This window comes from Mixophyes fleayi, chromosome 4, assembly GCF_038048845.1.
Source record: "Mixophyes fleayi isolate aMixFle1 chromosome 4, aMixFle1.hap1, whole genome shotgun sequence".
In the NCBI taxonomy this organism is placed as follows: Eukaryota; Metazoa; Chordata; class Amphibia; order Anura; family Limnodynastidae; genus Mixophyes; species Mixophyes fleayi.
In genome coordinates this window covers 69,783,368-69,911,843 of record NC_134405.1, presented here as the reverse complement: position 1 = coordinate 69,911,843, position 128,476 = coordinate 69,783,368, and the positions used below count along the sequence as shown (strand labels likewise).

Genomic DNA, 128,476 nt, shown 5'->3' with positions numbered 1-128,476 from the left:
CTTCCATCACATGTGAATGCTTTGTTCGTGGATTAGTGACTAGGAGCTGAGCTTCCGTCACATGTGTATGCTGTGTTTGTGGATTAGTGACTAGGAACTGCACTTCTGTCACATGTATATGCTGTGTTTGTGGATTAGTGAATAGGAACTGCTCTTCTGTCACATGTGTATGCTGTGTTCGTGGATTAGTGACTAGGATCTGCGCTTCTGTCACATGTGAATGCTTTGTTCGTGGATTAGTGACTAGGAACTGCTCATCTGTCACATATGTATGCTGTGTTCGTGGATTAGTGACTAGGAACTGCTCTTCTGTCACATGTGTATGCTGTGTTCATGGATTAGTGTTTAGGAACTGTTCTTCTGTCACATGTATATGCTGTGTTTGTGGATTAGTGACTAGGAACTGCTCTTCTGTCACATGTGTATGCTGTGTTCGTGGATTAGTGACTAGGAACTGCTCTTATGTCACATGTATATGCTGTGTCTGTGGATTAGTGACTAGGAACTGCGCTTCCGTCACATGTGAATGCTTTGTTCGTGGATTAGTGACTAGGAACTGCTCATCTGTCACATGTGAATGCTTTGTTCGTGGATTAGTGACTAGGAACTGCGCTTCCATCATAGGTGTATGCTGAACCTACAAATAATTACATCTGTCTGGTGATTGTATATCTATATATCTGTATTGCCACCTACAGAATAAACTGTATTTTGGTTGCAACAAGCTGCCTGGGTGACTTTAAAGAACCAACTAGGACGTGCTGTCCTCCCAACCTCATTTTAATATGCTGTGGTCAAAGAGACACTTTCTGTGAGTAGAGGTACACGTAATTAATAGTTAACCAATCAGTGTAAATGCCAAGTTAAATGCCCCTTTGGGTGCCAAGATTATTGCATACACACATGTGTATGCTGAGTTCATGAATTAGTGACTAGGAACTGCGCTTCCGTCACATGTGAATGCTTTGTTCGTGGATTAGTGACTAGGAACTGCTCTTCTGTCACATGTGTATGCTGTGTTCGTGGATTAGTGACTAGGAGCTGAGCTTCCGTCACATGTGTATGCTGTGTTTGTGGATTAGTGACTAGGAATTGCTCTTCTGTCACATGTGTATGCTGTGTTCGTGGATTAGTGACTATGAACTGCGCTTCCGTCACATGTGAATGCTTTGTTCGTGGATTAGTGACTAGGAACTGCTCTTCTGTCACATGTGTATGCTGTGTTCGTGGATTAGTGACTAGGAACTGCTCTTCTGTCACATGTGTATGCTGTGTTCGTGGATTAGTGACTAGGAACTGCTATTCTGTCACATGTGTATGCTGTGTTCGTGGATTAGTGACTAGGAGCTGCGCTTCTGTCACATGTGCATGCTGTGTTCATGGATTAGTGACTAGGAACTGCGCTTCTGTCACATGTGCATGCTGTGTTCGTGGATTAGTGACTAGGAACTGCGCTTCCATCACATGTGTATGCTGTGTTCATGGGTTAGTGAATAGGAACTGCGCTTCCGTCACATGTGTATGCTGTGTTCGTGGATTAGTGACTATGAACTGCGCTTCCATCATAGGTGTATGCTGAACCTACAAATAATTACATCTGTCTGGTGATTGTATATCTATATATCTGTATTGCCACCTACAGAATAAACTGTATTTTGGTTGCAACAAGCTGCCTGGGTGACTTTAAAGAACCAACTAGGACGTGCTGTCCTCCCAACCTCATTTTAATATGCTGTGGTCAAAGAGACACTTTCTGTGAGTAGAGGTACACGTAATTAATAGTTAACCAATCAGTGTAAATGCCAAGTTAAATGCCCCTTTGGGTGCCAAGATTATTGCATACACACATGTGTATGCTGAGTTCATGAATTAGTGACTAGGAACTGCGCTTCCGTCACATGTGAATGCTTTGTTCGTGGATTAGTGACTAGGAACTGCTCTTCTGTCACATGTGTATGCTGTGTTCGTGGATTAGTGACTAGGAGCTGAGCTTCCGTCACATGTGTATGCTGTGTTTGTGGATTAGTGACTAGGAATTGCTCTTCTGTCACATGTGTATGCTGTGTTCGTGGATTAGTGACTATGAACTGCGCTTCCGTCACATGTGAATGCTTTGTTCGTGGATTAGTGACTAGGAACTGCTCTTCTGTCACATGTGTATGCTGTGTTCGTGGATTAGTGACTAGGAACTGCTCTTCTGTCACATGTGTATGCTGTGTTCGTGGATTAGTGACTAGGAACTGCTATTCTGTCACATGTGTATGCTGTGTTCGTGGATTAGTGACTAGGAGCTGCGCTTCTGTCACATGTGTATGCTGTGTTCGTGGATTAGTGACTAGGAACTGCGCTTCCATCACATGTGTATGCTGTGTTCGTGGATTAGTGACTAGGAACTGCTCTTCTGTCACATATGAATGCTCTGTTCGTGGATTAGTGACTAGGAACTGCGCTTCCATCACATGTGTATGCTGTGTTCGTGGATTAGTGACTAGGAACTGCTCTTCTGTCACATATGAATGCTCTGTTCGTGGATTAGTGACTAGGAACTGCTCTTCTGTCACATGTGTATGCTGTGTTTGTGGATTAGTGACTAGGAACTGCTCTTCTGTCACATATGAATGCTCTGTTCGTGGATTAGTGACTAGGAACTGCTTATATAACATATGTGCAAATGTATTAACATTACCTTCTGATCTGATTAGTCTCGTGGGCTGCGTACACTCTATTCTTCATCAAATTATCTGAGATTCCCTTCTTTTAAAAACAGCTATGTCAGCGATTTCCAGGTTCACTGTCAACTGGACTTTTTAGAAGCATTTCCAGAAGCCATGCCAGAGTCAACTGCATACTGATTGACATTTGGACATAAACATTTATCTGCCAATTAAATATCTTCTCTGAGGGGAATGACAGCTTCTATTACATGTATTATAAAACGCTTCCCTATATGTGCAAGCCATTAATGTTGATATGGAACATGATAAAGTTTTAAGAATCATTTCCAGTGTTAGATGAGGAAAAGTCTCCATCCAGTGGGATAATCCTGACCTCACTTTCTGATGATCAAATAGATTGGGTAGAAATTTTTATTGGGCTGAGATGGCTCCTTTCTGCATCAAAGGGTTAGATAATGCCAAATCCAAAGCGTTTAATCAATCACTGGATGTGACATTTTTGATCGCAATATTCATATAATGTTGGGTCTGATGAAGACTTTTTGTACAGGGGTATTTCATATTTTTTTATGGCTTGTCTAATCGTAAAAGTTTTTTTTTGAAAGAGAAAGCCTCTGGGTATCTAATGCTGGTTATACCCTTTGCCACCCACATATCAAGTGGGTACGTAGATTCAAGACTCCCTAACAAAAGTAAAAAAAAGTGATTGGTTAACTGTTGAGATTGTGTTTGTTGCGTAAAAGATGCCCGGCTTCACCATGTTGACATCAACAGAGGATTTTCAAGAACCTCTCCAGGAATCTCTAATTTGTGAGTCGGCAAAAGGAACTAAACTCATATCCTGCAAAAAGACTGTGTCCACCATGGTATTAGTATTATTGTCCCTAGCAGGTCACCAATCCCTGATGAAACTAAGAAGTCCTGCATATAGCTTTCAACTTGGACAATTGATCCTTTCTTCAGTAATGCTCTGTTACAATTTTATTTGGCTTATCCTAGGATGTTTAGTCTTTCAATTCTCATGCTAAGGAGTGAGTATTATAGGTAACATCTGCAAGGGGTATAATACCTTGAGTAATATAATCATTTTAGTGAGAAAAGCCCTACCAAAATATAAATAGAAGTTGTTTCAAGCCTGCCATTTCCACAACTGCTGCTTTCACAACATTTACCATGTTCAGAGAGTACAGATCACATATATTCCTTAGACGTTGTATCCCCAAATGTGTAAGAGATGTACTTGCCCAAGATAGTTGCTTACTGTAGCTAGGTTGGGTAATATGACTCAAGGTCATAACTATTGATTTGTTCTAGTTGATGGCAAATCTTGTTATTTCACCAAAATAATTAATATAGTCATGTATTTACTGTAAAGTTTGATAAGGATCATCAGCAATACTGGCTGCGGATGATAGGTGGCAGTGCACCATCAGCACTGATAACTGCAGCATCATCCATTTATACAACAAAAGCATACTGGATGATGAAACACTCTTATATAACACTTACTGCACACTCTGATAAAGGTCAAGACTATCATGACTAAGAGACTTCACCTATATGCAGCCTTTTTAAAGATCTCATTCATATCAAGCTTTGCATGAGCAACATTGGAATTTGCATTTCCTTGTTGGTGCTTCTAATAGACTTGTTTTTTTGACTGTTCATCAACTTTAGCTTCATCCCTCACAATCCTACCTTCTCCAACCCATCAACTTAAACTTCCCCGCTCACAATTCTACCTTCTCCTACCCATTGACTTAAACTTCACCGCTCACAATTCTACCTTCTCCTACCCATTGACTTAAGCTTCACCGCTAACAATTCTACTTTCTCCAACCCATCAACTTAAGCTTCACCGCTCATGATTCTGTATTCTCCAACCCATCAACTTCAGCTTTGTCCTTCACGACCCGTCCTCTCAGGACTAAGTGGATTCATTGGACATGGTGTGTCTCTGATAGCTCCCCTAGCCAAGTGGTCCTCTCTTGGAAACAACCAGAACCATGACACAAATGCTGTAAGCTTGAATGTTATATTCCTTACAGCTATGACCTTGAAGCCATTTCATGATTGCAAAACTCTAAGCAATCAAGAGCTAATTTAAAAAGTAACAGGAACAGAGGAAAACCTTGTTGATTACCCCTGGCCATAAGAACCGGAATTCTCTTTGTACAAGCTTAGTGGTCCTGCTGAGCTGATGTAAAGGGGGGTTATCTGCACTTTGCTTGTACATGTTTTCAGAGTAAAATTGGAACTTGCCTACAATATTAGAAGTAGAGGTTCATCTTTTCCCAGTTAATTGACCTTTAATGATTAAGACATACTGTTTTTTTCCTTTGCAGTGTGGTCGTAGTTCCCATTCATTTTCCTGTCTTATTTCTCCATCTATAGAATATTTTTTTAGTATAATTCACCCTTATTTGAGCATTAGACAATTGTAACCATTCAAGAAGCTGCCTTTCATTAGTATAAATATCTAAATTCTCATTCCCTCATTCCTGTAGTTAGCCATGAATGCTTCAAAAGACTTCTACGTGGCATTATGTAAACTATGATATTCTGCTTGGCATTCCCTTTTTCTCTTGGCCGGAAAATCATATAGCCTCTTAAAACAATCACAAATTACACAATGAACAAACAGCAATGAGTTACATAGTAGAGCAAAATAGCTAAAAATTAAACGATGAACAAACAATAATCAGTTGCACAGTACACAGGACAGTTCAGAGGAGAGATGGGGACAAAACAGGGAGCATACCAGCGAGCATGGGTGCAACAAACAAGGTCAGAGACTCTCTAAGTAGTGACTAAGAAACCAGGCAGAGGGTGTCTGACAAGTGTGCGCAGGTGGAGAGGATAGTGTAGGCCACAAATCACAAGAAAAGTGGAACCTGCCCATGAGAGCTTAAAGTAGAGAGAGTAGGCGTAGACACAAAGAGGGTGACAATGAGGGGGTGCAGTAGAGGATGTGTAAGGAGGAGGACTGATAGGCTTTAATGAAGAGACAATTTTTTTAGGACTCGTTTTGAAGCCTTGGATACTAGTCGATAGTCTGATTGGTTGTGGGATTGAGTTTAAAAGGTGGGGACCAGCACGGGAAAAGTCTTTCAGGTGGGAGTGAGATGAGGTAATCAGTCGGAAGGTGAGACACTGGTCATCGGCAGAGAGGAGATGGAGGGAGGGAGTGTGAAGTTGGAAATGTAGTGGGGAGAGAAGGTGCTGAGGGCCTTATAGGTGAGAGTGGGGAGTTTGAACTGGATTTTGAAGTGTATAAGGAACCAGTGCAGCAACAGACAGAGAGAAGAGGCAGATGCAGAGCGATGAGAAAGGAAAATAGGTTGAGCAGCGATGTTGAGGACGGATGGAAGTGGAGAGGTAGGTGAGAGAGAGACTGAAGAGGAGAAAGTTCCAATAGTCAAAGAGAGAGAAAATGAGAGTGTGGATAAGAGATTTGGTTGCATCTAAAATGAGAAAGGTTCTGATTCTGGAGATATTGCGAAGCAGCAGAATTTTGACAGGAACTGAATGTGGGGAGTGATGGAGAAGGAGGAGTTGAAGATGACACCCAGGCAGTGGACTTCAGGAACAGTGGAGAGAGAAATGTTGTCAATGGATAGGGAGAATAGGGGAGATGAGGGGCCCCTGGAGGGAGGGAAATCAATTTGTTCAGTTTTGGACATGTATATGAAGTAAAAATTATTAAATTGAGAATTATATAATCTGTTAAAATTTAATTCAACTATCAAATTAGGATTATCTCTTTATATAGGATTAAAGAGATTTTTTTTCAAACAACCTTTGGCTATGACTCAGTGGTTCTCAAACTTTGTGCCCAGGCTCCTTGGGGTGATCTCACAGTGGTGCCACGGGTTTGCCAGTGGTAAGTAAGGCTGGGGACTACTTGGTAATTATTTTGGCTTAGGGGTGCCTTGAAAAAATTCTGGAAACCCTAAGGGTGCCTTGAACTGAAAAAGTTTGGGACCCACTGGGCTAGGTATATTGGGGTCGAATATAGACATATAAATTGACAATAATAGTAATAATTTAGTAATGTAAAACCTTTACCTCTAATAGTCACATCCCAAAAATATATCTTCCTTCTCAATTTACCTCCCAAATTTTTTTTCTATACACAAGGTGCCAAGCTTAATATCTGAAAATGCCTTAAGATCATATTTTAAGATGTATTCCAGTGAGTTTCCCGGAGGAGTGCAATGTCTGGGGAAAGTGTTTTGTCAGGACTTTGTAATATATATTCTCTCTGCAGTATCCCTTGTAGTCTTACCAGAGGTGCTGCTCAAGTGTACTTTTGGGACTATTTGCACTCCACCTGCAGGAATTAACCTCCTTCCCTGATCATCAGCTGCACCTGTCCCACTGCTTTTTATGCATATTGCTGGTCATTAGTTGTTATATTGATTATTAAGATGTTGCAATGCTTCATTATTCAATTACCAATTCATGTACGAGTGTCACTCACCGGACTGTGAGTGCTACTTCTCGTGTGTTTAGGAACCGTGGCCGTCCACCATCCTGAGGGTCTGCGCATGTGCAGCCCTTTCAAACCTTCAGTGCATGTTCCTTTTAGTTAATTGGCTGATCAGGCAACACTCCCTATTTAAAGCACCTGAGGTCAATACCTCGTTGCCTGATCTTGGAGTCTCATTCCCCATGAGCCTCTGAAGGTGTTCCTGTGTTTCCTCATGTGTTCAGCTCCTGCTGATTCCTGTTATTCGTTTGTGGTTTCCAGACCACTTCAACTCTCCTGTGTTTCATCGTGACTGCACCAGCTGATTCCTATCCGCTGCCTCTGTGCTACTTCAGTTTGCAGTCCACTTCAACTCTCCTGTGTTTCATCGTGACTGCACCAGCTGATTCCTATCCGCTGCCTCCGTGTATCTTCAGTATCCTGCTCACTTCAACTCTCCCGTGTTTCATCGTGACTGCACCAGCTGATTCCTATCCGCTGCCTCCGTGTATCTACAGTATCCTGCTCACCTCAACTCTCCCGTGTTTCATCGTGACTGCTCCAGCTGATTCCTATCCGCTGCCTCCGTGTATCTGCAGTTCCCTGCTCATCGCAACCCTCCAGTATTCCTCGCGTCTGCAGCCAGCTGATCCGCTCTCCGTGCTTCTACAGTGTCTCCGCTTGTGTCAACTCGCCTGTCTGCATTGGATCAACGCTCCGCTGCTTTCATCTCGTCTAGACCATCTCTACTCTTCAATGTTCTCCAGGTGTCCAGTTCTATATACTACTGCTTCCTGAGTATTTGTTTCTATCCCTGCTGGTTCACCTACCTGCACACTGCACCTACTAGATTACCGCTTCTACCCTCCTGGGACTTCGTATCCTGCCGGCCTCCCGCCGTCCAGGTATCTCTGCACTTCTGTCTGACAGCCTGCTCTCCTGAACCACGGTATGCATACTTCTCATTGACTGTGCTGGTGTATTGCATATCTTGCTGGACTGAGTTGTTCTCCTCTGGAGTTTACTATCCGCTGAGACTATTGCCATCATTTGACTGTGTTACCTTTTGCCTGGATAGTTCTTGTGACTTTGTATTATTGTGCAGTGCTGTTCAGTCATTACTATATTGTGCATATCATCGTGGGATCAAGTTCAGTGTGCCCGTGTATACTCTGCATTGCATTTCTCTCCCCGTGCTCCTCCTCACATATATATTCAGTGGTACAACTTGCTGGAGGCAGACCACTGTTCCCTGTTTCCTGAGTCACCTGTTTCCAGTATCCTTTCACATAGCAGTGGTACAACTTGCTAACGCAGACCACTGACTTCCCAGATACCTCCACCCGGATTCCATTCCTTCACCTAGACAGCGGTACAACTTGCTAATCGCAGACCGCTGACTCTCATCACCTCCTCGTTACTTCTGGACATTCCTCCTCACTATAGCAGTGGTACAACTTGCTATCCGCAGACCACTGACTACCCTCACGTTTCCCTTGTCCATTCAGTTCCTCGTGTACTATTATTACATATTACCAGTGCTGCTAGTCATAGACTTTCCACGAGCATTCTCTACCATCTGCTGTCTCCTGTTCCGTGATCACCCCGCTACCAGAGTACCATATTACCACCTATACTGCTCTGGTAAGTCCATCATCTGGTGATCCCTGGGTAAAGACTCCTAGTGCCCGTGACAACGAGGTATGTCTATTAAATAATGAGACTATGATTCCACCTAGTAAGCAAAGCAGTCTGAACCGGTTATAACTGCATATGTAGTAACCTTGAACCTGTCTAAACCTGCATGACAAGCTGCAACACTCTATGATGTTCAGTTGATTGTGAGTCGCCATTTAGTTTGGTTGTGTTTTCTGTAGAGTGCCGAAAAAATGCTAAGTTTAAAACGTGTCAATTTGAATTTGTTTTTAGTAAAATTGCACAAAACACCAACAGAATGTTTTCAAATGCTAACTACGGCCTATCGGAATGATTGCCTGTCTAGTGCGCGTGTGTTTGAGTGGCACAAAAGATTTAACAAGGTATATGAGAATGTCGAAGATAATGAACGCCCTGAACGACCTCGCACTTCAAGTACCGAAGAAAATGTTGAAAAAAATCAGTCAGATTATTCGAAAAGACTGTGGAAAAATGGTTTCTTTCTTCACCAGGACAATGCGCTCACACAGCACTTTCTGTGAAGCAGTTTTTGACCGACAAACACATTACTACACTTGAACATCCTTCATATTCGCCCGATTTAGCACCTTCCAATTTTTATCTTTTCCCAAACGTTAAATCAGTGCTTAAAGCGACACATTTTGAGTCAGTTGATGCTGTAAACAAGAAAACGGCAGATATGTTGAAACAAGTGACAGAAATGTATTTGCTCCCTGCCTTCGACCAATGGAAATCGAGACTACAGCGATGTATTATTGCAAATGGGGAGTATATTGAAGGGGACAAACATTACATTTGTAATACCAATAAATAAAGGTGAGTTATTTAATCAGTCTCGTTATGTAATAGACAGACCTTGTATATGAGAACCGAATGGTCTCTCTACCCCTAACAGTCGAAAATGTTGCTATGACCAGTCTCCGTTTCCCATCACTTTTTGAGAGTTCTAGACCAAACCTATGAGCTGACTCAATCTTTCTGAAGGTAATCTAAAAGATCCATTACTTTAATATTCTCAGGAATACCAAAAAACTCTATAGGATACAGCTTCTCTGAACTCAATAAGCACTTTCAGGTGAAATAGTTGAAGGTAGTTGGTAATGATTCCAATGGACAGTATTAGATATATGAAATCAGAATGTATATAAATTCAAAAGTTTGGGTATAAGGTATAAATTTCAACAGAACAATAACTTTAGATTCTGGGATTCCAAATAGGTTGTAAACAACAAGTGGGTCTGTCTATATATATATATATTAATTGCAGCAAGATGGGTATGTTTTAATAACTCATTCCCATTAATGTTCAATCCAGATTGAACAAAGAAAAGTCCCAACAAGGCAAATTTCCAGGAAAGTACCACTGGCAAACAATTGTCAGATAGAACTTGGATCAAATATATTTCTCTACCCTTATGCAGCCTTGTTTATATGTACACTACTTAGGGTTAAGATGGAGGGCACAACATGGTTGCTGCTTTTCCAAGTTGGGCTTCAGATTAGTAAACCAATTTATCAGCATCCATTGGCATCCTCCATGTAACACAACCCCTGTGCCCAGAGGCTCCTGCTGAATCTTCCAGCATCTTCTCAACGATTCGGTCTATGGAGATCTGTGGCTCTCTTCCATGTGGCCAAGACGGTTGCTGTTAGATATGTCCTGTACCTCAGTGCCGGACCCTGGTGCAAAACATGTGCAGGGGGCCAGTGAGAATACTCTCACCCTTACCCGCTTGATTAAGGTGATTTTGATTCACTTCCACAACCCAGACATGGGTGATGGTGGCAGATGCTGAAAGATCAGGAAGCTCAGCTAAGAAGTGTCCAGCTTCAGTAACACTCCAGAGGTCCGGAATCAGTTACAATTTTATGTTTAATATTCCTAATATGCTCTTGTATCCTGACTTTCCACATATCTAAGCTCACATGTATAGTTTAGCACACAAGTCACTAAAGTGTAACGGTAATTAAAAAGCTATTTGATCTTAAAGGAGTCTGTGTTGTTATTATTATTGAATGTTTTATTTGTCATACCTGAAAATATCTACAATTATTTTAAGAATAACATTTAAAGGAGCCACTAGCATTTAACCAATTATTCTTCACTAATTGGTTTTAAAAAGTTTGGGGCTAATAAGTCCATGGGAGTTTTGGGATTATTATAAACTATTTGTTTTCTGTATTTTGTAATAGAATTGCCTGCAATGTGGTCCGTGAGTGAAATGTCCCAGTGGTGACTGAGAATCTTCTTAATTTGCAATAAACAAGCACTCTTGATTAGAATTAATTCTTTGTGGCAAATGTCCAGTGGCTGGCAAATTTTACCCTGGTGGTGGTGGTTGGGGCGTGGAAGATGGGGGAACCCGGCTCACCAGACCATTAGGAAAATTTTAAAGGAAAAAAATGCTGGTAGCCCAGTGACCCAGTCCAAGGTAGCCCACTATTCGAGGAGCCCCCCTGCCTCCCACACCAGCCAGCACCTGAAAATGCCCTTTAAGGAACTGAACTCTCCCCTCAATCTTCCTGTTGAGTGCTGTGACAAGAACCAATAGTTTTAAAGCATGGGGGATGTGAGTGTAAGGATACAACGTCCTGACTGTGTATTGGGAACCACTACTAGTTATATATAATGACTACTATATAGTTAGAAACATATATTCCTCTTAGGCTGCTCAGGATGAAATTAATCTTTGTAAACACCCCCATGGTTAGAATGTGATTAAGATTTCCATTTATAAAAGATTAAATCTTCATGCTCAGGCATGTTCTGGCAGATTTAATCCCCATAGCAGAAAACAACAAGAAACCCTTTATCCCAGTTTATTGTATGTGACATATGATGAAAATATGTCTTTATATCAACAAATTGCTCCATATCCACCGTCCTGTGATTTTTCACATAGTTGTGTTAAAGGAGAACTTAAAGATATTTACTCTGAACACTGGTCTCTTGTGTTTTGGTACAATGCCCCCTGTGCCTGTATGTCCACAGTCCTCTGGGCCCACAACCCGAAGAAGTTAGAATGTAAACAGCTAAGTGCCCTGTTGTCAGATAGAAGCTGATTGGACAAGCAGCAGTAGTCCTGCTTCTAGACAGCTGCAACGTGATTGTTTCTTCAGAATTCAAACTCCTGGTGCAAATGGAATAGGCCAAAAAAGATGAGGTTGTAGAAACTGCGGTGATGTCAAAGAACAGTGTTATTATTACATGTCCACCCAAATTTGGTGTTTGTGTGAGCCACAGACAATGGCTGAGAACAATTAAAATTGGTTCCGATTCTAATCGGCACTTCTCCCGTGCTGCCCCACTCCACTGGAACCAGCTCCCCCGCTCCATCAGAACTTCACCCAACTTGTCCAGCTTCAAACGGGCCTTAAAAGCCCACCTCTTCCTTATAGCCTTCCAGTCCCCCACTTAACTGCCCTCCTTCCTGTCTCCCACCTACCTTCCTCCTCGTCGCTCTCCTCTCCCCCCCTCCCCTCCGTCTTTGCCTCCACTCTCCCCCTCTCCTCCTCCTACCCTTGCGTCTCTGTCCGTCCTACCCTCCCCTTAGATTGTACGCTCCTCCGAGCAGGGCCTCCTCTCCTCCTGTTCTCCACCACCTTAACTCTGCTCTCCAGCTCCTTGTCTCTTCTGTGAGGCCCTTCTACCCCTCTAGCTACCCCGCTGGGGCTCTCGCCTGTCATCTAGCTGTACTTTGAGCTTCTGAGTTACTGTGCTTTTTGTTAACTGTTCCGTGATGTCTCACCCTGTACTGTATTTCTGTCTGTCCCTGTACGGCGCTACGGATACCTAGTGGCGCCCTATAAATAAATAATAATAATAATAATAATAATAATAATAATAATCATTCTAGGGTGAATATTCAAGCACTGCTCCCCACAGCCACTAAATGAATGCAGTCATCAGCATGTGTCCAAATGGTGTGCCACAGAATCCTACTCCTTGCCCTATTTTGGCCACACACCGATGTGAACACTAGAGCCAGATTAAGACCACGTGGGGCCCAAGGCTAGATATAAGTCATCCTTCCCCCCCAATATACCTTTTCCATGGCATTCCCTTTCCATCATCTACAGACACAGTGTCACTCACAAATAAAACATATATGAATTACTTGCTGCCCCTTTGCTTCCACACAGACATCACCATATTCCCAAATAACTGTCCTTCCATACCAGGTATGCTGAGGCTTGTAGTTCTACAACTGGAGGGCAGCAGGCTGCATAATAATGGTCTGCTTCTGACTACATAAAATTGCTTCCCCAACAAGTGTTTTGAAAAAAAGCTCTACTCATTGGCAACCCTATCTCTGGTCCTGCAGTGCTGGAGCAGCTGGCCTGGATACTCTGTAGAGGTCCCGCTCACTGTAGTCACATGAAATGCCCGCTCACTGAATCACTGAACCATGTGAGGAAGAAGAAGTCAGAGGACCATGTGCTGACTCCTGATGGGAGGAACTCAGCACAAGTAGCAACAGAGGAGCAGGGGCGGTATTTGCTGCATGGTAAAGTGCAGCCTCTGAGGTACCCTAGTAGAGTATAGCTGCTGCCAGGGCCATCGCTAGGTGTTCAAAAGACTCAGGGCCTGGTCAAACAACCAAGTTCTGGACATGTATTGTTATCAGAATCCAACAATATACTGGCAGGGGAAGGGAGAAGAGCAGCAGTGGTTGCGCAGAATACTTTGGTCAAACTGCCCCATCTATACATTGAGCTAAGTACTTCCCCTAAATGTCATGTACTGATCTAGGTTCCCTGCAAATATGCTAGATGCACCCTATATGCCACCCACAGGTAAAATCCAGAACCTCCCCTCACCATCCACAAAGCCAGCCAGGTGCCCTCATGCCTTTGTCAGGTTTATTTTGAATTAAAATATAACTGTTATACAATGTAAAAAAGAGCAACACATTATAGTGCAAAAAAATTTCAATAAAAGAAAAATTGTAATACATTAAAATAGTTAGAGGGTTTGCACTGCTATCTTGAAATATATACTCAGTGGCCACTTTATTACCTGTGGGCCACAGCAGCAGAAGACCAAATTGGGTTCCTCTCCTGTCAGCTAAGACCAGGACACAGACTCACCAAAACAGAACAGTTGAAGACTGGAAAAAGGTTGCCTGGTCCGACAAAAATTATTTCTGCTGTGACGTGAAAATGCTAGGGTCACAAACAACATGGATCCATGCCTTGTGTCAATGGTGCCGGCTTGTGTTTGTGGTGGTGTAATGGTGCGGCACACATTAGGCCCCTTAATACCAACTGAATATTGTTTAAATACAAAGCCCACCTGAGTATTGTTGCTAACCATGTGCATCCCATTAGGGCCACAGTATACCCATCTTCTAATGGCTACTTCCAGCTGGATAAGGTACCATGACACAAGGCACACGTCATCTCCAGTTGGTTCCACCATCAAGACAATGAGTTCATTGTACTCCAGTGCCCTCCACAGTCACCAGATCTTTATCCAATAGATCACCAATAGATTGGGATGTAGTGGAATACAAGATTCGTACCATGATTGTGCAGCCGACATATCTGCAGCAACTGCGTGATGCTGTCATGTCAACATAGACTAGAATCTCTAAGCAGTGTTTCCAGCACCTTGTTGAATCCATGCCATGAAGAATTCAGGCTGTTCTCGGGGCAAAGGGGAGTCCTACCCAGTACTAGAAAGGTGTACCTAATAAAGTGTCCTCTGAGTGTATATGTAATATAGGGCATACAAGTTCTTAAATATACCATTTATGCTTTATGGCTGTTCCAGCAGTGATAAACACATTGCCATTCACAGAGCTAAGTGCCCTTCATCTAGACAGATTCCCCTATAGACACTTATAGGAGACAGCTGGCGTTGTGTCCCACAGAGTCAGCTGACACTGGTGGTGGTAGGTGACCGGTGAACAGGTGTGTTCTCTGCAGCAGTCTTTAGCTGCATGCAAAACACATGCTGGCAGATCTGTGACAGCAGCTCATGTCCGATGATGTCTGTGCCAGAGATATCATGTGATGTCCCTAAACAGCACTTGTCCTCATACTTTTTTCTAATGGGAAGCCAGAAAGAGCTAAAAACAAAATAATAATTATGCAAATCCTGGTGAAAGTTAGTATTAGTGTACGGGCCCTTCAGTACCCACTGGGCCCTAGATCATCTAGCGTGTGATCTGACCCTGCCAAATACGCGTGGACAGCTTTAGTTATTTATTGACATTAATTTACTTTCAAGCAGATAAAGAAAAAAGTTATGGTATAGTTGTGATTATGTGAAGAAATGAAGATGGAGAACTGGGCAGAGATGTGGAGAACTCTGTGCTTGGTATGTACAGACAGTTTTCAGCATTATCTGTATCAAACAAATGAGTCCGGTCCAGGGAATAGAAGATGAATTTCAAACCTCACACGGGTGTACCAGCTTCCTGTGTCAGGAGCAAGTTGTATTTTTCCCTTACTCTTCATGCATGGTAGAACAACAGTACAATTTCTTACAACTGTTTTATTCAAGTGTTATTTCCATGACACCATCTGAACCTAAAGATACTATGGGGTATATTTACTAAACTGCGGGTTTGAAAAAGTGGAGATGTTGCCTATAATAACCAATCAGATTCTAGGGCCTGATTCATTAAGGATCTTAACTGAAGAAATGTCTTATTTCAGTCTCCTGGACAAAACCATGTTACTGTTAGGAACCCCTCCAGCCGGCACAACACTACCCAGAGTCTACTCTGCCAATCAGGTGTTCACTGGAGCCCCTGATGGTGGGGACAGACTGGGCTGCAGACTGACAGAGGGTCGTGAAGTGTGTACCGGCTGGGGAGAACCCAGGCAAGCGGAGTGAGGTCCACGCAGAGGTCAATGGCCGGCAGCAGGTAGCAAGTCCAGTTAACAGGCCGGGGTCAAGGGTCACAGGCAAACAGGAGAAACGGTAAACAGGCCAAAGGTCAAGGTCACGGGATACACAAGCGAAGTCCAAATCCAAGCCAAGGGTCATACACGAGAGGTCAGCAGAACTGTGACAGAACAGAGACTGTGAGACAGAAACTATAACCGGCAATGAGGTAGCAGACCTCATTGCCTTAAATACTGGCCCCAACCAATCAGAGCCTAGCTCTGCAAGAATACAGCCCATTGTATTAATTAGCCCACAGACTATCTAGATGCGCACGCGCCCAGCATTTTACCTTGCTGGGACGCGGCGCTCTCACACTCAGCGTCCCGACCGTTGCCTAGGCAACGGCCGTGCCGAGCCCCCGGAAGTGACGTCCCGGTCGTCATAGCGACGGCCGGGACGGAGGTAAGGGAGTCGCGGCAGCTGGGCACCACCGCGGCTCGTAACAGTTACAATGCAAGGGGTGCAAATTAGTATTCTGTTTTGCACATGAATTAAATACTGACTGTTTTTTCATGTAGCACACAAATATCAACTTTAACTTTCAATGTACAAATAAGCTATCAAGTGTTTGTGTGCTACATGAAAAAACAGTCAGTATTTAATTCATGTGCAAAACAGAATGCTAATTTGCACCCCTTGCTTTGTAACATGGTTTTGTCCAGGAGACTGAAATAAGAAGTTTCTTCAGTTAAGATCCTTAAAGAATCAGGCCCCTAGTTATCATTTATTTAGTAGATTCTACAAACTGACAGTTAGAATCTGAATCTGATTGATAGGCATGTAGGAGAGGGGTATCGTGGTTCTGGCCTAACTAAGGGTTAATAAAATAGAACTATAAATATATGAATGCTTGCTCCCCCCATCCCAGATATAAATGGTTTTAACTGGTAAACTCATTGAATGCCAGTGCCCACAGGGAGTAGCTAGGATAAACTTACATCAAAGGCCTTCAATGTGAATATTTGAGGACAAATATTTGAGGACATTTGATGTATGTATCCACACAGCTGGATTTCCTAATTATATTTCCCTAGCCAGAGAGTCTCCCAGGATCAGCAAATCAAGAGAAGGGCTACAAGCCAGCAACAAATGGTGGCTTCAAGGCCATAATGCTATGACTACCAAGAACCCAAAAAGTGTGTTCATATATATTCCTACGGGAGATTAAAAATATCAATATAATATTCTTCATAACTCTTATCTGATTGGTATCTGTAGTTATTGACAATCCGGGCACCTAAATGCATAAACTATGTCAAATAGAGCTATTAGGCTGATATGGAATATGGTGAAACACCATCTTCCTAACTAATGGCCCTAACAAATTCAAATTTGTGACCATCTGATTGAATGTATAATCATACTTCCATGATGTACAGACTAAACAATATTCCACTTTTAAGAGTTACCCACTAAATTGTGTGTGTAGTCATAAAAGGCTGCCAAAAAACACCATTAGCATCAACACCACCCACTTCTGGTCACTTCACAGAGGATCATATTTAATAAGTCACTGACTGTGATCAGAAATTGTTCAATTCCTGGTGCTCCATCTTCTATGGAGGAGTTGTGCCCTGTTTTCACTTACCCCGGAACATAGTCCTAAACTGCGTGAGTTGTTTATTTTATTCTGTAACAATCTCCCATTTACTACAGGAAAATAATTTGCATAATTTTGTATCTCTGTATTTCATTTTATCTTTTTATGTTGTTATTTTTGTATACCTAAAGCATTGTGCCTATTTTGCCATATTAAATTCCATTTAATTACATTCTGTCTCTGTTTTAGTAACAAATTCATGTGCTAATTATGCTTGGTCATTTATAGCTCTGCATAACTGAAATACAGTGTATCATTTAGTTAGTAATAACTCTGATTGATTTAAAATGTAATTGCAGTGAGATATCAGTATAGGGAAAGCCTAAGAGCTCCTGCAAAGTGCTAGCTTTGTAGCCCCTAAGGGAGGGAATTCTCTGGTATACTAGCCCTTACTATTGGTGGTGGACAAAGATAGTGAGTGTGAAGTATTATTTAGGGGTGGTTTTAATCATTTTTAGATAAACCAGGTGGTCTTATAGTGATTAACACTTGATCATACAAACACGTGATGCAGGTGAGTTCTGCATTGTAGGAAAAAGATAACAAAAATACTTTTAAGACGAGACACACCCAGGGTAATAGTAATGAGAGGTACAATATTAGGGATCAGATGTTAGGTCTACTCATTAGAGTCAATGACAAACTCTGACAAAAATCATAGACATATACATATTATATTTCATTCCCATAAAATCATTCCTGTTTTGAAAATTGTAATATTAAAAACGATTGGGCTGATAGAGGGTATTCTATCTTATAGTGGTCATTTCAATACATTTCCCGATGGAGAGTTAGGGGACATTCCACAATAGCGAACTGAGTCTAAGGCAGTGGTGGGATTCAGTCAGTTTGCACCGGTTTGCCAGTACTGATACCTAATTTTAAGGTCAGTTCACCGGTGGCTCCAGACTGAGTCCACCCTCTTCGTTGGTGGGGGAGCAGGGTCCTTTAAAAAAATAAATAAATACTCCTCCATTTTCATTGTCAGCACTCCTCCTCCCTGCTCCGTCCTCACTCCTCCCCCCTGCTCCATCCGCACTGAATGTTGGGCACAACATCATCACGCTCGATATTCAGTGAGGAGCGGTGCAGGGAGGAGTCTACAATGAACCACAGTTGTCAAACCCCATCAAAGAGGCGATTGCCAGAGATGTGTTCTTGCAACAGGTACAAAATAACCTGAAAGAACTGCTGCCATACGCAGTCATCCAGCTGAGCAAACCCTATCTACAGGTGGAGACTCCCATGCCTCCAGTAGATAGTCAGGTAATGATCAAGACATTCCGAAAGGCAGTTCCCTGGGATACAAACTGGGAGGGACCATATCAGGTCATTGAAATCCTGGGTGACAAAATGCTAAAAGTACAAAGGCCAACGACTACAAAGTAAGACTCTCGGAGAAGACGTAAAGTTCTCTGGGTCCACGTTAATCAAGTAAAAACCACTCAAGCCTCCTTATGTCAATAGAGTTCTTCTGTGCTCATTGAGACGGGTAGGTTAAGAAATCATACCCCTTCCAAATAATATTATTGACATAATAATATAAGGAAAGGAAAATCCTAGAGCCCTACCCTGATTACACCTTGTACCGTATATGTAACTAACTGCGCTCAAAGAGGGACACTCCTCCGAGGAGCATATTGTACTTTCTTCCACTCTAGTTGTTGATGTAGCGGAGGAGATGTGAAGAACACCAGTGACCCCAGAGAAGCGACTAGGTACTTTTGATGGTTTTGGTTCAGAACTCAAGAATTGGCTGCTCGACTTCGGGAAGACATACTGCAGAAGCTTTCTGGGAATCAAGCTACAATCAAACTGGAACATGATGCTAAAGTATCCTCTTCTTATTCATCTCATAATAGTTCTCATTATATTGGTATTAGTCATGCACTTTGTTTTAATAAAAGACTGGCTAAACAACACGGTGTACTGGCACACTGAAGAACAACATATGAAGACTAAAAGACAACAAATTATGAACTATTAAGGGAATGGGAGGTATGAGCATTATCAGGGCCGGATTAAGGGAATGGAGGCCCCTGTGCTAAGGAGGCCTCCATTCCCCTGTGAGGGCCCCCCCGTGATCCGAGCTCCCCGCCCCCCCGGCACTTACCTCCTTCTCCGGCGTGCTGTACACTCTTTACTGAGGAGAGCTCGTGAGAGTGAGACTCACGAGATCTCCTCAGTAAGGAGACTACAGCGCGCCGGAGAAGGACCGCTGTGAAAGTGCTCAGCAGCAGTATTGATCGGTCAGGGGCGGGGGAGCCCCAAGCGCGATCAATACTGCTGCTGAGCACTTTCAATGGCCTCCTGGATGCCATAGGCCCCAGGGCTGTAGCCCAGTTAGCTCTATGGTTAATCCGGCCCTGAGCATTATGGACTTTGCGGGCATTATAGATTTTACGGGCATTATGGACTTTGCGAGCAAGGGAATTGCTTTACGTGAATGTCTGTCTGTTTTTTTTTTCCTTTATGTCTCTTCTCTTTTTCTTCTCCATTCTCCTCTCTTCTTCTTCTTTTTCTTCTCTCCTGCTCTTCACACCCTCGAGGAAAGGGTGTTTTTCCACTATGGTTCCCCCTCTAGGAGGTTTTTTCTTGTTATGCGCCAATAAAACAAGAGGTTTTTTATCTCCTCCATAGTTGGTAGGGAGAGGAAGAGAGAGTTGAAAATTATCGGGGTCTCTCTCTCTCTCCCTCTCTCTTTATTTTTTTTTAGTTCACCACCAAATCTAGGGACAGGTCATTTTTACTTATAGTGTCGGGCTTCTGACAGCAGGGGGACTTCAGTACATAGTTCAACTGAACATGCGCGACTTGCGCATGCGCAGTACCTACTGCGCACGCGCCTATATCGGTGCGTGCATGGCCACACTGCAACAGTTACATAGCAGAACCCCACTGTGTGTGCCGACTGAAGTTGGCACATACACAGTGGGGAGAAACGACAGGGGTGATGACATCATCAACCCTGGACACACAAACACAACATACATGTGTGTGTAGTGAATCACCATACACACATTGCCTACACTACACTAGGAACACACTACACTACAGAAAATATATATTATAGTACACTACACTACAGAAAATATATATTATATAGGGAAACATTACACTACAGAAAATACACTACACTACAGAAAAGGATAGGAATAGACTATACTACAGAAAACCTACACTAAGCTACAGGAAAGGATTCTATACTACAGGAACGTTCCCTATATTGCAGATATAGAATTGGATCCAGGATACAAGGATTTGATAAGTATCATTGATAATATATATATCTATAAAGCTATATGTGTTTGTAATGTAGATTTAACTATTTAAATACATATAACTGTGTAGCTATTGTCTGATATCTGTGATAGTTAAATCAATAGTATAAATACTAATTTTTAAAAAGGATACATATGTAAAGCAAGGATAGTGTAAGGAATAAAGTTGGTGAACCTAGGGTTAATTTTATATTGATATAATATGTTATGTTGAACAACGTTATGATATATGTGTGAACTGTGAATGCATGGTTTTCTGTATTAACAGTACAATACTTTGATTTAAATACATACATATGTTGTGAGTATTGGCTATTTATAACGAATATATACTGTGAAGAACTGCTGAGATACAGTGGTTATTGAATAAATAATTCTGTAAAGCTTCAGTGTTTAGTGTGGTCAAAAGACTGAGTAAGGCAACATTGTATAAGGAAAAGTGCATAAAAGTGTGAGTTTTAAAACTAGTGTATCTGGAATAGAATAAGAGGATAGCGTGACCATTTAGGGCGTAACCACAGGTCCTTTAACAGCAGGATATTTTATATAGATTGAATGAAAGGACTGCGATACATGATTATACCATCATTTTTCATATTACTTTTTTCCTTGCTAGCAATTTTTCCAATCCATGGTTTGGCTACATGTGGACACAATATGTTCACTTGAACATTCTACCAGCTCACTATATTGGGCAGGTGATACATAGTTGTTCAGTTGATTGTGAATTAATTTCCAAGCTATTTATATCCAGATATTGGGCCTTAGAAATTAGCTGTATCACCTTGCAGGAGTTTTATTCCTATGTTTAATTTGTACACAGCCTGATATTTTAGAATTGGCTTATGTCATATATTTATTTTTATTTCGTTTTTTATATGTAATTCTTAATAAAAATTGGTTATTATACCGTAGTGCATTGATCTCTTGATTGATACCTTGTACACAGTTGCAACTGTTGCTTTTATGATATTTTTTCTACTTGAGCAACACCAGCTTATTTTTTAGATATTTGTCTTGTCCCAGCTATTGGCTTGTCTTTTCCAATTTTTCCTTTGTCTTTAGATTCTAATTATTGCCTACTCTTTATTCTATAATTTCCTCTGGTGATTGTATTGATATGTTATAAAACTTTGCATTTTTTATTACATGTCCTTGCTTGGTTATTGATGCATACACTTTTCAATAATTTTTTGTGCAATATCTTGTAATCTTCGATAAAGGGTATGAATGTCCGTAAATTAATGTTATTATTATAATATTTTAAAATAAACATTTTTTATTTTTTTGGCGGTAGCCCTTAAAAGAATGAAAAGGCAACAGAGTTTGACAGATTTTTTTCAATAAGAAACCAAAATTGGAATCTGTTGTATCAGAATTGGCCTTGGATGGTACAAAACAGTCACAAGCACAAGCACAAGCAATCCAACCTGACAATGGATAATAGTTTTCCTGAATGCTGGACAGTGCAACAATATAACAATTTTAAAGAAAAATATGACGGACTGGCAATTTCTAGCAAAAAGTTAGGTTGCAAGTATTGTGCAAAATATGACTTCATAAAAGAGAAAAGTGTTCATATGTCAAAAGAATGGAAATGTTTTCAGATTCAGGCATCAGGGAAAAATAAAGCAGTGAAACAAGCTTCTCTAAGGAAAAAATGAAAGAACATTTTTCATCAAGGGCTCATAACATTTGTAAAGAGAACTGCAAAAAATGTGAGCAGGATTCAATAACAAAAGTAATAGATACGATAAATGAAAAAGATTTAAGTACTACTTGTAGAGTATTTAATACAGTTTACAGCCTGGCAAAAAGATGTAAACCATTTTCAGACATAGAAGATGAGATTGAAGTGCAAATTAAAAATGGATTAGATATGGGAATAGGATTACATTCATGTAAATCCGCTGTGAAAGTAATTGATTTCATTGCAAAGGAAATTAAAAAAGAAATATTTAATAGAATTACTGAAAATAATCTTAAAATATGTTTGATTATTGACAAAGCTTCAAAGATATCTTGCAAACCAGTTATACTTTTCTTAAAAGTTGAGGATTCAGTTACATCACCAACAATTTTCATTGAGCTAGTTGAATTGGAAATACAAGATGCAGAGACAATATGTTCTTCAGTTCTGGAAATTTTACTTAATGTTTGGCTTACTAAGAACTACCTACAAAAAAAATGAATAGGATTTTGCTCCGATGGTGCCAGCGTTCTGCTTGGTAGAAAATCTAGAGTAAGTACTAGGATAGCAAAAGAGTTTCCAAACATAATAATATGGCACTGTTTAAACCATTGCCTCCAACTTGTTTTAGATGACTCGATAATGGAAATAAAGTAAGTAAATCATTTTAAAATTTTTACTGATAAAATATATACTATTTTTCATCAATCCAATAAGAACCAAATTGAATTTATAGCAAGAATCTAAATGGTTGCTATAGGCAACATCTCCACTTTTTTAAACCCGCAGTTTAGTAAATATACCCCAGGTTTTTCATTCAACCACTGTAGTATATACTGAGACATAGTTCTTTGAATTTTGCTACATAGAAATTGGAAATTGTGGGCACCAAGCACGTGGTGCATCTACGTACTATGGCTGAAAATGTAATACAAATATAAGCATACACAGAAAGAAAATAGAATAATAATTGCATTTTTTCACACTAATTTATCGTGTAGAATACAGGGATCCCAGTAAAGCTTGTGAAGGAGTTCACTGAGCAATAAACAATCGTAAGAAATATGTTATTTCTATATATGAATACTATTTAGCAATACAATTTGAAATAAAGTATAATTGGACAAATGGGATTTGATATCCTTGGATCTTCTTGGGTGAGATTCAACTATTAGTGAGCTGCCGCTGAACATTAATGTTCGGATGTGCACATTTACACAGATTATATAAGGAATCTTCGCTCATTTTTCTGCGCATCACAATGGGACGCGGGAAATTAGATCCTAAACATTTCTTTAATGTGTGTTCATTGACTGTTGCAGAGACGCATCGCGCTGAATTGAATCTCCCCAGATGTCTGTACAGACAGTGTTTTAATTAAAGTGTGTTACATATGATCCTTGTGACATTGCAACATTAATAACTAATGCACACTAGCGGCTATAGCAATATATATCAGAATACCATTGGAGAATAATTGATATAAAACCGCATAAATGAATAGACCAAAGCTGCTATCTATTGACATAACAATTTTTATACGAATACAGACAGCATCCTAACAATAGTGTGCGCAACATAGAAAAAAATAATTCTTGTGTAATTGCAATATACATAGTGATGACACACATACATTGCATGGATATTATCTGTCCTAGATCACAGTAACCTGAATATGAGTATCATATAAGTGCATCGATGCAAACAATCTAACATACATAAAGAACGCCTTTGGGCAACATGGTGACTTAGTGGTTAGCACTTCTGCCTCACAGCATTGGGGTTATGAGTTCGATTCCTAACCATGGGTCCTCACGATTCTTTTCTTAGTATACATACACAATACGTTTACTATCTTCTACTGTACCATTTATGTTCTCATATTATTTCATACAAGTCACCATTTGCCTAGTCATTATATTTTAATAATTTACCTGGAGACAAAAGCAAATTAATGTATTCATATTTAAAAAAAATAGCTAATTTGTAGTGGGTTCTAGTATTTAAGGTGGCTAAGTGGTTAGCACTTCTGCCTTACAGCGCTGGGGTCATGAGTTCAATTTCCCACCATGGCCTTATCTGTGTGGAGTTTGTATGTTCTCCCCGTGTTTGTGTGGATTTCCTCCGGATGCTCTGGTTTCCTCCCACACTCCAAAAACATACTGGTAGGTTAATTGGCTGCTATCAAAATTGACCCTAGTCTCTCTCTCTCTGTCTGTGTGTGTATGTTAGGGAATTTAGACTGTAAGCTCCAATGGGGTAGGGACTGATACGAAAGCGCTGCAGAATTAGTGACGCCAGAGCCGTAACTTAAAATGTTAGTACCTGGGGCGAGAAGGAAACCTGCTGCCCTATATAAATAGCTGATGATGATTTGAAGACATAAGCATTAATAGTTTGAGGTTAACAATACACAACTGAATTTATATATTGATCCAAATCAAGCACGGAGAATGAGAGCAAGCATAATTTCTCTGTGTGCGTATAGGTTTAGCAGAACAAGGAATATAACCATAATTATAACACAGCTAATATTGCACTAGATGTATCAAATCATAATAATGACATAAATTGATAGTATTTAAAAGATAATGTATATGTGAACTCTGCAGTGAAAGTTCCTGGTGAACTGCATTAATAAGAGAATAAATCTGAGATTGTGATCCTATTCACTGAACCTGGTGACTGATATATCATTATATGAACTCCAAGTAAGAAAGTCCCCACTCAGTAATAATTATCCTTCATGAATAAAGAGACTTCACATGGTATGGTGTCACAGGCATAATTGATTATATGTTAATCAGATATTGAAGACATGTCTATAAACAACCTATCAGTTTGAATGAATATATAGATCCATCTTTACAAATTATTCTTGCATTCCAGTCTCAACAAAGTATCCCTAAAACAATATATAATCAGTATTTGAACTGACCACCATAAGATAGAATACCTGTCATGTGCAAGCTAATTTTTAGGCATATAAATCTACAAATAGGTTTTTGTGAATTAATTCCTAGGAATAGTTGACATGGCTCAGAGGGGCTGTTTAAACCGATGTTGTTTGTTTATGTTAAACTACCCAGAGGGGGCTGGTAGATAAGAGCTAGGATACATTGCAGCACCTTGTAGCATTTATGGCTGGTCGCACACACATGAAAGCCTTTGAAAATATCTCTTTCAAGACAATGAAATCGAATGTCTAGGAGGCCTCAGACATGCCGACTGCAGAGACAGGGTTATATGTTAATGACAAATTCAGCTGAATAGGGTCACAGGAAAATACCATGGCATTTTCTCCAATATCCTACTTCATGTAAAATCATGTCTGTAAGCCATACTGTTGAAAAGTTAGGACAGTGTAAAGAAAACCTGACTTAAAAGGTGTTTCTACAGCAGAATCATAAAACCCTAATTTGGATTCTTGAGGCCTGTTGGTTCTGACCTCACAGGAAGGGGGGCTGTGGGCCCTGCAGCTTGGTTTTAAAACTGTAGTGTAAATGTAAGTTTGGGTTCACTCTGAGGGAGTCAATTTGATATTGAAGAGGGTCCCATTTTTCCTGCTTCTCCCAGCACCAGAAACTTGATTATAAGTGAGGTATCAATTCTGTGTTTTATACCTTTTATTTTATAAAAAAAAACAATTGCGTTATATTTGTATGCCTTTTATTAACTGTTTTATCTTAAGCATTGTGGATGTATTTTCCATATTAAATTACACTTAATAAGTTTAAGTCTCTGTGTTCTTACGAATTCACGTGACAGTTTGGCGAAGACGCTACATAATTGAAACGGGGAGAACATCGTGGTTTATGTGAACTCTGATTAAAGTAAATTGTGTTAGATTAATGTTAGGGAGAAGCGAAGGCTTCCTAAATAAGAGTGTCAGCTCTTGTCAGAAAAAACCTTGGTGGTGGCATAGTTAGTACCGCAAAGTGTGGCATAGATAGGAAAGGATTTAATCCTTTTAGACAGACCAGGTGGTTGTTTTTTTTGTTAACTCTGTGTCACACACGCTTCACGCAGGCTCAGGTGAGTGCTGTTCGTGACAATTATAAACCCAATTGTTTTTAATATTTTGCTTTTTTAATACTGGAATGATTTTCTATGATTTTTGTCCGGGTTGGTTGTTGAGTCTTACAATAAGACCGAGTATCAGATCCCTAATATTGTACTTCTCATTATTAATCATACTTTCCTACTCTCGGAAACTTGTTTCCGGGAGAGGGGCGAGACTAGGGGGCGGCCAAGTGAAGCATTTTAACCCCAATGAATCGCGCCATTTTAATAAGGGAATTCCGGGATGCGGGAGAAATGCCAACGCTCGCGCGAGCCCGGGAGACTGACCCGAATTTCCGGGAGAGTTGGCAAGTATGCTATTAATACCCTAAGGTGCATATTCAATTGTTGGCGTTATAGCCAAAAATCTCGCGGCGCGCGCACTATTACTGTCATTACGGTAATAGGGCGCGTAAATACCATTATTACGGTATTTTTTCGCTGGATTTCAGCTCGCGGCTCAGGGAGCTGCGAGCTGAAATCAGCGTTTTAACGCCGCGGGGAATTCAAACAATTGAATATGCCCCCATAAGTAGTTCTTTATTATTGTTCCTGCTATTCGATTATACTACTATGAAAGCACCCAAGTATACCAATACTGAATATTGACTATAAATAGAATATAAATACTTAAGGATTAATACATTACTACTATTTTATAGTGTGCTGGTTTGCGACAAGGGGGTATCATAATAATTTTAAAAGGTTTGCTCCCGTGCCTGAAATCATTGTCCTTAAACCACTAACCAAAATTCCCAGCTAAAGATAATTTCGGTAAAGAATGTTTCAGGTCATAAATTAGACGTTCATTTATCTTTATTTCTTCTATATCACTAAAGACTATAGTCCAGCATAAGGGAAGTTTAGGCGTCAATATGTTAAAACAATTACATTTTTAGGAACAAAACACAAACAACAGACCAAGGACGGCTGTCTAATATGGATACATGACATGCACAAGGACGGCTGTCTAATATGGATACATGACATGCACAAGGACGGCTGTCTAATATGGATACAAGACATGCGCAAGGACGGCTGTCTAATATGGACACAAGACATGCACAAGGACTGCTGTCTAATATGGACACAAGACATGCACAAGGACTGCTGTCCAATATATGGACACAAGACATGTACAAGGACTGCTGTCTAATATGGACACAAGACATGCACAAGGACTGCTGTCTAATATGGACACGTGACATGCACAAGGACTGCTGTCTATATGGATACATGACATGCACAAGGACTGCTGTCTAATATGGACACAAGACATGCACAAGGACTGCTGTCTAATATGGACACAAGACATGTACAAGGACTGCTGTCTAATATGGACACATGACATGCACAAGGACTGCTGTCTAATATGTACACATGACATGCACAAGGACTGCTGTCTAATATGGACACATGACATGCACAAGGACTGCTGTCTAATATGGACACAAGACATGCACAAGGACTGCTGTCTAATATGGACAAATGACATGCACAAGGACTGCTGTCTGTGTGGTGCTGAAGTGAACATGGATTTCACTGATCAGGAAGACAGCAGATGAGGGCAGCACAGGTCACGACTTCCAGCTTCATGCCAGTAGTCGGCGTCCTGCGTAGTGACGCCTTGCCCTGAACTGTCAGTGTCGCTGTACGGAGTATGTTGCAGAGTGATAACATAGGATCCGCCTCCATCCTTTGCTTACAGCCGCCGCTCCGTCTCACGGGGGCTGGCAGACAAAGCCGGGGCTGCGGGCCGCTGGACCGTGTCGGCATTGAGTGCCGGTGATGGCAGGTAATGTGCGGGTGTTAGGAAGCCGGGCACCCTGGTGGTGGGCACCAGCCAGTGTCTGGAATGTCAGCGGGGACGTACAAGTCAAATACTGTTGTTATGGAATCGGGATGAGGACTGAACTGTAAGGGGGGTGGAGGGGCACGGCTGGAGGGTGGCATAGTGTGCCCAAGTGTAGGCCTGGAGTGTGCCAAGATCCTTGGGGTGGCTGCTGTCGGCTTAACCAGGGGAGATGGAGGGTGCTTGCAGGGCACCTTGAGGGTGCTGTAGGGCATGTAGAAGTGGCACTGCTGCAGTATGACAGATGCAGGCTTAGATGGACATAGACTGGTGAAACAATGCCACTGCCACATAGTCATAAGGCAACAAAATAAAATACATGTAACGGTGTATGAAACAGGTAATGAAACTCCAGTAGTCAGTTATTACCTCTGGTGGATAATTGTAACATTGGCTCATTTTGGGGAAAAAACCCCACAAAAAGCAGTAAGGCTCTGGGTGGCACACGTTTTATTTATGTGCGTCTGGCTGCTTTGTCTGGGAGAAATGTTTACTTATTCATCTAATTGCTCTGACATAGCCATTGACATAGATAGACCAATTAAATTTGTTCTCACCAGTTGTGCAATTTCTGTTTCATTTCACATATTGGTGTACTTAATCCTCAGTTATTGTGTACAGATGTATTTCCTCAGCCAGTAAATATTAACACTTTTTAGTAAGTTAATGTAACACTACTTGTGGTTCAATAATATTGTTTTCTTGGTCTAAGAAAAGCAACAAAAATCCTTATGTTGCGTTCTTTATTTTTTATCTGAAAAACTTTAGGTGGTTTAGAGCACATTCGTATTTGTTACACTGAAAATGTTTTATGCTTGTATATAGAATTTACAAGGTCAGTGAGTGTCTGTAATGGCAACATGCTTTTTTTTTTTATTCATTTAATTTGTTTCCTTTATACTTAGTGTAGTCTTAATGTGAGTGTTTTATTTTAACTGACAATTATAATTTCATGATGGAAACCTTCATAGTGTTTTTTTTACATATATTTATGTCGTATGTGTGTAATATGTATTGGTTCATAATGTGTATATGTAACTTTTTGTTGTATGTATACACAGATTTGTAGCTGTGACATCCTACACTGACCGATCTGACAAAGATATGTCACCTTCTCAGTGCACAAAGAAGACAGGGCCATTTTGACATGGATGTTGGAAAGAGTGTTATGCATTTGGGCAACACTAATAGATGTATGTTGTCCATGTCCTTGACCTAATTAGTGAGTGTAGGAACTCTGGCTCTGTGCTCCACTGATGTTTGTGTGGTGTTTCTTTAGGTTGATCTCTATAGACCTGTGTCTTGATTTTAACCTGTCTATGTATATACACTGATCAGCCACAGCATTATAACCGCTAACAAGGGAAGTGAATAACATTGATTATTTTGTTACAATGGCATCTGTCAAGGGGTGGGATATATATTAGGCAGCAAGTCGATTCTTAAAGTTGCTGTGTTGGAAGCAGAAAAAAATGGGCAAGCGAAAGGATCTGAGTGATTTTGGCACAGGCTAAATTGTGATGGCTAGACGACTGGGTTAGAGCATCTCCAAAACGGCAGGTCTTGTGGGGTGTGCCCGGTATCCAGTGGTGAGTACCTACCAAAAGTGGTCCATGGAGGGACAACTGGCGACAGGGTCATGTGCGCCCAAGGCTCATTGATGTGCTTGGGGAGCGAAAGCTATCATATCTGGTCCAATCCCAAAGAAGAGCTACTGTGGCACAAATTGCTGGAAAAGTTAATGCTGGCTGTGATAGAAGGGTGTCAGAACACACAGTGCATATGGCGTTGTGAAGCCACAAACCAGTCGGAGTGCCTTTGCTGACCTCTGTACACCTCCAAAAGTGCCTACAATGGGCACGTGAGTACAAGAACTGGACCATAGAGTAATGGAAGAAGGTGGCCTAGTCTGATGAATCACGTTTTCTTTTACATTACGTGGATGGCTGGTGTGTCGTTTTCTGAGGGAAGAGATGGCACAAGGATGCAGTATGGGAAGAAGGCAAGCTGGCGGAGGCAGTGTGATGCTCTGGGCATTGTTATGCTGGGAAACCTTGGGTTCTGACATTTATGTGGATGTTACTGTAACATTTATCACCTACCTAAACATTGTTGTAGAACAAGTACACCCCATTCAGTTCAATGGTATTCCCTGATGGCAGCGGCCACTTTCAGCTGGATAATGCACCCTGCCACACAGCAAAAATTGTTCATTAATGGTTTTAGGAACTTGACAATCGGTTGAAAGTGTTGATTGGCCTCCAAACGCCGCAGATCTCAATCAGATCAAACATCTGTGGGATATGCTGCAAAAAGAAGTCCGAGCCATGGAGGCCTCCCCTCACAACTTAGAGGACTTAAAGGAGCTGCTGCTAATGTCTTGGTGCCAAATACCACAGGACGCCTTCAGAGGTCTTGTAGAGTCCATGCCTCGATGGGTCAGAGCTCTCTTGGCGGCACAAAGGGGACCTACACAATATTAGGCAGGTGGTTTTAATGTTGTGACTGATCTTTGTACAAACGAGTTCTCATGGAGGGTAAATACAGGTGGAATGTAGTTATATACGTCTCTTGTAGGTGAAAGGTGCACCAGCATAACTGTTCAATTCAGGTTTTCTTTAGTAATGCAGATGTCATATCTAATGCACGGCAAAAATGTGAGGAATTTTTATGTTTGGTTATAAATATGTGATCTGCAAATCCCTTGCTTGTTTACCTGTGCTCTGGGATGTGCACATTAGATCAGTTTTTAACACGTTTGCTGTGTGCATTTGATGCATTGTATTGTTATCATATATAATGTATTGTACTAGTAGCACGCGTGAACATAAGATCATGCCACATTCTAGAATGCTGAATGCTGCGTTAAACTTCAGAATGCAATGGTAGGAACAAGCCAATTATAAGCCATTCATTCTATTTTTAACGTGTTTCCAGGCTTCAGTCAGCGGCTGGAAAGCACACAAATAGGGTGTGAACAAGCCCTTAAGGCATAATGCAGATAATGGAAAATTATCTTGGAAGTAATGTGTCTTTATGTGAGCTTGAATAAAATGGTGGTACTCTCATCTCTTAGATAGGCCTATTTCAGAAGCTAACATTACTACTACCCCGCCCCCACTGTGTGTAAGCGTTAAGTACACTTTTGTTTCTTTTCAGTGTCTTCCAAGTTTTGTTGCATATAAGTTCTCAGAATTTGGCTATCTGAATCCATTTAACTGACAGTAACTCTGTAGTGACTGAAATTTTGCTGAATTATAGTAGTTTTAATAGTTTAACTTGCAATGATCTGTCGGTTTGCGATCATTGCTAAATAAGAACTAATTCTCAAATAAGAGGGAAGAAGGGGAGGGGGAAAGGAAAAAAATATCTGCACTAGATTTTATTTACATTTTATTATACTTTAGCCTAATCTTAGCTTGTAAAGATGTTTTGTTAAATATTTCATTTTGTCTCTTAGGGAAGGTCCTATAATTATGACACAGGTCATTAAATGTTTTAGTTGAGAAAAAGCATCATTGCGTTAGGATTCACAAAAGGAATATTATGTTAAAATGTAACTTTGAATATTTCTTTAAAATTGTATCCTTCCTTTTTTATTGAGTTTTTCGAGTATTAAAATAGATAGAAGCATTAAGTAACTATATATATTTTAGTGTTTAAAAATAGGTTGTTGTCTGTGTAGTTCTTCAATTATTTTATGTCTGATATAAAGCAGCAAATATAGGTACACACTTAGTAACTGTTCATTGCTGTACTGAATCGTAGCTTATTATAGTCGGTTAAGAAGGTATCACCACTCAGTTCTTAATGTTACATATACTAATGGTTTCAGTAGATTATTATACTACATATGATACAGAAACATTTAATTGTATCATTTATTGTTAATCTCCGTTAGGGTAATTGCTACAACAATATATAATAAATCTCTCTAAGCAGTGTGGAATATAACATCCCGAATCACCATTTAGTCATATTCTGTGCTTATACATGCGGATGTTATGAGGAGACCGGTAGTATCTGAGTTACAGAATGTCTCTTAATATTACCTTCAAGATAGATATATAATGTATATATTACTGTATTTCCTATTCTCCCAGAGCTTGTTTATGAGGTAAAATTCCTTCACATTGACTAAGGAAGTAGTTTTAATGAAATTGTGAACATTTTTCATGCTATGGACGTTTTGACATATAAATGACGCACAGTGTTTCATCATATCTAGCTTCACTAATTCTCTCTGGAATAATACTCAATCAGGATTTATCTGTTTATTATGCAGGTATGATATCCTTCACATTAATTGTGGACATAGTCCGAGTAATGTCATGAATATTTTAGGATCGTTTATTGTGCTCTGTTGTTCACTGCATTCATGCGATAAACTAATGCCAGAGAAATATACCCCATTAAGATGGATGTTTTTGTGGTATATTTAAAGTGTCTTTAGTGTACTATTAGTAATCTTCGTGTTCATAGCTGAAGCCTTGGTCTGTTTGGGGCCATTATGGGGTGGGGTCACTTAGTGGCTTCTTAAATAGCTGTTCTTTCGATAGAATGTCCTAAGAATGTGTTAGAATGTAAGAAAAACAACCACTCTTCTGTAGACACCTGAAGAGAAACAGGTAAACTGTTAGAGATTATATTCCCTCCGGTATTATGTGTGACTCGGGCGTGAGTCAGCAATCCACACACACAATACAGGTGTGTATAACGTCTGAATGACCTGGTAGTTTACCTACTACTCTGCTAAAGAATCAGGTGTCTGTAAGAACAACTACCACTCATCTATATTCTAATACATTCTTAGGACATTATATTGAATTAACACCTGTAACACCTAAATGGTGATACAGGATGTTCTATTGTACACTGCTTAGTGATTGAATACATATTGTTGTAGCCAGCACCCTAACAGGGATTAACAATAAAGGATAGAATTAAACATTTATTTGTTTTATGTAGTGTACTAATCTTCTTAAACCATTAGTATACATATTACAAACTGAGTGGTGATACTTTCTTAAGACTATAATAAGGTACATTTCAGTAGAGTGATTGAACAGTTACTAAGTGTGTACCCAGTATTTGCTGTTTTATATCACATATGATAATCGAAGGATCACAGACTATGACCTATTTTTAAACACTAAAACATTTTCTATTCTAATCCCTTAATACTGCTCTATCTATTTTAATACTTCACTGAAAAACTCAATAAACAGTGGAAGGATATAATTTTAAGTTCTGTTTATTAACAGAAACAGTTATCTTCTCCTTATTTTTAAATAAGAGCCTTTGCAGTAGTAAAGTGTACATGTATTTATGATACTGTCTGTACACACTCCATTGTATCTGCTCAAAGGGTTGTACATTATGCCAGAAGTGGGTGCTGATTAATGGCGTGATTTGTGGTGCAATATTCAATGATCAGAAGTAGTGTCTGCGGCTTAATGATGCTATTAAGACATTTTTCCTGTGCCGCCTGGTGTAGAACAAGTGGAAGGTGCTTGTTTAGGGACATTTGTACATTTTTTGTCCGTCTCCTGATGTATGCTTCGGCAATTGCAAGACCAACGCACCATAAACCGTGGCCTCTATTCATGTGCTCTAAAAACTTAACCTACCATATATGTCTCTTTACTTTGCTTTTGTTAGTGTGTTGTTTCCTTCATCCCCAGGAGCACAGCACTGGAAAACTGCACTCCCTAAAAGTCTGGTGGACATTTTACCTGCAAACTTATACAGATTATATTTGTAATGAACTTGTTCAAAATCAGTTGAACTTTGATTATGTGCAGTTAGAAAACATAAAGGCACTTACTACCATCCAGTCACTTCACTGGCGATTTGCAAATCACCATGTCGTCAGATCGCCAAAAATAGCTATTTAAATTAGTATTTCTACTCGTTTCATTGTTTTATTTCTGCAGTGAATACTTCTTGCATAGCAGAAATTTTTGGCTGTGTTACCACCAGTTTATAATAATAGTTGGCAGCTGATTAAATATTTTTATGGGGAACCTAAAGGTCTATTCTGCAGATGTAACCTCTGTCCAAAAACAAAATAGCTGTCTACTATGTACTCTCTAGTAAATAATTTATTCACATTACTCTGTTCATACTGGAGATTATTGGGTTTGCTGGAGCTGGTCATATATAGAAACCTCTCTGTGGTTGACACTCCATAGTGAGAGTGTTTGTAGGTATAATAGGTTATATTTGCAGAATGATTGTAGTCATTGTCCAAGTGCCAAAATCTAACCAGCCATAAACCGGTTTTGATCGGCAATCCGGTTTTATTCGGGATTACACACGTAGCTATGTCTGGACAGCCTTATTAAACAGACCAAATTGCCTGACATTAGCTCCAACTGTGGCCAGCTTTAACCTACTCAAGTAAGTTATTCTAATACAATGAATATATAGATTGATCCCCTAAAGCAGTTCAAGCACCCACATATCCCAGGTTAAGGACACTGTCAGTATACCTGTTTATAGTACATTTGTTTTTTGATACAACTCTTATTTTGAAGTTGTCCATAATATTTTTTTAGTTATCAACAAAAAATCTGCAATGCTGAGGTAATTTTATTGTACTTTGGGAAAATGTTTGTGATCGCATCTGTCAACCTCTCATATCCCAAGTTACTGACAGACTTGTACATTTTTATGTTTTTTTTCCCCTCCTTTGTCTTTATACATAAATTATAATTAAAAATAAATAAAAAGCAGTTGAAGAGACACCACCACAGCTTTAGCGAGCAAAAGTTGAGGCTGTAGAACTGAACATTTATATAAACTATGTTTTCCTGTTTACACAGTACGTCACATGTTATGTCTTCTTAATACCACTCGGATGTATACAATATGACCGCTTCTGCTTGTGGGACTAGATCAGTGGTATGCTGACAATTATCTGAAGATTGTAAAAGCACACATGAAAAGCAACAGTATCCAGAACAACTTCAGGGGAGCCTATGATAGAAGGTTCTCTCAGAGTGGAACAAACCCCAACTATTGTTTGCTCATGAGAGATCTGTGCTCACACATGTGAAAGATGTGTATATTATAATATAAATCGGTTCTATAGCCTCAATGTTTGCTCGCTAAAAGCTGTGGTGGTGGTGTCTCCAACTGCTTTTTATTTATTTTTAATTATAATCTATGTATACAGACAAAGGAGGGGAAAACAAACAGAGAAATGTACAAGAGTGTTAGTAACTTGGGATATGAGTTTGACAAAAACACTAAGGTATAATATTTTCAGTGAACAGAGCTGCTCTGACATTTTACCAGTGTTTGAAACACAAGCATGTGTTTATCTTTAAACATTATTTAATGTAGTCCAATAAAAATAAGCATATTCAATGAAACACATAACACTAGAATTGCTGCAAACTAGTTTTTTATTATAGGCCAACTCAGTGGATCCCAAACTTTTTCAGTTCAAGGCACCCTTAGGGTTTCCATAATTTTTTCAAGGCACCCCTAAGCCAAACTAATTACCAAGTAGTCCCCCACCTTGCTTACCACTGGCCCTGGCCAAGGCACCCCTGTGAGATCGCTGAGGCGCCCCAGGGAGCCTAGGCACACAGTGTGGGAACCACTGGGCTAACTAATATAGCTGGCAAAGCTGATTGGCTGATTTTGGGGCATTAGTCCACTACTAATGACTGAGAATTTGACCATCCAGCTCAGAGTGTACTACACATTAATGGTTACTGCGGCGGGGGGGGCTGATAGTCTCCATCTGCTATGTGTTCTCTAGTGACCAGTGGAGCTCTCCTCAGCAGGGCCCTTCTGAGCACTCCACACCAACATGGCTACGCGACTTCCCCCACTATGTTTACTGGCTGTTTAATTCCACCACCGAGTGAAACCTGTTCTGTTAATGAAATAAACGTTGATAGAGACTGAAAAACATTTGTATGTTCAGAATTTTTTACGAAAGGCTATTCAGCAGGGGGCTGTCATTCTATAATGGTGGGTCTAACGGTAGACGGACCCTTGATGTTCTACTCGTCAGGGGAGCGAAGGTTTATGTAACCCACCCCCAAAAGTGGGGTTTTCCCCTTACAATGTTTAAAGCTAGAAAAAGAATACTTTTTCAGGGCATTTTGATATTTGTACATTAAATGTATTATTTGTCAACTTGTTTTAATTCAATTTATCTTGCTTGTTCTATTGAATTACTGTAGTTGCAAAATGAGTCAGCTGAATCATTATTGAAAGTCAACAAGTTGTCATTTTTCCTTCTGATTTTTAGCCCCACTCATAGGATATCTGTAAGCCAGTAGACACACATTCCTGTAAAATAGATGACGCAAGTGGTAATGTGATTACCGGATTAAACATAGATGCTGCTACATAGAGGATTCAAAAATATCTTAGAGGAAAATTTAAGAAGTTTGTATTAAGCAGCTCAAAGTTCATTCTATAGGACAGATGCTAAGAGGCGATAGAGGACAGTATGTAAATGCTGAGGTCCAGCACAGTGCTAGAAGTGACAGCCAGGTACTGTCTGTGACACTTAACGTTTGCAGAGAAGCACTAGATCACATTATGAGATCAGAGCAGCAGCGGGAAGTATGAGATAACCTTTGGCTAACAAACTGGTGAGTAGACCTCACTGCCCAATGCAGTCATGGTCTAACCTGCTTCATACACTTTGTAAATGCAGACAGCTGAGACTTCAGAGAAATATCTACAAATTAGAGTGTGAACTCTCCGAGGGTAGGAGTGTACTTCAGAGTAGGGAAAGCATACAGTCAGTGTGTATGTAAATGAATGTGTGCGTTACTTTTTTTAACACTCATTTTTGTTTCGTTTTAGAGATCTCTTTGGATGGAAAGAGAGATGTCCAGGTAACATTATGCCGATGGTGACTCAACAAAGGGTAGGATGTTTCCTCTAACCTTACTGCTATGCGTTCTACTGTTATGCATTATAATTATTCTTTTATATCTATAGAAAACCATACTTAAGCAACTTTTATGTTTTACATAAGCAGACACTAATGATAACTTTTCATTAAAAATAAACAAACCTTACCTAGCTGTTCTAGTAGAGAGTCACTCTTCAGATTTTCACATTTTTCTGTAGTGTATCTTCAGATACCATATTTACAGCCTTTAACCCAACCCATCTGCTGCCTGATTTGACTGTCAAATTTGAATTCCCTGTTGGGTATTTGAAATGTATGTGAAGAGTTATGGCGCACTGAAGGCAGTGACTGTGCTACAGAGACGGGTGACGGTGGGAGTGGGAAGCTTGACCAGAGCTTTCTGGTCTGTGCTGAACGTACAACGCTTTGATCATGGCTGTATCCATATTTAAATGAGATTTTTTATACTTGCCTGACAGTAGACCCTCTACCCCATTTAATGACCTCTCCACATATAATGAAAACACAGCTTTTACTATTCAGTTATGGACTTCTTCAAATGTGTCATGATGCCTGCATCATGACACATATGAAGTTGAGCCTTCCTCTTCACACCTGTGAAGAGGAAGGCTTAACTCTGAGTGTCGACACCATCTCTAAAATAAAGACCTTAAAGATCTCTCTTCTAACATAGAAGTCCTCTTGTAAAAGATCTGCGGACTAACTGTTGGGTAAAATTGCTATACTTGGGATTTGTGTCAAACATGTAGGCCAGGCCTGGCCAACCTGTGGCTCTCCAGGTAATGTGAAACTACAAGTCCCAGCATGCCCTGCCAGCTATAGGCTGACTATTTATTGGCAAAGCATGCTGGAGCTTGCAGTTTCACAACAGCTGTAGAGCTGCAATTTGGCCAGACCTGATGTAAAGCATATATTGGGAGATGCAAAATTATATCTCTGAACTATGCTGGCAGATTTACTTAGTTTTTCGACCAAGAAAATTCTGATAGTTTCTAATGAGAAGAGTACATAATAACATTGTTCCAATTTATTCTCCCGGAATGGAGACCTACATATTTGAATTTGACCACACCCACCAAGTTTTGCAAAGGCCTCTGCCTCACTCTGCACCCCCATAACAATATCCATTGTCTGCACTGCTACAGATCTAAGGAGGCCAACCTCTGTAAACTCAAACCGGAGGATCATTTCACTTATCAGTAATCACTATTTCTTGTTCAATCTGATATTTTCCCTTACACACTGGCTAGAAGAAGATCTCGTCATTCGGTCGCTGATGTCATCTGTTCTGGTAGTGGTGGGGCTTTAAGTTCCAATTTATCATTGACCACAACAGCAGATAGACCTCTTTTTGAGAACTCATGGATCAAAGGAATTTTTTTTTTTTGAAGCCTCCTTGTCCTCCAAGCATGTCCTTTCAAAGATATTTTTCAGCATTTATCTATTTCCTGCACCCAAAGTGGACCACGATTACAATGTTGTGCATATGTTCACTAAATCTGTTGTTCAATTATTGGAGCTCCTATACCTCTGGATACCCATTTTTTTTTAGTTAACCTGCTTGGACATTTGTTAGAAACAACTGCATTACCTTTTTGTTCTGTCATATGTGATACTAGGCTGCTGCATCTGGGCTTTTGGTAATTTAACTGAATTTATACTTATTAAATAACTGCATTTTTTTAAAAAGGGATAGTTTGTTCCATCTCAATGTTGACCCAGCATCAAGTTTTATGCATTATTTTTTGCTCTACCCATTTCTGTATTATAGATTTCCCTGGTTTGTTGTATCCTGATTATTACTATTTATAGTAGGCCAGGCCAACAAGTGAAACTACAAGCCCCAGAATGCTTTACCAGTAGATAGCATTTGGAGAGCCACAGGTTGACCAGACCTGATTTAGAGAGTCCTCTTATTATGCAGTGTGACATTCTGTAGTTATAGTGATGCAAGATCAGTAAGTTAATATACATATATTTTATATACATGCTTGTATAAACCCCACGAAAGGAGGGTACAGTCAGTGCAGCCCACAATGTGGATAGAATCAAATACAACTTAGTTCATTTGGGATAATTCTACTTAGTTTCAGTAGAATCTTCATTACTGATCTCTAAATTCAGCTGCACCTACACAGACTAATATACTCTTGTTTGCTACCTGGTAGTTCTACTACATGTCAGGGATGGGTGCTACAGAGTCTTTGAATGGACCAACAATAAATCAAGTGGATTTGTCATATTAGGAGCTGTAATTATTAATATATGCCCTTACAGTTGTTGCAATGTAGTTAGGCAGTCCTCTTGCCATCTACTTATATTGGTAGCCCCTCCTTGTGTAGTAGTTGCTGGAAGAAATACCAAACCGGCAATTGATCAAGTTGCAAACCGTTTACACTAAATAATACACTTCGTCCTTGGGGAATGCACCATTTGAGTGTGTAATGCTTTCTCATTCCTAGCCTCATGTGTAAGGATGTTTCCGCTCAGATTTCCCTCCTCTACTTGTTATGTCTTCACATCACCCCCTTCCTTTTCTCTCCTATTCGGACAGCACTCCCCCCCCCCCCCCCCCCCCCCCCCACCCCCCCCTGTTACATTTAGAGCTAGGAGCAAATCCAATCAAAGGATATAAATTTGCACCTGTACCTTTTAGCGATGCGAGGGGTACAAACACGTTTTTTTTTTCATGCAGGGAATATACTGGCTACTTTTGCATACAGAATACGACTGGACAGCTTTATTTTTACACTGTAATTTAGAGTTGTGATATACAAATAAAGCACTCTCGTCACGGTTTCAATTTCTGTCTAGCACCTCTTAAATTCTCATGACTATGACATTTCAGAGATTACTACAGTGCATTCCCCTGGTCCCCCATCTTGTAGTTATGGTAACACCTGCATGTCAGAAGGATATCCTCCCATGTGCTCTGAGCCGACATTATGGTCATACCACAAGCGGGTAAAGTTTCCACCACCAGTTTTTAAATCAATAAATGATACATTTGGATATTATTATCGTAACTAAATCTTATCCCCATCGTGTATTCACCTGGACCAAAGTGACTTTAATTCACTTCACAGGTTTACTGACCGCATTAGTAGAATCTATAATCACACTAGAGTGAAAATTATTCTTTTAATGCTACTAGGGGGTATATTTACTAAACTGCTGGTTTGAAAATATTCTAGTTAGCATTTATTTAGTACATTCTACAAAATGACAGCTAGAATCGGATTGGTTGCTCAAGGCAACATCTCCACTTTTTCACACCCCAAGTTAAGTAAATATACCCCTAGGTGTTGATGCAGTAAAAGCCTTCCATCGGGTTGATTGGAGATACATGCTTCTGGTCCTTGGGCAACTTAGATTTCCACCTCCGATACTATGCCATTATCGCCTTCTCTGTCTCTCTCTGGATCCCACAGCTGGGTATGAGCATTTGGTTTCGTTCCTGGAGAATTTTTCAGCAAAAATGACACAAGACAACATTGTCCTTTCTTCCCTTCCTTTTTGCTTTGTCTATAGCCTCTAAAAAGTGAGTCTATACATTTGACATATTAAACTGGGCTCTGAGGACTTCAAAATTGCATTATGTACAGATGACTCCTGTTTTCACACTATGGTAACAGATGACATTCTCCTCCTCCTGAGTTTGTACCAACTAATCAATCAATTCAGTTAAATTTAAGGATCCATAATTGCATTATACAAAAGGTGCTGACCTGGGATAAGGAAGGATGGCAGCCTTAATGTCCCTTGGTTGCTGGATTACTACGAAGCTGCTTAAATTGCTCAACGGTCATCTCACATCAACTGACGCAATTTTCAATTTCTTTTTTTACCTTTATGTTTCCCAATTTTAATTTCACTTAATATAGTTAATGGGCCATCAAAGTGGTTTTTGATTTATAAGGGTTTACATTTTCAAAAATCCACAACTTTTGCCTTGCATGAATATATAGAAAAAAAATATATTTCCCAGGCTAGGATTGAGATATTTCCTAAAAATAAATACATATTTTGTTGAGAATTTAATAGGCTTTAATTTGAGTAAGGTTTTGAATAAGTTAAGACTTCAAGGTATTTGTTTCAGAATTTTGGAAACATTTAAAAAAAGCATTGACTTAAAATGTTTTCAGAAATTGTGGTTATTCCTTGATGTTTTAAGATTGTCCAAATTTAAAGTTGGAATCTCAATGGGATCTTATATATTTTAGAATGTTTGTTTGTTGCAACATATCTATCTATAATAAATGTGTAATGTAATCAGTATTATGTGCTTTAGGTGATAGTGCACTATATTAAAGTTTGTTATAGTACTATGCTGCACTATCACATGTAACGCATAATGTGGAGGGCCTGAGTTGTGCTCTTTCACATTACGGTCTTTGCTAATCAGCATATGTAGCAAAGGATTGGTGCCACAGTTGCTTATGTAATAATAACTATCTGTAAAGACTAAGGGAGAACATTTCGTTTTTAATCTGAGTTACCATTTAACATTGCCGTAAAATGCCCTTATAGGAAACAAAGTTCATACAACCAACTTTTTTTTTTTTTACAATCACTCTGGGAAATAATGAGGGACATGTGTCTTCTTACAGTAAATATCAGTCAGCCAACCTCCTTCGCCTCTGCACCACTTTCAATTCCTTACTTCCCCTCCCCCTCATTCCTTTCCACCCTCCATTTCAGCCTCTGAATTCACTACATTCTTCTCCACCAAAATTGATGCTATCAGAACTTTGCTCTTCGCCTCCCCCCCCCCCTTCCTTGTTGCCCTCCAACTTTTCATCCTATGTTCTCCTTTCGCCCCACCTCAGATGAGGAAGTCAGTTCTCTACTTTTGTCCTTTCCCCCTTCTACTCCCCCCCCCCCCCCTTGATCCCATCCTCTCACCTATAGCCTGCTTCTAGCCTCTCCCATTCTTTTAAAAAATATATAAATCTTGATCCCGCCACCCTGTCCAATTACTGCCCCATCTCTCTCATCCCTTTCACCTCTAAATTGCTGGAAAGGTTAGTCTACAGCCATCTCACTAGTTACCTCTCCGACAACTCTCTACTCAATTCTCTCCATTCTGGTTTCTGCCACCTCGACTTCACAGAAACTGCCCTAGCTAAAGTCACTAATGATCTTTTATCTGCAAAATCAAGAGGCCTCCACTCTCTTCTCATCTTCTTGGACCCATCTGCAGCCTTCTATACAGTCAATCACCCTCTCCTGCTTCATGGGCTTTTCTAACACTGTCCTCTATTGGTTTACTTCCTATCTCTCTAACTGCTCCTTCTCTGTCTCTTCCTCTGGCTCCTTCACTGCATCTTCCCCACTCCCCATAGGAGTCCTTCAGTGCTCCATCCTTGATCCTCTACCCAGTGAAGAGTATATACAAAGAAAAGAGCAATCGTATCAGTTTCTTCGGCCTCAAGTACCACCTCTATTCCGATGCCACCCAAATCTGCCTCTCTTCTCCTGTCCTCTCCCCTTCCCTCTTCACTAAGGGGTCCTGCTGCCTCTCTGCTATTTCCTCCTGCATGTCCCAACATTTCCTCAAGCTCAATATGGCCAAATCTGAACTTTATAGTCTTCTCCTTTCCCATCCTCTCCATCACTATTGGCGCTACCAACACCTCCTCTTCTCACCAAGTTTGATGCCTGGGTGTCACCCTCAACTCCTCCCACTCCTTTATGCCCCATATACAATTCCTCGCCCAATTATGCTGCTTCCTGACGCAATATAACCCGGATCAGACCTTATCTCTCCATTGATGCCTCCAAAACTCTTTCACTCTCTGATCATCTCCCACCTTGATTACTGCAATCTCCTTACCTCTCTAACATCATCTCCAGTCATACTCTGTCTCGCCCTCTACGGTCAACCAACGATTGCTGTCTCACCTCCCATCTAAATACCACATCTCACTCCCGCATTCAAGGACTTTCCAGTGCTGGCCCTCTTCTCTGGAATGATCACCCTCGTTCTATCAGGCTATCCCCTAGCCTGCAAATCTTCAAACGCTTCTGTAAAAACCATCTGTTCAGGGAAGCCGCCTACCCTTCCTCTGTCTAACCTCTCCCATGCCATCCTCTTCACGATACTTCACTAACTGTACTATACCTTCCCCTCATTCTTTCTCCGATCCTACTTACCATTGTTCATCTCTCTCTTCAGAGTACTAATCCCCTCACCTAATCCCCCCTCCCATCTAGATTGCAAGCTCCCTTGAACAGGTCCTTCTTATGCTCGTGTCCTCTTCCTTCTGTTTACATTTGCCTTCGGCCTTTTTTCTCCACCTCGACACTTCACTCCTGCCTCTTGCTCTCCTCTCCTCACTTGCCTTTGCTACTCCATCACTGCCCTGATGCTGTTAGTGGCGACCACACTGCTGGGCACAGGGTCTGCTCCCTTTAGTTCACTCCCCACCTCCCTCCGTCCCTTTCCCATTTTCTCTTTGTTCTGGAACTCACCTTTACCTGTTTGCCCTGTGCACCTGTTCTCGGCTGAGTTTGTATTTATCGCACATGGCTTTTGTACTGCCCTCTATGCTGTGTTCTGTTTTTCCCCATGACAGATATACGGCGCTGCGGTACCTTTTGTGGCCCCTCATAACTAAAAGATAATAACAATGTTGCTCTTCTTCTATCCTTCCCTCTTTTTCATCAAGATGCTATTAATGATTTACAATTTCCTGTAAAGTGTCACGCAACCGCCGTGGCGAACGGTCCCCGTTTTTCTTCCCTGTTCTCATCATGTGCTTGGAGGTAAAGTTGTGACTCGGAGATCAGATGATCCTCTTCTCAAGAACAAGCTTAAGCGATGAGATAGAAATACAAGCCATCTAAGAGACGGAGCACTCACAGAAGTCTTCTCCCAGAAAGATGGATTTCAAATGACATTCTGAAACATACTATTGTGTATATACCATATACCATATATAAAAATACATTTTGTTTGTAAAAAGAAAAAGAAAATTGTGCCTTTTTTTTTTTTTCTTCTTTTTTTTTTTGTTTAAAACATGACACCCACAGACTGTCTTGTCGGCGCTGATCCTTTTGTGTGAGTCTGCAGTGGGAGGCTGAGCACTGTTTACTGCTCGCCCCACGCATCCGTTGAAGAACGGATGCTACCGGCTGTTTTCCGCACCATGGCAATCTTTTTCCGGAGGCCTTGACTGTGGGAATGTGGAAATTTTCGTTTTTGTTAACCCCTTCAATGCCAGGTGACTGACAGCACACACAATAGCCTTTAAGCTGTGCAGTAGTTTACATTTCATAAAATATGATTGATTTAAAAATGTATTTTGCAAAGCAGTTTGGTTTGTGTGTAATTTGTCCATAGAATATAAGGAGACGGATCTAGGTAACATAGTGTGCTCTATTCTTTAGTGGTTTCATTTTCATCTTTTCAGCCAATAAAATGTGGCTTCCAAATGATCTTCAGAAGCTACACAGTAGGCAGTGGTCAGTGCTCATTATCTCTTGTCAACCCTAAACCGTAATTATCAGTCTGACAACTGTATAAAATGTGGTGACTGATATCACCTGGGAGCTCTGTGCTGCCTTGTATTCTAACTGTATGATCTTGGCATTTGTACTTCTATTTTCCATCACACAGCAGGCACTGAAAGTGCTAAGCTACTGTCACTTGAGCACAGCCAGCATAATATTGTTAGCCACCCTTAAGTAGTAGGGTAGCAGGTGCAGAGAACCTGTGAATCCTGCTTGCATGAAAGAGTTAAACAAAGCACACAGTATATTCAGTAAATGGACACACGCCAAAAGGGGACGTGGCCACGTCACAGTGGGTGGGCCTAGTGTTTCTGGAGCGCTAAAGCCTCCCCATCCCCGCCACTAACTCTCTGCGCACACTACTGGAAGGTGCACATGGGATATGTTCACCACTGCTGCGGAGGACAGGTCATACCTCCCAACTTTGCCACTGAAGGGACATAGGAACCTATGGTTAGAAGGGTGGGACAGATCCATAAAATTGGGACCATCTAACCAAAATTGGACATTTAGGAGTTGTGGTAATGTTGGTAATTTTTCTGTGCAGTGCCCACACAAATCATACCCTGTTTTTTTTTTTAAGTCTTTGCATTTTCAATATATACCATTAATTTCTGTAATGTACAGTAGTTTTTAAAAGTTTTTCATACATCTACCAAATAGAAGTTTGGAAATTGTGTACTTAACATTGACTGCCGTACCTCAATGAATCGCTAAAGGGCTACCCAAAATGGTACCACTGTTTATACTCATGTATGTATATTGGCTTTTCTAGTGTATGGGTTTTATTATCTGTGATCGCAGTTAGTATACCTACTGGGGGTACTACTGCTTGAAAGAGGGGGACTCTGCCTCTCTTTCAAAGGAGGGTAGCTCCATTTCTATAGAAGCCAAGCTAGGGAAAATGAGATTCTTCCAATCTCCCCCCTATCCTTGAGCTATCTATTTTGTCCCTGCTAGGGGCAGTTCAGACAGTCTGTGACATAATCGCAGTGTGTCACTGGCTTCACCCCCAAGTGATTATATAATATTTCCTTTCTCTTTGCAACCCTGTGCACTGCTGAGAATGAGTGTGATTCGCCCTTGTCAGTCATGGGGTATATCTGCAGGTTAGGTCCCACACACCATCAGCAGTAAAGGGTCCCTTAATCCCCAAATTTACATTATAATGCTTGACCGTGAAAAATAATTTCACGATTTCACTACAGTTGTTAAAAAAAAAAAAGTATGTTATAAATGTGTCCTTATGCCGGTCACTCTTATCGCTTGTCCCAACAGTTAAGAGGCCCAGTCTCTGTCAGATATATCAATACACATGTGATGATAAAAGTGACAGACCCAAGCATTGAAGCTCAGGCTGTATGGCTGGATCAGAAGGGGCACCATTAGCCTGGGTGGATGGATGTCGAACACATACGTGGTCAGGACGCAGTCATCATCTGACCAAATATACCAACGTCTTGTTTATCCCAATGATGATTTACTTTATTTAAGGCCCATTTGATGTGTTGCCTGTTAGGGCTAATATGTTCTATTTGTTAAAGTCAAATCAAGTATGGGTATTATTACACAATTAGGTAGCTGAACACGCACCTTTAGGCCAGTGTCCTAATGGCATTTTATATGTCTGCAATTAAACTGCTGTGACATCACTTTCCTTACCCCTGTGTATGAATCCATCAATGTACACTGACTTCAAACCTGCTGATGTTGGGCATCAGCCAATCAGCAGCTACAATAGTAAACTGGACATTTCTTATTTTAAATGTTCTCGTTTAATAAAGAATTAAAGTGACCTATATCAAAGTAGATATTATAATTTTTTTCTTTAATGTTGGTTCAGCCACTAAGTGGCTGCATTCACTATGTAGGTGATGGTTACACTTAAAATATACATTGCAGTCTAGCGTATAAAACCGCAATGTCCTTTTAATTTTAAGCAGTATAACATTACGCCAGCATCCTATGTGCTTTATGTAAGACAACATGTACTCTATAGTAACAGACTGTGAGAATCATTTTATGCAATAAGTCAATTTGGAAAGTCTGCATTTATTACAGTATTAGATGTTGGATCAACTTCTGTAGTAATAAGTGAGTTTAAATAACAACCGCAGGCAGTAGGTGGCAAAAACCATTCTTGTGACAGACAAGCTTTCGTCAGAGGCTAGGATTAAATAGAGAATATTGTGTTTAAATGTAATTATCGGATGAGTGTTCCTTTTCTATGGTCACAGTGATGACATGAGTGATTACGGTGCTGTAAAGATTAACCCTCTAAGTATTTCATGCCGAATTCTGTTATGACTGATTGAATGCAGTGTTCCAGGTGTTGGGAATCCTTCATCTCCTCACACAGCACGGTGTTCTGTTCCTTATGTTTTAATGTTCCCACTATTGTTGCACTATTGACACTGTGCAGGTTTGTCATTATTATACACATGACTCTGTGTATACTACTTTCCCCAATTATTAACGCTCAATGATGATGCCAACACAAGCATCTTGGAATAAATCTGTGCAATGGCTGTAAATGGCTCAGGCATGTGTACTCTAGTGTTTTATTAGTTTGGCTTCATTATAACGGTTCCACTTTACAAGAAACCATGGTTAATAGTGAGGGGTTACCTATTAAAAAGCCTGAAATAAGGGACTCCCTGGTAGTGAACTAGTGCATCTACCAGGATGGCAATAAAATTGTTTTTAATTTAATACTGCTTCAAATTAACTTGGTATAATCCAAATTAACAATACTTATTACAGCAACCCTCTCCCCGTCGGCTTCATACACCAATCATCACTGGGTTCTGAACTTGCAGAATGAATAAGGGTGTGACGGCTGCCATTGAATTCGCAATTAGGATACAGTGGTGGGGTGGAGCTGTATATATGTGACCACTGGGATCTGTGGGGGATTCTTTCATGGCCTTATCTGTGTGTAGTTTGTATGTTCTCCCCGTGTTTGCGTGGGTCTCCTCCCACACTCCACAAACATGCTCATAAGTTAATTGGCTGCTGTTAAATTGCCCTTAGTCTCTCTTGGTCTGTGTAAGTTAGGGGATTTAGATTGTAAGCTCCAATGGGGCAGGGACTGATGTGAGTGAGTTCTCTGTACAGTGCTGCGGAATTAGTTTCGCTATATAAATAGATAGATAATGATGATGATTCATGCTTTTCTCCCTCTAAGTGGCTACATACACTGCAATATCAAGTAATTAGGTCCTATACCACATTCTGTAGCCCAGAAATGTTCCTGATAGTCTAATCAAATCCGGCATATTGGTAAATGCAGCCGGCCTTGCTTGCCAACATTGACACGCTGTGTGTGCATTAAGAGTGAGGTTTTTGTAAACCAGCTGTCATGTAAGGGTGCCTATACATAGGCCTCTGTCCAAACTAGTGGCAGGAACTATGTCAGATTTGACAATAAATGGAGGGCACTATTGGTGCATTCGGGCGATACTGCACAGATGGTCAGATATGGGCATCTACCAAAAAGATTTGTTGTCTGTCCTGAGTGAGGCATTGATCACAGTGGTTTTGGGCTTATATACTCTGCAATTTGCGTCCAATTGGATCTATAACTGCATGATAGGCTGTTTTAATTCCGGCTATGTTGTTTGATCAATTACCATAATGTAATTCACCTGTTGGTGTTGCTTTGGCTGTACTTGCTGCGCAACAGTTCGGTCAACACCGTTTTCCTGTCTGCTGATTGCAAACCGGGTTTTTAAAATCTGCTGTTTTAGATATCATTTTATTTATTTGAAGCCAAAACCATAGCCAGCAATAGCTGTGCTCAAGGATCTAGTTATTGCATCAAGCACACCCAGTTTATTTTCATAATGTCTTTCCGAAAGTAAAGACTTGTTCCACACCCTCCCAGCCATTGACATGTATGGTACATGTGAAAGGGTGAGCCATGTTAACAATGACTTACGTCACTGAAGCCACTGATTAAAAGGACGCTAAGCCAACAATGCTGTTTGATCCAATATGACGGCATCTTGCATCATTAAGGTATGTAACATTTAAGTATATATTTCTGAACAGGACTAACAGAGAGAGAATATAATAAACAAATCTTTCATTACACAGTTGCTGTATAAATGCACAAGGACAATAAATGAAGCCCAGGCAAATGAATATTGGTCTATATTAAGTTAATGGGATACTGAGTAGCATTGCGAGTAATTCACATTGTACAAGTCCCCAGCGGCTGGTTGTATTTACAGTCCAGATGCATGTATACTGGTTGCTGGGATTAATACATTCTTAACTAACAGAATTCTACAATCTCTGCAATTTCTTTTCTCCTCCTATCACTGTAGGCTAATGTACATGGCCTTATTCCTCAGTCGTCACATATCGGAACCCTCAAATTCTTGTACTTCTAACATTTTCTATTCATCTCATTTTATTATATTTTATTTATAGTTCACAAATATAGCTAGCCAGAAGAATCATTATTAAGGTAATCTACAGACCTTTACATACTGTACAAGCAAATATTCTACTTAGGAGTTGAGCAATTCAAATAAAAAGTTCCAGCCTGGCTCCCCATACGGTATAGAGTTTCTCTGCAAACCTCCGACACAGTGCTACTGAGTATGTCTGGAAGACTGTTCTGTTTCTACTGCTAAGGACTTCTGAGGGGTGAAAACAGGCTGTAGACCCTTCAGATGACTGTCATATGCATTGTTGTCCCCAGCAAACATTGTGTAACCGTTGGCAGAGCCCCAAGGAAGTTTCCTGGCTAGAGCTGGTGCTACGTCTGGGATGCCAATATGGCTTTTGCTTTGAACATTGTGCTGTCCGTAAAGAAGCTAGCCAAGTGGAAAGCCTTATGGGTAAAGGCCTCTGCCAACCGCTAACATCGCAAACTATTGTTATATAAGAAGTATTTGCGTTATACAGAGGCGTAACTAGCGAGCTGTGGGCCCTGGTGCAGGGAGGAGGGAACCGGGGCCCATAGCTCGCTAGTGCCCCATGCAGCAGGGCCCATTATCTCCATGGGCCCCGGGGCACCACACCTGCTGCACCTATGGTAGTTCTGCCACTGGTGCTATAGAAAGCCTTAAGGTTTACCAGTCCCTTTTTTAGCAGATAATGGCGCCTCTGTACTGTCATTGTACATTTCAGTGCACTGAAGTTTGTTTGTTTATTTATTTTCCCCAGAGAGGTAAAATTGTACATTTACCAGATGTTACTGTACTTGGTCTCCAAGTGTAGAACAGAATGAGCATACATCCACTTAATGGACAGGCTGCTGCTATGGCAGGCAGAAGTCATTCCTGTGCTTCAAAACCTAAACATTAAAAAATAAATCAAAGTGTGTTTCGCCCCTCCTTCAGCTGAGGGCGTACTAATCGGCGGTCTAAAGGCTGCCACCCTATCTCTTAACTGTCCTTATTAACTAGTGGGATGAATTGTAGATGGGAGCTTAGTTCACTTTTTCTTCTGTAACTAACACTCTGCAAACTGACTTCCATCCACCTCATTTTACAGAAACTGACAGTTTTGGAATGACTTACTGTCTTCTAAGGCCAAGGACCTTTTCCATGACCTGTCTGCTGCACCCGATAACCACTTTTGTAACATTCTTCATGCTGCGTTGGTATTTGTTATGCTGCATGTTTATTGGTTCTGTTCATGTGTTTGCTAGCTGTATTTCCTGTATAGCGTGAAACTCAACACAGCCATATTAAATTGCTTAGCTTTATGAATATAGTTCTTTATGAAGTCAAACATATTTGATTATATGATTTAACTCCATATTAATGTCCGTGGTTCTGGAATGAGATGTTGGACAAGCACATATGGATGTGATGTGTGGAAGTCCACATACTTTTGGGCATGTAGTGTATAAAATAACTTTTTCCACGATGCTGTAAAAAAACATAATATGTCCTACAGAAGTCTGACGTTTGTACATAGAGTACTCAGAATGCATTAGTTGACGGTTATAGAACAAAGCTGCTTACTTTTTTTTGTTACTGCCTTCATCTTATTTGACAATTTAATTATATTGCATGATTAAAAGCATTGACTTCTATAAAGAGCACTTAAGTCAGCGGTTCCCAAAGTGTGCGCCGCAGCTCCCTGGGGTGCCGCGGCGCTGTCACAGGGGTGCCGCGATTGCCCTAGCAAAAAAAAGAAGAAAAAACAAAACAAAAAAAAAAACCTACCCATCATCCAGCGCCGGATCCTTTTCCTCACTGACTGCCGGGCGTGACGTCATCACGTCCGTCAGCCTCAGTGAGGAGCAGCAGCATTGAGGACGTCGGGAAAGAAGGTAAGTAAAGAAAGTGAAGGGGGCCACAGAGAGAGACACTCGCTGAAGGGGGCCACAGAGAGAGACACCCGCTGGAGGGGGCCACAGAGAGAGACACCCGCTGGAGGGGGCCACAGAGAGAGACACCCGCTGGAGGGGGCCACAGAGAGAGACACCCGCTGGAGGGGGCCACAGAGAGAGACACCCGCTGGAGGGGGCCACAGAGAGAGACACCCGCTGGAGGGGGCCACAGAGAGAGACACCCGCTGGAGGGGGCCACAGAGAGAGACACCCGCTGGAGGGGGCCACAGAGAGAGACACCCGCTGGAGGGGGCCACAGAGAGAGACACCCGCTGGAGGGGGCCACAGAGAGAGACACCCGCTGGAGGGGGCCACAGAGAGAGACACCCGCTGGAGGGGGCCACAGAGAGAGACACCCGCTGGAGGGGGCCACAGAGAGAGACACCCGCTGGAGGGGGCCACAGAGAGAGACACCCGCTGGAGGGGGCCACAGAGAGAGACACCCGCTGGAGGGGGCCACAGAGAGAGACACCCGCTGGAGGGGGCCACAGAGAGAGACACCCGCTGGAGGGGGCCACAGAGAGAGACACCCGCTGGAGGGGGCCACAGAGAGAGACACCCGCTGGAGGGGGCCACAGAGAGAGACACCCGCTGGAGGGGGCCACAGAGAGAGACGCTGAAGGAGGGGGACAGAGTGTGAGATGGCGAAGAGGGGGCAGAGTAATATGGTGAAGGGGCACAATGTGATGGTGAAGGGGCCTAAATACATCTTGCGTCATTTTGACCCAACTACTTAAAAAACGGGACTACCCGGTAATTATTTTGGCTTAGGGGTGCCTTGGAAAGATTATTGTGACCCTAAGGGTGCTTCGAACTGAGAAAGTTTGGAAACCACTGATTTAAGTCATATCTTGACACATTAAAAGGAAAATTTGGGAGAAAATAATCCCTGAACGTAATCTGTCCAGATCTGACCAACCACGCCCACATAAAACCACACATTTACTTGTAAATCGCACCCCTTTCAGTGTCCACAAATCGGAACAGTCCCACCAATGCGAAGACTATTGGAAGTATGATTGTAGTGATTATTATTGTTGGGGCAGAGTAATATGGTGAAGGGGCGCAGTGATATGCTGAAGGGGCACAATGTGATGGTGAAGGGGCCTAAATACATCTTGCGTCATTTTGACCCAACTACTTAAAAAACGGGACTACCCGGTAATTATTTTGGCTTAGGGGTGCCTTGGAAAGATTATTGTGACCCTAAGGGTGCTTCGAACTGAGAAAGTTTGGGAACCACTGATTTAAGTCATATCTTGACACATTAAAAGGAAAATTTGGGAGAAAATAATCCCTGAACGTAATCTGTCCAGATCTGACCAACCACGCCCACATAAAACCACACATTTACTTGTAAATCGCACCCCTTTCAGTGTCCACAAATCGGAACAGTCCCACCAATGCGAAGACTATTGGAAGTATGATTGTAGTGATTATTATTGTTAGGGTTGCCACTATTTCCACTGGTGTAAACCAAACCGGATACCAGCAGTGCCTTTTGCTCTATTCTGCAACTGTAAGCAACTAATTCACTATAGCTTAGAATGGAACCACTTTCGTACGTGGTAATATTACTTTGCGCAGTCCACAGAGTGCAGGTAATTGGACCAGAAAAAACGTAGGGCCTCCCTTGTTTCGGAGTGTCTAATGAATAGGGTATGGTGGGTTGGTTGTGGGACTTAGATTTTCCTGAGCTTTGCATTTGAAAAGGTCTTTAAAAAGAAATGTGCTTTTGAGGTGTCTGTTTTCACGATTACACCCAACTGGAGAGGATATCCCAGTCCTGACAGTCCTTTTGGAAACTGGCCAGGTGCTAACCTTAGATTTGTCCTACATGGTAATGTCTAACTTTTTGTCACCCTTCTCCTGGGTTACTCTGTTCACCTGTTGTAGCCCGATTGATGCACAGAGCATCTTGGGAAATGAAATAAAGGTAGCCTACATCACATCGACCTGACCAGGCTATATATTGTCTTCTGTCCGCTACTGCAATGTTTTCCAACCACTAGAGATTCTCAGAGGAGACATTTGGACAAGTGCAGTACTGGAGCATTAGAAAGGTGGTAAAATTACGGGCTTGAGGTTACTTGAGAGTGTATTGAAAGAAGACCGGGTGAGGACTGACTGTGAAAGATCAGGACATTGAAAGATGATAAAGAAGATAAGGGCAATGAGAACAGAAAGAAACAGATAAAAAAAGGAGTTGGAAATCGGACATGGTTGAGTGGTTGAAATAAGAGGGAAGCCAAAAATGAGAAGAATAAGGTTGATATAATTGGTAGGTTATTTAGTCAGTGTGCGTGACTCCCAGACACAAGGGAAGTAGCAATGGCTGCCCCAATATCTGAGAGGGTGTAGCCTATATTTGCTCCAAGAACCTCCCTGAGGGACGAAGGGCTCAGTCCCTAGTTTCTAGTGAATGGATAAGTTACGTTGTCATGCAGGATGTCTCCTCCATTTCTGTGTAGTTGACGGGTACGCTTTAATTTAAAAGGCCTCCATTATTGTTCATTTACCTGGTTGTGTATAACTACTGGGATTGGCTTGTGCTGGGCTCAGCATGGTCATAGAAGGGTGATCTGTACATGTCTGATCAATCACGGTGTCCGTTTTTGAGCTGGAGATTAGTTCTCATCAGTGACTCAAGTTCCACTGTTATGTTAGACAGACAATGCAGTTGAGTTGATTCATTGTACACCTATAGTAATGCAATCAAGTGTCACCAATAACGTGACACTGTGTTAGCTGGAGCTTTAGCACATACTAGAGTAATATGTTTAGTCGTTTAGGGTTCTTTTATTTCACCTTTCTCATTGTGTGTGTGTTTCTTTGCAAACTGCAGATTTACTTCTATAATCACTTTATTATATATTGTACAGCAGATTTTAATATGTGATATCGACATGTATGGAGCTGTGTATGAAAATGCGGAACAGATCTGCCTTAAGCAAATGATTCAGCAACGATAGAGGGTTAGATTTAATAAACTTTTGATAAGAAAAAAAGGGGAGGGGGGGTTGTTACCCATAGCAACCAGTCTGATTCTAGCTATCATTTTATAGAATGTACTAGTTTAATTCTAGTTTAATGATAGAATCGGGTTGCTATTGAAAAAGCCTTCACTTTCCTATTCAGTCTAAAATAACTTTTTTAGTCATCTATGCTGTTCTGCTCATATAAATGGGAGTCTGTTTACATTCAAGACAATAAGTCTACAAAATAAGTATTGTTTTTTTTTTTTTAGTGAGTTTTGTTTCTGAAATTGAATAGGTAAAGAAATCCCTTAGTTTTGAAATGTTTGTGACTTTAATTTAAAAAGTCACTTGTAAGGTATATGAGGATTTGACACAAGAAGGGTGATGGATCTACATGTAGAGCCTAATGCTTTTGTAGACATTGACATTATCTATTCTGTTGCCATTGTAAGGCTTCTGTGTACTTCTTGGTAAGTTAGTTCTCAGTTTAAAAGCACATGAATGTATGACCCAATATAAGGACTCTCATTGTTACAGTTAGGACCACCCTAATAGCAGAAGCACCTTGACGGGGCAGGTGGCTTACCATACATTAGCAAATGTGTCTGACTGAGAACTCTGCATTTTATGTACAAGTGGAATAGCAGCTCTTTTACTGGTTCACAACGGTGTTGCCGGGGGACTTTTCTCTGTATTTTTCCTTTCTGGATAACCCACCCTTTTAAGCACCTGATGTGAACCTATAAATTGATTGAGCAACTTCTACTTCTGTATTGTGACATTGACATTAGATCAAGGGTCACTAAACCTAAAATTCAAGATCAGCCACCATGAAATAAATCTTCTGCTTGTGCAAGATACTTTTTTAGTGTTTTTACTAAAGACTTAAATCACCTCAAGTTCACTTGATAATACATGATATGTTGGTTTTATATACATACACGGGCGCACGCAGGATTGTTGGAGGGGGGGGGGAGAGAGCTGCTGCGCATGCACAGCAGCTCCGTTTCGGCAGCGCTGTCCTATGCAGCAGCCGCGGCGCTGTCAAAGAAGCATCCTTGGCGGACGTTTCTTTGACAGCTCCGCGGCTGCTGTATAGTGCACTGCCGCTATGGTGGGCACTTAGTTAGCGGAGGGGGGGGGTTTCTGGAGACCCAGAACCCCCCCCTCCCCGCGTGCGCCACTGATACAGTATGTCTTATGCAGCCGTTCTAGAGATGGCTATGTAAAAAACTGTGCATCAAAGTGATTTAAAACTTTTTTGAATATATAATGTTGCTGTTTTGGTATAGAACATTTGTAATGTTGTAGGATTAAGTGAGAGGCTGTGTGAATTGAACTGATATATTGCTGTGTCTGTGTTCAGTGCTATTTAGTGGGATTGTTCAAATTGTTCAGTGTGCAAACTAATTTTGAGGTTGTGTAGATATACATAGTTGTGAGTGAAACATTCAGACTACAGCTTCAATTCTATTATCCGTTAGCCCCAGTAAAACAGGTAAATACTATAAATGTGCCATGCACATGCTACTCTGTTCAGTGAAGTAACTTTTCTTCTGCTCAGGCTTGCAGTAACTACATTGTGCCACTTGATGGTACTCTGTCAAGTCAGACTGCAGTGATGCTGGTGAGCTCTTATGCAATGCAGCAGAGCCTTCCGGCACGTTAAGTAACCATGCTGTGTGTGCTATTGTATAAGGACACAGACATGCTGGAAGAGATCGCAGACAGGGAGCGATCTTCAGAGGAGACACATCTTGTCCATGAACTGTAAGCTGCATTCAAGGTGAGAGAGCGTGTGTCCTTCTCGTACACTTCATGGCTACAATCTGCACGGCTCATGCTAGTAACATGTTGGCTTGTTAGATTGTATAGCTGGAAGCTTAACATTCTTTATTGTAGTGTTTGGCTGGTGTGTCACTGGCATATCCTGCGTGTGCTGTGGGCAGAGCTGGGAGCAGTATTCCTGTGCCTTTTGTTCTGAGTTCAGCATGTAGTTTCTGGCCAGGCTATGTACCTTTCATAGGTCAGTATATTCATTTACTAACGTATTTATATATTGTGCACTGCCATACATTTCAGATGTAAAATGAGGCTGCTTTCTCCGATGTCTTTGTTAGACTCGCCTGCTGTGTCATGTTACTTTATAATGTACAGGACCTATTGTGCTTCTCCTGGCTGTTTGAGACATTGATCTAGTGGTACAGAGTAAGCTTCTGTTCCCTGAAGCTTGCAATCTAGTGCCGTTGTCAGTGTGGATTTGATTCTCCTGAGCTTTCTCTTAAAGATTGTTTTAAAATGAAAATTGTAGGATGACATATATCAGTCTGACAGGTTTACATATAGTGTATATAATTTCTTTATTTATTCAAACACTTTATTTTATATGTCATTTTTTTTTTAGAAATTATTATTTATTTGGTGTGACAATCCTTTTATATCGGAGGTGTCATTTAGGATCAAACAAATGTTATATATGCCAGTTCTTGTTAGTCGTATTATATGAAGCTATACAGCTTCTCAGGCAGACTGGAGCCAAGGAAAGTTTTCCAGTGTTTAAAATTATACTTTAATTTGTTCCTAAAATATTAACCTTCTTAACATGTATGCCCCTAATCTTTATATTGCTAAAATAACTAGTCATCACTGTATTCTTGTATGAGTAGTAGAACATGAATATGGATTTTTTGGTTTTGTTTTTGTTTATTTGTTTGTTTTATTTAAATGTATTTGAGCCTTGACGGAAGCTGTCATATTGTATGGAATACCTGATGACTATACACAGGGATAGCAACAGCACTTTGCCAGGCTCTTAGGGGGCACATTTATCAATATTCACATAAAGTGAAAAGTAGTTTTCAATCCTTATCGCAATGATAAGGATTGAACTACTTCTCTCATTTATGTACAGCCCTGCACAGAAACAGCAGTTCCGAAAAACTGCTGTTTCAGTGATAAAAAAAATCATACTTACCCCCCTCTTCGGAAGCGCTGTCTTCGGGTCTTCTCTTCACTCTTCAATTGCGCATGTCCAGTTCCAAGAACTGGACATGCGCACACAGATCCCCTCTCTGTCTCTGCAACGATTCTGTTGAATGGTGACTGCTCCCAAAAACGAAGAGGAATGCAAAGCAGCAGATATCCATGATATCTGCTGCGATGCCCCCTTAATAAATTTGCGGAGGACACTGTGGGACCTTAATGACCCGTTAAAAGCACTATCGTGCTTTATTAAATATGCTCCTTAATATCTTAAATTCTGTCTCTTACTGAATATACTTATCCATAGCCCTAATCTATTATTTTATTTGTAATGTTCATTTGATATTCTGACTGGAGTAAATAAGGAAACTGCTTTGAGTTATTTACTTAATTAGATAATATAATGAAATGTATATTTGCACAGCAAGTACTCTGAATATTGTAGTGACATGCACAGTTCCATAGCTCTGGAAAGCAGTCTTTCTGTATGTGAAGGATATAGAACCCCAGATCACTACGGAAACCTGGTGCAAGGCTGAGTAAAGTACACCTCTCTGACTTCAGTCTTATTGGAATGTAATGCTTATCATAGACTTTGAAATATAGGGCAATCACAGCGTGTGGCCTCTAAAAGTCCCCATTCCTGATAATCCATCAAAATTGAAAGTATCATTATCGGAAATGTTGAAAAACATGGCTTAAAGGTGAAATCAGATGGACGCCATCGGTGTCTGTGCACGGTCATCTTTCAGGCTTCCAGTGAACCCGCAGCATGTTCATTAGATGCCTACAGACTGGATGCTTGTTACAATAGACACCGACAGATCTCCATGATAAACCATTTTAATGACACCTGTTATTTTAGCCAACGCCAAGTGAACCTAAAATACAGAGATTTTATTATCTGTTCAGTATTTTCAGGTTATTGTTGTCAAAATAGTGATCAGTTTCTCACTATTATAAAGGCATTTGTTGCGATTCCCTGAACATGCATGGCAATGTATCACAAGCTAGTGTACAACCACTTGTGCTGATAAGGATGGAATGGGACTTATACACAAGAGGAACTATGTGAGCAACGTAACCTTGTACAGCCGCATGTCCTCAACAGATAATAATAATCATTGATCTGTAGGAATTGTCTTACGCCTGACTCGCCTGTGACACAGATACTGTTTATACAGATATTTCCAGCGCTGAACTCCGTGGGGGAAGGAGTGTGTGTTAGTGTGAAGTCGGACGAGTGACTTGAGGTGATAAAACTGGTAATAGAGAGGAGGAATAGTGGGCTCTCAAGTGCTCTTTGTTGAATTATTCTCTTCTTATGCTGGAACATGTGAATATATCATCTTTTGTCGTAGTCCTTCAGGTCATAGGGTTTAATCATTGACAGTCTTCCTATTTAAACTGAAATGAAATTCCATGGTGTGTAAAAGGGATCCTATAGTGTGGTATACTCTGTGCTGTGCACTCCCTCTGTACAACAGGTACTGTAGACTTCCTACAGGATACTTTCTCCTACTTGTCTCCAGGCAACAACACGTGATTCATGCTGCTTGTATAATTCACATATTAGTGAATATACTGGGGCCATGCTTTCAGATGGGTATGAAGTCCTATATTGTCAATTATTCTGAAGATTACAATTGTTGCACAACCTTGTTTAATAAAAGATCAAAGTGCTTAAAAAAAAAAAAAGTTCCATTCCCTAATTAGTAATGGGGGAAAGTGTCTGGCGTGTCACACGTTGGAACATTAGATGCTGTTTTCTTACCTTGGTGCTGTTGGCATAATAATTTTCATGCTGGTATCATTGGAGGCAAGTAAATGGCAGCCCTCACAAGTATGCAGGCAGGCATGTGTTCTTTACATATGATAAACAATGACTGCGTATTTCATTGTTTTGTTAAATGGAAATTAAAAGAAAACCAAATGCCTAGGCAGTGTGTTTTTAAGCAAATCCGTGTGTATATTGCAACCTCACTCTGAGAGAGAAAATGTTTAATCTGGCAGAACAAGACCAAGACGTTTCATGTATCGTGTTGGACTATGTCACAGATGTTGAAAGGGAGAGAGAGCCTTGCAGACTACATAGCAGGGCTGAATTCAGGAGACCTATGAAAATTATCTTGGTTAACAATATGCGTTTAAATACAGTGGGGATTAGTTGATATTCTATACTGAAATGTGTTCTAACCCAAACCAATCAATCATTTTTCTAGTGTAGCCTTTATAAATGAATGCAGTTCTCTAGTTGCTATGAGTTACAGCACATTTGTGCCCATAGGGCTATGTTAAGTAGCCCCAATGACTGCCTGGCTCCTGAAGTAATTATTAGATATTGAATTTCAATACTTTTTTTTTTTTCTTTTACAGATGGTAGTCAATGTGTTTTGGCTGCGATCAGGAAAATGGTAATGAGGAGGTTAAATTCAGTTGTCACACTTATGAAATAGGAAATGGCCATTACTAGGACAGTGATTCATCCTGGTGATGAGTCACCATATGCTTTCTCCTGTACAATTCCACACAAGATGTAGATCTATACACAGGGAATGTTTCTCTTGCATGCAGGGGTTGTAGTATTCTGGGTGTAGACCTATAAGCAATTATCCATAGCAAGGAGCTTATTAGGATCTCGGTACTAATCTGTGGATCAGTCAAGGTTCAGACATTCTCTTGCTGCCAGACAGCACCTCCTACTTATCTGCAGAGATGTGTGTGTTTAACCCAGGGGTTGGAGTCCTGTGGCTCTCCAGGGTTTTTGGAACGGCACAAAGCTTAAATTGTCTACTATCCAGGGGCAAGCAGAGTGTGCTGGAACTTGTAGTTCCAAAACATCAGGAGAAGCAGAGGTTGATTTGAGCCTGGTTTAACCCTTTCACAGTTCCAGGATTTGGCACATATAGATCAGTTCCTTTGGTGTCTTTCTGTCCGCGGTAGTGACTTGGCTTGTTGCAAACAAAGAAGATTTTTAAAGTCACGTGATTAGCAAGGCAGGGTCATATGATCCTTACTGTGCAGAATATTAATGTACTGTTTGCATTATTGTAGTCCTGGAATTTGTGTAATTAAAGCTCCTTGGGAGTTGAATAGAACATGTGACTGAATCACACAGTGACATAAGAGGGTGTGTGTCATTCAGTGGCTTTTGTCTCTGCTGTATGCACACACTGATTAATTTTGACATTACTTTTAAGAATGCAGAAAAAGTGGTGAAATGTTAATTCATTGTGACAGGTGCACTTTCCAAGAAAGAAATTCATTTTTTTTCAATTGCTGCTCAGTAAAACCTTTCCCCAGTAAATTGTGTTGTGTAATCTCATTTCCTTCCATAGCTGTGTTTAATAATGTGCACTCATAATCCACACACACCGTGGACGTATTTAAACTCCTTTTTATAAGAGTGCAAACTATCAGTGTACTAGGACCCAGTGACGTTACTGAGACTTTTCATACACAAAATTTCAGGCCTGGACAATATGTATTGGGAACCAATGATTACGGCCAGAAGACCAGGAAAGGGGTTGGGGGTAAGAGGGGGCGGTAGTGGAGGCCATTCAATAGGTAATAGCAATCGCAGGTAAAAAGGTGAGTGTTTAATATGTAGGACTACTTTCACTAGCACATGGTGTGTGTGTGTGTGTGTTTGTGTATATATGTGTGTGTGTGTATATATGTATGTGTATAATATATATATATATATATATATATATATATATATATATATATACATATGTAATATGTTTTCATGAGAGCTATCATCATCATCACCTTGTAACTGACCCATTACATTGCATTTCATTTATCGAGGACTTATGTTTAGAGCCAGGTCCCATTTCTGTTGGACAGCTGGTGCAATCCACAAGCTCAATATTGTTACCTGGTGTCCTTCTAGTGCTGCTATTAGGAACTGGTTTCCACCGAAAACATTTCTACACCTAAAAAATGTCCCACCTGATCTGCCATCTCTAAATCCTGCACATCCAGCATAAACATACTACCAGTTTACACCCTTTTTCCTGAATCGATTGCCCTTTTATTATGTACTTTTCAGATCAATGACTGCTGTGTTCCCACAGATAAAGAACAACCAATCGATACAACTTCTTTTCGGAGCAGACTGTTACTTGTCCGTATTCATTATTTAAGCTTTATGTGTACTCTTCTCTTTATGTTGTTTTTCAGTTTTGTATTATACCTGCTATATTTTTCCCCTGCTGTACAGTACCTACTGTGCAAAAATACACACTTGATCACAGGTGCAGCTATTTCTGTAAGGAAAAGTCCTCTTGTATCTCCCAAAATTCAGGAGTCTGTCAAATCTAGGTGTCGGCAGGATCTAGTATGGAGCCAGGGAAGATGTGCATACAATACCCCAATAGAAATGACTCCTAAATGTTATATAGATTGGCTATCTGGCTCCTGACATGCAGCCATTGGAAAAAAAATAATGTTTTACAAACAACTTAACGTTGTATTTTATGCATACTTGTCTATGCCCCTGGATCCTGTTGGAGACGATTATTAATAACACAATTGGCATAATTAAGCCTGCCCCTTTCGTGCAATGCCGCAAATCACTACGGGGCAACAGGGACGCAAAGGCATCACCATGCCCCTCCCACACATGCCACCCAAGAAAGTAAAGTTGGCATATGGTTATATAGAGCATACAAAATTTTAAGCAGTGTCAGGCAAAGCCTCACAAGCTTCATCTTCATGGTGCTGTTCGGGTTGAAATTTACGCTTGCAGCTCCAAAAATGAGATTTCTGTAAAGTAATGATCGGTGTTATGTGCAGCCGCATATCGTGGGAGGCTCCAGGGGCATACGCAGGATTTGTAGATGGGGGTTTCCACACCATGCCGCCAGTGGGCGTGACAAGCATGCATGGGGGCGTGGCTATAATTTTAGACTGTGCTTGGCTGCTCTCCAACTCTTCCTATCTCCATAATATACATGGTCAATGCTGCGTGCACTACTGTTAGGTGCACGCAGCTCTCCCTTTTCAAGCAGAGACGTGTGAAGTGGGGGCCAGGGTCCAACCACCTCCATTATACAGTGCCCCAGGCTTGGAGGGGGTTTCCAGGCACTAGGACCCCCCTTCGGTTTGCCTATGGGCTCCTATAGGCCCTCCCGCTGAATTTAGTGCTCTGTAAGAGTGTTGTTTGGTGGCTGCGACACTGAGCAACAGATTAATTACTTTAAGATCACATAGCAGACACTAGTATATCTCCTGTCACTGTCACACAGGCTGTATATTTATCTTCTACTCTAACCACTAAAACCAATATACATCCGAGCTGTTGATGAAATCAGTCTGAGAAAGTTTAATGTCACACAGTCGCCATAAGAGTTTTATGATGTCAACTGTATTGTCACCAGTTCCTAATTCACAAAGGTCTCTCGAAGCTTTTTCTTATATGAAATTCTGTTCTAGTACAAACAGTTGCTGCTTTTCTGTTTAATGTGAAAGGTCCGTTTTCATGTTTTCATTGGTATGGGAAATTTTTCCATTTGTATTTGTGGATGCTATGACACAATGGGCCTGAGTCATTAAGGAGAGCAAAGCATAAAAAAGGAGTAACATTTGCACCTGGGCCAAACCATGTTGCATTGGAGGGGAGGTAAATTTAAAATGTGGGGACACATTTATAGTTGGGGTAGGGCATGTCCTAGATCAACTTTAAATTTAGGTGTAGTAGTAAAGCTATTAAGTATTTGTGTGCTAGATGAAAAAACAGCCAGTATTTAACTTATGTGCAAAATAATAAACTAATTTGCACCCCTTGCATTGTAACATGGTTTGCACCTGAGAACATTTACTCATTTTTTGCCTTAATGATTCAGGCCCAATGTCTTTTCAGATAGGCTTTGGTTTTGCTGTTGTCAAGGTTGATGCCCCAGTTTAATAAATATTTTTTATTTTTAAAATGTTAATATCTTTAAATCAATGCTGTATTTACGGCTCTAGTGTTTAGCATGATGATCATTGTCAGGGATAGCCTCCTCTACCAGCTCCCTGATTTTAATAACTTATCAAATAATCAAACAGTCAGACAATACATCGCCTCTATTTTGTCAGGAAACGGCTCCTGACCACATTCACTTGAAGCCAACCGCACTCTGCACACTCGTGACTTGGAAGTTTACCATATGGGGACACACAGGATTCCAGTCTGGTTCTCTCACCTATCCCTTAGGCTACACATCTAACTGGTTCCTTCCCAACACAGGCACGCCCTTCCACACCTCTCCCCAACTGTCACCATCTATGTTTAATGCCCGTAGAGCGCCTATGATCTAATTGCCCAGTTGCGCACGATCAGTGCTCTGATAGTGAAAATAGTTAACACTTCCCACACTGGTATTTAAATGGTCATCCTTGTCAAGCAATCGACCTATTCGAAACAGGCAGTGAACTCCTTTAGAGCAATAAGGACAACACTTAATTAAATGTTAGATTTAATATACAAAAAAGTACAATGTTTACAGGTAATAACAATTAATAAAAGATGACAAAATATATACGGCAAACAAGTAAAATAAAAGGAGAAAGTATAAACTTACATACGAGTTGCATAATCTGCGCCAAGGAAAATTGGCTTGGAAAATGAACAGCTTATCAATATTGATTGACTTCCCAAAAGTCTGCCAATATCTTGTAAGTGACCTCCTCTTTTTAAAGACTTTTGCCACCTTTCCCCTCCAGGTGTCCAGGAGAGGGATGTGACACATTTAACAACCACAGTTTAAATCGTCCCTGTTTTAATCCCCAATGCTAAAATGTAACATATCTTTCCTGGTGAGTGTCACACAGACCCAATTTTATTATTAATAAATCCAATACAAATGTACCAGTTTACTGATACCAAACAGACATAGGTCCAACAGACAGCTTTATTTGACATATGGTCTGCCCTTCGCCATACTATTTATGAATATGTGGTTGATCACTAATTATATTGTGGTATTTTGGAAATGGAATTCTATTTGCCTATATGAAATATAGCAAGCCATCTTGTGGTCTCCTTGTGTAAGACCACTTGCTGGGCCGATTCCGTAAAGTCTGTTTAGGTGCCAAAAACCACTCCAGTGCCAGGGCATGGCTCACCCCAGGGGGGGGTTTTTGAAGCTGTTCAGTTTCCCCTAAAGGTAACAATAAACACAGGCCAGTACTTTTGGCCTCAAATTTTACATCTTTATATAGGTCATTTAGAGCAGACTTTGCTTTGAAGTAATTTGCATGCCCGTATTGCGGTACCGCGTATTATTGTCGTCGGCCTTTCCGGCGTGTAATCGCCGACCACCAAGCTAATATGCCCCTTTGTGTTTTTTCCTCCTCTTTAATGTTCACTTGGTGTTTTGTATTCCTGAGTAATTTGTAATATTGTTGCTGCAACTAGATAGAGCTCTGGGTGAGCACTTACAAATCAGTAAAGGGCATGGATATTAGACATTGTATTCTCTAGGGCAACCATAAGCGGGGAAGTGAGGGTCCTGATGTAGGCAGCCTAGACACGTGAGTAAAAGTTGGGGGACACAGCAGGTATCAAATGGATTAGTGTGCAGGAATTCTCAAGAAACGCATTTCTTAAAAGCTGATTTGTGACAATAATATTCGTCCGAAAGCTTTTGATCAGTGGCAGAATTGGTGTATGTCCATGTGTAAATTGGACAGATCAGGCTTTTTGGCTGAACAACCAGATCTCATTGGCCACAGCTGGTCTGGCTGGTTGATGACCACATACATTGTCTGCCATTCTCGGTCAACATCTGAATGTTCCCAATTTGGTGATCATTGTCAGTAGATGTTCTGTCTCCAGAAAGGTCAGAATTTGGCATACTTGGCTATCAAAATTGCAGCTTTTAGGGACACCTGAGGTCTCATTTGGAAATGAGGTGAATCTAGACTCCTTTATGTGATAGTGGGAGTATGAAATCCCTGTGACTAGTACATGTTTGATTGTCTTAGAAAGGAATTATATTTCCATTTCTCTGCTTGCACTGCTTTGGGCTTGGACAAAGGGTTTTCTTATTAATAGACTTCGAATTTTTCAGTGTCCAGGGGAGAGAGAAGGACTGACATTAATCTATAATCCCTTATCGTAATGGGGATATTGCTGATGAATCCTATCTGAATAAACAATCTGCCAAATCAAAGTCCTTTCTTTTCTGTAGCTAGAATAAACTCTGGATCTGGTCTGGAACTTTAACCGCTCAGAACCTGGTTATTTGTTCTCATTATTTCTTACTGTTCTGATAATCCAGCTTTGTTTAAAATATTCTGGTTATCTTGTTAGTTTCTAAGTGTCCATATTTAGGGAAATGAATATGTATGTCTGTTATAGTTTTCTTACACAGTTTGTAAAATTGTGAACATTCCTGTATGCATAGCTCTATGCACCTCCTAGATGCATGAATGTGTCATTCTGGCTTTGATGTTAAAGTATTTCTCCCCCATCACTCTTCCAGGTATCACTGAAGACCGTCCTTAGAAAACCTATCAGTCCGGATGCTAAGGGAGGCAGAGCCATCTCTCTGAGACCTGTGACCTCATCTTCCTAACCCAGGAATACAACAGTGTTGCAACCCTCCAGCCAGGCTCAGCCAAGGCAAGACAGAAGTGGACATTGCTCCAGCGATGGGCATTGGTCGGAACCCCTCATCTAAAGCGATGGAATCCACAAACTCAACCGATGGGACGTACGAGGAGGAACCGAAACATACAAACTTTTTCACCTTGCCGGTAAGAGCAAGTGCGCTACTTGATCCACAAAGGCAGTAGTTTGATTGGTGTAAGGCCTTCTGACGGATGACAGTGACACGGTGCACAAACCCCTCCTCCTTTAAACCAGTTGCTGTCTCAGTTAATAGCCATAAGTTAGTACAGTTTGTATAGCAAGACAAGGAATATTCAGCTCTTCAGGTATTGGGCAGCACAGTGTCCTAGTGGTTAGCACTTCTGCCTCACAGGACTGGGGTCATGAGTTCGAATCCTGACCATGGCCTTATCTGTATGGGGTTTGTATGTTCTCCCCGTGTTTGCGTGGGTTTCCTCTGTGTGCTCCGGTTTCCTCCCACACTCCAAAAACATACTGGTTGGTTAATTGGCTGCTATCAAAATTGACCTTAATCTGTGTGTGTGTGTGTGTGTGTGTGTGTGTGTATATGTATATGTTAGGGGATTTAGACTGCAAGCTCCAATGTGGCAGGGACTGATGTGAGTGAGTTCTCTGTACAGCGCTGTGGAATTAGTGGCGCTATATAAATAACTGATGATGATTGTCCTCTCTTGTGGTCTTCCCACCCCTAATCACAGTTCTGTCCACCTTTCTGAGATCATCACAGCAGCTTCTTATAATAAAACTGTGTGAAATGAGAAGAAGGATTATTTGTGCAGTTGTGTTCAGGAGTGTCATTTAGCATTAGCTGTGCTGAATGTTACTTGTGTCCCAGTGACAATCCTCAGCAGTTGGACTACGTGTGACTTCTAGGATAACACACCTTCTGTGTCAGGGGAAAGTTTAATGTCGAGCAGTTATTTCTTAACTGTAATAGTCGGCGCTTTTTAAGGTATTTATAGTGCCACAGGAAATAGACCTTAACTGTTTATTATCACTAGTTTATAACCACTACAACTTCCACTATCAGAGCATCATAAAAGGTTTGTTAACCGCGCATTGTGGATACTGGTCTCCTCCTATAAGGTGTGTACTTTAACTCCTAAGGAACAGGTTATTGTGTATGTCATATCGCGCGTTTTGCTTTTGAATTTAGCATTAACGCAGAGGGTTTCTTGGAATTCGTTCATGAATTGAGTATTGTCCATTATTGAAGTACAAACCTATCACAACACTTATGGGACATACAGTTCTTGACAACCAGCAATGCATCGCCTTGACAGTCTCCATTGCAGCACAATTATTGGTTTGGCTGCAAAATATCCCATAAATGCTTTGTGTAATGCATATATGACCAATGTCCGTGTAACACAATTAGGGCTTCCAGTTTGCACTATTGTTTCCACTAGAAACTATAGCTCCCAATCTTGATACATCGCGATTGATGGGAATAGGTCCATAGAACTGTTTGTTTGCCACATGCAGCAAAGTACAATGTGGATTTTGACCTGAACATATTTCATTGGTGTCCACATTTTTATTGCCCTAAGCAGTGGACAGAGTGTAGTGACTTGTGGTTTATTGGTAGCAACTCTATATTAGGCTCATATAATATTTTTATGGTTAGTAATAACAAGACCCTTTAGTAATGCAGCAGTGAACAAACCTATGTAGAATTAAGGCGCCAATCTGCCAAATCTAGGAGTCAGAACAACGTATTTTAAGGAGCCAGTTAATGATGTAAATCCATTGACCCCAATATAAATGACTCCAAAACGTTGGACACCAGCAGTTTTTGGCTCCTGGAATTTTTCCAGCCTTGTAATTATGTGTTGTCCATTAGAATTTTTATTACCCCCTGAGAAAGTCCCATAAAGAGACCCTTCTTTCAACGCGAAGCGCGGTGGAGACAAGTTTTGAACCCTATCCTTCTAGTGGACACTGAATGGATTATAGACCAATAAGCAGACCTCATACTGTTCCAGGGAAACATCTGGAGAGCCTGTGATCAGATAATTCTGTTTCAAGTTTTTTTGATTGAAGTCACTTTGTTTACAGCATTTTTGTCAGTAAGAAAGAAGCGGGTATGTGCAATATATTTATATATTGTAGGAGTAAATAATTTTTTTTGAAGTGCACAATTATGTGCAGCAGAGCATATTAAAGAAGTTTGGAGTTTAAAGAGATCTAGCTTGAGAGGAGATATGCATCTTATGATATAATTGTTGGTATGTAGGCAGTTCATATGTATCACTGGTGAATTGTACAGAGATTGGAGTGGGTTTTCACTGAAAAGTGGCATTTACAGTGGATGTTCAGGGATTGATTTTGGAAACATGCAGTGAAAAGAGATTTTTGGGTATTAATACACTGTAGAAGTGTGATTTGTGCACAGGGGTGTATTCTTCTCAGTTGGTTCTAGGCTAAAATCCTTGGATATATGGAGCACAGAGCGTTTTGAGATACAGTCATCATTATATATATATATATATATATATATATATATATATATATATATATATATATATATATATATATATATATATATATTCTATCATCATCCTCATTTATTTATATAGCGCCACTAATTACGCAGCGCTGTACAAAGAACTTATTCACATCAGTCCCTGCCCCATTGGGGCTTACAGTCTATATTCCCTAATATAGACACACTCACACACAGACACAGACAGAGACAGATACACAGACTAGGGTCAATTTTGATAGCAGCCAATTAACCTACCAGTATGTTTTTGGAGTGTGGGAGGAAACCGGAGCACCCGGACGAAACCCACGCAGATATATATATATATATATATATATTTCCTTGTGCTCTTTTCTTCCCCATAAGTATATGTGTTGTTGTAAAGCCCCCTGATGTGTTATACAATCAATACTAACATATGGTGAGTTGTAGGGTTAGTACTAAGAGACTGCAGAGACCGTTTATTGCATTGACATAATAGCTGAATTAATTGCATATTTCCTTCTGACGGTTTCCATTATTAAGGGAGTTCTTTAAACTAGAAATGTTAATAGGATACTAAATATGTGCTTAAAGTTAAGTAATGTTTTATAGTGCAAGCTAAAAGTAAAAAACCAGCATATTTAAAGGAGAGTATACTAGGCTTGTAATTATGTTAATAGTTTATTTCGTAACAACATCATGATTTATTGCAATAGTTTGAGTCTTAATAAATAGGACTGTTTTAGTGGCATTGAGCCGCGTAACGTAGTTAGGGTGCTCTTGTCACCTATACACATTGGGAGCAGCTATTCTCAGAGACCAGTGACATCCCTGATGCGCTTTACTAGGGAGCAGTGACATAACTGCTATAAATAGATTGGCTGTTTCCTCTTAAACATTTCTTCAGTCCATATAATGATTTCCATCGTTGTCTGTAGATGGCTGGTACTATTTAATGGTCTGTAAAAAAAAAAAAACAATCTGGAGGTATTGTGCAGCAGGGAGGCGTCACAATATCTGCTGACCAAATGACCTGTATATATTTTTTTTTTCTGCTGATGAACACTGGTCACTGACCAATATGCAATATTACAGTCTGCAACCTAAACTGGTGGATGAAACATCTCCCACAGATGGGAGTAACTTGTATCACTCTTCAGAGTTGTATGCCACCTCAAAGTCTGTTATCAAGGAAAGATATACTATATGTCTGACTTTTATGATTTGAGTTAACTAGTATAAACTGTTGGGCTCTAGCTCTACCAGTTTCCCCTCTGGGTCATGTAGAAGTTCAGATGTACTTAAAAATATATTTTTATGAATGCGTATTGATGGATCTACCAGATAAAAGGCTATCTCAGTCTTCACACAATACAGGAGCGCTGATATTTATAATAATCTTTTTTTTTTTTTTTTTTTTTTTTTTATAGAACTCTTAATTATCTGCTACATGCCCTAGATCTGCTGCTTCTCTCCAAGTGTCTGGTTACCACGGAAACCTCTTCTTTGCTGCTCATTAAAATAGCATTCTTCATGGTTTGGGGAGAAAATTGCACCTTCCTCCAGCCCCACCTTAACCCATATCCCGCCTACTTATGTCCCACATTGTGATATTATACAAGCACGCTAGACACCACAGTACAATTCCTGAATGTGCAGTAATTGCCAGACAGGGATTTAACTGTAATTAGATTACTGTACTGTTGCATCTTATCAAAGTATATTACCTGAGAGCTAGTGTGTGACTAATTGGTCTTTGTTTCCATAGAACCTCCCTGAATTCATCTACTACCTGGCTGTAGTTCCCTGGATGCATGTGCCTTTGATACATACTTGTGTGTGTATGTGTGTGTGTATGTGTATGTGTATATATATATATATATATATATATATATATATATATATATATATATATATATATATATATATATATATATATATATATATATATATATATTAAAATGAGAATCCTGTAACAGGCGTATTGCACAACACACTTTTGCAATACAACTACACTAATATTACTTGTCCTCTGTATAGAAACCTCCTCATTCTCATATAGACTGTAATTGGGGCTGTCTAATAAACGGGTCTGTAGTCAGTGGTGGTAAAAGCTGTACTTTCCTCCCTTGCACTGTTATCAGGGTCAGTGCTGATCTCATCACACACTGTTTGTTGTAGTTTGTTGGGTAAGAGTTCAGAGAAGTTAATACAAAGAAGATAAGAGTTGTAGGAAGCAGGAGCGAAACCTGCTGCCTCATGGTACAACAATGAAAAATGTATGCATAGGACGCACTTGTCAAGAAAAACTAGTCTTTAAGAACACATTCTCTATCTTGGTTTCTATTGAGATGTATGTAAAAGTAGTTACCCCCCCCCCCCACTCTCTACCCCCGGGTATTGAGAGTCTTGTCTAACAGACAGTAAAAGGTGCTGAGTCATTACATGAAAGTCACAGTAGCATATATTAGTTAGGTTGTATGTCACCTGCCTAGATTACACAAATACTCCTTATCTCCTGGTGCCTAAGGCCTTTGCTCCTACATTTCTATATTTGCCAGGCCCAATGTAAATATTTTATTATATCATTCAAAGTGACAGTAGCAATTAGAGAAGAAATACTTAACTTTCAGGTGGTTCTGTAAAACATTTTTTGGATTGTAGCAAATACATTGTAGAGAGATTTTAGGATACTACTTATTTTTATATAAGTGGATCACCACTGGATATAAGTAGGCTTATATCCAGTGGTGTACTCTGGGGTGCTGTGTATTTACTTTACTGCTCAAATAACCAATGAAAAAAAAATAAAAAATATTATTATTTTTTTATTTTTACTGAGAATTTTTTTTTATTAGGTTTTGCAAAATTTCAAGTAAGGGTACAAAAAAAAAAAAAAAGAGGGCTAAGGGAAGGATGTTAAGATAGGGGAAGGAGTATTTAAAATTCATTTTGTTTGTAGTTGGGTGGTATGAAATTGTATGTATTACCGTGGCCACATATGCTGCCACGGCCAGAGGGAGGCAGTGTGGCACTCACGCCGAGTGGCATGATCACTCTGGCATCGTTGGGCCAAGGTGTAAGATGTCTGCACACATAGGCATTGTCAACGTACCCGACAATGATCCTATCTGTTGTAATAGGATTGTCATTGAGTGTAGTCATCGTTTTGGGGCCTAAACACTGCAGTTATTGACCAAATTATCCTGGCGTGTGGCCAGCCTTAGACACATGACAAGTACTGTATTTGTGTTTATGACATTCTCTCTCTTATCTGCTCCCTCGCAAATTTCCCCCTAGCGTCTGATAAGAATAAATAAAAAAATAGGGAATTTGTCATCTGAAACGGTCAGGACTTTTATATTGTTCCAGAACAAATATTAGCTACTTTGTGTAACGTTAAATGTCAGAAGAGCAGTTCAGGAAAATGAATTTAAGGGAAAAATAAGATATTTAACTCCGTTTTTATATAATGAACTTTTTTTTAGGCTCCCTTTGCTCACAGCAGTGTCCTTCAGCAGCCTGCTGATTGGTATGCTGAAGAACAGAATCACATTAGTAACACTGGACGTAGCATTTTACCATAAACTACAAAAAAAGCCTTTGTAGGATGATTATAGTGAGTCATAGGCTGGTACACAGTACAGGTTTTTCACCCGATTATCATGCCAATCACACGATATCTTCCAATAAGGACCACTGCCTTATTGGAAGATATGTTCTGTTCTGAAAGGCTCCTGCAACATTATATATATATATCTCCGTTTTATTTACTTCATATTTCAGTCAACTAACTTGTGCTTCATATTTTGGATTTCAGGTGGTGATAAATGGAGGTGCCACGCCCAGTGTTGATCAAGATACTGAAGACACAGAACTAATGGCCATTTATACAACAGAAAGTGTGATCGCTGAGAAGGTTTGTGCTTCCTGTCGTGAGTTGCTTTATGGCATATAGATAAGTCACATGATCTGGAAACGTGGTTAGTGGCAGAGGAGGTGGTGATCCATAGGCTGGACTGACCTCCCTTCTGTAGCCACTGGATGTTGGTCCACAAGCTGGCACTCTGGGGTGTTCAAGTGGAAAGCACTGTCCTGTGTGAATACACACAGTAATGAGACTGCCCAAATGCATTCTTTCTACGACGGGGTACGGTCATGTATGGGAGGTAAAACATACATCTTATATAATCTGTGACCGTGCTAAAAAATGTTTGCTTTATAATACACCGATCCTGAGGCCAGATCCTGAGCGTGCGCAGCTGCTCCATTTGGATATAGTACTGTGGTTCAGCCCTTGTTAGTCACTACTAGTATTGCAGTAGTTATTCAAGCAGCGGGAGGCTTGCTTTCAAAGTGCCGTATAGTCCTTTTACTCTCATCACACCTAATTACAGTAGTATGTCACAATTTGGCAGCCTCAACAGCACACACGAGAACTGGAACGTGCAGATTTCCAAAACATGGGTGGACTTAATAATTTTTTGTCTCTTTACCCCCCGGGGTGTGTTCACCCGTGGTTCCATCTCTAGCATGTTAGTGATGACTTTATCCTACAAGAGAAAGATTACTATAATGTGTGCTGAGGCTGGCAACGCATCTGGGGGGAGGAGGGTGCTAAGCAAACACTGACTGCTCAAGACTTGTTAGTCTCCCTACAGTGCTCTCTCAACTTTGTTTCCTGCGTTTTTCTAATTTCTGTGTAAGGTTGTTTACTTTGCACGTCCACAAATTAACCCTCTCTTTCCCCAGCATGTTTCTTTGTTTGCAATGAATAGTATTGGATACACTTTTCTGCAGATTTATGTATTACAACATTAGCACGAGTGTAAGTAGACATTGGATTAGTGGACTGCGCAGCTAGTCGTCTCTCTCTCACTTCTTCATGGAGTAAGACTGAGTAACACCAATGTCTCAGAGGTGCCTTATGCATTGTGGGAGAATGGCCAAGTTGGTTGTATCCTGAGAGTACGGTTGTATAATGGCAGGGTAAATTATAGCTTGCATTCACAATGTGTGCAGACTTGATTCTGTCGCTTAAAATTCTTTAGAGATTTACATTTTCATGCTATTTCTGAATCCACCTGATCCACATAATACCGGATTTACACTGCAAACCTGGCAATAATGTCAATTTGGCAGCAACAAGTATTGTTGTAAGCTGCACAATCTGTGACCAGATTGCAAAGTTTAAGGTCACTGTTTTAGGTTGGGCGTGTGGCCAAACCCTGTTTCTGCATTAGTAAGACACGCATCAAAGCTGGAAAAGCCACTGCTAATCCTTGTTTAAATAGTTCTGAAATCTTTACCCAAACTATATGAACTTAGAAGAATCTGGTGTGGGGAGGGGATGAGGGAACAGGAAGCAGCTTCCTCACAAAACCACAATTTTTGTTACAAATTATTTTGTGAAATAAAATACATATAGGGCCTGTGTTATTAAGAAAAGCAAGTGCACAAAATAAGTAAGTTTTCTCCTGGACAAAACCATGTTACAATGCTGTTTTGTACGTGCAGACGCAGCAGACGTATTTATTTCGTTTGTGGAAATAAATAGAAATCAATGCATGGTGATGAGATTCTGCATTTTAACTTCTATTATCTGTTCTTATATTTCTCATTAATGGATTGTGTTAGAAAACAGTGTGGAAACCATGTTATCAGAACAGGACGTCTTACTTTTGTCAGACAAGGTTATTTGGGCTTTGCCAGTGTCTCGCATATGAAAGCGTCAGCAGAACTGATCGAGGCACAGTAACAATATTTTTGTTATTTTGTTAATAGACTGACTTGCTTGGTATTGTCACAGCCTACGGTGGTAATAAGCTGTTGTACCTTGTATTGTAAACAATACACATACATTAAGTCAGTAGCTAGATCCATGCAAAGAACATCCAGTCATGCGTTTTGTCTAATTAGGTCTGTACCAATGATATTAACATTGTAACTATGAACATTAAGTGTGAAGGTTGGCAAGCTCGGCTTTTGTTTAATCCCATTGTAAGTAAAATTGGACTGGGCTGGATAGGGAAGACAGATCTCTTCTAATAGAACAAGTGTACCGTTTAATGATTAACAAAGCTACAAATTCAGTGACATATGCACTACCATTCAGCGTCACCAATGTTTAGGGAGCACCTGAAACACTGAATGACATCATTTCAATCAGCCAGTGATTCTATTTTCCCTGCAGCGGAGAAGCAACCGGCAGCGTCTTACAGGTGAAGCTGAAGTTTCTTCATGTCCGTGTTTCGCTGGGAGTGTGGCACTTGTATATAATGTCACAGCCAGGTGCCATACTCCCAATCTGAGGGGCAGAGGATGCTGAAGGGAGAAGGTGCCCCAGTGCTGGTACCACCCCTGTTGATGGGGCTGATCCACCATTGTACAAATGGATCTCTGTTAACACGCCCAAGGTGCTGCTGTTCTAGATGTTTTGGAAGATTCCTTCCCCTTGAACAGGCAATCTCGTGGTGTGGTTGAGGTATTGCAGAGTGCCTACTGTAGGGGATGGATGAGGTATTGCAGAGTGTCTGCTGAAGGGGATGGATGAGGTATTTCAGAGTGCCTGCTGTAGGGGATGGATGAGGTATTGCAGAGTGTCTGCTGAAGGGGATGGATGAGGTATTTCAGAGTGCCTGCTGAAGGGGATGGGTGAGGTATTGCAGAGTGTCTGCTGAAGGGGATGGGTGAGGTATTTCACAGTGCCTGCTGAAGGGGATGGGTGAGGTATTTCAGAGTGCCTGCTGAAGGGGATGGATGAGGTATTGCAGAGTGCCTGCTGAAGGGGATGGATGAGGTATTGCAGAGTGCCTGCTGAAGGGGATGGATGAGGTATTGCAGAGTGCCTGCTGAAGGGGATGGATGAGGTATTGCAGAGTGTCTGCTGAAGGGGATGGATGAGGTATTGCAGAGTGCCCGCTGAAGGGGATGGATGAGGTATTGCAGAGTGCCTGCTGAAGGGGATGGATGAGGTATTGCAGAGTGTCTGCTGAAGGGGATGGATGAGGTATTTCAGAGTGTCTGCTGAAGGGGGTGGATGAGGTATTGCAGAGTGCCTGCTGAAGGGGGTGGATGAGGTATTGCAGAGTGCCTGCTGAAGGGGATGGATGAGGTATTTCAGAGTGTCTGCTGAAGGGGATGGATGAGGTATTGCAGAGTGCCTGCTGAAGGGGATGGATGAGGTATTGCAGAGTGCCTGCTGAAGGGGATGGATGAGGTATTGCAGAGTGTCTGCTGAAGGGAATGGATGAGGTATTTCAGAGTGTCTGCTGAAGGGGATGGATGAGGTATTGCAGAGTGCCTGCTGAAGGGGATGGATGAGGTATTGCAGAGTGCCTGCTGAAGGGGATGGATGAGGTATTGCAGAGTGTCTGCTGAAGGGGATGGATGAGGTATTTCAGAGTGCCTGCTGAAGGGGATGGGTGAGGTATTTCAGAGTGCCTGCTGAAGGGGATGGGTGAGGTATTTCAGAGTGCCTGCTGAAGGGGATGGGTGAGGTATTTCAGAGTGCCTGCTGAAGGGGATGGATGAGGTATTTCAGAGTGCCTGCTGAAGGGGATGGATGAGGTATTGCAGAGTGTCTGCTGAAGGGGATGGATGAGGTATTGCAGAGTGCCTGCTGAAGGGGATGGATGAGGTATTTCAGAGTGTCTGCTGAAGGGGATGGATGAGGTATTGCAGAGTGCCTGCTGAAGGGGATGGATGAGGTATTGCAGAGTGCCTGCTGAAGGGGATGGATGAGGTATTGCAGAGTGCCTGCTGAAGGGGATGGATGAGGTATTGCAGAGTGCCTGCTGAAGGGGATGGATGAGGTATTGCAGAGTGTCTGCTGAAGGGAATGGATGAGGTATTGCAGAGTGCCTGCTGAAGGGGATGGATGAGGTATTGCAGAGTGTCTGCTGAAGGGGATGGATGAGGTATTGCAGAGTGCCCGCTGAAGGGGATGGATGAGGTATTGCAGAGTGCCTGCTGAAGGGGATGGATGAGGTATTGCAGAGTGTCTGCTGAAGGGGATGGATGAGGTATTTCAGAGTGCCTGCTGAAGGGGATGGATGAGGTATTGCAGAGTGTCTGCTGAAGGGGGTGGAGTCTTCTGAAATAACACAAACAATTGGCAAAAATCTGTCTCCATACAAAATAAAAAACACTTCTCATTCACAGAGATCAGCAAATAAATCAATAGAAAAACAAAACAAAAAACATAAGCGTGCAGGAACATGTGAGTACCCAGCCCTATACAGGGCTCTACTACATAGATGTGCTGTTAGAATTAGATAAATTTAGGGCTTGTGCGGACATGTAATAAACCCAGATGTGACAGATTCTCCTTAGAATACCTGATTACAACTAGTTTGGCATCCACTGATGTGATGTGCTTACTCAATGTTATGTCATGGTCCATTTCTTTGACATTTAGAAGGTGATAACTTCAGGCTATTAGTAGGTACTGTAAAAACGCACAAACATACTTTCCTAATGGTATATTAAAGACAAGTAAACCTCTGTAGACAGCTGGGACACTCTTTGCCATCTTATGTATCTCTTCTACCTTCTCTGTTGTCTTATTCCATACAGAGCTCTCTGGCAGAGACACTGGACAGCACTGGGAGCTTAGACCGGCAGCGGATGGACATGATTTATACTGTGGAAGATGTGCCTCCCTGGTATCTGTGCATCTTCCTGGGCTTACAGGTATGTAGCCAGTCTGTCAAATCTAGGAGACAGAAGGGATGAACACAATGGTACATCAATAGAAGTAACATCAATAAGTACCTATGGGTCTGTTCTACAGAATGTTTGGATTAGTGTGGGGTTTTTTATTATTTATTTTTTTTTAAATTTTCAGCATCATCATCTTCTTCAGTTATTTATATAGCGACACTAATTTCTGTACAGAGAACTCGCATCAGTCCCTGCCCCATTGGAGCTTACAGTCTAAATTCCCTAACATACACATACAGACAGACAGAGAGAGACTAGGGTCAATTTTTGATAGCAGCCAATTAACCTAGCAGTATGTAGTGTGGGAGGAAACCGGAGCACCCGGAGGAAACCCACGTAAACACTGGGAGAACATACAAACTCCACACAGATGGAGTTTCGGGAATCGAACTCATGACCCCAGTGCTGTGAAGCAGAAGTGCTAACCACTAGGCCACTGTGCTGCCCATATGCCTTAAATTTACTAGAATCCCTTGACTTTTGATCTTTGTTTTTTTTTGGAACATTGTGGATAAGGGGTTTTGAGATAAGAGCACCCCATTCCTGTTGATACAGGTGTAATCTTCATTATGAACACATTAAATGTTTCTTCCCAATATTTGCATTCAGACTGCTCTTGTATGAAAGTGTGTCCTTGATACACAAATCTTGTACAAGTAATAAACATAAATTAGTTACATTTTACAGACTGACTTCTAACAGTAAAGGGGATAATTACAATTCTGTGGTAATTGCATTACAATTCCTTTGACATTTACAGACTATATGTATACACTTGTAAAGTTGACCTTAACATTTCCTGGTAGATAGATTTTTAAAGTTAAAATTGGTTAAGTAGTTGCTACATTGTAATATGGACAGTTACCATGTGAGGTAATTATTTTAGTCTGGTAAATATGTGTTTCGTGTGATATACTTGTGTGTTTACAGGTGATCTTTACATAGGAAAATGTTATATACATGCGTGTTTATTCTGTGAGCTTATTCCGGGAACAAAGAGAGACCATTGAGAGGAATATAAAGGTTTTGATGAAGTGGTAATAACACAGCTTAAGTCAGATGCTGACAGTGTGGAAGTGAAAGATTGTGATGTTTGAGTGTAGTGTCTGCCTTATGGGGACAACATGTTTTCTGTAGTATAATCCTGTGGATTGCAGTGTATGGTTATAGGATAGAGTGGGTAACAGTGTAGGGACGGCGGTTGTATAGGGTGGGTGTCTGGTTTGGGTTGGTGGCAATGTTGGCATCATGTACTGTGGTGTGGGTTGCAGTATAGTATAGTGTAGTACTGTATTTAGTTTGTGACTGAAATAAAAAATGGTACAGTTTTAGCTGTAAAATAGATGAGAATTGAAGGGGAGCATAGGTGTGAGTACAGTGGTAGAGGTTAGTTGTAAGCATTGTGGGTGAGAGCATAGTGTGTGTATTCGTATTGTGTATGGTGGCAGTGTAGTCTTACACAGATATCAAATGTGACAACAGGAAGCTTTTTGCGGTTTTTAATGATATGTGCCGAGTGTAAGGAACCCTGTAGAGCTGCTGTGTGAGATCTTTGGTTAGGTGCTGCTGGGACTGTGAGCTGGTGGATGGGGCAGGATAGTGACCAGCGTGGCTGAAGGAGAGCTATAGGTGGTTTTATTAGTGATGAGTTGCTGGAGTAGCAGATTCTCTGAAGACAGTTGTCAGGAGTGTGTATTAGGCTCCTGGATCATCGGTTGGATGACGGAAGCTGCTGGTGTAGACAGACTAGTTCCAGCTGTCACTGGCTGCCTGTGATGCACTGCTGTCCGCACCTGAGCCTGTCTCGCTTTATTTGCCTCCAAGTGTCTCTCGTTACATTTCACAAATAGTAATATACATATAAATGATGCCGTACGCAAGCCTGTATTATATATATTTTATACACATACATAATGTTAGTTTACCCCATCCTAAATATAAATAAATCTGTAACTAGATCTTTGTTTTGTCAGTCTATTTAATATTAAAAATTATACATGCCTAAACTTACATTTACTTTATGTAGCTTACTTTGGCAACAAGGTTGTGCTTAGTTCTTGCATTCGTTCAAATGTTACCAGGTATTGGGATATGTCAGTAAACATATATCATTACCGATCTGCATTGAAGAGGTCTACTGTCTCTCAGATCAAATCATCCCCCAAATCATTCCATCAGATAGATATAGATATATATATATATATATATATATATATATATATATATATATATATATATATATATATATATATATATATATATCTGTCCGTTCCGTTAGATTTTGTGCCTGCAAACTTTCCTGACATCCATAAACGCTACGTATGTTGTTTTTTTGTTTTTTTTATTATTATTATTGTTTTTTTTAACTTGCACACTACCCATAGACATGTAGTAATAAGATGTATAACACATATAGAAGATATGTGTAACTTGTATTAATAAAAGATACATTCAGTGCTTCTTACGGTCACGTGTGATTGGTCAGCAGCAGTTATTACTGGCGTCACCTAGCTATCACAGTGGTGGATCAATGGAATATCAAACAACATAGCTGGTGGTGATGAAAATACAAAGTGCATTCTGGGATTTGTCTAGTTCCATTTGTTAAGTTTTCAAGGTAGACTTCTGATATGTGCGGGTAATTCTCTTTTAACATATACCTGATCCTATAAAGATAAAGGGGGCAGTCACATTGAAATACAGGTCTTCTTTCGAGTGCTAACCGACAGGAGTATAGCCCTGAATCACTGGCTTGGTTGGGGGGGGGGGGGGGGGGATTAAAGGTGTCTGACGTCCCCCCTTATAAAGTTAAGAAATGATTTTTACCAAAGTGTGATTAGAAATAAAAAATAAAACACCATACAAGGAGCCTTGTAGACATTAGTAGACTAAAATAGGGCAAGATTCCATTATATCATACTTGTGTACATATTATATGTATGTTGTAGATATATCTGAAATATAATCTTGCATTTCATGAAATGTAGGGGTGTAATTGTACCCTTGTGTTTTCCCCAGTAAGTGTTTTTATTCTACTATATATCTTATATATGGATTACCATGTCCACAGTCCGCCCTTCCGGATGGCTGCTCGCACTTTGGAATAGTAGTATGAACAGTTTAAAGGAAAGTAGGAATGGGTGGGTATGTTTACAAGATTGAGGGTTTCAGCAAGGCTGAGGGGATATTCTTCACTCCCACCACTTGGGGGCAGTCTCACTATTGTCAGAACTTACTATTTTACCTGCAGATCCTTGGAACAAACACCCAGCACATTCAGTTGACTAAAGTTGTCAGAATGTTACACCTCTGTTCTTAGGGAGGCAATAATACACATGGCAAGAAGTAACCAGACTTCTTAAAGGAAACCATTTGTTCATGGTGTTTAGACTTCGTTCTGCGATGCTATAGACACAGAAAATACACATGTTAAATAATAATAAACCAGACTTTTTGTAGTCCATTGTTTTTAAGGCCTATTAAATGATGTTATCATCTATTTACTTTTACTATCTCCATTGTTTCCCCAGCACTACCTGACGTGCTTCAGTGGGACGGTGGCCGTGCCGTTCCTGCTTGCAGAAGCCATGTGCGTTGGCTTTGACCAGTGGGCTACAAGTCAGTTGATTGGGACCATTTTCTTCTGTGTGGGAATCACGACTCTGCTTCAGACAACATTTGGGTGCAGGTAAAGCTTTAATTTTACATTTTTGAAGGATTTGAAGATCATTTAATAAGCATTTTATGTAACTGTGTGTTTATTTGGGATTTCTCTAAAGGTGTCTTTTATACCACACTAGTGGATCTGAGTTTACATCCACTTTGTACACACTGATCTGGTGGAGAAGAAGCCTCGGCTTAATCCAACACCTCATTGGACTGAGTAGAGCAGGCCTGGCCAACCTGTGGCTCTTCAGGTGTTGTGAAACTACAAGCCCCAGCATGCTTTGCCAGTCGATATCTGGCAAGGTATGCTGGGATTTGTAGGTTCACAACACCCGAAGAGCCACAGGTTGGCCAGGCCTGGAGTGGAGGGTAACTCAGATCCCCAAAGCAAGAAATAAGTTATGTCTTTAGTAAATGACGCAAACACTTGGTATTGATTTGGTGCACTTTTAAAATTGTATTATTATTCTATACAATAAAGTAATAAAGATGCAGAATGTTATTTATAACAATATTATACTGCATTAAGTACTGGTGAGTAACTATTGGAATATACAAGTACAAAATATATCACAACCCTTCATTTAAATAATATAATAATAGAACAGGTCACATCAAAGTACTTGATGTAATGTAATAATGTTACAATCAGTTGCTGGAATTATCCCATCAAAACTAAAATGTTTCACATTTGTTTTGGGCTGTAAAGAATGAAGTGATGTTATTGTGACTATAGATAGAACTGTGAGTAAAATGAATGGACTGCCTCTCCTCTCATCTGCTGTCATGTTGCTCCAGGTTACCCTTGTTCCAAGCAAGTGCGTTTGCTTTCCTTGCTCCAGCTCGCGCCATCCTATCCCTTGAGAAGTGGAAATGTAATACGACAGGTAAATAATCCAACGGATTTAAGCCACCTGAAATTGCAGATGGTTGGCACACCCTACTACCACCTTTTCTTTGTGTGGACAGGCGCCCAGCCTGGAGGGTAGAACTGCTCTGCGTGAGACACCTATGAGATTATATCCCTTGTTGGCAGGCAGTTAATCCATTGAGGGAGTGGAGGCACCTTAATGAACATAAGAATGTATATAGTCTGTCACTGGATCCCTCTGGCTTATCCAGATGGGGGAAAGCAATGTAGTCAAGACGAGATTTAAAAATAACTATATAAAGCTGGGTACAGGATTGGTGGTGGTTTTGTGGGCTTGAGACACTGCAGTAAGTGAAGAAGGGTGTGAGCAAAGTTTTGTGAACTAAAGATTTTTATTACACTGGGTAATTCCATTGTTTATAAGATGTTTGGTATTGCAACAACCGTAGGATCGGGTGTCACTTGTTCCATTAAAGTCTAAGGATGATCTTTCATTTTTATACGGTTGAATAATCATTAGGATTCCCAAATATGGTGCAACTTGGACAACAGAGCAGTCACTACAGAAAATCTAACGAACATTTTTATGTTCTGTGAAAGATAAACTGGTGTTTGCTCTATAACTGTAGGACAGTGTGTCATCTGGGATGGTACGGGACTTGAGCTGTGCACATGTGACAGTAGTGTTGGCGGTAAATTTAGCTGTGGGATTTAAAGCGAAAGGTAATTTAAGTACAGTGCCAGTGGTTAATCTGCCTCTTATCTCCTGGCACATTCCCGTTTGAGAAAGATAAAGAGGAAATCTTTTGTTCGTGGAAATAGATCAAAGGTCGGGTATTATTGTGAGCCAATCTCTTATATGGAAATTTCCAGCAAGAAAGCCTTATTCTTTTTAGTTTTGCGTAGTGAAATGATCCTGTCATTTGATGTTCGACATGCACTATTCCTAGAACCAAATATAGACCAAATATAGACTTGTTGTTTAGTAGTCCTCTTTATTAACTTAACTCCCCAATATCAGTACCAGTTGTGAAATCAAAATATTTGAATACATTTAGTAGTTTTACACCACTCTGAAACAAAAATAAGCTTACACATATCACTAATAGATGGTGTTCTGTTAGTATAGCATAAGCATATAAATAAATTATACGCATGCAACAAAAAATTCCAAGACAATTTAAAATGCAACACAATAGAAGTAGGCCTAGAAAAGAAAGTTAGTTACAGACTTGCTGCAGAAGCTAGTTAAACACAAGTATACAACCTCCAACCTCTCGTTGATTAGGTTTGGTTTAAAATCATAGTGTGGGAAGCCTGTGATCACTTTCACATTTAATCCTTTTAGTTAGAGATGTTTCAAAAGTTAAATTGTGCTAAGCTTTGTCTTGTTTATTTTGTAAGTACTTATATTTTACTCAGACATTTGTGGAAAAACTGCATTTATTGCTGTGCAATTATCCTCCTCAATAATTCATAACAGGGCTGATTGTTCACTGTTGACTTTTTGTTTGTCAAACATGGGGATACAGTCATTTCACGCATTAATTTGATAATGCTTTATCAAATCTTCTGCATTGTTGATGATGTCTCCCCCTGTTGGTGCATAAGACACATGACAGGGAAATTGAAAGTTTCCTTTATCTCTTAGAAATAAATGTCCGATGAGGAATTGGTTTCATGATGTCCAAAAAGTATAGACAGGTTTTATCATTTACAGTAGTTTTCTTCATTAAGTGTCCAAGATTTAAAAAATTACTGTTTTACAAACCAGTGATGTGTTATATAAGGCAGTTAAGTTATTTCTTCTTGACCATATGCTACCTTACCAGGCCATGTTGTGTAGATCTCCATTATTGTGGTGCACTCATGTGATATAAAACTGGCTTTTGCATGTTATTGCCACCTGTTCTTCCTTTTCCACACCAAATGCAGTAACCAAATGAAGACATCTATTACCTGATTGTGGCTAGTGCTGAAGGCGTATTAGTTAGGGAAGAATAAGCATATCTAATTAAAGATTTCCAATGTAAAAACTGGACTATCCAAGATGGCAAAGTACATGTGGGAGGTCATAATTCATTGTGACTTTATAATGTGGAATCTATTCCTTATGTACAATATTATCTTGTTGGAGTTGCATTTAAAGTCCATGGAAATATTTAGTTTGTTGGTAAGAGAAGTCTCCTCCACGTTGGCCAATCAAATAGTTTATCGGTCAGACGTTTTTCGGACCTGGCCATTGGTTCACCTGATGTTTTGTCTATTGCAGATTTGTCTCTTGCTAATGGAACTGAGCTCCTTCACACAGAACACATATGGTACCCGAGGATACGGGAGGTACAGTACTTGACCTATTAATTTAAGTGTTAGGGGAGACCTGCCACGCAAGGCTTGGTAGTAGACACGTAGGATCCACGACCTATGTATGCTAAGTACTGAGCCTGTGGGGCTTCCTCCATCAGACTATTTTACTGCAATTACTTTTCGGCTCTTGCCCAGCTCATGGGGTTTGCTTACTATCCGAATTTCCATTCTTTTTTGTAATTCCTCGGAGTGTTGTAAAAGGTCCGACGTGTTGCACTACTAAGGTGTTGAGAGGCGTGCGCTTTTCTCAGATGGTAGTTCAATATCTGTAATCCTGTTCTGATTTTATTTACCACCTCTCTCCATGTTCTATAGATCCAGGGAGCCATCATCATGTCCTCGCTCATAGAAGTGGTTATCGGCTTCCTCGGACTGCCTGGTGCTTTGCTGAGATATATAGGACCACTGACGATCACTCCCACAGTGTCTCTCATTGGCCTATCTGGATTCCAGGCTGCTGGGGAGAGAGCAGGCAAACACTGGGGCATAGCTATGCTGTAAGTAGCAACGCTGCCGCTGTCATTCCAAATACTGTAGTCACATGGTGTAATGAAGCCATGTAGGTATATATCATTGGACGTGCCGCGACTGTTCTCAATGTGATGAAATGGAACACGGAACCGTTGTCCAAAATCACAGCGTCCTGTACAGGCTAAATGTGGCTGCATCACCCAGCAGAGTGCACAGTTCTCAGCACTATAGAGGGGGTGCTCTGCTTCATATCCAGTTAGACCTTCTAATGGTAGGAGCTCTGTTAAGAGTTATGTAGTTGCAATATGCTTGTGGCCAGTAATGCCTGTTGTTTAATAAAAATGCCAATGGTACAATTGTCAGATAGCGTTTACTGATGAAAATAATTATTTGGTTGCTGTGGGTTACAGCACGTGTGCTAGTTACACCATGTTATTAAATAAACTTTTATTAGCCTTGTATGGGTACTGTCAGCTGACAACTACAAAGGTACTTTCTCTGGCTACAATAGTGTGCCAGTGATTACCTTATAGACAGTTACCTGTGTAAATTGACAATGCAGGTAATATTACATAGTGGAATTACTGTGTGATGCAGGTACATAACTGCCTGTATATTTTTATAATTCATATAAAGTTTCCTATTATGTAATTCTTATGTAAAGACATGCCAAGCTCTGACAAATCAAATCTGTACTCTTCAAGTGTCCATCTTTCTTCAGTGGTTGAATAAAACAGATGACATCCGGATTTGATTGGTTGCTTTGTAGCTCCTCCCACTCTATGCCTTCCCCCTGCTAACCTCACACTACTTTGATTAGTCCATCGAGGAAGAGCCCACTGATACTTGTTCCAACTATTACGTTTTACACTACGTTAGTTACACTGTTGTCTTTATTAATGTGGTCCACACGTGATGTTATTGAACACCCTCCATCTCTCTGCACACCTTTAGCCTTAAATGCAAATTAAGATGCTGCAGCCTAGTAGATTATGTAATGTTCTTGGAAGCACTAGTATAATAAATATATGTACAGCGATTTCCACTCCCTGTGGGTACAAATGAACGCTTTCAACCTGTACGTACAGATAAAGTGACTGCATTAATGTGCATGTAATGTCTCCACTGTTAGCTGTGCAAACAACATTGTTGTCAGGCAGAATGGCCTATAAATCCACATTATAGCCCCATTGATGTGTCCTTTCCCTGAGAAGTTCAATAGGACATTATTCAGTAGTCTGTAAATAAGTCTTGTGACCTTTCTCCCTGTCATAGGAGTATTACAGAGGGAAATTGCAAATTATAATGTGTTTGTGCCCTTTCGCTCCATGAAAGGTTGCCGACTTCACTTAGCCTGCCTTACAACACCTGCATTACCATTGGACAGGTGTACCGCTTGCCTGCCATTGTCCTCGGTGTGTGTGCATATAATATAGAACAATAGGCGTTTGATACATGAAGTTAAGTGTCACATACTGCATGTTGATCCAGCCAGATCGCAATGGGTAAAAGTGCTTAGAGGGCTGTATGATCCAGTCACACAACAATGTTGGTCATGGGCTCAGATGGTAGAGGACAGTCTTGTTGTGCGAGAGAAGGCAATCCACAGAGTGGGTGCAGCCCAAAAAAGTTTACTGTCTTGGAATGAGAGGTACAGATCTTGCACAAAGTATAGGGGTTGAGTTGGGAAATATTCAGAGAAAAGTGAAGAAATATATGTTGGTACAGTTTTGTTGATCATATCGTATGTTTGAAGTATTTTATATTGGATTCTGTAAACCACAGGCAACCAATGTAGAGACTGAGAGAGTAGAGCAGTAACAGAAGGGCGTTTTGCTGCTGTGTTAAAAATAAAAATTGTTGGGGTGAGAGTCTAATTCAGAGAAGGCCACTGAGGGAGATTATTACAATAGGCAATGTTGGATTTGATGAGTGCATGAATTTTGTTTTTGTTCACCTTGAGTGCGATATGTGCGTATTCAGAATATGTAATTAGATGTATGTAACAGGATTTGGATACAGATTGAATATGGAGAACAAAGGATAGTTCTGAGTCAATGATCACACCTAGGCAGCGAGCTTGACGGGTAGAGTTTATAGTCATGTTGTCAAAAGAAATAGAGAGATCAGGTAGGGAACGTCTGTTGGCTGGTGGGAATATTATTCAGTTTTTGAAAGATTGAGTTTGCACTAGTAAGAGGACATCCAAGATGAAATGTCAGTAACGCAGGCCAACACAGATGGTGAGAGATCCGGAGGGGATAGGTCATTTAGAATCATCCGCCTGGAATCCAAAGGAGCTTTATTAGTTTTCATAGGAAAGTGATCTAGATGGTAGAGAAGAGCAGAGGGCTTAGGACTGAGCCTTGTGGTACTGCAACTGATAAACGGAACAGGTAGACCCAGAGAAACTAACACTTAAAGAGAAATTTGATAAGTGATGCAAGAAACAAGATAAGACAGTGTCCCGAAGACCTATAGAATGTAGCGTTTATATAAGAGAGTGGTCCACAGTTTCAAATGCAGCAGAAAGAGCCGGGGGCATTAGAAGTGACGAATGGCCTTTAGATTAGATGTGAGCAAATCATTTACCACCTTAGTCCGTACAGTACTAAGGTGTGTTGGTGACGAAATCCTGACTGAAGAGGCTTGTGTGAGGGGAGTGTTGGCAGCCTCTTAAGATGCTTGGAGGATCACGTTGAGTGTTGTTGTTTTCATAAACATGTTGTTTTACGTTCATCCAGTGAGCCTACAAGTAGTCACAATCGTCTTTAGAAATAGTCTTATGCTTTGTCTTGTCATGTCACCTCCTATGTTTGTCCCCTTTTATGTTGATGCCAGTCTATGTGGTCATGAGATAAAATAATCATGTACTTGTTGTTTTCCATCAGCACCATCTTCTTGGTCCTGCTCTTCTCCCAGTACGCCAGAAATGTGAAGCTGCCACTTCCCATATACAAGTCTAAGAAGGGATGGACGGCCTATAAGTTTCAGCTCTTTAAAATGTTCCCGGTGAGTTGCGTGGCCGACTTAATCAGACTTGGGGGTAGATTTACTAAACCTTCTAAAAAGGAAAAGTGGAGGTGTTGTCCATAGCAACCAATGAGATTCGAGCTATTATTTCTATACTGTACTAGTGTATAGTGTACTCGATAAAGGATAGCTAGGGTCTGATTGGCTGCAACACTTTCCCTTGTTTTAGAAGATTTGATAAATCTGCTTTATGGATGTGAACGGATTGTGCAACTATTGGACTTTCATCCCACGTCGCACATGAAGGAAGTTATTTAATTTGCATCAAGTTCTTATGAACTTCAGTACACAACAATTAAACCTGGGAAGCAATGTATAGATCCTAGGGCTCCACCTGATGTGCCGCACAGAGAAGTCTACCATCAGTACAAATCAGTTTTTGGTTTTGCCCAGGAAGAGAAAGATGTTATGTTTTCCCCTAAAATTCATTCCAGACGACCTTGTGTAGAGCAGATGTCACATGATATGGCCTGTTTGTAACTGTCAAGATAACGCAAAACCTCTTAATGGCGATGACTATGCAAATACATGAATGTGGTTGGAAGTTGTACCCCCCCCTTTCACTGTTAATAGTTCTGTTAATAATTGGTGAGAACTAATATCCTTTCTCCAATTTTGCAGATTATTATGGCCATCCTTGTATCATGGCTGCTCTGCTTCATCTTTACTGTGACTGATGTCTTTCCACCAGATAGTTCCAAATACGGCTATTATGCTCGTACCGATGCCAGGCAGGGGGTCCTGACTGTGGCCCCTTGGTTTAAAATTCCGTACCCATGTAAGTATCAGTCCGTATTCTTCAAAATAATACACAGTACACTTACATTTTGTATTATAATGGCAAGTGCTTGTGTTTTTGGTTTAATTCTTACTCTTTTTAAGAGAATGCAGTAGTCTCAATGAAAGTTTATCACTGTGATAAAGTGTGCCCTATATATCGGATGTAATTTACATTGTATCTGGTGTTTTGCAGTATGGCACATATATTCCTTTCTAAGCTTGCATGGTATAGAATTCTGTAAATCCTCTGTAGGGGCTCTGACATTCCATAGAATGTGGTCTATAGCTCCGCCATACTTACTGAACTGATACTCCATGTCCTAGAAGGATTGTGGGTACAGTAGCTGAGATGTAACTCGCCCAAATTACACATTTATACATTTACGCTTTTCATGCTCCTGGTTGATAAGTTTCTTTAGAGCCCTCTCAAATATTTTTATCTCGTTTTTGATCCCAACGATTTATAATGGAAACCCCCCAATTTTTATAGTTTGCTCTCTCGCATTTATTTAAAACTGGCACTTTGTGAGCATTTTATATAATTAAGTTCTCACATTGTTTTCCACTATACCACATAGTAACTTGGTACCCTGGTAATCCCTTTATCTCTGCGCTCTTGGCTTGCCCTGTGCAGCACACATTTGGATTGCCCTTCTCTTCTGTTACTCCTCTTTTTGCTTTTCTCTCAACCTAATATATTAATTTAACACCAATCTCTGCTTCTCCTGCTTTTATTCCATTCTCTAAATAAAATATTCAGCACCTCTGTTATTGAGGCCGTTTGTTGGTGCTTTTGTGTGGAACAGTGTGGTTCCATTAGATCGCATTCTCTGTGTACACTGCTCTGATCCACGTGTGTGTGTTTAAACCACATTGTTGACAGAAGGGGCAGTTTTGTATTGGAGGACAGTGTTGTTACTGCCCCCCTCTGACCATTCAGGGACTGTGCTGGATAAGAGAACTTGTAGGCTCGGCCCTTTAGAAATCACCTTGTACTTTTGCCGTTACAGCGTTAATATCCCCGCTTGTGGCTTTCCCTCCATTAGAGCAGTGTACACAGGGACTTGCATATCTTGTGTTTTCGAACGCTGGTGTCAGGACGCATCATTCTAGGAAAAGGATTCTTGTAGAGATCAAGGTAACATTGTACATTCCCTTAATAATGTTGTGTTTTGATCACTTCAAAAAGATGCAGTTGCTCGTTACGGAAAAAGTTTTGTTGTGTCAACTACAATAATTGAGAATATTTATCTTAAGAATTTCTGTAAATCACTGCTCATCTCTACCACATCTGAGAGCAGAGCTGGTGGAGAGGAGAAGACTTGTCTCCTGCCCGCCAGTCCTGCTACCAGTAGCACCTTGACCCTGTCTGTGGGATAGTGTATACACACTAGTGCGGCTAAATAAATCGGTAGGTGAGGACATGGGTGGAGTTGTGTGTAACGTGGCTATGTGTATGGACAAACTGAATTAATTAACCGCAAATGGGCAAACTTAATGTAGTTATGGGTAGCATCAAAACCTTCCTGTCCTTAGCACAGGGCCTGATCATACACTAAATCTGTCAAACATTCTAAAAAGTAGAGGTATTGCCCATAGCAACCAATCAGATTCTAGCTATAGTGTATCTAGTACAGTGATGTGCAACCTGATATACTTTAAAGGCTGTGTGCGGCCCTCCAACCTCCAAAAGGGCCGCGCATTACCCTTAATTTCAAAACAACTTTAGCACGCCCACATCACTCATACCAAAACTCCACCACTTGCCCCTTAGATCGCCCCACAGACCTCTTCATATCGCACCATGGACGATGTAGTCCAGATTGCTGCCACCTTGTCGTCTGATTGGCTGTGCTGCGTGCCCCCCTGCAGTGTGCAGAGGAGGTCACATGACGAGGAAGCCAGCTGCTCCCATCCACTCTAATGTTCTGCTTGCAGAGAGTAAGTGAGATTGGGAGCAGCAGGCTGGGGCCACAGGTTGAAGCCTGGTAATCCACTAGTGGCCTGCAGGCTGCCTGTTGCCCACCACTGATCTAGCACATTCCTGAAAGTGATAGCTAGAAACTGAATGCTATGACCAGCACCAACACTTCTGCAATGTCATGTAACTCCCAGTCCATATGAATCCAGTTACTGGTTACCATGCTCTCTACATGTGGGTTTTCCGCACACTGACTACAGCGAGGACAGGAAGGTCAGGGCCTCAGCGAGTGGCTGATGCAGCATTGATTGAAGTAGAGCTCACTTGTGGTAAGATAGGGTGCAAGTCATTCCATGTTAAGTAATTCCTTCTAGTCTTTATCGACTAATGTCAATAATGTTAAATGCTTTACATCTGTATTTTCCAGGTATGTCTTTGTCATTACTTTGTTAGATTTGCTGCAACCGTTGAATAAGGAGAATAAAGATGTAAAAATTACCCTATTCTCATAGTTCTAATCAAAACTTATAATATACATGTAATTATTTCTGTAAACGTCTTCCACTAGGTATATGTTCACCTTTATTCTATTGCAGGTCTGAGGGATTAGTCATTGTTAGATTACAATGTATAGATCGTGTTGGCACCATTAGCCACTGTTTTACCATGAATGAGGGGAGTTGAGGCATTGCTGTATTATTACAGTTCATATAAAATGATGAATGTAAGTTTATTGATTGAATCCTACCCCCATTTACACTGGTAGTTTCTAACACTGACACTTTCTTGTCTCTCCTCTTCTCGCAGTTCAGTGGGGTCTCCCCACCGTGTCTGCAGCTGGGGTCATCGGGATGCTAAGTGCTGTAGTAGCCAGTATTATTGAATCTATTGGCGATTACTACGCCTGTGCCCGTCTGTCTTGTGCTCCACCTCCTCCAATCCATGCCATTAATAGGTTAGTTATTTTGTTTCTGGGGATTTACACACGTGTGCATAATGAGTGTGTGAGGTGTGCTGGCCTGGGGCCTTGTGCAAGGAGAAAACATTTATTACATGGGTTTAATGCTACATATTAACTGTTGTGTACATGACAGGGGGATTTTTATAGAAGGTCTTTCCTGTGTGCTGGATGGAGTGTTTGGCACTGGAAATGGATCCACGTCGTCCAGTCCCAACATCGGTGTATTGGGAATAACAAAGGTAAGACCATCTAAAAGACATGGTTTTGTTTGTATACTCCCTAATCAGAAGGGACTTTCCAATGTGCTCTGTCCTGGTTATTGGAGAGAAAAAATAAATATCTAGAAGTAAAAATAAAATGTCTATCCATCTTTAGCTTGAGTGCATTCTCTTTCTACATGTTTAGCGTGAGCGCGCTCTTTCTCCGTCTTTAGCGTGCACACGCTCTCTCTTTCTCCGTCCTTAGCGTGTGCGTGCTTTATCTTTGTCCGTCTTTAGCGTGTGCGTGCTTTATCTTTGTCCGTCTTTAGCGTGCACACGCTCTCTCTTTCTCCGTCCTTAGCGTGTGCGTGCTTTATCTTTGTCCGTCTTTAGCGTGTGCGTGCTTTATCTTTGTCCGTCTTTAGCGTGCGCGCGCGCTTTCTCTTTCTCCGTCTTTAGCGCGCACGCGCTTTCTCTTTCTCCGTTTTTAGCACGCGCTCTGTCTATCTCCGTCTTTAGCGCGCGCGTTTTCTCCGTCTTTAGCGCGCGCTCTCTATCTCCGTCGTTAGCGCGCGCTCTACCCGTCTTTAGCGTGCGCGCGCTCTACCCGTCTTTAGCGTGCGCGCGCTCTACCCGTCTTTAGCGTGCGCGCGCTCTACCCGTCTTTAGCGTGCGCGCGCTCTACCCGTCTTTAGCGTGCGCGCGCTCTACCCGTCTTTAGCGCGCGCGCTCTACCCGTCTTTAGCGTGCGCGCGCTCTACCCGTCTTTAGCGTGCGCGCGCTCTACCCGTCTTTAGCGTGCGCGCGCTCTACCCGTCTTTAGCGTGCGCGCGCTCTACCCGTCTTTAGCGTGCGCGCGCTCTATCCGTCTTTAGCGTGCGCGCTCGCTCTCTATCTCCGCCTTTAGCGTGCGCGCTCGCTCTCTATCTCCGCCTTTAGCGTGCGCGCTCGCTCTCTATCTCCGCCTTTAGCGTGCGCGCTCGCTCTCTATCTCCGCCTTTAGCGTGCGCGCTCGCTCTCTATCTCCGTCTTTAGCGTGCGCGCTCGCTCTCTATCTCCGTCTTTAGCGCGTGCTCTTTAAATTAAGCGTATCTTCTATTAAATAGATGCATTTTCAGTTTACATTGGTCACTACATGTTGTTAAACTACACGTTCCAAAATATAACAGCAATTAAAAAAAGCTGGTAGAAATAATTGCCACAGGCAGTATATGGCGTGGAGCTACATGTCCCAGAGTGTTGAAGCAGCATAAGTCAGCTGAACTAGGCACGTGCCAGAAACCAACTTAGCAAGTTCTCTGCCAGATCCTTATAACATGGAAGTAATCCGATCCATACAAATTGTGCAATAAGATCTTTTAGGGAACAAGCAAGTCCATATATATTACTTCTGCAGAGTGACTAGTTCTGTTTTATCATCACCCGACAGTCATTGGTAGTAGAAGCAGTTTTAGTGAAAACACTTGTAAAGCATTAGTTTAGAATAGTAAGTACTGCGAGTCTATTCCAACTCTCCATTCAGCTCCTATAAAATCAGACTGTTCCCAATTGCACCTTCTGCATCGGTGCTCCCTGCTTATTCATCTTAAAAGTAAATTTATGCAATCATTGGCGGCTACTAATAGTAGTTTGTCTGCAAACCCATAAGCTGGAAATAAGCGATCCTCTTTTCCGAATTAACCTACAAGTATGCTTCTGAACTGTAGGAGGAAACTCATGCAAACACGGGGAGAACATCCAAACTCGACACAGATAGGGCTCTGGTCAACATTGAACCAATGCCCCCATTTTTTTTTCTTTAATATGCCATGCACATATGCTTGCAGGTTTATGGCATTATAGAAATAATGCTGACTATTCAATTTATTAGTCCTCACTAGTAAGTATCCTTAGTAGTAAGTGTATCAAGGTGCTTCTTTAAATTGAGTGACAACTTATATTATAGTATTATTTAGATTAACTTAATATTTAATACCTTACAGACCGGAGTTGGAACTGAACTCAAAAAAGGCACTCCAGTCCACTAATGAGTGATATTGAAATATAATCAATAATCTAAACTCAACATACATAGTCTCATAGTTTGGCAATAAGCCTTTATTCCAGAGATTAATGTTGGCGAAATATTAAAACATAATAGAAAAGATGTGTAAAAGAAAGAAATGTGATATTTAAAAACAGAAGAACCCTTCCATATGTATATTTGATAATAGGAAATGAATATATCTTGAATAACCAATTATACCCTGTTATGAATTTGGTCTCTTCCTGAACCTAATGATAGGTTTCTTAGTATTCTCTCACAATTCCTATAACCATATCATTGTGTAATGGTATGTGAGCCGTTTTCTGATTTGCATTATAAATAAAAGCGATCTCTTTATACTTTTATCTTTGAGCAGTGTCTGTCTTAACAGTTTCTACTGCACTTATTTGGACCATTAATTAGAAATGGATCAGCCTATAAAACATAATTACCCAGAATCCCCATTATATAGTGAGTTGTTATGTTACTCAGATATTATAATTAACTTTACTGTAGCAACATGTAGCTATGGAGATATTACATGTGTGGATCTCTGTGAGATTCAATAAATTGTTGTCCTATATTGTTATCTTCACATAGGGAGCAGTCTTGTACAGAGTATTATACAGCCTATATTCTCATTCACTCACACATGCATTCCCTACTATCGAATATAGAACTGAGGATCCCCTCTCGCATAAACTGTGCAATCACTCTTATATGTGATCTAGATAGTCTTATATGACACTGTAATCTTCTAAATATCCTGGTATCAAAATTATCCGCCAGCTCCAGAGGGTCCTCACTAGCAGGTACACAGGGCTGCCAAGAAGAATTCAGGGCCTGGGTACAACAAATTCATGGGGCCCCCCTCATAGTGAAGTAAGCCCCAAAATTTTTTTGCGCCGCCTTACGGCGGCGCAAAAAGGATTACGTATATGGTCATATATTCAGGGGCGTGGCTAGCCAAACGGCAGTGCAAAAATTTTGGGAGGTGCGGTCATGCATTTGGGGGCGTGGCAAACGTGCCATTGGGGCGTGGCTAACATAAAAACCACTAGGCTCTCAATTCGCCGGAGCGTCACATATGTTTAAGCACTCCTGACTTTCAGGACATCTACCACCACAGGGTAGTATACAAACAATGCAGTGTGTACACAAACAGTTCAGTCTTGGCCTACACCTTACATTGGACACAACATTCACCAAAAATTGGTATTGTCCCTACTAGAATCACAACATTTCACACACTGTGCTGCTCTCTCCTACCTGTTCTTCTCACTTTCTCCACCTGTGGCTGCTGCTTTCTTTAGTTGTGGCTTGTCCGGATCCAGAAATGTTGAAGGACCTATTTTGAAAAAAAAATGGCTACATTTAGAAAATTACAGCCAGCCCCAGCGTTAAATCAATAGCACCCACGATTAATAATTAGGCCTTCCTCCAGCTCCAATATTACAATAATGTGCCCCTTCATCATCGCCATGCCTTATGATCACACTGTGCCCTCCATGCTGTTTTTGCCCCCTTCATCTGGCTCCCCTTCATCAGACTATACTATGCTGCTCCCCCCCTTTTTCAATCCCACTGTGCCATGCCTCCCCCCCCCCTTTGTAACCCCACTGTGTCATGCTGCCCACCATTTTTTAACCCCACTGTGCCATGCTGACCCCTGTTTATTAACCCCACTGTGCCATACTGCCCCGTTTTTTAACCCATCTGTGCCCCTCTCATTTTTTCACCCCCTCTGTCATGCTGCTTTCCCATTTTTTAACCCCTCTGTGCTCCCCCCTCAATTTTTAACCCCTCTGACATGCTGCTTTCCCATTTTTTAACCCATCTGTGCCCCTCTCATTTTTTAACCCCTCTGACATGCTGCTTTCCCGTTTTTTAACCCCTCTGTGCTCCCCCCTCAATTTTTAACCCCTCTGACATGCTGCTTTCCCATTTTTTAACCCCTCTGTGCCCCCACTCATTTTTTAACCCCTCTGACATGCTGCTTCCCCGTTTTTAACCCCTTTGACATGCTGCTTTCCCGTTTTTTAACCCCTCTGTGCTCCCCCTAATTTTTTAACCCCTCTGTCATGCTGCCCCCCCGTTTTTTAACCCCTTTGTGCCCCCTCATTTTTTAACCCCTCTGTCATGCTGCCCCCCCGTTTTTTAACCCCTTTGTGCTCCCCCTCATTTTTTAACCCCTCTGTCATGCTGCCCCCCCCCCCCGTTTTTTAACCCCTCTGTGCCCCCCTCGTTTTCCTCCCTTCACTTACCTTTTCTCCTCTCTTGGTCTTCTCTGCTGCTCTGTGCTCCAGACTGACTAAATGCTGGGCATGACATGATGACATCACACCCAGCATTCAGACAGTCTGAATAGAGCACAGAGCAGCAGAGAGGAGGGATGCCGGCTCCGCGATCAGGTGAGTATGTTTTTTTTTTTTTTTAAACTAGCCTGCTCCCCCCACCAACGACCGAGCCCCCCCCCCCCCCCGCCAAAAAAAAAAAAAAAAAGGAAAGGAAAAAAAACGTTTTAAAAAAAAAAATTAAAAAATTAAAAAAAATCAGCAGCGCAAGGGCCCGGGCCGGGCCCCCTGACATGCCGGGCCCGGGTAATTAGTACCCGCTCCCCCCCCCTCTCGGCGGCCCTGCAGGTACATATAGATAATAGACCATTCAACACTGTCGGTATGTTGTGGGCACCACTGGGATTAGTAATGATTTACTCAGAACAGCAAACAAACACCTATAGACGCTTGTGTCCGCTGTCACTTCTGGGTCTGAGACGTCATTCGTGATGTCATCACGCCCCAATGTACGTTTCGCGGTCGGCTATTTCGTAATGCGAATGCTAGCTATGAAGTCTTTTTAAATATTTCATCACCAATCATAGATTTAGTTTTCTTTAGATGTTTTCTTTTTATTGACATATGAGAGGGTGTATTGGGCATATTGTAAACATTACAAGCCTATTTACACGTACTATAAACTTTAGAGTGGAGAAAAATAATATCTATGGGCTTCCACTGAATATTAGTGCGATCTCAATCCATGTGTTATCTATTGTTACTAAAAGTAATAAAACAAAGTTAAAAAATATTCATTTTGATATACATTCAATATATAAAATATATTACTACATCCGGAATAATAAATACAAAAAAAATAAATATAATAAAACTGATGCGTGGGAAAACTCATGAGTGAATGTGGTGAGTGAAATAATGCACAATGTGAATAAATAAGTACAATCAGTAACTTTAATTGTAAGACGCTCATTACAAACAGAAATAAATATATATAAGGATGAGTGATTATGTTGCTACTGATTAAAACACTCGCAAAATTAAGTATACAGAAAAAAGTTTAAAAAAAAATTAAAGAAAAAAATAAATTGAGTGAGTGATTGTGCAGACTGGGATGGTGATTAAGGTAAGTGTAAAAAATATCAAAGGTAAGTATATACGAACATAAGTGCATAAACAGGCTCATAAAAAAACGTGAAGTGAAAAAACGTGATTGCATGGATCACAAATATATTTATAATTATTTTATCGTTAACATTATGAACAAGAAAGGACTTTTTTTTTGTATGTGACTAGAATATAAGGGTCAGATCTTGGGTCCCATCTTCATATATTTGTTCAAGTTCTATCATTAGGATACATTTTAAATCTTTTAAATTTTAAGGGGGATAGATATACATGGAGGATATTCGGATAAGTATATTGTAATCACATATAAAATGAAGTAGTATCTGTGACTATAAATCACAGGCACCAATTTACTAATTTCCTATAATATGAGTAAACTATGTACATATACAAAAATTGATCATATATAAAAAGAGAAAATAGTATCTGTGACTATATAAATCACATACACTAATTTACTCATTCCCTATAATAGTTATTTCTCTGTTCCATTTCTTTTGATCTTTAAAATGATATCCGTTCCAAACCATCATTTAACGTCTACCTATCTTTTGAATATCTACTCATCCATGTATTTGAAACTCGCAAGAGAAAGGAAAATTTGGTAATATCCAAAAGATCAATACGATTCTGACTCATAGTACATCTCCGCTTCAAATTATTGATATTACCATTTACAATATCAATAAAGCATTTGCATAGACACTCGTTTCCTCTCCAAAAAAAATCAAAATATGGTCAATGTATCTGACCCAAGTGATTATCTGATCAGTATAAATCTGTAAATCTTTACTAAATACAGTCTCTCTTTCCCACTGTCCCAGATACAGATTAGCAAATGTTGGGGCACAGGCTGCCCCCATTGCAGTGCCCTGAACTTGCAGGTAGACCTTATCTGAGAAAACCAAAAAGTTTTTCTTGAGAATAAACTCCAAGTAATTCTATTAAGAAATCATTAAACTTGTTCTTAGCTTCTGTTTTTCTGTTTGTAAACAAATATCTCACGCCAGTCCCACTTTGTGTCCTATACTCGCGTAGAGGGATTCCACATCTATCGTAATCATCCAAGTCTCCTCATCTAATGCAAACCCATCTAACGTTTTCAGGACATCAGCCGTATCTTTAATGTATGAGGGCAAAGATGTAACATGTTTCCTGAAGTGTGTATCTACAAAAATTCTAACCTGTTCTGTAAGACAACCATTGTCAGAAAGAATTGGTCTACCTATGAGTATCTCTTTATTTTTATGTATGTTTGGTAGTAGGTACAATGTGGAAATTCTGGGATTATCAACTTGCAAAAAGTCAAATTCAGTTTTGCATATAAATGTAAAGGCATTTTTAATAATTTCCTAATAGAATATTTTAAACTCCTCAACTGGATTAGAGAACAGACATCTGTAACATTTAGTGTCATTAAGTTGTCTAAGAGCTGCCTTGATAATTGCAGTGGGCAAGATGACCACATCCTCCCCCCTTATCTGAGGGCTTACTGATCACATCCTCCAACTTTTCTCTCTCTATAAGTGCCTTTACTCCCTTTTTAAATTGTCGATTTTGATCACCTGATGTTTACTTCTTAAGGTGTCAAGTTCTTTAGGTACAGTGTCCTCAAACACTTGGATTTGGGGACATATATTGTCTTTAGGAAAAAAACTTAGATTTTTTTCTACATATAGTCCTAGTTTCTATATTGGGCTCTGTGACATGATCTATGTGGGCAAAACAAGCAGAATGCTGAAACATTTTTTGTTGCCTTCATAACTATCGTCGCCAATAAAGACTGTCCAGTGCAATCAGTGTGGGTCCAATGCACAAAGAGATTTAATTGCAAAAATAGCAAAGCATAACTGGTACATACGCTTGCGCACTGGAGTAGCAGTCATTAATCCTAAAGTCTGTGTAGAGAGAGACTGTTACTGTGCCCCGTGGACTGGTTTTATAAAGTTTGGGTTGAAAAAAACAGTGATGGTGTCACAATGTACACAAAGATAACATTAAGATCGTTCTTCATTGGTTCAGGGTTCAAGATAGCTCAGTATAATGCAGGTCATGGATCTGTTCAAACAATGCTTCTCCAAAGGTGGGGACAATTCAGTCTTAGTCTTCAGTATTAGTGTACATTTCTTGCCTCAGGGAACCACCAAAAATACAGTTTAACCTATTAACATATTTGGTACAGAGTATTTTGAGTATTAATCTTATATTAATCATAACTAGCGATTGCAATGTGCTACTGATTAGCCAATGATACCGGATTCCTGCTGGTGAAATGTGGGCTAATGTAGACCAAAACACAATACATTTCTTATGAACTGAACCCCATATATCTTTAACCTTGTGTAATAAATCTCAAAGTCTTTTACATTAATAATAAAAGAATGTGAGTTGGAAAATTTATTGAAGGTGAACTATTTACAAATGTAGATGTGAATGTCAGTGTACTTACTTTGTTTTCCTGTGTGGAGACTATTAAAACCGGTGTTTAATAATTTAGAACGACTTCATCCAATCATTTGACTTCCAACAATTTATATTTATTTATTTTAATATTGAATCCTTATCAAATGGATTATTTTTTCATATATTTTTCACTTTGTTTTATTATTTTTAGTAACAATAGATAACACATGCATTGAGATCACATTGATACTCAGTGGAAGCCCATAGATAGTATTTCTTCGCTCTAATGTTTATAATATGTCTAATAGGCTTGTAATGTTTACAATATGTCCAATAGGCCATCTCATATGTCAATTAAAAGAAACCATCTATGATTGGTGATAATATTAAAAGGCTTCATGGCTGCCAATCGTGTTGCCTCTTGAAAAGCTGATGGCGAAACATACGCTGGGGCGTGATGACTTCTCAGACCCGGAAGTGACAGCGGACACCAGCTGTTTAGCCGCGTCTATCGGTGTTTGTTTGCTGTTCTGAGTAAATCATTACTTATCCCAGTAGTGCCCACAACATACCAACAATGTTGGATATTCTATTATCTATATGTACCTGCTAGTGAGGACCCTCTGGAGCTGGCGGATAATTTTGATACAAGGATATTTAGAAGATTAGAGTGTCATATAAGACTATCTAGTTCACATATAAGAGTGATTGACAGTTTATGCGAGAGGGGATCCTCAGTTCTATATTCGATAGTAGGGAATGCATGTGTGAGTGAAGGAGAATATAGTCTGTATAATACTCTGTACAAGACTGCTCCCTATGTGAAGATAACAATATAGGACAGCAATTTATTGAATCTCACAGAAATCCACACATGTAATATATCCATAGCTACATGTTTCTACAGTAAAAGTTAATAAAATATCTGAGTATCATAACTGACTATATAATGGGGAGTCTGGCTAATTATATTTTATAGGCTGATCCATTTCTAATTAATGGTCCAAATAAGTGCAGTAGAAACTGCTAAGAAAGAAACCGCTCAAAGATAAAGTATAGAGATTTCGCTTTTATTTATATGTAATCAGAAAATGTTTCTTTTACATATCTTTTTTTTCTATTATCTTTTAATATTTTGCCAACATTAATGAGACTTTTTTTTATTTCTATATCATTCATTAGAGCAACCCGTCAATAATATAATTTAAAATGTGATCGATTCTAACAATTCGGATAATTCCATTCCTTGTGTGATAAAAAGTTTCTTATATAACTTAATAATTAGCAAACAGGAACTTTAAACTTTACAGGTTCACTTTACGCGGTGAATGTGCAAATATAACGCCTATCCGGTCTGTCAGCGATGCTATATACACTCTAGTAGAGGGAATACAAAGTCGACATGGTGCATGACATAAGCAAGTTTGATTATATAATTAACGTGAGCTTATAGAGTTGACTATTGGCAGTTCATATTTATACGCAATAAGAGCACACAAACTCTTCATGCTAAATTACATTTATATGTATACATTTTCCTATTCCTTAAACGATGTAAGAATATTTACGTTGAATGTTCTCTTTGTAGTTCGATAACCGCTGTAGTCCCAAATTCCTTTTCTGCAGCTCTGATCCTGGTTTGTCTGGTGAACGGTATTTTGTATGTTTGACTTTGGAAATATATTGAATTATATAAATAGGCGGAGAAGGCGAGTAACTGATGGCGAATGAGCCGGACTCTACAGTCTTTATGTATATAATGTGTGCAAGTGACCATTGTATTACTTTACCATTGTATTTGTTTTAGAAAAATTTGCATAATAGACAAGGTCTTAGAGTCTTAGTTGGGTTTGCCTCTTTCTAATAATAAGTCTTGTCCAATGTTTTGCAGGTTGCCAGCCGCAGGGTTATTCAGTACGGTGCTGCTTTCATGCTGCTGCTGGGCATGATTGGGAAATTTAGTGCCCTTTTTGCCTCTCTACCTGATCCTGTTCTCGGGGCACTGTTCTGTACCCTATTTGGTAAGCCAACGATGCTGTGTTGGGAAATCACATACACAATGTATGTATAATTCGTATCGAGCATATAGCACTGCAGTGGCTAACGTGTAGTTTGTGTGCCCAGAGCAATATTTTATATTTGTGCTTAATGCTCTTTACAGTGCATGATCTTTTGGTTGACACATCTTGTATGTTTTGCTGCTCAGGAATGATCACTGCAGTGGGTCTCTCCAACCTTCAGTTTGTGGATTTAAATTCTTCACGGAACCTCTTTGTCCTGGGGTTCTCTATATTCTTTGGTCTGATGCTCCCCAGCTACCTAAAGCAGAACCCACTGGTCACAGGTAAGACTTCATACACCTCATCATCACCATTTATTTATATACACATACCCACTATTCCTGCTCCTTCCCTGATCGTAGCTCCCTGCTCACTGAGCAGTCACGTTTTATTTGGCTCTTGTCCTTTTGAACTCAACTTTGATGCTATGATGGCATCAAAGTGCATCTGTCACAGCGCTTGACCCACAGTCATTCTGAGTATCTACATAATCGTATAAATGACTAAATAGTAATGGATCCTTGGTCCAGATAGAGAGCATGGGAGCATAGCTCATGTGAGGGCAATGGACCTGTACGAAGAACTTAAACCAGGCAGTACGGTCATGTGCTTGAGCCATTTGTATGAAATAAAAAGCCACAAATAAAAACCTGTAACAACATGGTAAACATATACAGTAACTTTCTTAAGAAACACAATCCCAGGACCTATTAAGTAAGTTGGTGACCTGCGTCTCTATGCTCTAAAGCCCTTACAGCGGATCTTGCCTAAATCTTTTACATAATCAATGGGGCGTGCCAACATTTAAATGTTTATGGCTATGCTAAGCAATCATGAAAGCTTGCCATTCAAAACTGTTATGTCGCTCATTAATGAGAATTACTTTTATGTCCCTGCGTCTTTCAGTGGCCAACACATTGCACTGCTGCATACTCTGGGAAATACACGTTTCTGATGCTTTTGATCTTCAGAACATTATGATTCCAGTTCATGTAGTTAGTGCGGATTTCATATGTTTTCATCGTCCACAAACATTTGGGGGTAGTTGTAGCACTTACACTTAGTGTTTTATATTGTTGGCTGCATTTATGCATGTAATAAGTTTGTGTTTATTCTGTTATGGGCCAGAGAGTAAATCCAACAGTCATCATATACTAAAATAAGTAAGAGAGACCACTTTTGTAATAAGTAGTCTGTTCTATATGATGCTGTTGCTAAAAGGATAAGACAAGGTTTCTGCCTTATGATTCTAAATGTTAAAAGAATGCGAATTATGTGCAGCTAGTAAGATGCAAATAGTCTTTTTTTTTTTTTTTTTTTTTTTTTTTTTAAACTACCATCATATGAGGTGTAATATTTATTGGCCATGAAATCCTGACCTGTGAATGTAATTATATCTTACTTATACCATAAACACTTTAAAAGTCCTGTAAATATAAAAATGACATATTTAATCTGATAACCTAAGTCCTTTTCGATTATGCAGTACTTCCCTGGGAAACACATTTTCCCCACACTGTGATTGCCCCAACACTTACAATTCTGAGATGCTCTGTCCATCTTCTGGTCTTAAGATCAGAGGTGGAGGCACAGCATGGAACCATGGCACTGTGCAGGACACTTCAGATCAGAGGTGGTGGCATGGCATGGGGCCATAGCACTGCAGGACACCAGATCAGAGGTGGAGGCACGGCATGGAACCATGGCACTGTGCAGGACCCTTCAGATCAGAGGTGGTGGCATGGCATGGGGCCATAGCACTGCAGGACACCAGATCAGAGGTGGAGGCACAGCATGGAACCATGGCACTGTGCAGGACACTTCAGATCAGAGGTGGTGGCATGGCATGGGGCCACAGCACTGCAGGACACCAGATCAGAGGTGGAGGCATAGCATGGAACTATGGCACTGTGCAGGGCAATTCAGGTCCGAGGTGCAGGTATGGCATGGGGCCATAGCACTGCAGGACACCAGATCAGAGGTGGAGGCATAGCATGGAACTATGGCACTGTGCAGGGCAATTCAGGTCCGAGGTGCAGGTATGGCATGGGGCCATAGCACTGCAGGGCACTTGATAGTATCCAGCATTGGCATAACATCACCTACACTGTTAAGCATCTGTTCTGGAGACCTGAAGTACAATGGCCAAATTACCTAAAATAGGGGCTTGTGTGTGTTTTTCTTAGTCTTCTCAAAGAAAAGGATGTTTACGGTGGAGGGAATTAAACGAAGGGATTAAGGCTAACTCCGCTATTGTTTATTTTTAGTATAATGTTCTCCATAATCTACCTTACACTTCTTCTAGACAACATAACTTCTCTGCTTCTAAAGTTACAGGTAGCAATGAGTATAAGCAATGAGAAAACTGCTTGCTTATTGCTGTTTTTATTCTGAATTTATACTGTGTATTGCCAACAGATTATGCTGTGCTGTACAATATAGAAACATTTCATTACAAACCATAGACAAACTGAGACAGGTGGTATTGAGGTCACGGGCTGTAAAATCCATGGTAAATTGCAGAGTTTGTAGATTGTAAGCTTGCGAGCAGGGCTTTCTCACCTCTCTGTCTGTTTTACCCAATTTGTTTATTAGTTTACTATGTTTGTCCCCAATTGTAAAGCGCTACGGAATATGTTGGCGCTATATAAATTGATGATGATGAGAGTTTTGGAAATAATCATTATATTCTAATATTGAAGTGGAGGTGTTGCCATTAGCAACCAATCAGATTGTAGATATCCTCTTCTAGAATGTACTGGATAAATTCTAGCTAAAATCAGGTTGCTATGGGCAACACCTCCACTTTTCCTTTTTAGAAACTGGGACAAATCTACCCCATAGTGTGAGTTTGGGTAGAACTGCTCTTCTTCTATTTCACTTCTGTTCAGCTTCTAATCTTTGCTAGTTCCACCCTTGTATCTGGCACATAGGTTAAAATTCCATTTAAAGTTGTGGAGGGGGATTCTTTTATTAAAAATAAATAAGTTGTGGAAATTATTGTACTAAAATAGGAAACATTGTTTTTTTTATATTAGTGGTCCTTTGTGGACTCACATGTCCTTGTTTCTCTTCTAGGCATCGCAGAGATTGACCAAGTGTTAAATGTGCTCCTTACGACAGCCATGTTTGTGGGAGGCTGCGTGGCTTTCATTTTGGACAACACTATTCCTGGTCAGTGATTTCAAGAGTCCTAAACCTTAGGTCACAATTTTCTAATCTACGCTCTAATGAAATCTACCTATTTTTTTCTTTTGTATTTGTCCAATGTAAATGTGTAACATGACTGCACAGTGTAACTTACTATTACAAAGGTGGTATTCATTTCAGGCTAGCTGCAGTCTGCAAGAAGAAACTGTGGTCTCTCCAGTAATCCTCTTCTCCTCTCCAAGCTCTCTTATTAGTCTTAGGTCTACAGTCACCACCTTTTATTAATATTGTACAGAGCCCCATATTGTGACCACAGTACAATGCAGAGCAGAGCAGGGGCGGGGTGGGGGCTGCATTCCTCGAAAATGGAAATAAAAACATGATCAGTGTTTATGAACAGAATTGACAACATTTATATAATACAAATTAGAAGTATACATATATTGTATTAAAGAAATACCCTTTAATAAACCTGTAATAAGTTCATAAAATGTTGTTCATATGCATTTCAAAACCGTACACTAGGGTCTCCAAAAAAAAATAAAATTAAAAAATAAAGCCCTATATGTCAAAGCATATGTACAGTCATGGCCAAAAGTTTTGGGAATGACGCAAGCATTGGTTTTCACAAAGTTTGCTGCTTCAATGTTTTTAGACCTTTTGGTCAGATGTTGCTGTGGTATATACTGAAGTCAAATTATGAGCATTTTGTAAGTGTTAAAGGCTTTTATTGACAATTACATTAAGTTTATGCAAAGAGTCAATATTTGCAGTGTTGACCCTTCTTTTTGAAGACCTCTGCAATTCGTCCTGGCATGCTGTCAATGTACTTCTGGGCCACATACTGACTGATGGCCGCCCACTCTTGCCTAATCAGTGTTTGGAGTTTGCCAGAATTTGTGGATTTTTGTTTGTCCATCTGTCTCTTGAGGATTGACCACTAGTTCTGGGATTAGTGGGATTAAGGTCTGGGGAAGTTTCTTGGCCATGGACCCAAAATTTTGATGTTTTGATCCCTGAGCCACTTAGTTATCACTTTTACCTTATGGCAAGGTGCTCCATCATGCTGGAAAAGGCATTGTTTGTCACCAAAATGTTCTTGGATGGTTGGGAGAAGTTGCTCTTGGAGGATGTTTCGGTACCATACTTTATTCATGGCTGTGTTCTTAGGCAAAATTGTGAGTGAGCCCACTCCCTTGGCTGAGAAGCAACCCAACACATGAATAATCTCAGGATGCTTTACTGTTGGCATGACACAGGACTGATGGTAGCGCTCACCCTTTCTTCTCCGGACAAGTGTTTTCTCAGATGCCCCAAACAAACTGAAAGGGGATTCATCAGAGAAAATGACGGTCTTGGTGCTTGCTGGACATTCTTAGGCACCCTGAAGCCTTCTTCACAACTATTGAACCTCTCTCCTTGAAGTTCTTGGTGATCTGATAAATGGTTGATTTAGGTGCAATCTTACTAGCAGTAATATCCTTGCCTGTAAAGTCCTTTTTGTGCAAAGCATTGATGACTGCACGTGTTTCCTTGCAGTTCACTATGATTTCAAGCACCACCCTTCTTTTTTAAAGCTTCCAGTCTGTTATTTTAACGCAAGCAGCATGACAGAATGATCTCCTGCGTTGTCCTCATCAACACTCTCACCTGTGTTAATAAGAATCACTTACCTGATACCAGCTGGTCCTTTTGTGGCAGGGCTGAAATGCAGTTCACATGTAGCTTTGGGGATAAAATTCATTGTCATGGCAAAGAGGGACTTTGAAATTAATTGCAATTCATCTTATCACTCTTCATGACATTCTGGTTTATATGCTAATTGCCATCATAAAAACTGAGGCAGCAGACTTTGTTAAAAATAATATTTGTGTCATTCTCAAAACATTTGGCCATGACTGTAGTATCCTATGATAGCATTGTAGAAGTCACATGTAGGTTGAGGCAAAGTATCAAAGTTGTAGACTAAAATGATTCAAATCACATCTATACAGAAACACCAATGATCTGCAAATTAATAGAATATGAAAAGATAAGTTCCAGTGCTCGCTGATTAATACATGTAATCTCAATATCCATGGCTTGGTATAGCTGGTGTGTTCCTTAACCTTGGCTTATAAGGGAACATGTTCCTGATCGCATACAGCTGTCAGTGGAATGATAAGTGAAGCCTGGTTCTCCCACTTCAGGCAGATCAAGGCAAAGGCGACAATTATGTGCGACAAATCACCCAATACAGTAGGATGATTTCATTGTCCACTATTGAATTAATTGCGGGCATAGTTGGATCCAGAGGGGTTAGAAAAGGGATAAAAAGGATCACGAGCCAATTTGCTCATAGCCCATAGATAGAGCATTAACCTGTGTCGGGCAGGACTAGTCACAAGTAAGCCAATAATTTGTTTGAAAGGCACTGATTTCATACATAGAGGCCAATGCACTGATGTTACATAAAGTAAATTATTTGTAAATGATATAGGAAAGTCCTTTATTTAACCAGAATGAACTTTCCTTCCAGGTACACCTGAAGAAAGGGGCATCCGGAAGTGGAAGCGTGGGTTAGGCAAAGGATCTGCCAATGAAGGGATGGAGTCCTATGACCTACCTTTTGTAATGAACTTTCTCCGGAAGTACAAGTGCTTCAGCTACCTTCCGATCAGTCCCACATTTGCGGGATACAAATGGAAGTCTCTACAGAAGAAAAAGAAGAGTCGGAGAGCCGAGAAGGAGTTGGAGCCAACAGTATAACCCAGGCCTCCCTTTTCCAGCTCCAGTCTTGTCGTACAGTAATACGTCTTTGCAATCTCTTGCCAGGTTCACCAAGCCTTGAGCTAGATGTTTTGTTTAGTACTTTCTGTATATTTACTTAGAAATATTCCAGGGCTGAGACACGGGGTCTGCTGTGAGCTTAACTCACCCTGTCCCCTCCATGTTGATATTGTGCCTCTAATGCAGTGTTTTCCTCTACCTGGTCCTCTTACAAGCAATATGTCCCGCCTGTGTTCTCCTGCCCTTCCTCCCTGCATGGCTGACTTCTGGTATATCAGTAGTTAACTCAACACTGGCTGATTAAACGGGTACTGTGCCTACTACTGGGCACACTCTGGTTGTTGACCTTCTATCTCAGCCCTGAAATATAATTTAAATTATTTTGTTGCAATGTTTCCTCCTATCCCCTTGGGAGTCCCAGTGTACAGTGGTGAATATTAGAACTTTTCTCCTGTCCTTCCCATACAGTCTTTACACCAGGAGATTGAATGGGGGGGAGTTGGCTGGGTTTAGTTTCCATTAAGTGTAGAGGCCAGTATACCCACTAGGTGGTGCTCACTTCTGACCATCAGCCATGGAGATAACTTCTGAAGTATGTGTAAATGTATTTATGTTGTGCACAGCCATCTTACCTTTGCATATCATTTATTTGGTTTACCAGTGCAGCAAATTCTTTATTTGTAATATTTATGTCTGTGTGATTTTTTTTGATTTTTTTTTTTTGTATTGTATTTATTGGATTTGCCTTAATGATGCTTTTCTGATAAACGTTATGGATCGTAGGGTTTGAGGTTTGGAAGACATACACGTGACTGCTCCTCCGTTATCTGATCTGTTGTAACTGACAAACTCCCCAAACCTGTGTGATCCACACGCACATATGTGCATCACGGCAATTATTAAACATCAGGTCAAATTAAAGGTAAACTAGATAAGTCATTCCCACTGAGGTCCAGCATGGGATATAGCTGTTTGTGGACATGTCTTTTTCACGCACTGCTGGTACCATGTTCTGGGCGAAACCAATATTTAGCCGGTCCATTCAAGGAATTATAAGATATAAAATATAAGTTTTCTTGCGCTGTTTTCCGAATGTTTGTACACTTGATAAAACCGCCAGGAGAATGGGGCAGCACAGAGACCCATTGATCTCTAGGCTGAGCCACTTGTGCTGTCAAAGTGTTACTGCTAGAACAGTGATGGCTAACCTGTGACACTCCAGGTGTTGTGAAACTACAAGCCCCAGCATGCTGTGCCAGCTATCAGCTAGTTATCTACCGGCAAAGCATGCTGGGGCTTGTAGTTTCACAACACCTGGAGTGTCACAGGTTAGCTATCACTGCGCTAGAAAATGGTCTGTGTGTTGTCTAGTCTCTTCTGAACGGTGTACGAGAACACAGGCGGCTCGGCTCAGAGACCAGTGCCTCTGTCATTCTGTTTCCCCTGGTGCGTTTCTCCAGTTGGGTTCAGTTTAGGGCACAGCTCAAGAAAATATTCCATACCAAAAAAAGAGAAGGAAAGAATGGAGCAAGGGCTCACCCCAAAACTAACTTGTGAAAGTTATCTCTCCCTCCAGTAGTTATAAATATATCTGTACATATTAATGGTCTATGTTTTTGTTTTTGTTTTATATACATATTTACATAAACATGACTTGTAGAAGATGCAGAAGAAAGCTGATACCATAGAAAATTCTACAATTTGCATCACACACTATTTCTACTTAAATCTTTAAAACCACTCAGAGTTTTTCTTTGTGAAATGTTTGATCACCAGTCTTTCCTCTTTGGGAAGCAGCCCCCATTCAAAAGAACTGTACACATTTGCTAGTTAGTCACCCACCCCTCACGTGATCCATAGATTTTAGGACAAGCCCCCTCTCTGCAGGGACCATCACAATTACTAGGTTGACAGCTTGGAAAGCACAGAGCTGGGTAATGAGATGCAAATAGTCAGTCATTGAGTAAACAGTGAAGAAGGCTTCTGAATGAATAAGAAAAGTGGATGATTAATTCTGTAACTAAATTTACTATATATTCATCACAACCTATCTGCATGAATAACTGAGCTGGGTCTGCCAGTGCCGACAGCTCTCTCCTAACCCCTTTGTCAGCTCTGCCAGAACCATGACTGCATTCCAGCAAAGATGGGTGGTTGGGAGAACGGTCTGCTTAGATAGCAGCTGTTATACAAAGGTGTACGACCGCCATAAGGATAAAGCACCATCAGAAAACACTTATTCAGTTTTATCCGAAACAAGTATTCTGAATGATTGCTATTATACAACCCCCTTACTACACCCACAATGAGGGCATTCACTTTTATTAGTTGTCACTTATTTGGATAACTTTTATTTTTTATAAACTCACTGTGTCCTCAACAAATACTTGTCGCACATCTGGGTTAACATAAGTTAAAGGGCACTGAAATTAAAATAAGTAATAAATTAAATTAAATGAAATATCTATTTGTAATAGTCACATATATAATAGGTATTATACATTTCAGGAGTTTATTGCAACCAGAGTGAAGATAGCAGCAAAAATAAGTAAAATATGCCTTTGTTCTATAGTAGTTAAAAGCAGTACAAATGACATAATAGTTACATGCAGCATTTCTGGTATTACGTCCTTTTTCAAGCAGAGTTTCTACCAGTCTCAGATTAATGATAACTGAAAACAATAGCTTCTGTAAGATATTTTGCAATTACAATGTAAAACATCTCAAATTTAGGGGACCTTTTACATATATATTGTCAGTATTACAAGATTATTTTAACAACCAGTTTTGGTTGCCCATTAATTCCATCTATTCTGACATCTTTTTAAAAGAACCTATTCACATGAGCCTGCTCTTACATTTGTTATTAGATAGCGGGTATTGCCTTTATTACCACCTACATACTCTGTCCGATTCTTTATTCCCCTTTGCCAGTCTCCTTGCAACTTTAAAGGGATTATGGGGTATATTTACTAAACTCCGGGTTAGAAAAAGAGGAGATGTTGCCTATAGCAACCAATCAGATTCTAGCTGTCATTTTGTAGAGTGCACTAAATAAATGACAGCTAGTATCTGATTGGTTGCTATAGGCAACATCTCCTCTTTTTCAAACCCGCAGTTTAGTATATCTAGCCCTATGTCTCTGAAATGTAAATTTGAGTGCAAAATATAACTACTATTATCTGTTAACGCAAACAAAAGTGTGGCATCTCTTCACTCAGCAGAGCAGATCTAGCACATGGGCTAGTAGAAGCCAATAAACACAATAAATAGACTGTATTTAGTGTCTGTCTGAGCATAAATACATTGCAGGCTTATGCCCATTCGCTAAGCCATGATTGAAGGGCGACCTTCGTGTTTGGAATGCTGTGATCTGTTGTAATGATTCAATGTAGCAAACAGTTACAACTCTTTTGCCTCCCCCTGGAACCTGCACAGATACCTGAAGCCTGGTGTCAGGAGTACTCTTTTAGATGATGGCAACCTATGCTGTTCACAGTGCAGAAGGATTCAATCCATCCGGCTAAATAGATGAGAAAAAAAACATTTGTTTTATCAGGCAAGACCCCACCTGTTTGCTACACAATGAGAATGGAATAAAAATGGGATTGTGAATAACCCTTTCATCATCACCATTTATTTATATAGCGCCACTAATTCCGCAGCGCTATACAGAGAACTCACATCAGTCCCTGCCCCATTGGAGCTTACAGTCTAAATTCCCTAACTAACACACACACACACACACACAGAGAGATTAAGGTCAATTTTGATAGCAGCCAATTAACCAACCAGTATGTTTTTGGAGTGTGGGAGGAAACCGGAGCACCCGGAGAAAACCCACACAAACACGGGGAGAACATACAAACTACACACTGATAAGGCCATGGTCGGAAATTGAACTCATGACCCCAGTGCTGTAAGGCAGAAGTGTTAGCCACCTTAAATACTAGAACCCACTACAAATTAGCTATTTTTTTTTAAAATATGAACACATTAATTTCCTTTTATCTCCAGGTCAATTATTAAAATATAATGGATAGGCAAATGGAGACTTGTATGAAATAATATGAGAACATAAATGGTACCGTAGAAGATAGTAAACGTATTGGGTATGTATACTAAGAAAAGAATTGTGAGGACCCAGCCTAAATGACATCTCAACCCAGGTTTTGGCTACCGAGCCATTGGTTATAATCCCTTGGATTAGGGAGTCAACAAGCAGGCATAGTCTCTTTTGCTTTCTTTTATGTTTCTCCAGTTGCCTCTTTTATTAAATTGTGGTATCCGTTATTTCATCATTCATTGCCTTCTAAAAATAATTGTTTCTAAAACCTTGCCCTGTAGAGGACTTCCCTCTGCTTTTCTTGTTATGCATGCACATATCTTTGTTGTCATTCACAAATCATTGTAGAACAAACACGTTCATTGTCTCACCCATCGGGGACGTTTGGTTTGGATGTCGGGATAGAAACAGTCTGTAAGACTGCCTGTACTAATCATCCATGAATACTAAAAGATCTCTGATTAAACTTGCATTCACTGAGCCCTACTTTGTCCGGAAATGGATACTGCCCAATGTTTGAGAGTACAACATTATACGCACAACTGAGTTTCGGCAGCAACATTATCTCTATTCAGTTCAAGATTCCTTACACTGCACCTTTTCTAACCTAGCTTTAATGTACCAAAATGTGTCCTATTGTCTTTATTGAGCAAACCTAAAAACCTTGGGGGGGAAAAAGTGCAGTATTAAAATGAAAACACTAAATCTAGTTTGTTTTCGTATACCCCACAACACTTTATATTGCAGGGTTTTTTACAAGTCTAATTTTGACATACTGCATATGAAGAGTTTACATACTACAGTAGCACTTACTTTTGCCGATTTAAGATATTACTGGTGCCTCTAGCGAGAGACTAACTAAAGCTTGAAAAATTGTGCCATTATAAGCATTTCAGACATTCCTTTTTTCATTTAATTTTTCACAATTGATAAAATTTGTAAAAAAGAAACGTATAACTGAATTACATGCACTAATATTTGTTTTTGTGTTCTGCTGATGTAACTAGCTTAAACTAAGAAAAACAAATAGAAGCTATTATATTATATTTTATGTTGAAACCCGATGTTTCTTCGTTCGTTGAAGGTAATCTGTATGTACAACTCTTTAACTACAGGAGGACTATTCAATAACAGTCCATCCAGCAGTCACGGGGTATTCAATTGTGAAAATCCCGCGCTCGAAAAATATTACCGTTAATACGGTAATTACTCGCTGAATTTCAGCTCGCAGCTCCCTGAGCTGAAATCCAGCGAGTAAATTACCGTATTAACGGTATTTTCACGCAAATTACCGTATTAACAGTAATATTTTTCAAACGCGGGATTTTCACCCGTCTCGCTAACAATTGAATGCCCCCTTCGTTTATTGTTGGCTATTTTGTTTTGCTTATTTTTTTTGACTGTAACAAAGTGTTTTTTTTTCCCTCCCCAAGATGTAATTTGTTACAATTTTTTAAAGAAATAATTTCATTTTTAGTGTTTTTAGTTTTTCTTACATGGCTTTCATTTATCGTTGAAATATATTTAAGTAAAATATGTAATATTGGACCATATGTTGTGAATAATAGTAGAAAAAAAGCTATTTTATTCTGTATTTTTAAAGCTTGTTAAATATAAAAAATAAAAATTGATATACCTGCTGATTATTTTTGTTTTTCTCCCTTCGATGGTATTCGAGTAAAGTCCACTCAGTCATTCAAATATTATACTGTTTTGTATTTTTGTTTTTATGAATGAGAAACGCTGGTATTGTGCGTAAATCAGGTGGGTTACATTATAATGGGGAAATAACCTTCATCCAAAATGCCGAGTCAAAGGTCTGAACTGTGTGGATGGTGAGTGAACGCCTTTGTGAATATGAATATACTTAGTTGTGTATGCACCATCTATTTTGTTTGTTACTGCCAGAAATTTTCACAAACCAATAATATTTAGACAAGGGTTAAAGCATAAGTTAACTATACAACATCTGGATTTTATTTTTATTTTAGTATTAATAAAAATATATTGAAGTCAACTGGAGAGTGGTATGAAATCATCATAATCTGCACACCGCATCACCAACAGAACATAATACAGGTAAAATTGGTAAAAATCAATACAAGAGACTATAGAGAAAGCAACTACATAAGACACTACTAGAACTAAGGAAACATTACAAAGGATGAGGAGAAAGGAGGTAGGGATGGCAGTGAACGAAGACAACAGGTGGAGTGTGAGAATAGTCTTAGGCTGGGTACACACTACAAGTTTTTCACCTGATTATCGGGCCAGGGACAACCGTTCGGCCCGATATCGCATTAGTGTCTACGCTGTAACAATGAACGATTATTGTTCCAAAACACATTGTATTGTTTGAGTTTATGAAGGGACTAAAAATCTTGGTCAACAATGGAACAATGTCCTTCCAATCCTGTAGTGTGTATGTACTCATGACCAGCAGTGCAGGCAGATCTCCTTGAAAAGATCTTGACTCTGTAGACGATGGTTATGACAGATGAAGAGCACAGATCTGAAGGTAAAATGAGTAGTGTGTGTACACGTGAATCAGCATGCTGATCAAGACTTTCAGTCATTGGTAAAATCGTCCATTATATTTCATTGGGAGAAATTTTCTGTAGAGTACCCAGTCTTCCGATGGGTTTGGGAACGCAAGTGTAAAAAAACTGATTTTTGAGGGAGTGTTTGAAAGATTTATGGCTGGTCTGGCCAGATGGGGCAGGGATTTGTGTTCTGAAAGCGGGAGTGTGAGGTGGTGCTAGGTGGTGAGAGGTGAAGATCATTGATAGAATGTAGTGGACGAGTAGGGGAGTATTCCTTGACAAGGTTGGAGATGGGGGGGGGGGGGGGGGGTTAGTCGTGTTTCCTCATTCAGCACAGATGTTCAGGGGGAACAGATGGGAGGGAGATGACAATAGTTGAAATAATATGTAAACATAATTAGTATATTAGCAGGTAGTGCACTATAGGTTCATAAGAAGACAATTTTGGGCCCCCGGGCTTGATGGCATGGTAACCCACGTTTAGGGTCCTGTGCCATTGGTTATAACCCCTTGCATTAGGGAGTACACAAAGTACAATAATACCAGCTACTGACTGATGTAAGAAGTGGAGAGGTTCAGAGGTCATGTTGCTTCCACTACTGTAGTCTGGCTGGCCATACCTGCTGGAATTTGTAGTTCAACAGTTGAAGATTAAATATGTTTCTTATTGATGTCGAGCAGGCATTCTTAACTAGTGGGAGGCAACCATTAAATGAGGGTCTCCAAGGTGCACAGTCTGCAAAGCTATATGAATTTAGTTTTAGGATTAAAATGCTGTAAATATGAGTGTAATTCTAGTACAAATATGGGTTATTGTAGTGTGAGCAACACTTGTATAAGGGGCTTGTGGGGAGAAGGCAGCACATGGGATAAACACAGATGGGAGGATGTATGTATTACGCTGCTCATACACCGCCCTTCATTTATGCCCATACCCTTTGATTTTTTTTTGTCACCTGTACATGTCCGTTGCATGTCGAAGAAAAAAAATAAAATATTAATAGGATGGGAGTCTGAAGGAAAGACCTAATCAGCTACGAGCAAGTGCGTAGTTACCTTCTGTGATGAGCGGGCACTGTGTCGAGATGCAAGATATTTAAGATGTAGCCTTAAAAGCCTGAAGCTCATCTGAAGTGCGAAACTTAACAAGAGGTTTCATTTTCCTGGCAACAGTGTGGAAAGTAAATTTGTTTTCTCCGATAGGTGCATAGTTTAAATGCCAGGACATAGCGCAACACAAGGAATTCTGATAGACATTTCATTTCTTTGTAGTCATTGCTGTATAGGACTGTGATTTCTTTTGCTATTAGTTTTCAAAAATCTGTTTTAAAATATTATGTTCAGTTAGTAGTATACTAGTACTCCTAACACTACTGAATTAATACTCTGTGGTGCTATACTCACACAGTAACTAGTTCTAGTTTACAAGTAGTACTATCATTTTAGAATAAGTATTTCCATATAGTTTAGGTAAATTGCTGACACAGTGTACATCTGGAGCAATTTATGAACCTGAAATTGATGACACTTGTAGAACTACAAGTGCCAGACATCCATAGCCCGCTGAATTGTGTTGGGCACCTGTGTATTAAAAAAATAAAATTGCACACTCCCTTGTTCACCAATTTATTATTCAACTAAATACTTGGGGTGGATACTCTTCTTTCTTTCAGCTTGGCAATCCTTGTGCAAAATATAAAACCTAAGGGATGCCTTGACCTGCACCTAGAGGAGCTGTGATGCTGATGGAAAGCTTGATGCCTGTCAGACTGTAATACATGCAGAGCAGCTTCACTCTGATCAGTCATAGCGTGGGACCTCTGCCCTGTATTACTAGTGGTGAACTCCATGTGGTGTCTCGCCACTAACCACATTAACCTACATTGATACAATCCATGAACTACGAGAATGTTCATTTGGTAGCTACCTGTGTACAGTGCCACACTACTATGTTTATCATGTGAAGAATTTGGTTAATGAGAAATTCTGAGAGTCTAATCTGAGTATTGTATAATTAGAATGCTCTGGTCACTGAATTGCAAATTCCAGCCATAGTTTGTACCATCACAAGTTCAGCAAGTTTGTCTTTAATATAACAGTCATCAAGTTATAACAAAGCAAGTAAGACCGGCTTCTATAATAACCCCATACAACACAATAATAGTGATAGGAGCTAAATGGAACTGTAGGGGTTGTACGGGAACATTGGGCAAAGGACTTGCAGGTGGCGAAATGAGACATAAGGTTTGCAACTGTGCATATTTCCTGTTACCCTAAACCACACACAGTCGGCCTCCTTCAATGGTTACTGAAGACCTATTTTAATTAAAGTTTGATTAATGCAATGAAAAAGGGAGGACTGTAACCAGGGCCACCAAGAGGATGATTAGGATAGAGTTTGTGCGCTGCCGCAGGGACTGGTTGTGTGGCCACGCTGGGGAAGAGGGAGGGGGTGAGTAAGATGAAAGCTAGAAACATAACAGGTGATGGACAGGACATAGAGGAAGAGAGGTTGGGAAACAACATTTGGAGGACTAAAGGACGAGGCTCTTGGTGGACTGTGTTGCTCTCTCCAATATGTTACTGCAGCTGTTACTTGATTCTTGTCTGGGTTCTGGAATGTTGGAACCTGCATGAAAATGTATAAATACATGAAATATGGAAAGCCGAGAATAAGTGATATAAATAGCTGATGATGATGAAAGTACATTACCCAGTTCAAGCACTATGTAATGCATACATTATAATATAACAAAAATGTATTACACACAGTCTGTAGAAGCTCAGCGAAGATCTGTGGTTGCTGGATGACAAGTAGGGCGGGTGTTATGAGCTATGGTGGTCCATGGCTCACTTCCTCTGCTGGCATCCTGGGTGTTACCGTGACATCACTTCCTTGTTCCAGTCGTCACCATGACAACAGCTGGAAAGCTCTCTAACAACGCTGCGTCCTGGCATTAGAGGGGAAAAGGGGCATGTGTAAAAGTTAATTAAGCTAATTAATTATTCATGACTAGCCTCCTGTGGTTAATTTCTCTGCCGCTATGATTGGCCAGCCTAAGTATTTAAGGCAGGGAGGGCTTAGCCTCCCTGCTGGTTACAGCGTCCTGTGCCCTGCATGTGTTGCTGACCTGCCCTGTGACTATCCTTGTTATTCCTGTGGATACTCTGCTAAAATTCTGTTGGACCTCTTGTGACCCGCTGCCTGCGTATGGACTTTGCTTGTGTTTCTGATTGCCCTGACCTTTGGCTTGCACCTCAGACCTCCCTGCTCCTTCCAGCCCTGAACGTTCGGCCTGTTTCTGACCTCTCTGCCTGCCGCGGACACCCGCTCCTATCTTGGCTACCGCCTCCTATTCAGCTGCGGTATTGCATATAAGCTTCCACTACGCAGGAGCTTAAGACCTGGGGGCATCCAAGTATCTGTGAGCGCATAAAGCTTTATGGGGAAGGCGGCTGCTATATGCAAAAACCTCTGTCTCCTGTTCTGCAAGATTATATCAATAGCGACAAGCCATAACAGAGGGTTGGCAAGTTCTGGCCTGGGGGACAAACACAAGAAAGAGCACAGTGGCTAAGTGGTTAGCACTTCTGCCTCACAGCACTGGGGTCATGATTTCAATTCCCGACCTTGGCCTTATCTGTGAGGAGTTTGTATGTTCTCCCCGTGTTTGCGAGGGTTTCCTCTGGGTGCTCAGGTTTCCTCCCACACTCCTGCTGCTAAAAAATTTACCCTAGTTTGTGTGTGTGTGTGTTAGGCAATTTAGACTGTAAGCCCCAATGGGGCAGGGACTGATGTGAGTGAGGTCTCTGTACAGCGCTGCTGAATTAGTGGCGATATATAAATAAATGGTGATGATGAAGAAGAAAGAGGCCCAGCCTCTTCTACTAATAAATAAACGTGTTCTTTCTCAGAGCTCTGATCAAATACATCTACCTTCCCCAGAAGGTGGTTTCCATGGCATGCTGCCAGAGTGGCATGTCATGCAAAGGGGCGTGGCTATCATTTAAGACAGTCCTGATTCTGGTGTGACTGTCCAGTTCAGTCTGGGCTTTATCCTAACTGCATGGATAGTTGGGATGTATGTCCCACTTCACACTGTAGTGCTTGTTGAGGGCAAGCTGATTGCATCTAACTGTAGTGCATTTTGCTTGCCCTTAATGAGCAGTACAGTGTGAAGTGGTTCATACATCCCAACTGTCTTTGCAGTCACACAAAATTGGGACTGCTCCACCACAATCAGAACAGTTGGCAGACTGTGCTGCTACCTCAGACCTGTTTTTGAGGCTTCCTATACCTGTGCTTCATGTGTCTTAATCTCCGTTGCTGCTTGTCTGGATCCTGAAATTTTGGGGGGGAGGTCATCTGAGTACACATTCTGCTTCCTTGTGACCGATACACCTTGCCACCTCCTGTCATCTGGGTGGAAGATTCCTGAAGAGTGTGGAGCAAAGCTGTTAGTCTTGTGAGATAAGGAGCTCCACACCTGCTCTCCAATGAGAGACAGCTTAGCACCAGGCTGACTCTTGGAATTAATGCACATTTTATTTACAGTTTAGTGCACCTTAAATGGGGCTGTTTTGTTTGGTGTAGCTTCCTGTCCATGCCATGCACCACACACAGAAAAGAATGAGAATTGTAGGTGTCTTTAATTGTTATGGACTACAGTTCACATTGGTGTAGAAGAAAACTGACTATGGTCCAGACATGCAGTACAGTCTAAGACTATTGCTGGTTTTGTAGAATTATATGTTTAACTATTATGAAAACAGCAGTTTGGTATCTCGCACTTATATTTCTAAATACAGATATGCAGAGACTGAAATTGGGTGCAGAGCCTGAATAACCATTTTATTAGATACAATTGCATTTCCTTTGTGGTTTACTGTGCAATCAGCGGCAACACAATATGTGCAGACAATAGCTGAGGTAGGAGTGTGTAGAAAGTAGAAATGCTCACTGACCCCCACGGTTTGGTTTTGGTTTTGGTTTTGGATCTGGATTACCATCGTGTTTTGGTTTTGGTTTTGCCAAATCGCCATTGCGTGTTTTGGTTTTGGTTTTGTTTGGTTTTGTTTTGCTATCTTGTTCAAAAATCAATGTTTTTGATCATAAAAGAACCAAATTTAGTGCTCCACCTGTTTATTGGATAAGTAATGTAGTTGTAAAGCTCATAAATGATCAAAAAAACAGTTTAATTCCTGGTAGGCCTTCATTAATTCTACACACAAACCAGATTGTCTTCCTCTCCATCTATGCATATTGGCAATGCAGCCATCGTCTTTGGATGTATATTACACCCTACACTTATAGTTAAATATGTAAAGAAATGAACAAAGGCAGTTTGGTTTCTGTCTCTATAGGCCCCCCTCCACTTGTATAAAATACCAAAAATTCAGCCGTTATAGACTGTACAATATTAATTGAAATGGACAAAGCCAGTTTGGTTTCTGGCTCTCTAGGCCCCCCTCCACTTGTATAAAATACCCAAAAATTCAGCCGTTATAGACTGTACAATATTAAGAGAAATGTACAAAGCTAGTTTGGGTTGACTCTGTCTATGACACCCTACCCTTAAGGAGAAATTGCCCAAACAGCAGCCTTTCAAGACGGTACATGATATGGAAATGCCCCAAGTCCCTTTCCTCTTTGGGCATTGCACCCTACACTTAAATAGAAAGTTTTAAAAAGATGTTATCGTCATCATCTTCAGCTTCATCCTCACCCTCATCAGTGTGTACGTCATCATCACAGACTATCAATTCATCGCCGCTTGAATCCGCCATTAGAGGACAGTCAGTGCTTGGATGTCTTGGATGGTGAAGGCCTTCCTCGGGGAAGATGTAGTTCATTTTTATAAACAACATTTTCTCCACATTTTTGGTAAGTAACCTTCAACGGCGATCACTGACTAAGTTCCCTGCTGTGCTGAACACTCGTTCAGAGTACATGTGGTACCCCAAAGCCCTGTTGAACAGCACAGAGGAGTGCATAAACGCTTTTAAAATGCAGGGCTACAAGGGGTTAATTGTGCTCCTGAAAACTTGTGCCCAGGAGTGATTGACAGGAGGAGGATGAAGGCCCTGATTGGCTGGGGGAGTAAAAAGAAGAGGATGTGCAGGAAGGAGGAGTAAGAGAGAGCAGCATGGTAGAAGGAACAAGGGGGAGGACGTGCAGCCGAGCAGAGAGAAGATAAGCTGCTGCCAGAACTGTGACATTGCCAGCAAAGCGGACAGAGAACAGCTGGGGACACGCAGTGTGGCGCCAAAGACAGTCTCCACTAACTGCAGAACCGTCTCAAGGTAAAACCCTAGCCTGCAGTGTGCTGCACACACCCCAGTGTCAGAGGGAAGAGTGATGAGAGAATCTATCCAAAACTGACATTGCATTCTTGTACAAGGAAGGATTGTGAGAGCTTTTCCCACAGATCATACCTTTACACAGGCTGTAGGGAACAATTAAGACGGTCGTTTCAGCCATATCCTGTTGCAGAGCACATGTGCTGATAGAGATTCATTGACTGTTGAGAGAACAGTGCCATCTTGTGGCTGAAATGAGCAACAGCCCTGCTTTCTACTATAATACTTAACCCTTGATGGAAACCTCTGCAGGACATTGGAACACTACCAAATTCCTGTGCACAGGTCAGCCCAGGACTGAGTGGAAAATATGGTAACGTTTCCGGGGATAATATTGGTGCACTAAATGTTTTAGATGATGTTAATGTTATGTGATTTACCTAAGAATTGATTTATTAATATTGAAGGTGTGACATTCAGTGTTAGTGGGACCACTGCAATTCAAGTTAACTCAGCAGTAGATGCTAAAAGTAGGGCGCCTGACCCATAGGAAATAGCACGGTACCCCAAACACCTGAATAAGAAGGAGCCCTCTAGTGGGCTCGGTAGTGACCATAAGAGTCTTGATGGGTTATTACTGATAGTTCTTGCATCACCAGTCAGATATTGCTAACTTGAAAGTAGTAACTGTGATTACCAGTGTGCCTTATTAGACAATGTGTATGTTATATGTTAAATGTTATTGTGCTCTATGCTGATCAGACGCATTATTTTGTCATTACTATTGAGCTGAAGGGGTCAGTGGCGCGGTGTCTTACCGAAACTATCCTTACCGCATTCTCAATAAACCCAAGTTGTTTGACCAATCCTTGTCCCTTTCATTGAAGTATTTATCTCCTGACCACCGGATATACAAACAGAAAAGAACCTGACTCGTGTCTGGAGGACAAGGTAAGGGAAAGATTCCCATCAGTACTCGACCACCACATAAACTTTGGCGTCAAACCGAACAGGATCCGAGTGCATCAGGAGAGTAATACCTTCAGTGAAAAATGGATCAGCAACAAGGCGGGGGAGCAGCGCAACCGGCAGGGCCACAAAACCCAGAAAAGGCCGCCCCAGCAGCAACACCAAATATGCCCATAACCCTACCGTACTATTTCGGGGCCCCATGGCTCTCGAAGTACAGTGGAGACGACGACAAACTACAGGAGACTTCATTCACAGAATTCAAGAACAAACTGGAATCCATGTTCCGGTTATACCTGTTGAATGAACAGCAGAAAGTGGAGATCTTAATAGGGCAACTCACAGGGTTGGCGCTCAGAGAAGTAATCTCATGGCCGATGGACGACAAGAAAGAAGCGGCACAACTTTTAAAAAAAATTTCCACAACGTTTGAGACAAGAACTCTTCCAGAGCTGAAGATGAAACTATATGCTTGCAAGCAACAACCAAACGAGACACTGCGGGACTATGCCCTGAGCCTACAAGAGATGCTAAGAGCCATTCAGGCAGTGGACAAAGAGGAAGTACGAAACGCGAACGAAGCCCTGACCGTACAGTTCGTAAAAGGAGTCACCAAAGAAAGCGTTAAGATTCAGCTGCGACTGATGAAAGCACAGATGCCAGGCAAAACTTTCCGTGAGTTTAAAGAGACCGCCATCGCCATTGTCGGTAACCAACGGGGAAGGGAGGAAGAATACCCAGAATTGGTCGGCTTCAGAGAAAGCGCAAGCTCGAGGGGAGCCATGGCAAGCAGCACAGAAAAATCAACACGGGCCCAAGAATCGGTAATACAGAGCGGTCAGTATCCCACCAAAGACCCAATTCAAACGCTCAAAAAGCAAATGGATGAGCTGGCCGTCAGAATGGTAGAAATCCAGCGAGAGATGCACCAAATGGCGAGGCCACCGGCACCCACCTACGGGGAACCAGAGTGGAGGCCCGAAAGACAAAGACCAGTCCGAGGCAGGTGGGAACCACCTCGCGAGTATGTACGGTGATCGCCCAACCAATTCGATGGTCAAGGGCGCCCGATATGCCGCCGGTGCCATGGGGTAGGACATGAAGAACGAAACTGCGACCAAAACGAACATTTAAACTCCGACACCCCCGAGATCGAGGGCCGAATCTCGGGGCGAGCCCCGGGAATAGATCCGGATCCAGAAAACTGGAGGCCCCAGTTCATCGGACAATGTCCCACGTTACCCGTTACAATTAATGGAGTGGAGACCCTGGCTATGCTTGACACGGGGTCGCAGATTACAACCATCCGGCTACCTACATTCCACAAGCATTGGGGCAAAGTGCAGCTGTTATCACCACCCCCAAACTGGCTGCGGCTGACCGCCAGTAACGGCCTCGATATTGCGTGTGAAGGCTATTGGGAAGCGGACATCCAGATCAGAGCGACCTTGTTGCCAAGACAAGGCTGTCTCGTCACCGCCCCCTGTGAAGGGAACATAGCCCCCATCATCCTGGGGATGAATGTGCTGCAAAGATGCCCGGATGAGCTAGTGGCGACATTGAAGGGTAAATTAACCCAAGCGGCGTCCCCCGGTCATCAGGCCTTTCAACATACTGTTCGGCTCCTACAAGGTCATCAAAAGTCCGCTGGTCCCCATGTAAAGGTTTTGGGCACTGTCAAGTGGTTTAATGTGCGGAATGGATATGGCTTCATCAACAGAAATGACACCAAAGAAGATATCTTTGTCCATCAGACAGCAATAAAACTAAATAACCCACGGAAGTTTCTGCGCAGTATTGGAGACGGGGAGACTGTGGAATTTGATGTTGTGGAGGGAGAGAAGGGTGCCGAGGCAGCAAACGTGACTGGCCCTGGTGGTGTACCAGTAAAAGGAAGCAGATTTGCACCCTACCAACGAAGGTTCCACAGACGTTTCTACCGGCCAAGAGGAGAGAATGCTGCAGAATCTGGTGGAGAAGTAAGTGCAGAGCAAGTGAGCGAGGGAGTGAGAGCAGAGGAAGTGTCCCCCCAGCAGAGACCTGTTCAGCGCAGGCGCCCTCCTCCGTTCTTCTACAAACAGCAGAAGAAAGACTACGACCGGGATGCGCAGGCCTGTCGGCTGCCAGAAAGGAGCATCGTCCTCAAGAAGAATAATCGACCCGGGGTAAGCTGGATCCCAAGTGGAAATTGAACCCGTATGTGATTACGGCCGAACCCATATCAAGCTCCGCCCAAGGCCAGACCAAGGGCCAGAAGAAACATCAAGGGATGACTGGGACGAAGAGCCAGACAATGGCGAAGGGACTTTGCCTCAGCTGCCCACTGACCCTTTCGAGCTACTATTGGCGGTATCAGGATTAGAGATCTACTGAAACTGTTGTATATAATGTACATTAAAACTGCTGTCATTGAAAATGTTTGCCATTATAACTGTTGTAGATGTGTGATTTGAGTTGATAAAGAACAACCACCTTTATGTCTTAATGCGTGGGGACATGCACCTGAAAAAGCAGGGGTGAATGTGGTACCCCAATGCCCTGTTGAACAGCACAGAGGAGTGCATAAACGCTTTTAAAACACAGGGCTACAAGGGGTTAATTGTGCTCCTGAAAACTTGTGCCCAGGAGTGATTGACAGGAGGAGGATGAAGGCCCTGATTGGCTGGGGGAGTAACAGGAAGAGGATGTGCAGGAAGGAGGAGTAAGAGAGAGCAGCATGGTAGAAGGAACAAGGGGGAGGACGTGCAGTCGAGCAGAGAGAAGATAAGCTGCTGGCAGAACTGTGACATTGCCAGCAAAGCGGACCGAGAACAGCTGGGGACACGCAGCGGGGCGCCAAAGACAGTCTCCACTAACTGCAGAACCGTCTCAAGGTTAAACCCTAGCCTGTAGTGTACTGCACACACCCCAGTGTCAGAGGGAAGAGTGATGAGAGAATCTATCCAAAACTGACATTGCATTCTTGTACAAGGAAGGATTGTGAGAGCTTTTCCCCCAGATCATTCCTTAACACAGGCTGCAGGGAACAATTAAGACGGTCGTTTCAGCCATATCCTGTTGCAGAGCACATGTGCTGATAGAGATTTATTGACTGTTGAGAGAACAGCGCCATCATGTGGCTGAAATGAGCAACAGCCCTGCTTTCTACTATAATACTTAACCCTTGATGGAAACCTCTGCAGGACATTGGAACACTACCAAATTCCTGTGCACAGGTCAGCCCAGGACTGAGTGGAAAATATGGTAACGTTACCAGGGATAATATTGGTGCACCAAATGTTTTAGATGATGTTAATGTTATGTGATTTACCTAAGAATTTATTAATATTGAAGATGTGACATTCAGTGTTAGTGGTACCACTGCAATTCAAGTTATCTCAGCAGTAGATGCTAAAAGTGGGGCGCCTGACCCATAGGGAATAGCATGGTACCCCAAAAACCTGAATAAGAAGGAGCCCTCTAGTGGGCACGGTAGTGACCGTAAGAGTCTTGATGGGTTATTACTAGGGGTGTGCACCGGGCACTTTTAGTGTTTTGGGTTCTGATTAGCTTGAGGTTTTGGGTTCTGATTTGTTTTGCCAAAACACCTGACGAAAGGTTTTGGTTCTGATTTCGGGTTTTGGGTTCTGATTTATTTTTTAAAAAGCACTAAAATCCTGTTTTTTGGTTGTTTTCCACTCCTACGCTATTATTAACCTCAATAACATTCAATAACAATCATTTCCACTAATTTCCAGTCTATTCTGAACACCTCACACCTCACAATATTCTTTTTAGTCCAAAACGTTGCACCGAGTTAGCTTTCTGGACTGCGTAGTAGAGTGGGCCTGGTACCCAATTTGGTACCGGGGCCAGGCCCGGTGCTCCCATTAGGCACGGTTAGGCAGTTGCCTAGGGTGCCAGGCTCTGGTGGGCGCCACTCAAGTAAAATGCAGATACTATTGTACTGGAATACTGTGCGGCGACCGCTAAGAATACCGTCCACGGGCGCCGCACAGCTTCAGATAGATCTACAGGGAGGGGGGAGGGGCAAGGGGGCCATGGATCGCGACCGCCGCCCTCCCCTCCAACAGCTGATGGGGCGGACCGTATCTCCGGCTCCTCTCCTCCACTCCCCCTCCCCTCACTGACTGTCGGGCGTGACATCATCATCACGGCCCGACAGTGTCAGTGAGGGACGGGACTCAGGAGCAGCAGCAAGGAGCACCTTTAAGGTAAGGAAAGAGAAGGGAGGGGAACATTTAGACCCGGGGGGGCGCATTGAGACCCAGGGGGCGGGGAAGTGTGCTGGGGGGGAGGGATTTATGAAATTGCGCCTAGGGCGCCGAGGACCCTAGCACCGGCCCTGACCGGGGCCACAATACCTCAGCCTTCAAATGGTCTCAATTCCACTGCACAGCTGCCTGCTCCTACATCCTCTGCAGCATATACAGGGTGTAGTTCGAGCGCGTCAATGCCTCTTGTTTTTGACGATGACAGGTCATTTTAATTAATTTTGGATTTGGACCCAACACTGAATGTAGTTTAATATCTGATATGCATCTATCTGGACTGCGTAGTGGAGTGGCCCCGGTACCCAATTTGGGGCTGTCTGACATTTCCATATCAATTACCTCTTGAAAATAATCCTCCACCATCATTTGCATGTTAATGCTTATATTGGATGGAGTTATGGGCAAGGTCACACATTTTTTAGAAAAATCCTTCAAACCAGCCCAGATGTTAAACTGTTCTGGTCTGCCCTCTGTGTCTTCCCTGCTTCTTTTTTGAAAATTCAATTTTCTACTGCTGACAAATAGGATTTTTGACAGCCAGAAAAATTAATGCAAAAGAATGGGGGACATCCCAAAAGCATTTGGAGTGCCATAAAGTGCACCAAAAAATCCCTCCTCTATCCTCCTCTTACTGCAGTAACAACTGGTATTAAGATTAGAATTGTATTGAATAGAAACAATAATGTGTCCAATTACTGCTCTGTCCCTGCGCTGATATAGCCACTGTGACCTAACCCTGCTTTCTCCCTCTGTCATATGGTGATGGATTGCTGTGGAGGCTGGTATTTATGCTTTTCAAATCTCGCGAGAACCGAGCTCAGAAATACGAATACATCACAATGACGTTTTGCCTCGATTTCGAATCCGAAAGGACGGGAGAGTACAGAGCGTGCTCAGCTCGGTACTCAGATAGGCTAAATTCGGATGAATTCGGCTCTCGGGGAACCGAGCCCGCCCATCTCTAGTAGAAAGTGATTGCTGATAGCTACTGACATCTATGTGCATGGGCGTAACTACCAGGATAGCAGAGGAGAAGATGCTATTATGCCCGACAACTGAAGGCACAGGTCAGGGTCCCTGAGCTCAAGCCATGGGAACTCCCCATGTTATTAATATGATGCCATAATACCTCATTTTGCGCCTGGAGCTCTTAGGAGCTGGTCTTGCGTTTTCTATCAGGATTTTTATTTTGCTAACTATCCATGAACTTAATAAAGATGAAGACCCTGGATCCACAAGCTCCAGCATGCCCAAAGTCTTAATGGCAGCCTGGGCATGCTGGAACCGAAGTGCACCAGGAACAAAATGCTTTTTATACATATTAAAATTATTATTATCCCTAGTGCTGTCATCTGGGGGGGAAATCCAGCCCTAGTTTGGCATCATGGCAGAGAGCACCCATGCTGCAGACTTCCCTGCTATAGTACCACCAGCTCAGGCTGGCGAAGCCTAGTGCTGGTAGTATCAAAAAGCATGGGGTCCCCTCCGATTTTGTTGGCAGCTCTATGGGTGGTTAAGCTATTGTGGTAGGGGGGGGGGGCACAACGTTTTTGCTTTTTTACATTTCTTCAGTTTTTTTCCATTTTTTGGCTGTCTACTTTACAACCCTGTCTACATTTTACATGTCAACCTTTTATCTGTGTAGACGTATATATTCAACTGTCGACCTTTTAACTGTAGACATTTTTACTGTCCACTTTTAAACTACATCCCCTTGGCCCATTCCAATGTTCACTACAAATGCCTTACAACTGAATGCAACTAAGAAAAACACTGTGGGGTATATTTACTAAATTGCGGGTCTGAAAAAGTGGAGATGTTGACTATAGCAACCAATCAGATTCTAGTTATTTATTTAGTACATTCTACAAAATGACTAGAATCTGGTTGCTATAGGCAACATCTCCATTTTTTCAGACCCGCAGTTTAGTAAATATACTCCTGTGTCTGCTCAGCCTTATACAGATTACAGAAAGGATTATATTAAACATTTAAATATAAGACTAACCTCCAAATTGGAGCTCATTTTAATATAAGAAAAAAATATAGAACAGAGATTGACACCCTTTGTTATTCCAGCTGTTGCTGAAGTGCATGTCATAACTGAGCATCATGCGAAAATTTGGCATTAGCTGGAGGGTTAAAGGTTGCCTATCCCTGTTCTTGAGTGTAAGAGGCTTAGTAGAAATGTTAGGAACAATTCATCTATTGAAAATCATTGACCAACAGGATGCCTTGTTTAGGGTCCAAGATTTGAAAAAAACTTTTTAAAATTGCGCACTTCAAAAAATGATTTGAATTATATTAGTGACTTCTCTGCTGTATTCTGTTGGAAAAAATAAGCATATAGATTTTTTATATACTTGTGTGGAGATGTTGCTGACTTAAATCAATTCAGTTATAAAAAAAAAGATTGCAGTCTGAGAACTCAGATGCACTGATTTGGCAACTGTTCTACAATTAATTTACTTTGTTGCAGCAATGTTGTTTTTGTATGCAAAACCATTAACTCTGGACCAGATTTAGCCCACTAAGTTTGTGGCCAGAGATGGTAGAAATTAAGCTACTGATCCTTCATAGCACATATGACAAACCAATTTGACTGAAAAAATAACATGTAGTGGATAAATTACCCATGGAGACATTTTTTTTAGATAGGGAAGTGTAGGGAATAAATGTGTAAAATAGACTCAAGCTATCAATTTTGAATACAAAACCCCCTGTCCTATATCTAAATATTGATAAGATACACTATTTCCTCAGTTGTATCACATAGCCATCATCATCAAGTTTGAACTCACTAGTGGTTTTTACACTAATCAGGTCAATTCATGACAGTGGAGGCCAAGCAGACAGAGTGGAGATGTTGCCTATAGCAACCAATCAGATTCTAGTTGTCATTTTGTAGAATGTACTAAATAAATGATAACTAGAATCTGATTGGTTGCTATAGGCAACATCTCCACTTTTTCAAACCCGCAGTTTAGTAAATATATCCCTTAGCCTCTTAGTCTGTAGGTCAAGGCTTTCCCCCAAAATGTAGAATGTACAATATTTCTGCTAGAAAGTTTATCTAACTGCAGACATGCAAGAAGTAGTTGGAACTAGAATAACCTGTAGTTAATCAGAGCATTAACATGTTAACAGCAGCACATATTATCCGTGTGTGCTGATTTTGAGTCTGTTAAGAATTGCTGGGTCTCCCCAGGGAAGCTTCCTCTTGCAAATCATGGAAAAGCCTATTTAACAAGGATCACAGAGATACAAGTACCGCCCCCAATCCTTCTTCTATTTTCACCATCTTAGGATGGCGATAACGGAATAAAATGAGTGGAAAAAAAAATGCTTTATTATTTAAATAAAACATTTTTTCAATTTTGAATTTTTTTTTATTTTTCTTTTTAAAGTATTTTTATTTATTTTGTTTGCAATTTATTTAGTTTTAATTAGTGGAACT

At 40.9% G+C, this 128,476-nt stretch overlaps 1 protein-coding gene across 3 annotated transcripts; it reads left to right on the top strand.

Annotated features, from left to right (window-relative positions):
• Positions 1-28,018: 28,018 nt before the first annotated feature.
• Positions 28,019-110,853, top strand: SLC23A2 (solute carrier family 23 member 2). Of its 3 annotated transcripts, none has more exons than XM_075207384.1 (17): positions 28,019-28,152; positions 37,048-37,079; positions 65,428-65,701; positions 71,864-71,962; positions 76,621-76,737; positions 80,298-80,455; positions 81,232-81,320; positions 83,577-83,644; positions 83,987-84,168; positions 87,034-87,154; positions 87,797-87,953; positions 90,684-90,831; positions 90,971-91,076; positions 100,780-100,909; positions 101,095-101,232; positions 104,027-104,122; positions 106,617-110,853. In XM_075207384.1, the coding sequence occupies exons 3-17, from the start codon at positions 65,597-65,599 to the stop codon at positions 106,844-106,846; spliced, it is 1,944 nt and encodes a 647-aa protein (XP_075063485.1). In that variant the 5' UTR covers positions 28,019-28,152; positions 37,048-37,079; positions 65,428-65,596; the 3' UTR covers positions 106,847-110,853. The 3 variants fall into 3 exon arrangements, with proteins under 3 accessions (XP_075063485.1, XP_075063484.1, XP_075063487.1); XM_075207383.1 differs by having other exon boundaries at positions 37,048-37,111; XM_075207386.1 differs by lacking the exons at positions 28,019-28,152; positions 37,048-37,079 and adding an exon at positions 55,628-55,754.
• The last annotated feature ends 17,623 nt before the right edge of the window (positions 110,854-128,476 follow it).

Excerpts from the sequence above, each read along its gene's own strand:
- SLC23A2 (XM_075207384.1), top strand. The coding sequence starts at position 65,597 with ATGGGCATTGGTCGGAACCCCTCATCTAAAGCGATGGAATCCACAAAC. Across the intron at positions 84,169-87,033 it reads CACTGGGGCATAGCTATGCT|CACCATCTTCTTGGTCCTGC; the intron begins GTAAGTAGCAAC and ends GTTTTCCATCAG. Across the intron at positions 87,954-90,683 it reads GTTTAAAATTCCGTACCCAT|TTCAGTGGGGTCTCCCCACC; the intron begins GTAAGTATCAGT and ends CTCTTCTCGCAG.